This window comes from Mauremys mutica, chromosome 1 (assembly GCF_020497125.1).
Source record: "Mauremys mutica isolate MM-2020 ecotype Southern chromosome 1, ASM2049712v1, whole genome shotgun sequence".
Taxonomy (NCBI): domain Eukaryota; kingdom Metazoa; phylum Chordata; order Testudines; family Geoemydidae; genus Mauremys; species Mauremys mutica.
In genome coordinates, this window is record NC_059072.1 from 84,386,121 (window position 1) to 84,492,906 (window position 106,786).

Genomic DNA, 106,786 nt, shown 5'->3' on the forward strand with positions numbered 1-106,786 from the left:
ATTTGCACTTAGCTCTGAGCAAAGAGTAGAACCCAGCTGCCCCACCCCAAAGGGAACTATGGGAAAGCACAGAGAGTCATAATTCCTCCCAGGCTCCCCTTTTGGTTATAGGGTAGCTGGAAGGAGTAATTTATTCCATCCCCTTTCAGTGTACAGCTCACTTCCCCCAACTTATGGCCACTGGTCAGTAGGGCAAGGGGTGGTAGAACCGTAGTTCCACCTCTCCTGGCCCCACTATGCACACTTGCTTCTCAGAAGTATCAGGCATAGTCCTCAGAAGACCACAGATTTTCTTTACTGCTTTCAAGCTACGTCCGTTTGCGGTGTGGACTTTCATGGGATCCTGCTTCTAGTTCCCTTCCAGCTGTTCTCACATCCACATCTCACATGCTGATAGCCTCAGTGGACCAGGAGGTAGAGCAGAAGCATGGGGTACCCATGCTGACCTCAGCTTCTTGTGAATGAGAGGAAGGGCTGAGTCACCTATTTCTTATTTTGGGAGACAATTTCATAGCAAGGAAGAAGAACCCCCTCCCCATCCACAGACCCTAGCCTTACCTAGTTCCCATGGACAGCTTCACCAGGGCAGGGGAAACGGAGGAATGATGCCATAGAAGCAGCGCTCCCTCCTTGCACCTCCCTGCCTACATCCCCTTTGTTTCTACCCTCTCCACTGGCAGAACGGGGAGGGGACGATTTAGCCCTTCGTGCAGAAAGATGCTGAAGGCATGTCGGGTAGGACAGCCAGGAGGTTGGAAGTGTATACATGTATTATATAAATTGAGAAACATAAGGAGCAGGAAAGAGAAAAAGAAGAGATGGAAGGTTGGAAAGTACAACTGGAATGGAAAGATAAGAACAAATGGGAGGGAGAATATGCCCCCCGCCTTTTTTTTTTTTAAAAAGAACCTATTGAAGGGGGTCATGGAAACCAGAATCCTATGAAAGCATCTTTTTGTAATCTGCTGGAACAGCTTATGCCAAGGTATGGATTGGACTCCAGGCGACAGGGAGAAAGATTCAGTGCAACATAGTGAATTGGACTCACAATATGGTCTCCTCATGTTCTCTTTGAAATCTCCCTGAAAATACTAATTTTTCTCCTAATGGGATTCTGAAAAACTTGGACAGTCGATAACCCGTGCATTCAGATAGCCTCCTCCTTGTGCCTTTTCTTTATCATCTTCCTCTCAACCTTCCTCTTGGTTCTCCAGGTCAAAAGGGCACAACTTCCTGACTGCCTCCACAAACGGTCTCCTTTATTTTGTTACAAGTACTTGATGAGGATGAATTTCATTCTGGAGACAATTTAACACTGCAAAACATTTTAAATAAATCTGAACAGAATTTGAGAGCTTTTATAAAGAAAAAAATTACAGGGAAAGTGATTCCTTCACAACACTCACAAAAAGGAAACACATGGGGGAGGGGAAGCAACTCCCCTCCCGCCCACCCCAAACACCTAAATGTGAATATCAAATGAAATCCAGACCTGTAAAATAGAAAACCTAATTTTTCTGGAGAAGAAAACCAGACTTACTGATAAATTCTCAAAATAAGGAAAACATTTATTTGGAGACAGAGAAGAAAGTCTGATAAGAAACAGAAAATGTGGCACCACATGGCTCTGAAAATCAATGAGAAGAGCAAAGAAACCAAATATATGCTGATATGACTTAAGAACAAACAACATAAAAGCTAATAGAAGAAAATGTCTGCATCATTGGTGAAAGAAAACCAGAGAGAGTACTTTATAGTTTCAGAGGCCATAAATTGATCTTTCTTAAGAATTTCTCTCTATATATTCTTACCTTGATGAGGCCATTGTACAATATTCCTTTTAAGTGATCATTTTGTTACTGAAATATGTCTTTTTTATCACACACTCAGGCTACTTTGAAGTTCCCGGATAAGCCACCACATATATATATATATATACTCTAGCAGAGTGTCCGAGCAGAGTTGAAAAATATATAAATGAGCTCCTTAGGATAAGATTTTTCCTAATGGGACCAATGTTAAAGTCAATTAAATTAATTGATCTATTTTCACAAACACCCCCAAATTTTTTGACACTGTTATCAGTGTTTCAAGGAAGAACACAACTAAAACAATGCTTGAAAAACTCAGCTGGAAAAACACTGTGTCGGGGGCATGCTCAATTGCCTGTAGTGCAGTTGAACACACAGTACAAACAGTTATGATCCCTGCTTCCAACTGTAATTAAACTAATCCTTAAACTCCATGAACGCTGATAATGTCCAAAGCACAGTTTCATCCCCCCTCTCGCCCCCCCCCCAAAAGAGGAAAAAACTATAATGGTAAGTGTGGTTAAAAAGAAGGCCTTCACTTGCTACCTGCTTTTTCCAACAGTTTTGGGATATGCAAGATGTTGTAGGTGCAAATTTGAGTTCTTGACTCTTCACTGGTCGTGACATGCAGGATGTTGGCTGCCAAAATGTTGGGACTTTGATTAGATGTACAATTACATTTTTTCGCGGAGTTTCATTGGTATCCTAAAAAAGCTCTGAGTACAGTAGAACCTCAGAGTTACAAACACCTTGGGAATGGAGGTTGTTCGTAACTCTGAAATGTTCATAACTCTGAACCAAACGTTATGGTTGTTCTTTCAAAAGTTTGCAGCTGAACATTGACTTAATATAGCTTTGAAACTTTACTATGCAGAAGAAAAATGCTGCTTTTAACCATCTTCTTTTAAATGAAACAAGCACAGAAAAGATTTCCTTACCTTGTCAAATCTTTTTTTTTAAACTTTCCCTTTATATTTGTTTAGTAGTTTACATTTAACACAGAACTATACTGCATTTGCTATTTTCTTTTTTGTTTCTGCTGCCTGATTGCATGCATCCAGTTCCAAATGAGGTGTGTGGTTGACTGGTTAGTTTGTAACTCTGGTGTTCGTAACTCTGAGGTTCTACTGTACTTCAATTAGGTTTTAACCTCAAAGCCCATTTGGAACCATTTAAGCAATTATTGCTGTCTAAGAAATAAGCACATATGGAATTAAGTAGTTCAGACATAAATTAAGATTCCTTTGTTTCCTTCCTCTATCCCATTTTTACAGGACGTGCACTTTACCTAGCAGCTCTTCAAAGCAGAACTTTCCTTTCATACCACATAGGTGGGATTTTGATAGAAGTTTTCCTTGCTCTTTTGAGCCTTGATATTTTCCCCAATCAGTTCTCCCCTCCCTTGTGACAAATACACTTGACACCTCACTCCCTGGAGGATGGACAAATGACTCGTTTGCCATAACTCTTGCACAAATCACCTGGCTGGCATGTAAGTGCTGTGAAGTACTAAGGACTGTACCTTACCAATGGAGATTAATCTCCCTTTTCTAAGCAATTTAATTGAGAAGCTTGAAAGTAAAATGCCAGCTGCCAGTGTTTTGGCTCCGTCTCAGTCAGGATTCAGGCTAGACCATGGTATAGAAACAGCACTTACTGCTCTGGTGGATGGTCTCCTCCTAACCACAGAGAACAGAAGGACATCTCTACTCTTCTTGCTGAGTCACTCTGTAGCATTTGATTCCACTGAATGACAGATACTATTTTCATACCTCCAAGAAGCTGGGAATGCCCTGATATGACTCAGGTCCTTCTTCTTCGAGTAATGCCCAATGCTCCACTTTAGGTGCCATGTGTCTTTTGAGCCCTTGATCAGACATTTCTAGCTAGCAGCATCTATTCAGCCAGGGCATGTGTCCTATGCCTCCTCATGGCAGACACCACGGCGATATGGGGTGAACAGGCGAACTGCCCTCAATTCCTTCTCTACCACCTCGGCCTGAGATGGAACCCTAGCATGTTTGCCTAGTGCCTATGCAGCATTCGGTTTTTAATTATGGTTACAGGGGCGGCTCCAGGCACCAGCACGCCAAGCGTGTGCCTGAGGCAGAAAGCCACGGGGGGCACTCTGCCGGTCGTCGCTAGGGCGGCAGGCAGGTTGCCTTTGGCGGCGTGCCTGCAAAGGGTCTGCTGGTCCCGCAGCTTTGGCGGACCTCCCGCAGGTGTGCCGCCGAATCTGCGAGAGTGGGGACCTCCCGCAGGCAAGCCGCCAAAGGCGGCTGCCTGCCGTGCTTGGGGCAGCAAAATACCTAGAGCTGCCCGTGTGTGGTTAGGTTTTATAGTTGTAGGTTAGTGTTTAGTACAGTTTGTTAATTTTAGGTGAGAGGATTGTTTTCCCTCTCTCTTCCTTCCGGGAGACTTGTTTCCTGGCAGAGCGTGCCTGGCTGGCCAGGCTTCAAACGCTGCTGCTCTTGCCGGAAGGCTATACTGGTAAGTCACAAGCGCTCCAAATGTGTCCCGTTGCCTGGGGAAGTTCCACGTCTCCCAAAAGTGTTCCTTCTGTTTGGCCCTTAAATCCAGAGCAAGGAAGAACAGGGAGACAAAGCACAGACTGTTAAGCCATGAAATGCTCCCTGCAACTATCCTCTGAGACACCCCCCACCCAGTATATCTGTACCTGGACAGATCCAGCACCCCGTCAGCCTCGGGCATGCTTCCCCCAAGAAAGGGAGGTCTTTGGAGCCTGCTGGGAGGCTCCCACAAAGAGGAGCACAGACTCTCATTCTAAGGAGCCAGCTCCAAAAAATACCAGGTTCCCATCAAGGTCTTCAGTCTCTGAGGGTATCACTGAGGCCAAGGACTCGAATACTCGAATCTCAGATGCCGGTGGGCCTGTGAAACCCTGGCGCTCCAAGGACAGGAAGCACAGATCTGATAGGGCATTGGTACCTTCCACCAGTAAGGAGGGTGAGCACAAGATAACATGAAGTTCAGCCCTGTCATCAGTACCAAAGCATTTTACTCAGCCATTGGTGCCGTCACATTAACCCAGCCACCAGTACCAATGCAAGCAACTCAGCTGGGGGTACCTGTGCAAGTGGTACCATCAGCACTGAGCAAGCAACAGCACCTGACATCTACATGGCCTGCAGTATGCCCACCGTCATCAGTACTGTCAGCTTCAGCTATGGAGACCTTGGCTGTGGCGTCGGTACTGGGGTTCTTTTTGGTACCGCAGGAATTCCGATACTCAAGGGACCTTTCAGTGTCAGATGAACCAGAGTCACCATTATTGATGGGTACCAAGTGTTTCTTGGTACCGAAACCTCAGTCTCTGAGCGGTCATCCCATGGCACAGACTCTCCTTCATCTTCAAAGGCAGCCCCCACACATGGAAGGATGTGGAGGAAGAGGAAGAGGACCCCCAACTGTCTTCTTGATTTTATCCTTCAGCAATCCACCTTCACACAGAGAGGACCTTGCAGGCCACCAAGGATGGTGGAAGCAGCCTTGCATGCCACCCCCGCCTTCCTTACAGATCCCCACAATGGCCATATTGGGACATGTGAGCTACCTATTGGCAGCAATTTAATAGACCACTGATACCATCCCTCAAGAAGACCAAGGTTCTACATCCTCCCCCTACCCATCCACCACCACATGAGATGTTTGAAGAGCAGGAGGCTAGAGCAGATGAAGAAGTCACCCCTGAGACTCCCATTTCATCATTGTTTCCAGATTAGGTGGTTATGCCTCCACCACTTTCCATGGCTGAAAACTTCAGGCAGTTTCTGGACCTCATTAGAAGGATAGCAGACACTTTGCAGATTCTTCTGGAGGAGGTCAAGGATCCTCAGCACATGCTGCTTGATATCTTACAGTCCACAACACCCTCCACCCTGCTCCTTTGTGATCAATCACACAAGGTTTCGCTTCTGTTGCTTCCAGGATTGGCTATGAACAATCTACTTTCCAAGCAGGGACATCTTGGACAGGCAGGTGAAAGTCCCCTTGCACATAAAGAACTCCCCAAACTGGTAGAAGGAGCAACTCAATGTTGGTGCAGGCATCCCTTTCTGTTGCTCAAAGCCATTGAAGACTCTAACAACCGACACATGTATGTTAGGATGGACAGCCCACCTCAACACCCTCACAGTTCAGGCCAGATGGAGAGCCCACAAAGCCAGTTTCTACTTCAATCTGTTGGAGCTCAGGGCAGTTAGGAATGCTTGCAGTCATTTCCTGACTGTCACCAGGAGCAACACAATCAGAGTCATGATGGACAATGTGTCCTGCATGTTCTACATCAACAAGCAGGGAAGAGCAAGATTCCTCTCCTTGTGAATAGAAGAGCCATAAAGCTCTGGAACTGGAGTGTAGCTCACCATATCCAGATTTCAGCGGTCCACCTTCCAGGCATCTAGACCACAACCGAGGCCCTCAGCAGACATTTCTCCCACAACTATGAATGGGAGCTACACACTCAGGTTCTCCACAGAATTTTCCATAGATGGGGATTGCCAGAGATTGATCTTTTTACCACCTCCAAGAACAGGAAGTGTTTTCGCTTCTGTTCAAGGGGGGATCTGGGTCACTAATCTCTGGGGGATGCCGTCCTGCTACTATAGAACAAGAGTTTCTTCTATGCTTTTCCCCAAATGACCCTAATTCTTAGGGTGCTGAACAAGATCAGGCAGGACAAATCCAAACTTATCCTCATAGTACCTATCTGGCCAAGACCAGCTTGGGAACCTTACCTGCTTCAACTCTGTGGCCAACCATAGATCAAGCTCCCGACCATTCTTCATCTCCTGTCTCAGGATGGGGGTCACACGCTTCACCCCACCCTAGTGGTTCTACACCTCAGGGCATGGCTCCTAGATGATTCTGAGGAATATAGGCTTCCTGCTCTACAGATGTGCAGCAGGTGTTATTAAAGAACAGGAAAACATCAACTTGCACTACTTACTGAAGCAATGGAAGAGATTCATCCATTGGTACAGTCATTGCTACCTCTGGCCTGAATTGATTCCCCTTTCCCTCATCCTAGATTATCTGCTGTATCTGAAGCCATCTGGGTTATCCCTCAGTACAGTCAAGGTACATCTGGCTGCCATAACAGTCTTTCATTCCCCAGGTGATAGATTCTCCATTTTTGCTCACCTGGTATCATCTAGATTTATTAAGGGTCTGGGAAATCTCTTCCATCCCATTAGACACCTCACTACATCTTGAGACCTCAACCTGGTCTTCAACTGCCTTATGAGAACTCCATTTGAACCAAGGGCAACCTGCTCCCTACTTCATTTATCTATGCTGTCTTCGTTGCCATAATGTTGGCCAATAGGGTCAGGGAGATTGGAGCCTTGATGCCAGATCCCCACTTTTACAATGGTCTTTAATGTTAAAGTCTCTTTACATCCACATTCTAAGTTCCTACTGAAGATTTTCAGAGTTTCATCTTAACCAAACTGTCCATCTACCAATATTTTTTCCAAAATCTCCTAGTTCTCAGCTAGAATCCTATTTCCATACCCTGGACATTAGAAGGGCCTTGGCCTACTATCTGGATAGAACTACGCATTTTAGGAAATCACCTAGAGTCTTCATCTCCGACACTGATAGACGTAAGCGGGCTTCTATCTCTGCTCCTCCTCCTCATTCTGGGGATACTGCTTAGAAGTCACCTGAAGTAGAGCACCCATAGGACACTACTCGAAGAAGAAGGAAATGTTACTCACCCTGGGCAGTAACTATAGTTATTCAGGATGTGTGACCCCATGGCTGCTCCACTACCCATTCCCCTTTGCGTTGGTTGTTCCTTAGGGCATGCCTTAGTAGAGAAGGCACTGAGGGCATTTCACCCAGGAACCCCTATATAGCCTCAGTTTGTGCCATGAGGAGGCACAGGGTGCATGCATGAGCCTAACAGACACTGCTAGCTAGAACTCTCCGATCAAGGGCTAAAGAGGCGCATGCTCACCTGAAGTGGAGCATCCATACACACACGCATTTCAAAGAACTACAGTTACTGCACAAGGTAAGTAACATTTCCTTCCTCTCAGACAAAACTCACAGGAGCATCATGAGCAACTATTCATCTGCCTTCAGAGCACTCACTCAAAAGGCTCATTCTTGCCTATACTATTCAACTCCTATGTGAAACTTTTGGAAGAGTAGGTGAAACAACACAGGTTGAAGGGCCAGTAGTACACAGATGGTACCCAACTCTATATCTTCAAGCTTCCTCAATACCTAGCCAAAATCAGCACCTGGATGAAGAGCAGCTGATTAAAGATGAATCCAGGCAAGACGGAGGTGAAGCTGATAGGAGGAAAGAAATATATCTAAGAACTTGCCTCCTCTATAACATCCCACATTAGCAAGGGCATCTGCCCACAGATCAATAAATTAGTCTTCAGACAGGAGTCCTTTTGTCTCTCCACAACCCTAACCTCCCTTGACAGCTATGTTCACTGGACCAATGAATCTGTCAGCTAATAGAGGGAGGTTCATGAGAATGGGAGACAAATATTACAGGAGCCAGATACAACTTATGGAACTCTGTCCCACAAGAGATATGAGAATGAGGTGACCTCACAGCATTTAGAACTAAATGTAAAACTTCTCTCTTTGACATGTCTTTCCCTCAATAAAGTCTTCACATACACATACATTTTTTAAAAAAAACTAATCTAATCAAGCTGTTAGTTAATTTATATTTCTTGGGAAAAGAAATAATTGCTTGAAGCTTTTAACAAAAAGCTCAGTCAAAACTAGATTCAGCCAGACAACTTGATCAGTGAAAATGTGGTCTCTGAGCTGGGCTAGTAAACCTTAGAGAGATGGCTACTAATAAACATTAAAACATTGTATCCTCAATAGTCAATAACCTAGAGGGAGCTGGGAGTCCAAACCTTATTGTGTGTAATAGGTACAGTAACTGAAGAAAGTTGGAAAGTGGGGGTAGCTGCCTTGGATTGGGGAGGCTTACCTGGGCATGCTGTGAGGGAGCTCTGTGGACACAGCAGAAGAGATGGCACTGGGAGGGACAGTAAAAGAAGCTATCAGTCTGACCTGCAAGTGGTCAGAGAGAGGATTGTTTTCAAAGCATGGACATATTCCTTTTCTCTTTTAACTTCTGTAACTAAACTGAGAGTGCCTTATCTAATTTAGCTTATGAGAGGTGTCATTCTAAAGCGGTTAAACACACCTTGTCTTTCAATTCCATTTTCACTCTGTTTTTAATAAATCTTGTTTTTGTTTTGATTACTGTCATATGGGTAATTTTATACAGACGTTCCCAAGGAGAAAAGAATTATGTAACCTTTAAGGAGAGGTACTGAAGAGTAAAATGTTCCTGGAACCTACATCCCCTTCTCAGTCTCAGACAAAGGGTCTGGATTGAGATGTCCACTCCCTGAGAGTTGTGTTTCCATCAGGCTATGGCAGGAGAACACAGCTGGAAGAAGCTGAAAGATCAAAGATGAAACAAGCGTAAAAGGAGGTGTGAGCCACAGATGGTTATTGTATTCTATATTATATTAATTGATGATATTGGAGCCTGTAGCATTTCACAATCTCTTCTAGTAGCCTAGCGGACATATATCAAACAAGAGAGGAGACAGGATCTGTCTCTGGAAATCCACAGAAAAAAGTACTTTGTGTCTCTTCTGTTAGGAATGGTGAGCCAATATTTTACTAAAAGCAGCAAAGAGTCTTGTGGCACCTTATAGACTAACAGACGTTTTGGAGCATGAGCTTTCGTGGGTGAATACTCACTTCGTCGGATGCATTAATTGACATGCATCCGACGAAGTGGGTATTCACCCACGAAAGCTCATGCTCCAAAACATCTGTTAGTCTATAAGGTGCCACAAGACTCTTTGCTGCTTTTACAGATCCAGACTAACACGGCTACCCCTCTGATACTTGACAATATTTTACTGTTATCACAGAATTTTTCTTGTAGCATTTATAGATAAAGGGTCCAATCCTGTTCTTAATTACCCAGCCTTGTGTAAATACAGAATAATTCCAATACCTTCAGTTAGGGTGACCAGGTGGGATGAAGAAAATATTGGGACACATGCGGGGGTGAGGGAAGAAGTCCCGCCAGTGGAGCAAAAAAAAAGCACGGAGTCCCGGAGTCCTGCTGGCAGAGAGAAACCCGCCCCCAAAAAAACGGAGTCCCGGAGTCCTGCTGGCAGAGAAAAAAAAGGAAAAAAAACCCCCAACCCCGGAGTCCCGGAGTCCCGCTGGCAGAGAGAAAAAAATAAAATAAAAATTAAAAAAGCGGAGTCCCATCAGCAGAACAAAACAAAACAAAACAAAAACAGGAGTGCGAACTATCAGGACAAATTGCGTCCCGACCTAACATTGATTGGGATGCGGGACAAACGCCTAAAAATCGGGACAGTCCGGATTTTATCGGGATGTTTGGTCACCCTACCTTCCGTGCAGTTTTACACCAGTGCAAGGCAGAATAGAATTTGGCCTCAAACCCCATTAGTCACAATCACAGAACTCTTTGATACGATTATAAATGTTTATTTCATGTTCAAAAATCCAGTTCTTTATTCAGTAGTTATGATCTTGTGATTAACTTTGCAAAACAACATCCTAACCAATTTTACAATTTCACAGTATAAAGCTTTCTTCGGAACTGGATTTTTTTCAAGCGCTAGTCTTTGAAACGTTATCGTCTTACTAAATCTTAGTAATATTCTCTTTCTACAGCACAGGCATTAAGAGACTCATTTGTCATAAGAAGAAAAGTCAAGTGGCAAGGTGAATGTGAATATAATAAACATAAAACTGCAATATGTTTATTAATCAGACAAATGTTAAAAAGTTTTATATAGTAATTTCTGTTGGTTACATCATTGTTTTTGTTCTTCATGTTATTTCATTCCTTACGCATATATTTATTTTATTTGTTAATGTATAAAAGAAAATAAATATATACATAAAATGTATATATTAACCAAAAAAGTGAAGGGGAAAATCAAAGATTGATGATCTTTACAGAGGCAAAGAGTAAATTTTGACTCAATAACATTCACTCATTTAGGGATGTTCCTTTGACCCATATTAATTTAAAGACGGTTTTCAAAACATCTTACTAAGAAAGATTTTGCTATAATTGTCAGTGAATCATTTAAAATCTCACTCATTTTTTAAGTTGCCCTCCTTTAAATGATTTCAGCTTGCCAGCGCTGTAGATCCTCTATTATTTTGCACATAACTTCTTTTTTAAATGAATTATCAGTTTGCCTTTTGGTTTCAAACCCCTCTGGCAACAAACAAATACTCTTCAGCAAGGATTATATTTGTACTTATTGCTATTGCAGGGCAAGTTCTGCTAAATGAACTAAATGAGAAACCTGTAGAGATCTCAGCAGGGCTATAAAATAAAGTTTTTCGACCGATAGCGGTACAGTAAAATGGTAAAAACGTGCACTGACTTTTTAGGACCATGCACATAGAATATCGACTAAGATCCTAAAAGTTTCTTGCATTTTTAATGATAAATTTTGACTTTTAAAATAATTTAAGGCACTGGATCTCAAATCAAAGTTCTTTTCTAACATTCTTATTTATTACTGAAATCAAGAAACTTATCTTGTGTAATTGCAACAAGGATGTAGACAGAGTCTGGTTTGACTGACAAATGAAAAGTGGGAGTTAATGAATATTGCTCTGGTGTTAGACAGGTAAAGGACTCCCCCCTTCCTGTTAATTCAGTTAAAACAATGAAGAGAAAAACCCAACCCACCCTTGTCTTGTTTGGCTTAGACATGAACTCTTGATAAGACTCTGGTAAACAAGCAACTTTTTAATAGGTTTTAGCCACCTTTGGCTGAGAAAGTAGTATGTTAAAAAATGTAGAATTGGTGCCTTAGTTATCAGATCAATGGGTCATTGCAAATGTAGTCAGTTTAATCTATTGCAGATTACAGAAAATGACTGAGATAAAGAATAATAGAACATTTTAACATGAACATTGTATTTTTCACATTTCTTCATGGAAAGGATATCCCTGCAGGAAGGAGAAAGGTGGAGTACAGCCCATGTAGCATTTCTTGTACTGCATTGTACAAACCTTTGTAGGGACACAGGAACAGGATACGGAAGTTTCTACAGGAAAACGGAGAAAAGTTCAAACATAAACAGCATCCAAAAAAATTTACCAACAGTTTATGAAATTTCCTTTTTCTCTTTAAATGTTCTAGTACCCTTACACTGCAATGTCATGTAATATCTGAGTTTGTGTTTCTGTTCTGTTATATATGCAAAATAATTTAAAAAAATAAATTATGCAGGTTATGTTAAATACAGTCATTTAAAATTAAAGCACTTATCCTTTTGCATAATATTCTCATTTTAATGACATAACCAAGGGTCAAAACAGCAGATATGTAGATTATGCACTAAATATATGCTATTATGTACAGTATATTAGAGGAAATGGCTAAATTTCCACATGACACTAAAACAAAATTATGCCCTTTGAACATTTCCACCATAACTGCTTAGGGGCCTGATCCAAAACCAATTGAAGAAAATAGAAGTCTTTCCATTAACTTCAGTGGGCTTTGTATAAAGTACTAAGGCCTTGATTCAGCAAAATATTTAAGCATGTGCTTAAGTCCGCCCCTCTTCAGCAAAGCAGCTAAGTATATACTTAACTTTAAAGCATATTCTTGAGTGCTTTGATGAACAGGGATATCATGTTTATGAGTTTTGCTGAATTGAATCCTGAATTTGCATACACGTTATTAAGAAAGTTTCTTGTGTAATACTTTGTTGACTATAATTGAAATGTGGCATTTCTTGAGCATACCTGGCTAATGCTCAGCAACTAAATGTCAAGATAATATTTATGTAGCCATAATTCTGGATGCATATCGGTTATCTCTTATGATCATGACTGTATCCAGGGTATGAAGAAAGCACAACAAAAACCCAAAACATATTTATCAAGTTTTCACTTTATATACATTTAGGGTACATGTAGGGAAGGTGTCTTGAGAGAGTATACACAATGATGCTCAGTGGCTGATGCTGGATTGGTACTGTCTTTTGGAATAGGATCAGCTTCAGGCTGCAGGCCTATATCTGCTGAATATTTAGAAGGATCAGAATAACATCATGTTTAAATGAATCAGATGTAGGTGCATCTGTACTATAAGTAGGAAAAATGGATGATGTTCTTATATTTATTTTTAAATAGACAGCAAAATAATCTCTGAATTAAACTTCCCTCCCAGATGGCCTAAGAGGAACATTTTAGTTACATTTAAAGGCAGAATACGAGGCATAACAGGCACCCCTTCAAACCATGAAGAAAGTACATTGCACTAAGTTAGAGAAATGTGTGTATAATGCCAAAAGATTGACGTAGATCCAACTATTTACCTCTCTAAATAAAAAACAAAACAAAACACCTCCCTAAAGAACTGATTTTTTTAGTGTATTAAGAGCAGCTATGACGTATTATGCTGATCTCCATCATTCCCCCTAAGGAGCACAAGAGGCATTTGATCAGTAATCTATACTGACTAACAATTGATTTATCTGAAAACTTTTAAGTGTTGGTTTTGACTGATAAAGCCTAAGTAGTTTGGATAGTAACTACCTTAGGACCAGCTCTAGCAGATAAGATCAACTGACATACTTTAGTTAACAATTCCATGGTTTAAACATGTGGCAAAGAGGGGTCCTTGATTCTGGAATGTCCTTCTCACCTGGATCAACCAGAGCCCAGATTTGGGGACCTTCAGAACACTCTGAACATTTGTTTTCTCAAGTGTCTTCTGTATGGGGTGTGTGTTATTATGGTTCTGGAGAATGAGAATGGGTAATAGCTTGTTTTGTTGTGTTGATGGATTTTAAAAAAAAAGGTTTATTATTTAAATGCTATGTTTCCTAACGCTTATACATTACCAAGAGCACGGATGGGCACTTTTATCAATATAAATAAAATAAATTAATAAATTAAATACATTAGAGGAGAAAGATGTACAATCACTCAGAGGCAATTGCAAAGTGTTAGGGAGAAAATGGGTGTCAAAGTGAAATGTCTTTCAGGCTAGAAAATATAAAAATCTAACTACACATGTTAGCATACTTTTGCACAATTTAATCCAACTACAAAACATCTTGGAATCTATGCTTGGTTGAAATGGAGAGGTTGTGTTCCTTTTAGCTAGAAACATCTGAAAACAGCAAAAGGAGATTATAGAGACAAGGTAGATGAGGTAATAATTTTTGCTATACCAGCTTCTGTTGTGAAAGAGACAAGTTTTCAGCCTTCATCTAAACTACACAGTTAGGCCGACATAAAACAGCTTATATTGAACTAACTATGTCAGTGTACACGTTACAGCCTTGCTTCTGCCAATGTAAGTGCCCTGCTACACCAACATCATAACTCCACCGTCACGAGAGACATAGGGCTTATGTCGGTGCAGTTAGGGCAACACAGTATTAATGTAGACGCTGTCTTACTGGTTGTTGCCTGTCTTGTTGATTTCACACTGGAGCCATGAAATTGATAAGAAACCCGGCTCTCCGCTCCTGAGCTGGGCTGCTACCAGGTCTCCGCTCTAAGCTGGGCTGCCAGACTCCGGGCATGGCTCTCCCCACCAGCAGTGAGAAGCCTTGGGTGGTTTCCCCTCTCCCCCGCTCCAGCTGCAAGCAGGGAGACAAGAAGCCCCAGGCAGCTTCCCCCCTGCTCCCAAGACTGGGGAGGTGAGAAGCCCGGGGGCATCTGGGCTCCTGGTGGGAGCTGTACAAAGCTGAGAGCCTGGGCTATCAGTCCCCACACTGCCCCTCTTCAGTCCGTGGAAGCGCTCCTGGTGAGGACGTGCACTACTGACAGAAAGAGGGTAGTGTGGACATCAGCCAGCGCAGTAATTATTGTGATGGCTGTAAGTCAACCTAACCTAGGTCGACTTAAGGTTGTAGTGTAGACATGCCCTCAGTCTTAGGCAGGGGTGAGCTGGAGCCGGTTCGCACGGGTTCACGCGAACCCGTTGTTAAATTTAGAAGCGGTTTTAGAACCGCTTGTTAACTAGCTTCCCTGCGAGGGAAGCTTTGATGGGCTCTGCCTGGGAAGCCTGTAATTCCTCCTCCCGGCCACCGGGGGGCGCTGCCTCCTGGCCCTGTTGCTGCTCCTGCTCTTTGGACCTCTGGCCCTGGGGCTCTGGCTGCTGCCTGGTGAGTCCCCGGCTGCGTCCTGCTGCTCCCAGCCCCGCCCCCCCCGTGTGAGTGTCTGCGCCCCTCCCCCGCCTTCCCTGCCCCCAGCCAGCCCCTGCCCCCAGCCAGCCCCAGCCGCCCTCTGCCCCCAGCCAGCCCCCTGCCACCCCCTGCCCCACCCCCTGCCCCCAGCCGCCCTCTGCCCGCAGCCAGCCTCTGCCTGCAGCCCCTGCCACAGCCACCCCCAGCCAGCCCCAGCCAGCCCCTGCCCCCAGCCACCGCCCCCAGCCACCCCCCCCTGCCCACAGCCACCCGCAGCCCGCCCGTCTGCATCACCTGCCCACAGCCAGCCCGTGTCACTCCCTGCCTCCAGCTAGCCCTGCCCCATGCCCCTATCTGCAGCCAGCCCCACATCCACTGGTGCCCTGCAGTTCCCAGGGCAGTAACCCTGCACACGTGCTTTAATGAGGGGGGGGGGGGGCAGGGAGCAGCTGGGACCCACACATGTGCACACCCTAGAGTGACCAGATAGCAAATGTGAAAAATCGGGACGGGGGTGAGGGGTAATAGGAGCCTATATAAGAAAAAGACCCAAAAATTGAGACTGTCCCTGATCACCACCCACACATGTGAAACGGAGCTCATTTCTAGTTCAGCCCCATCTTTTTAAAAAAGAACTTTAGGTAGGGTTAAAATACATCTGTATTTTCCTGGACATGTCAGGCTTTTCGGTTCTTAATCACCTCCTGGGAAAATATGGACGTATGGTAACCCTATTGGTACAAAAAATACATGCTGTCGCACATCCCTTAAATCAGAACTTTTTATAGGGAACCCGTTGTTAAATCAGAACTTTTTATAGGGAACCCGTTGTTAAGATTTTGGCAGCTCATCACTGGTCTTAGGCCTGGTCCATACCCCTGAGAGCTGTAGCTATACTAACCCCTGATGCAGACAGTACTAGCTTGATGAAAGAATTCTTCCACTGACCTCACTACTGCCTCCCGGGGAGGTCGATTACCCTGTCAATGGAAGAAGCCCTCCTGTCTACTGCACTACTGTAGTCTTTTAAGTGTAGACATACCCTTATACAAGGAGGGTGAGGTAATACTTTTACTGGACCAACTTCTGCTGGTGAAAGAGACAAACTTTCAATCTTACACAGAGCTCTTCAGCTCTGGAAAAGATAGTGTCACACATACAGGGGCATGTTAGGGAGGGGACATATTGAACACACACATATTCTACACATTAAACCATATCAACACACACATATACTCACATACAAAAAATAAACAGCAATATAGTCACCATTTCAACAAACAGTACCTTTAATCCACTTCAGCTACAGGCTTCTTAACCTTCTGGGGGGAACATGTGCAAACCAAGTAGGCACACGTGCATTCATCACCTCACATTGTGGGGATACGTTCATGACCTCCCTGAGTTTGCCCACCACATGTTAGGAGGAAATACCATAGTAGAAAAGTGGGGGAGGGGCAGAGAGCTCTTCCAGACCCAGGGCCCTGAACTCCTCCCATCCCAGGGCTCCAGTGAAAAGAATGAGCTCCTCCTGCACCGAGGCTCAGTGGGGAATGCAGAAATCTTCCAGCCTTGGGGTCCCAGAGAAGGGCGCAGAACTCCTCCTGCTCCTGGGCTGTGGTGGGGAGAGGGAGAGAGCTCCGCTCTCCCAGGGCTGTGTGGGGAGAGTGAAACTTCTCCAGCTCCGGGGCTGCAGCAGGCAGAGCGTTCTCCCCGCCGCAGCCCCAGGGGAGAGGAGTTATGTGGCCCCTGCTGATTATTGGGGGGCCCTGTGCCCCTGCTTGCCCACCCTTGTGCATGCCCCTGTACAGATAAATACAAGGCAGAACGGATTGTTTAGCATTAGGCATTAACACATTGCAAGAGACCATTCAAGGTGAAGTGGGCAGTTAAGACCTCTGTAGTCGTAAGACACAGGAGGGGTAGTGGGTTAAAGATTGTTATAATGAGCCATAAATCCTTTGTCTTTATTGAGTCACCACCCACCTTGTCACTTTAACATCCTTGAATCAACACAGCTACAATACAGCAAACATAAAAGGAAATTAATTATAGCTAGAAACCAGCGTGATGGGTGCACTAGAAATACCTTGGTTAAAGTAGGTTAGTTTAAGAGATTAGGTTAGAATTAGACAGATGGGTAAAAGAAAACAGAGAGATGCAACTAATGTTCTAGCCTGAACCTGCATTTTAATTAATTAGCCTGGAGATGAAACTGTGCAGAAAAGCATATTGAGAGCCCATAGTAAGAAGCTTGCTGGATTCTAAAATAGTTACTCGGTGTGGTCTCATTAGACTTAATGGTCCTCTAAGCTTCTCGGAATCTTCTCTCTTTGTTTCAATAGAAATTAATCATAGTGAGAAAATCCAGTTAGGTGCTTCATAGTCCTTCAATACACAGCACCATATAATATTCTTGAAATGATAATGAATAAGACAATCACATCCTATTCAATAGGCAATCCATTACAAACATATAATTAGGAAGGCTAACCTAAATGAATCACATATATGTGTCAACTTTAACCTAAACACATGGGGTCACATGCTCCTTTCTGCTACACAATACAGAGGAAGACAAAATGTGCCAGAGGAAGAAGAGAGTGGACAGCAGTGCACAATCCCCATTGACAACAATACTGCAGAGACCCCATGTTTGCAAGTCCATGTGATAGGATTACTACAGAACTTGGGGGATGGGTATGAGGCAGGGAAAAAGCTGGGGAGCAGTCACTCTCTAGAGAATCCTCCCTTAAGGGTGCAGGAAAATTTATAACTGAAACCCAGCAGTAACTCTCCTCCTGGGCCTGCAAACTCCACCGACAGAGAATGCATTGCTGTACAGTTACTGTTGAAGGTGCTACTATAGGGGAAGAGGAAACCCAGGAAACAGTGCAAAGGCCCCAGTTCTCTTTGGAGTTCCAGTTATTTGTTTCATGGAATGGGGATGCAATTACCCCTTCTATATTCTCTGACAGAATGATTAAAAAGAAGCTTGCAGGGTTTTACTGTCCCTGAGAATGTGGGCCAACGTTTTAACTTTATTTTAATTAAGACAAATAGTTGTTAGTCTAGGAGTTGCAGTTCTACTTAAGTCTGATCTGCAAGACTCTCCACAGCTCAGCAGAATGCCCAGACAGAAATAATGCTCCAATGGGAACAGCTTGATTGTATAATCAATCCTTTTGAAACAACATGCACATAGAACAAATGCTTCCCCATTGAGGTACTGTAGGTGGCACTTTCATTGCTTTAAAATGACATATAAAACTGAGATCCTGGACACTTGTGAGCAATAAAGATCTCATGGGATTTTTTGGCAAGACCAGTGTTGCTGGCTCTGGAACTCAGATTTGTCCAGCTACAGGAAAGAGGAAGGGTATGTCTACACTATGAAATTAGGTCGATTTTATAGAAGTTGATTTTTATAAATCGATTTTATATGGTTGATTGCGTAAGTCCGCACTAAGCGTATTAAGTTGGCGGAGTGCGTCCTCACTACCGTGGCTAGCATCGACTTACAGAACAGTGCACAGTGGGTAGCTATCCCACAGTTCCTGCAGTCTCCACTGCCCATTGGAATTCTGGGTTAAGCTCCCAATGCCTGATGGGGAAAAAACATTGTCCTGGGTGGTTTTGGGTACATGTTGGCAGTCGCCCTTCTCTCCATGAAAGCAACGGCAGACAATCGTTTCTCGCCTTTTTTCCTGGGTTACCCATGCAGATGCCATACCACAGCAAGCATGGAGCCCGCTCAGCAAACCATCACCGCTGCTGTTGTGAGCATTGTATACACCTCGCGCATTATCCTGGAGTATATGCAGAACTGGGCTAAGAGACGCCAGCACGAGGAGGATTTTGATGAGGACATGGACACAGACGTTCTTGAAAGCTCGGGCTGTGGCAATTGGGACATCATGGCGGCAGTGGGGCTGGTTGATACAGTGGAATGCCGATTCTGGGCCAGGCAAACAAGCACAGACTGGTGGGACAGCATAGTGTTGCAGGTATGGGATGATTCACAATGGCTGCAAAACTTTTGCATGCATAAGGCCACTTTCCTGGAACTCTGTGAGTTGCCTTCCCCCACCCTGAAGTGCAGGAATACCAAGATGAGAGCTGCCCTGACAATTGAGAAGCAAGTGACGATAGCCCTGTGGAAGCTTGCAACGCCTGACTGCTACCAGTCAGTTGGGAATCAATTTGGAGTGGGCAAGTCTACTGTGGGGGCTGCTGTGATCCAACCAGACAATGCAATCATTGACATTCTGTTATCAAGGGTAGTGACTCTGGGAAATGTACAGGTCATACTGGATGGCTTTGCTGCAATGGGGTTCCCTAACTGTGGTGGGGCGATAGACGGAACACATATCCCCATCTTGGCACCGGACCACCTTGCCAATCAGTACATGAACCACAAGGGGTACTTCTCAATGGTGCTGCAAGAACTGGTGGATCACAAGGAACATTTCACTGACACCAGCGCGGGATGGCAGGGAAAGGTACATGACACTCGCATATGAGAAAGTTACTCACCTTGCAGTAACTGAGGTTCTTCGAGATGTGTGTCCCTGTGGGTGTTCCACTGTAGGTGACGGTGCGTCCTGGCGCCGTTGATCGGAGATTTTCGGTAGCAGTGCCTGGTCGGGACGCATGCACTCAGTTGGTATCTCCCGTCTCGTTGGAATCTTCCTGAGCACGTGCGTCCTGCACCCTCCTCAGTTCCTTCTCTACCGTGGAGAAATCATACTAATACTCCAAAGTAGAGGGGAGGAGGGTGGGGAGTGGAGCACCCACAGGGACACACATCTCGAAGAACCTCAGTTACTGCAAGGTGAGTAACTTTCTCTTCTTCTTCGAGTGCTGTCCCTGTGGGTGCTCCACTGTAGGTGAATGTAAAGCAGTACTCACTATGGTTGGTGGGATTTTGGAGTTGTGTGAGGAACAAAGGTAGGAAGTACCATATGGCCGACTATGGTGTCTGCTGTAGTATTCCATGCGACAGCATAATGTTTGGCAAATGTGTGGTCAAATGTCCACATAGCCACCTTGCATACGTCTGTAACAGGTACGCCGTGGAGGAGGGCAATGGATGTTGACATTGCTCTAGTAAAATGAGTCCTAACACCCTCTGGTGGTTGAATATTCTGGGTCTGATAGCAAGATCTGATGCAGGTGGAGATCCACTCGGAGAGTCTTTGCTTAGAGATAGCATCACCCTTTGATCTCTTGGTAGTAGAAACAAAAGCCTAGGGGATTCACAAAATGGTTTAGTTCTGTCAAGATAGAATGCACGAGCCCGTCGGACATTGAGGGTATGTGATGCAGCTTTCTGCGGAGTCATGTGAGGGTTGGGATGGAATACACGTAAGTGTATTGACTGGTTAAGGTGGAAGGTAGACACCACCTTGGAGAGGAATTTGGGCCAGGTTTGTATGGTAAGCTTGTGTTTAGAGAAAATGGTGTAGGGAGGGTAGGCCATCAGGGCGCTTATTTCACCAACCCTTCTTGTTGACGTTATGGCAACCAAGAAAGCCACTTTCCTGGACATGTGGAGCAGGGATGAAGTGGCCAGGGACTCAAAAAGAGGTTTCATAAGAGCGCAGAGAACTAGGTTGAGACTCCAGGAGGCTACTAGTGAATGAATCTCAAGGTAGAGGTTTTGCAGGCCCGTGAGGAAGGGTTTCATGGTGGGGCGTGTGAAAGTGAATAGCCGTCCAGAGTGTCATGGAAGGTGGTAAGGACCGCGAGACGTACTGTGATAAAACTGAGTGAAAACTGTTTTAGTTTGAAAAGATGGTCTAAGATGTCAGGGAGGGTTGCAGTCTGGGGTATTAAGCATTTGTGGAAGCACCAGATGGAGAAGCATTTCCACTTTTGCAGGTAAGTCTAAGGAGTGGAGTCCCTTCTACTGTGCAGGAAGACATGTCAGACCTGTTCTGAGCAGGCTAATTCGTGGGATTGAAACCTTGAAAGAACAACACCGTCAGATGGAGTTTCCAGAGCTGCAGATGAAGAAGCTGACCGTAGTTCTGGGAGAAGAGATGTGGTCTGTCGGGGAGAGTACAGGGAGGATGGATGGACATGTGTAGCAGGTAAGGATACCATGTCTGCCTGGGCCAAGCTGAGGCAAAAAGTATGACCCGGGCCTTGTCCTCTGTGATGTTGCGTAGAACCCTGTATATTAATGGAATCAGTGGAAAAGCGTACATGAAGGAGTTGTTCCAAGGAATGAGGTGTGTTTCCGAGTCCTGTTCTGGAGCAAAATAGATGGCATTTGCAGTTTGAGGAGTGGCAAACAGATCTACCAATGGAGTGCCCCAGTGGGAAGACAGCTGTTGGGATATTGATGGATGTAATTCCATTCGTGTTTCTCAGAGAACTGTCTGCTGAGTGTGTCGGCAGTAGTGTTGTGACACGTGGGCAGATAGGAAGCGGTGACTTTTATGTGATGATGTATGCACCAATTCCATAGTTTAATGGCCGTTGTGCATAAGAAGTGAGATTGTGCTCCTCCCTGCCTGACAGCTCGGAGTTCTAGGAGATTGATGTGCAGACGCGTCTCTAATAGGGACCAGCGGCCCCATGCCTTGTGGTTGCCTAAGTGCGCTCCGCAATCTATCTGGGAAGCGATCATGGTTAAAATGAGTACTGGGGAGTGTGGATGGAAGGGAACGTCCATGCATAGGTTCTCTGGTCTTGTCTACCAATGTAGGGAGGCCAATATGTTCGGTGGTGGAGTCAGTGTTATGCAGAAAACTATGTCTGCTGGGTTGGATGAATGTATATATAGAAATAGGCATCTTGTAGGGTGAGAGCTGTGAACCAGTCCCCTTGTGCAGTGTGGGTATTATTGGGCCCAATGTGATCATCTTCAATTTTTGCACCTGTACAATCATGTTCAGTTGGCGTAGATCCAATGTAGGTCTCCACCCCCCGCCTTTCTCTTGGGAGTAGAATCCTTTTCCCCGATGTTGCATCAGCACATGTTTGACTGCACCTAGGTGGAGAAGATGAGCCACCTCCACGCAGAGAAGGTGCTCGTGAGAGGGGTCCCTAAGAGGGACAGAGAAGGAGAAAGGATAGGCAGGGAAAATAGGAAAGGGATGGAGTAACCTGACTGAGCTATTTCCAGGACCCAATGGTCCTGCATGATCTGTTGCCAGACATGGTGGAAAGTCTGGAGGCGGTAGCCAAATGGGCAAATAGGTGGTGGAGTCAAGAGGTGGTTGCATGTATCCCCGACCAGCACTTCAAAATTGTTTGTTACCCAATGGTGGGAAGTAGTTGGTTGTGGCTGGGTTTACCTGCATCTAAGAGGTCTGTTGCGGTTTTTACCAGTGTCATACGGTGTAGACTGAGGTTGGTGATATTGTTCTGCATTTGGTAAGGTTGATACCCTTGTCTCCTGGGGAGGGACGGGTAAGTGCCCAATGTGTAGAAAGTGGCTCTAGAGTCTTTCATAGTGTGAAAGATTTCATATTGGGTTTGTTTGTTTGTGTTTGTTTGTTTGTTTGTGGGAAAAGAGGTTATCTTTGTCAAAGGAGAGACTCTCCACTTTGGACTGCAAATCTTTGGGGATATTGGATGCCGAGAGCCAAGAAGACCAACACATCACCACTGCAGTGGTGCGGGCTGCTGGATCAGACACGTCCAGGGATGCTTATAGTGCCATGCTAGACACCAATTGACCTTCGATGAGGACTAACTGGAAGTCTGCTCTCCTGTCCTTCGGTATATGGGAGGCAAATCAAAGAGCTTGTTGTAGTTGTCATGGTCATAGCTTGCAAGGAGGGTAGAATAAATTTGCAATTCTAAATTGCAAAGTAGAAGAGTATAAACCTTGCGGTCCAGGAGGTCAAGACGTTTGAGGTCCTTGTCCTGCAGAGTGGGCCAGTAGCGTGGCTGCTTTCTTCTGTGTGTTGCTGCATCAACCACAATAGAATTGGGTTGTGGGTGGGAAAATAAGAAATCAATGTCCCTCGCAGGCATGTAGTATTTATGTTGAGCTTTCTTGCATGTTGGTGAATGGTGGCGGGGTCTGCGAGAGAGTACCAGCTGGTTCTAGGAGAGCTTTCTCTATGGGTAGTGCTATCTTTGAAGGTGCAGAGGGTTGGAGGATTTTGAGAAGCCTATATTGTGTCTCCTGGATTTCCTCCAAAGGGATGTCCTGAGTTCGTGGAATTGCATAAAGCCGTCCATGTTTTGTGGAGGTGGAAGCATAAGGGCGACTTCTGCGGCTGATGGCGAGGCAGGAGCCAGTAAAGCAGAGAAGGAGTCATAGCCCACGTCTTCAGGAGGGGGTTCAGGAGCTCTAGATGTTGATAGAGCTGGGGATATAGGCATAGGATGACCTTGCGGTCTGGTAGAAGGAGCGCAAGGAGAAGCAGTGGCAGGAGCTGAACACGGGTACCACTGAGGCCAGGGCATCGGGTAGGAAAAAAAAATGGGTCCCGGCCACTGGGGGACTGTAAGCGGGTGGTACTCACCCCTGCCGCGCCTCCTGCCGGTCGGTCCCGGAATGTCCCTCGGTCCGGCCCTGGAGCGCCCCCGGCAGGCCGGTGACCCGCCTGTTCTCTGGCCCCGGCGTCCCTCCCTGGACCCGGTGCCCGCTATCTACAATTGGGTCTCCCCCTCCCAGGGGAACTCCGCGCTACTATCCCCGCCTTGCCTCAGTAGTGGCTACTGACAGTCATGGTCTAGCCCCACACCCTGGGGCAGACTGCAGTATCAGCCCACTCATCACAGGCAAAGGGGGTTTGGACCTGCTGCTTTGTCCTACCCCTGGGCTGCCCTCTGCAACCCACAGTACCTATGGCCCTTCGCTAGGCCGCAGCCTGGGGCTGTCCTGGCTAGAGCTTCCCTGGCTCCTCAGCCTATCCCCCAGCTCTGCTTCCCTCAGGTATCTAGCCTCCAGCTAAGCAGCCAGGCCCATCCCTCTCTGCAGGCAGAGAGAGACTCTGCCTGGGGCTCTAGCTTCCCTGCCTCTTATAAGCCCCAGGGCTTCAGTTTGGGGCGTGGCCTCCAGCTGTAGCCACTTTCCCCATCAGCCCAGCCTCCAGCCGCAGCTCTCAAGCCCTGCCAGGCTGCTTTTCCAAGCCCTCAGGGCCGGAGCAGGATCCGCCCTGCTACACACCCTCCCCCTCAAGAACCCCTCCACCGGGGGGGGGGGGCAGGGTGCTCTACCGGCCCAGGCTTCTTCGTAGCTGGACCCGCAGGGAGTCTCTTTCTCTCCGCAGGCCCTCGATTTCCCGGAGAAGCCTGTCTACTTCCTTCAGGTCCTGGGACCGGACGGTAGACCTCCCCAGTTCTCTGCGGGCCTCCCCCCGCGTTCGGGTCCCCATGTCGGCCTCCCCGGCCGTTGTCTGCGTCCCCCGCTCAATGCGAGGCCCTCCCGGCACGTCCCCCCTTAAAACCCCCACCCTTGGGGATAGGGAGGTTTCTTATTCTGGCTCAGGCGCCCATGTGCCTCCAGTGCCACTCTCTTCTTTTCGGAGTCCTCCAGCCGCTTCCTCAAGCGGACCTCCTGATCCACGACGGCCGCATAGTCTTTAGCAAGGACCTCCCCACTTGCTTTGGACTCGCGGAGAGCCTGCTCTGCTGCCTCAAGCCGTGCCCGTAGACTCGAGACCCCCAGGCCCTCTTCCCTCAGGGTCTGGGTTCCAGTGGTGGTCGGTCCCAGCACCTGTGTCCCCTTTGTCGCTCGGACACGTTGTTCCTGGGCCCCAGCCTCTTGCTGAGCCCACTCCGTCTGGGTCTCTCCGTCTAAGACAGGCGGGGTGATGGTTTGGGTCCCAGCCACCTGCTGGGTCCGCAGAGAATCTTTTTCTGCTCGCAGGCTCCCCAGCGCTTGGAGCAGACTGCGTGTTTCCTCCTCTATTGTCTGGGTCCCCACCGTAGACCTCCCTAGTCCTATGTGGGTTCCCACATCGGTTTGGGTTCCCACCTCAGCCCTCTTGGCCCTTGTGTGGGTTCCCTGTTTAAGGTGGGGCCTCTCTGCCCCAGCCCCCTTCTCTTTAGGGGCCTCAGCCTTCACCACCCCTTTCCTGGGGCTGGTCTCGGACTGAGCCTTAGTTTCAGGCACTTCCCCTTTCTGCCTTAGGGGGCAGTGCCTCTTTATGTGGCCCTTGGTGTGGCAGTGAAAGCACCGCCGGCGCCTTCCCCTTGCCACGGCCCTAGTTCTGGTTGTTTGGGCCCTAGCCCTTTCTTCTGGGCTGGCCCGGGCCTTGGGGGACCTATGAGGGCACTCCCTCTTTAGGTGTCCCTGCTCCCCACAGGTCCAACAAGTTTGGAGCCCCCCTGTTAAGTTCACAGGGGGCACTCGAGTCTTGTCTGGGTGAGGCCTCTCTGCCCCAACCCAGTAGGGGCACACTCTTCTTAAATGTCCCCTTCGCCCACAGGCGAAATAGTCTTTAGGCCCTGGCACTGGCTTCCAGCCCAAAGTGCCTGGCCCCCACTGAGGTCCGTGTGCCTGCCCCCGCAGCAGCGGAAGCAATCGTGCTTGCTGCTCGGCGAGCCGGGCCACACAGGCTCTCCAATAATAGTCCATCTTTTCCTCAGTCTCTCAAGTCTCAAAGTCCAGGCAATAGTCCACCGTCCTTGCCCTGGCCCTTTGTATCAGGGGCGGTTCCAACGGTCCCTGCTCAGGTGCCACTGTAAGCGGGTGGTACTCACCCCTGCCGCGCCTCCTGCTGGTCGGTCCCGGAATGTCCCTCGGTCCGGCCCTGGAGCGCCCCCGGCAGGCCGGTGACCCGCCTGTTCTCTGGCCCCGGCGTCCCTCCCTGGACCCGGTGCCCGCTATCTACAATTGGGTCTCCCCCTCCCAGGGGAACCCCGCGCTACTATCCCCGCCTTGCCTCAGTAGTGGCTACTGACAGTCATGGTCTAGCCCCACACCCTGGGGCAGACTGCAGTATCAGCCCACTCATCACAGGCAAAGGGGGTTTGGACCTGCTGCTTTGTCCTACCCCTGGGCTGCCCTCTGCAACCCACAGTACCTATGGCCCTTCGCTAGGCCGCAGCCTGGGGCTGTCCTGGCTAGAGCTTCCCTGGCTCCTCAGCCTATCCCCCAGCTCTGCTTCCCTCAGGTATCTAGCCTCCAGCTAAGCAGCCAGGCCCATCCCTCTCTGCAGGCAGAGAGAGACTCTGCCTGGGGCTCTAGCTTCCCTGCCTCTTATAAGCCCCAGGGCTTCAGTTTGGGGCGTGGCCTCCAGCTGTAGCCACTTTCCCCATCAGCCCAGCCTCCAGCCGCAGCTCTCAAGCCCTGCCAGGCTGCTTTTCCAAGCCCTCAGGGCCGGAGCAGGGTCCGCCCTGCTACAGGGACAAAGTAGGGAAACTGAGGCTGATTCTTATGATGCCCCATGTCTTGGGGTATATATGGCTCCGGTGGTGGGGGAAGACTCGGGCAGGGAGAACCCTGCCTGCTGCTGTGTGCCGTTCTCACTATCAGTGAAAGTATCCAGGTCACGTGAGGAGAGCTGCTGTTCAAACAATGAGTGCTCTCTGTCCTGGAGCAGAGAGTCAGGCCTAGGGGCCACAGAGTTATCCTGCTGATGCAGGAATTGTTGCTGCTCCGTAGGCTGGTGTGCTGCAGAGCATGAAGTCTGAGCGGCAGCCCGGAGTGATTTTAGTTTCACTTTGGCAGGAGCCGAAAGCTGTTTGTGAGAGCCTCGCAGAGGGTCTGAATCTGCTGGGGGTAGCAGGCAGGCTCGGTGCCGGAGGTGGAACTCGTTGTTGGCACCGGGTCCATTGTCGGTGCCGGGGAAACCGGTGCCGAGGAGAGCTTCCCACTGCGGGAAGTCGGGTCCCTGCTTTAGAGCCCCGTGAGAGTTGCTTGTAAAGTGCAGGGGCGGTCAGAGTTGCCTTCTCTCGGCACTGACAGCACCAAGGGTAAAGACTCTGCAGGAGATCAATTACCCTCTTGAGTGTCTCTGAGAGGAGACATTAGGGCTTCCTGCCTCTTCACGTGAGAAGGTGAAGCCGGGCTCCCGGTTGGTTCTGAACTGGCCAGGGAGCGTGAGGGAGAGGGTTTGCCATTACCTGTCTCCAGAGGCAGCTGCAGGGATTTCTGCATGAGAAGCAGTTTCAGCGGCAGGTTCCTGTCAGGATGAGCCCTGGTTTTGAGGCTCGTGCAGTGGACACACTTGGCAGGGACATGTGTCTCGCCAAGGCACTTCACACAGCGCGAGTGCCCATTGGACATTGGCATAAAGTCCGGACAGGAAGCACATTACTTGAATCCTGAAGCTCCTGGCATTATTGAACTAGTAATTCCAGGGAAGAGAGTCTCAGTGGGAGACAAACCTGAGGAATTTTTTTTTAAATTAAATAACTATTCTAAAGGAAGGGAAACAACTAGAATACTACTAACTAACTATTTCTATGTGATTGTTTCATTCAAAAACCAGGGAAGAGGATCCGAGTCCCGTCTTCAGCCGAGGGCGGTTGAGAAGGAACTGAGGAGGGTGCGGGACGCACGCGCTCAGGAAGATTCCAATGAGACGGGAGATACCAACTGAGTGCGTGCATTCCGACCAGGCACGGCTACCGAAAATCTCCAATCAGGCACCGGGACACACCGTCACCTACAGTGGAACACCCACAGGGACAGCACTCTAGGATGAATTACGAACTCCCAGTAGTTTGAGCAGCTGCAAGAAGGGACTTACTTCCCAGACCAGAAAATTACCGTTGGGGATGTTGAAATGCCTATAGTTATCCTTGGGGACCCAGCCTACCCCTTACTTCCATGGCTCATGAAGCCTTACACAGGCATCCTGGACAGTAGAAAGGAGTAGTTCAACTATAGGCTGAGCAATGGTGGTAGAATGTGCCTTTGGATGTTTAAAAGCTTGCTGGTGCTGTTTGCTGACTAGGTCAGACCTCAGTGCAACCAACATTCCCTTTGTTATTGCTGCTTGCTGTATGCTCCATAATATCTGTGAGAGTAAGGGGGAGAGGTTTATGGTGGGGTGGGAGGTTGAGGCAAATCGCCTGGCATCCAATTACGCACAGCCAGACACCAGGGAGATTATAAGAGCACAGCAGGGCACGCTGCACATCAGAGAGGCTTTGAAAACCAGTTTCATGAGTGGCCAGGCTTTGGTGTGACAGTTATGTGTGTTTCTCCTTGATGCAAACCTGCCCCCTTTGTTGATTTTAATTCCCCATAAGCCAACCACCCTCCCCACTTCAAAATAAAGTAGCTATTTTTCTGAAACCATGCATTCTTTCTTTAATAATTAAAAAAAAATTAGATAACGGACAAGGTAGCATGGGTGGGATGGGGGAGGAGGGAAGGACAAGGCCACATTGTTTATTGTAGCCACACTACAAATCAAACTGCTTGAATGGCAGCATTCTGTTGCTTGGGCCATCCTCTGGAGTGGAGTGGCTGGGTGTCCAGAGCCTCCCCGCTCCCCGCTCCCCGCTCCCCCAGCATTCTTGGGCATCTGGGTGAGGAGGCTATGAAACATGGGAAGGAGGGCATACAGTTATACAGTGGATACAGCAGGGGTCTGTGCTCTTGTTGGCTTTCCTGCAGCTCCAACAGACGCTTCATCATATCCGTTTGCTTCCCCATTAGCCTCAGCATCTTGTCCTGCCTCCACTCTTCTTGCTCACTTAATTCTTTCCTGGCCTCTGCCACTGAATGCCTCCATGCATTAAGCTGTGCCCTATCAGTGCGGGAGGACTGCATGAGCTTGGAAAACATGTCATCGCGAGTGCATTTTTTTCACCTTCTAATCTGCGATAACCTCAGGGACGGAGATGATAGGGGGAGCGTAGAAACATTTGCACCTGGAGAGGGAGATAAAAAGGGAGAGTAAAATTTAAGATGATACATTTCTGAGAACAAAAGGGAGACTCTTTCACAGTGAATCAAGCAATTCACAGCAGATAGCACATGTGCTTTAGGTACAAGGTCACATTTTGCCTTTTATATTGAGCGCCTGCCAGTATGGTGATACATCACACACATATGGCTGGGCAACAGAATTTGGTTTCCAGGTGGCCATGGTAAGCCTTTTGGTACGCGGGGTTGGCTTCTTACATAAGAACATAAGAAAGGCCGTACCGGGTCAGACCAAAGGTCCATCTAGCCCAGTATCTGTCTACCGACAGTGGCCAATGCCAGGTGCCCCAGAGGGAGTGAACCTAACAGGCAATGATCAAGTGATCTCTCTCCTGCCATCCATCTCCATCCTCTGACGAACAGAGGCTAGGGACACCATTCTTACCCATCCTGGCTAATAGCCATTTATGGACTTAGCCACCATGAATTTATCCAGTCCCCTTTTAAACATTGTTATAGTCCTAGCCTTCACAACCTCCTCAGGTAAGGAGTTCCACAAGTTGACTGTGCGCTGTGTGAAGAAGAACTTCCTTTTATTTGTTTTAAACCTGCTGCCTATTAATTTCATTTGGTGACCCCTAGTTCTTGTATTATGGGAATAAGTAAATAACTTTTCCTTATCCACTTTCTCAACATCACTCATGATTTTATATACCTCTATCATGTCCCCCCTTAGTCTTCTCTTTTCCAAGCTGAAGAGTCCTAGCCTCTTTAATCTTTCCTCGTATGGGACCCTCTCCAAACCCCTAATCATTTTAGTTGCCCTTCTCTGAACCTTTTCTAGTGCTAGAATATCTTTTTTGAGGTGAGGAGACCACATCTGTACACAGTATTCGAGATGTGGGCGTACCATGGATTTATATAAGGGCAATAATATATTCTCAGTCTTATTCTCTATCCCCTTTTTAATGATTCCTAACATCCTGTTTGCTTTTTTGACCGCCTCTGCACACTGCATGGACATCTTCAGAGAACTATCCACGATGACGCCAAGATCTTTTTCCTGACTCGTTGTAGCTAAATTAGCCCCCATCATGTTGTATGTATAGTTGGGGTTATTTTTTCCAATGTGCATTACTTTACATTTATCCACATTAAATTTCATTTGCCATTTTGTTGCCCAATCACTTAGTTTTGTGAGATCTTTTTGAAGTTCTTCACAATCTGCTTTGGTCTTAACTATCTTGAGCAGTTTAGTATCATCTGCAAACTTTGCCACCTCACTGTTTACCCCTTTCTCCAGATCATTTATGAATAAATTGAATAGGATTGGTCCGAGGACTGACCCTTGGGGAACACCACTAGTTACCTCTCTCCATTCTGAGAATTTACCATTAATTCCTACCCTTTGTTCCCTGTCCTTTAACCAGTTCTCAATCAATGAAAGGACCTTCCCTTTTATCCCATGACAGCTTAATTTACGTAAGAGCCTTTGATGAGGGACCTTGTCAAAGGCTTTCTGGAAATCTAAGTACACTATGTCCACCGGATCCCCCTTGTCCACATGTTTGTTGACCCCTTCAAAGAACTCTAATAGATTAGTAAGACACGATTTCCCTTTACAGAAACCATGTTGACTATTGCTCAAGAGTTTATGTTTTTCTATGTGTCTGACAATTTTATTCTTTACTATTGTTTCAACTAATTTGCCCGGTACTGACGTTAGACTTACCGGTCTGTAATTGCCGGGATCACCCCTAGAGCCCTTTTTAAATATTGGCGTTACATTAGCTAACTTCCAGTCATTGGGTACCGAAACCGATTTAAAGGACAGGTTACAAACCTTAGTTAATAGTTCTGCAACTTCACATTTGGGTGAATGCCATCTGGTCCCGGTGACTTGTTAATGTTGAGTTTATCAATTAATTCCAAAACCTCCTCTAGTGACACTTCAATCTGTGACAGTTCCTCAGATTTGTCACCTACAAAAGCCAGCTCAGGTTTGGGAATCTCCCTAACATCCTCAGCTGTGAAGACTGAAGCAAAGAATCCATTTAGTTTCTCCGCAATGACTTTATCGTCTTTAAGCGCTCCTTTTGTATTTTGATCATCAAGGGGCCCCACTGGTTATTTAGCAGGCTTCCTGCTTCTGATGTACTTAAAAAACATTTTGTTATTACCTTTGGAGTTTTTGGCTAGCTGTTCTTCAAACTCCTCTTTGGCTTTTCTTATTACACTCTTGCACGTAAGTTGGCAGTGTTTGTGCTCCTTTCTATTTGCCTCACTAGGATTTGACTTCCACTTTTTAAAGGAAGTCTTTTTATCTCTCACTGCTTTTTTTACATGGTTGTTAAGCCACGGTGGCTCTTTTTTAGTTCTTTTACTGTTTTTCTTAATTTGGGGTATACATTGAAGTTGGACCTCTATTATGGTGTCTTTAAAAAGGGCCCATGCAACTTGCAGGGATTTCACTTTAGTCACTGTACCTTTTAACTTTTGTCTAACTAACCCCCTCATTTTTGTATAGTTCCCCCTTTTGAAATTAAATGCCACAGTGTTGGGCAGTTGAGGTGTTCTTCCCACCACAGGGATGTTGAATGCTATTGTATTATGGTCACTATTTCCAAGCGATCCTGCTATAGTTACCTCTTGGACCAGCTCCTGCGCTCCACTCAGGATTAAATCTAGAGTTGCCTCTCCCCTTGTGGGTTCCTGTACCAGCTGCTCCATGAAGCAGTCATTTAAAGTATCGAGAAATTTTATCTCTGCATTTCGTCCTGAAGTGAAATGTTCCCAGTCAATATGGGGATAATTGAAATCCCCCACTATTATTGTGTTCTTAATTTTGATAGCCTCTCTAATTTCCCTTAGCATTTCATCATCACTATTACTGTCCTGGTCAGGTGGTCGATAATAGATCCCTAATGTTATATTTTTACTAGAGACTAGAGTCTATCCATGGAGACTCTATGGAACACGTGGATTCGCTTAAGATTTTTACTTCATTTGAATCTACACTTTCTTTCACATATAGTGCCACTCCTCCCCCTGCACGACCTGTTCTGTCCTTCCGATATATTTTGTACCCCAGAATGATTGTGTCCCATTGATTGCTCTCAGTCCACCAGGTTTCTGTGATGCCTATTATATCTATATCCTCCTTTATCACAAGGCACTCTAGTTCACCCATCTTATTATTTAGACTTCTGGCATTTGTGTACAAGCACTTTAAAAACTTGTCCCTGTTTATTAGCCTGCCTTTTTCTGATGTGCCAGATTCTTTTTTATGTGACTGTTTATCATCTGATCCGGCCCTTACATTATACTTTTCAGTCCTCTGCTCCTGACTATAACCTGGAGATTCTCTATCATCAGACTCTCCCCTAAGAGAAGTCTGTGTCCGATCCACACGCTCCTCTGCAGCAGTCGGCTTTCCCCCATCTCCTAGTTTAAAAACTGCTCTACAACCTTTTTAATGTTTAGTGCTTGCAGTCTGGTTCCACTTTGGTTTAGGTGGAGCCCATCTCTCCTGTATAGGCTCCTCCCATCCCAGAAGTTTCCCCAGTTCCTAATGAACGTGAACCCCTCCTCTCTACACCATCGTCTCATCCATGCATTGAGACTCTGAAGCTCTGCCTGCCTACCTGGCCCTGCGCGTGGAACTGGAAGCATTTCTGAAAATGCCACCATAGAGGTCCTGGATTTCAGTCTCTTCCCTAGCAGCCTAAATTTGGCTTCCAGGACATCTCTCCTACCCTTACCTATGTCATTGGTACCTACATGTACCACAACCACCGGCTCCTCCCCAGCACTACACATAAGTCTATCTAGATGCCTCGAGAGATCCGCAACCTTCGCACCAGGCAGGCAAGTCACCATACGGTTCTCCCGGTCATCACAGACCCAGCTATCTACATTTCTAATAATCGAATCTCCGATTACTAACACCTGCCTTTTCCTAGAAACTGGAGTTCCCTCCCCCGGAGAGGCAACCTCAGTGCGAGAGGCAACCCCAGCACCATCTGGAAGGAGGGTCCCAACTACGGGAAGGTTTCCCTCTGCTCCCATCGACTGCTCTACTTCCCTGGGCCGTTCTTCCTCCTCAACAGCACAGGAGCTGTCTGAGCGGAGGTGGGACAATTCTACAGTGTCCCGGAAAACCTCATCAACATACCTCTCTGCCTCTCTTAGCTCCTCCAGTTCCGCCACCCTGGCCTCCAAAGTCCGTACATGGTCTCTGAGGGCCAGGAGCTCCTTGCACCGACTGCACACGTATGCCACCCGCCCACAGGGCAGGTAATCATACATGCAACACTCAGCGCAATAAACTGGATAGCCCCCACTCTGCTGCTGGGCTTCTGCCTGCATTGTCTCCTAGTTAGTGGAAGGGTGGTTTACAGAAAGGAGTTTTGGAATGTGGTTTGGTTTACAGGTCTTAGGGTTTTAGGGGGGGGCCACAGGGAAGGGGTTACGGCTGGCGAGGGACTCCCACTCCCTTCCCACTCCCCTTCTAAACTCCCTTGCGAAACTCCCTGTTAGCAGCCCCTGGTCGCTTGTGCGCGGCTTTATAAAGCCCTGGCCTGAGTGAATGCCCTGCCCACTGATTAAGGCTCAGCCAATTACCAGAGGCTTCGAGCTTTCAAACCTGCCTCCAACTGCCAGCCAGAGCACATGGTCCCTCAAACAATCAACCAAACAAACAGACTGACAAACACAAGCTCAGCACACAGCAAGTAACCCCCAAACACAAACAAACACACACTACAGACAGTCACTTACCCCACAGATGCTGTATTAGCTCCTCCTTCACCTGGAGAACTCCCTTGCGAAACTCCCTGTTACGCCTTCATAACATGTGAGAATGTTTTCAAACTGCAGCGCCCTCCTTTCCCAGAGCAAGCAATGGGTTGGGTTTCACATTTAAAAGGAGGGGCTTCAGTATTCGGGTAGATGTGCAGCACACACCTACCCCCATCCCACCGTGTGGCTATTCTCCGGGATGATCCCTTTTAGCCAAGCGCAAACAGCCCAGTATGAACGGGGTCCTTTTACTGTTCCCTTACAAAAATTCCCCTATTTCAACCAAGTGACCATGAATGATATCACTCTATTGAGGCTAACACAGAAAGATATAGACTGAATGTTGCTTGAATGCGACCAAAACCCAAGACCATTCGCTGCCATGCTTGGTGCTGCAATGATTCCAGAATACTTGCCACTGGCTTGGCGAGGTAAAGTGTCCTACCGTGGAGGACGAAAGGCAGCCCTCCCCAGAAACCTTCTGCAAAGGCTTTCAGAGTACCTCCAGGAGAGCTTCCTGGAGATGTCCCTGGAGGATTCCCGCTCCATCCCCAGACATGTGAACAGACTTTTCCAGTAGCTGTACTGGCCGCGAATGCATCCCAGTTCTTCAGGGCAAATAAAACATTAAACACTATTGCTTTTAAACCCTGTACTGTAGTTACAAATGTGCACTCACTAGAGGTGCCTTCTTCAGCTTCAGGGTCGGGGATCCCGCCATGGGAGGGTATTGGCTCCAGGGTGATGAAAAGGTCCTGGCTGCCAGGGAGAACGGATTCACCACTTGCCTGCTGCGCATTCTTCTCCTCCTCTTCCTCCTCTTCCTCATCCACAAAATCCTCCTCCCTGTTGTGTGAAACTCCCCCTTTGCAGATGTCCATGGACAGGGGTGGGATAGTTATAGGGTCCCCCACTAGAATGCCATGCAGCTGATCATAGAAGCGGCCTGTATGGGGCTCTGACCCGGAGCAACCGTTTGCCTCCTTTGTCTTTTGGTAGGCTTGCCTGAGCTCCCTAACTTTCACGCAGCACTACTGGGTGTCCCTGTTGTAGCCTCTGTCCAACATGCCCTGTGAGATTTTGGCAAATATATTTGCATTTCTTCTTTTTGATCGCAGTTCGGCCTGCACAGATGCTTCTCCCCATACAGCAATCAGATCCAGTGTCTCCCTTTTGGGCCATGCTGGAGCTCATTTGTGATTCTGGGGGGACTGCATGGTCACCGGTGCTGCTGAGTTCACCACACTGACCTGGCTCGTGCATTGGAGTTCAAAGTGCTGTCCAGAGCGGTCACAATGGAGCACTCTGGGATAGCTCCCGGAGGCCAATACCGTTGATTTGCATCCGCATTATCCCAAATTCGACCCAGCAAGGTCTATTTTAATGCTATTCCCCTCATCAGGGAAGAGTACAGAAGTCGATTTTAAGAGCCTTTGAGGTCGATGGAACAGGGTTGATTGTGTGGACACAGTCATTTTTAAATCAACCTAACGCGGCTAAATTTGACCTAACCCCGTAGTGTAGACCAGGCCGAAGAGAAGAGAAAACCCAGGTCTATCAGTGGACCATTCATTACTATTGATGCAATTTGTCAGGCATTCAGATATTACAGTGACAGGTGTGAAACAAAACCCAAGATAAATTAGCTCATCATTCCAACTTGGGTAATTACATTCTACTTGCCTGCATTCCAAAACCTCTTGGAGATACCCCAGTAATCAGGAAGGTACTTGTTCAGGTTAGAATTACATAAAAAGATGTATTATTATTTAATATTGATATCACTGTAGAACCTATTGTCCTAGGTGCTATACAAGCAGGTACAAAATAACAGTCCCTGCACCACAAAACTTTCAATCTAAGAAGACAAATGAACACAAACAATGGGGAGGGGTAAGGGATACAATATATATGATTTTTTTAATATATATTTGCATTTATATAACTATTGTAAATAAATTGACAACTATCTTCATCTGCCCGCAACCTAACCCTTATTAATTAGCTATTTTTATAGAATCATGATAGATTTAAGAAAAAAAATGCGTATAGTTCCCAGAGATTGGAGCAAAATTGTGCTAAGTCCTGTACCAACACAGATCTAGACATGATCCTTGAAGAGTTTAAATGGAGAACAGAATCACAGAAAAACTTTCCAGTATTTTACTATATAAATAAAGGATTGGGTGCTTACAGGAATGCACAAGATTTATAGTCAACTTTAGAAACACAGTGAAATCTGTTTTAAGGGACAGACACAAATTGGTTGCTTAATTAAGGATGTCTAATAAAAATGAAGAAGAATTATACATTGTACATTTGGGGCTGCATTAGGGGAAACTCTTACTCAGGTGATGAAGGGACTGCTTTAAACAGTTAGCTTTTTGCACAAGTTTGATTGTCTTTAGACAAACAGAACTTAAGAGACATCTGGGGTGCATATATTTTGCCTGGGTTCACTCTACCCCATCAGTTTGGGAATTCCAGCTGGCAGATCACCACTAGCAGTATTATGTCTTACTCAGCTGCAATGGAGCTAGTCACTAGTTACAGTCTACTCTCTTGCTAGCGTGACAGCTGCCATCTAGGCCAACATTGAGCTCTGAACCAGGAACTCCAGAGAAGAAAGAATTAATCTCTACAGCTTGAAGTAAAGAGCGAGGTTTTGTTGTTGGCGGTGTAACAGACACAGTTCCTGTGGATCAGATGGAGACATGCAACCAGGGCTGCCCGGGGGTTGGGGGGAGCAAGTGGGGCAATTTGCCCCAGGCCTGCAGGGGCCCCCATGAGAGTTTTTCAGGGCCCCTGGAGCAGGGTCCTTCACTTGCTCCGGGGGCCCCGGAAAATTCTAGCAGGGCCCGGGCCTCCGGAGCGTCTTCCTCTCCCGGTCTTCGCTGGTGGGGGTCCTTCCACTCCGGGGCGGAAGGACTCCCCGCCTCCGAATTACCGCTGAAGTGGGACCCGCCGCCAAAGTGCCCCGAAGACCCGGCTGCGCTTCGGCGGCGGGTCCCGCTCGGCGGTAATTCTGCAGCTGGGGACCCCCACTGCGGGTCTTCGGGGCACTTCGGCGGCGGGTTCCGGAGAGGAAGGACCCCTCGCCGCTGAATTACTGCTGAAGTGGGGGCCCACCGCCGCCGAAGACCCTAGGCCCCCGGAATCCTCTGGGCGGCCCTGCATGCAACACTCACTGACAGTGGGTTACCCTAATACATTGCTAGTATTTTTAAATCTGCACCATCGGGACACCTTTCTCCAGGCCCGGCTTTAGGCCGATTCCCCTGATTCCCCGGAATTGGGCCCCGCACCTGCGCCTCAAATGGCTCCGTGCCTTAGGCGCCTTTTTAATTTTTAATTTTTTTTTACATACCTGGCGGCGGTCTGGGTCTTTGGTGGCGGGGGGTCCTTCACTCGCTCTGGGTCTTCGGCGGTATTTTGGTGGCGGGGGGGGGGTCCTTCAGTGTCATGGAAGACCCGAAGTGAGTGAAGGACCCCCCGCTGCTGCCGAAGACCAGAACCGCAGCCAGGTATTCGAATCAGGCCCCTCAGTTCCTTAAGCTGGCCCTGCCTTTCTCTAAGCAACTACTTTTATGCCAGACAAAGCCTTCTATAGCATAATGAACATTTTCCCTCATTCACCATATTTTACTTGTGAATCAGTGTTTTAGGGCAAATTTTTTGGCCTGAGGGCCACATCTGGGAATAGAAATTGTATGGCGGGCCATGAATGCTCACAAAATTGGGGTTGGGGTGCGGGAGGGGGTGAGGGCTCTCATTGGGGGTGTGGGCTCTGGGGTAGGGCCAGAAATAAGGAGGTCAGAGTGTGGACAGGGCTCCAGGCTAGAGTGGGGGAGTGGGGTATGGGAGGAGGCTCTGAGCTGAGGGGGTGGGCTCTGGGGTGAGGCTGGGGATGAAGGGTTTGTGGTGCAGGAGGGGGCTCCGCGCTGGGATCAAGGGGTTCAGAGGACGGGAGGGGGATCAGGGCTGGAGCAGGGGGTTGGGGCATGGGGAGAGGCTCAGGGGTGCAGGCGTAGAGTGGCGCTTACCTCAAGCCGCTCCCGGAAGCTGCGGCATGTCCCTTTTCCAGCTCCTACGCGAAGGCGCGGCTAGGCGGCTCTGCATGCTGCCTGTCCACAAGCATCACCCCTAAAGCCCCCATTGGAGCCCTGGAGGGGGCCATTGGAGCGTGTAGAAGCTGGAGGGGGGCCATGCCGCTGCTTCCGGGAGCCGCATGGAGTGGCCCCTGACCTGCTTCCAGCAGGAGCTCGAGGGCCGGCTTAAAACAGCTGGTGGGCCAGATCCAGCATGCAGGCTGCAGTTTGCCCACCTCTGTTTTAGGATAATCAGGGGGCTAGATTAATTTTGCTATCATCCACATAGGATAAAAAGTTTCCCTCTAATCAAAGTCCTTTACAGCACAATGTTTGTAGGGAGCACATACAAACAGGGCCGGTGCAAGGATATTTTGTGCCCTAGGCGAAACTTCCACCTTGCGCCCCTCCCTGCCCCAACCTCCAAAAATTAGTAAACTTAGCATTATAAACAGCCTGTCAGAACGGGTAAGGGCTTTGTAATGTTTCTTTTTTACCTTTAAGGTGTTTCAATTGTTTGCCATTGCCTCTGACGGTGTCCCATTCAAAGTCTTACTATTGTGCAAAGCTAAACAATTCAGCCTTGCTTTGCATCACCAGCCAGATTAGGCAGGGTGACAAATCCCCCTTGCCCCAAAGGGCCATTATCCCCTGGTGACTAATTTCTACTCCAAGTCTGTAAAGCAGACTTTTAAGGTAAATACATTATTCCTTCAATATTACCCATGCACACATCTCATAAAGATTCTCAGGGTATCTTGTCTACACCATGAAATTAGGTCGAATTTATAGAAGTTGGTTTTTCAGAAATCGTTTTTATATAGTCGATTGTGTGTGTCCCCACAAAAAATGCTCTAAGTGCAGTAAGTTGGTGGACTGCGTCCACAGTACCGAGGCTAGTGTCAACTTCCGGAGCGTTGCACTGTGGGTAGCTGTGGGTAGCTATCCCACAGTTCCTGCAGTCTCCGCAGCCCACTGGAATTCTCACTGGGCTGGGCAGGGCTGGGCTGGGGGTCAGGCAGTGCCGGGTGGGGACAGGGGCAGGTACCTGTCAGTATCGAGTGCTCAGGCCACACCAGCAGCCTCTTCACCTCGGAGTCTCCCCCGCTTGCCCGGGGGCCACTCCTCCTCTCAAGCTCCCCAGCCACTGCCACCGCGGCTGCCTGGGAGGATGCGGGCAGGGGATGCCGCCATGGAGGAGACGCAAGGGGTTGTGCTTGGCTTGGGCCCCGCACCTGCCGGCCGAGAGCAGCAGGAACCGGGCGCCACTCAGAGGGAACAAGGCGGCCTGAGCCCAGGGCAGTGGGAGCCTCTGCAGCAGCAGGGGCAGGCGACGAGCGTAGCCCACCATGGGGCAGGAGAGGCCATGCTGCTGCTGCTGTTTCCCGCCTACAGCCGTCCTTCTCCTATGCCCGGGAGCCGTACAACCCGAGCACGGTGACGGGGAAACCCGCGCCCTCCCAGGGGTCCTGCAGCGGATGCATGTGGGCGGTGGCCCCCGTGCACCTCCCAGTTCCCCCCTCACCTCACTTGGGCTCTGTGGTTCCCAGGAGTGTGAGCTGCTGCCACCGCTGCCCCTCCCGGAGCAGGCTCAGGGCCCCACGCCCTAGCAGCGGTGGCTCACATGGTCAGGAGCCGCAGAGCCCGAGCGCGGCATGGGAGGAGATGGGGGGTGCACAGGGGCTGCTGCCTGCATGCATCTGCTGCAACCTGCAGGAGCCCCCGGGGGGGACGCCAGGCCACAGCCTGGGCAGGAGGGGCGGGGTCTACAGCTACTCCCCGCTAGCGGTGCTGCTGCCTTTGCAGGGCTGCTGCCCCCCTTGCGCCGCGCCGGCTCCTCTATGGCTGGGGCTTGCTGCCCCCGCAAGCTGACGCTCTGGCTCTCCAGTCCTCCAGAAGGCGGCTCCTCCCTGCTGAGCCAGGGCACTGCTTTTTGGCGCCCCCAATCACTTGGCGCCTAGTGGTTGCACCGACCCTGCATACAAATCATTTAAAAAAAGATTTTTATCCAACAAATATCTACCTGTATTATTTGTGTCAATGACCCCCTCTAAAACCTCAGAGTTTTTCCGCCGCCCACAGAACTTCCTCAAATCTCTGTGCTTCAAACAAATCATGATCACTTTTTTCAGTAAACAAAAAAGTCCCACACTTTTGTCTCCATTTTTCACAAGACCATTTTTTTGCCTTCAAGACCCCACATACAGTGTCCAACCACATCTTTCTCTCAGCCTGGAGTCTTTATCTAGACTTTCTAGACTGTTATTTGTGTGAACAAAGGACTTTAATTTGTAAACCAATATTTTAAATGGCAGAAAATTATTTTGAAAGGGAAAAGAAATCACTTGCTTGTTTGGAGACGTAATTCCTTTTTTGAAACAATTTGTTCCCTTCTGTGGCTTCACCATGCAAAAGAAACAATTGAGGACAGCATTGGAAAGTCCATGCCCCAGATCTTAGAAGAAAGGAATGAAACATATCATAACTTCAAGAAGAGGAATTCTGGCACCCCCAAACTTCAGCAAATCATCTTCCTGATTCTGGTGCTGTGACAACCTCTCTGTTGCACACCAAACTCTAATCCTGGTTATCTACCTGCATAAATGTTTTCATATATGCTTCTCAAATGAAGTTTGACTATTGTGTTCTAAAAATTTACAGTAGTGCTTAAAACAAGTAAAGGCTATGCCCAGTGCATATTTTTTTCCAGAAGTGGTAAATTATTTAAAGTTGTACCAACATTTCATCATTTCCACCCCATCAACTTAATGAGATTTCTGTGGACCCCCAAACTCATACTCTAAAACTCCATATGATCTCTAGAAGGCATTTCTCAACAGTTGACACCTTTACATGTGCATGCATGAAAAGATTTCACCTTACCCAATGCTCTTGTACGTGGGACATTAAGGGACCAGAATATGGAGTCCTACCTACTTTCCTTGAAAAGCCTACAATCTGCCCATTGCTAAATGTCAAGATGCTAATGACTAATTTTCAGTGGCAACTGTGACAATTCCGTTAGCTTCTTTGACTCCAGTTATCTACCATTAATATAGCTGCCATAAACCCCAACATAGCAAGCAAAAATAAGGTAACATCCAAATAATGTTATGTCAAGAACATTTTTGAAATCTAATTACCCTGTTTGAATGCTTAATCTTTTGACTATTTAAAAGCTGTTACAGGGCAGTGTTTATTTAATTTATATGTAATGATTACTTACTGAATATCATTGATGTGTGCTTGGCACCATACAGACACAGAAGAAGATGTGGGGCCTGACTCAAGAAGTTTATGATCAACATCAGAAACAAACAGTACAAGACAGACACATGCAAAACATGGAAAGATTATTTAAACTCCAAATGGTGTATGTTTATTATTTTTAACAGAGATGAGTCTGAACCAAAACCCTAGTTCTGAACATCCTCAAATAGGTTCAAAATCTGAACCCAGATCTGAATTTCACAAATGGCCTGGCATTATAATGAGCCAAACCAAAAACCATAGAATCCGATTTGGGATTTTCAATTCAGATTTTGAATACACTTTCACTATTTAAATATGGTTTGTTTGTCTTTTTCCAGTTTGTTTTTAACACTAGATATGTTTGGTGTTGTTTATGTATTTTGAGGTGTCCGTCTACTTAAGGTCCAGTTCTGAGAAGTGGTCAGCACCTCTTCCAAGGTGCAGAACACTCTGACCCTGCCACTGAAATCAATGAAAGTTGAGGGTGCTCAGTGCTTTGTAGATCAAATCTGGAGACTACACATTCCTTGGGACAAACACCATGTCTTCTCACAGTCTTGTAGGGTGCTCAATGCACTGTTGATGCTTAACAAGTGGTAATAATTACTAATAAATAATATGAACATGGTCGTGTTCATCTTTAACAGCTCTGAGCCACTGTCTTTGGAAAAGCTGATTATTTTGCAAAGCCACCTTATGCTCTTAGTAGAGGCTGTTCACGGGCCAGTTTGTTGAGCTTGTTTGAAGCTCCTCCCCTGGGGTGTAGAACAGGAAGAGGTGGAGGTCAGAGGGAGCTGCTGGAGCTCCTTGTATGTGTGTGTATGTGTGTGTGTAGTTACCGTTACCATTTTACTATGTGTGTGTCTTACATTACAGCAATGCTGCACATCAGCGGCCAGAGAGAGGGGAGAGGGGAGGAAAAGCCTGTTTACACAGACTGCAAACCGCCTGGGGAATAATGCAGGAAAGGAAGTGAGCCGGCTCTCTGTCTGACTGCTCCAACTTCCTGCTCTCACACACACATACACACCAACCAAGAAAAAAAAAAAAAGAAAAAAACCAGGATCTCATTACAAGAGCAACAGAGCGCTCGCAGAAGACTGTCAGCATGGAAAACCAGAGGATTTTACCCAGCTCCCTTTAAACTACAAGGAGAGATTGGAAAAGTCCACCAGGCTCTGGGTATGTAAAAGTGCTTCTGAGCTCGGGCTAAGTATTGCAAAGTTTGGGGGCTTGGGAAGGTGGCAGGGAACGAGAGCAAAGGGGAGACAGACAGGCAAATAGGAGAATGGATGCAGCTGCGCTGCGGGGCCCAAGGGGGCTGCTCTTCCCACAGGCACCACACAGAGTGTTTCCCTTCTGGCTTTTAATCTGCTGATAAAGGACAATGTGGCTGGAAGGGGCCCGGGCCGGGTGCGGGGACAGCAGCTTCTCGGGCAGTCCGTGCAAGGGAACGAGTGGCAGGAACCCAGAGCAAACTATTTACTCTAAGGCAGAAATGCCTGGTGGTAACTCGGGGGGCAGGGCCCGGAGCCCCGCGAGGGATACCTGGCAGCACGGCGGGGGCCTGCCTGCCTGAGGGGAGCAAGGGGGGTCACTGCCTTGTTTGAGGGGGGAAATGGGGGTGTCACTGCCTTGCTTCAGGGGAGCAGGGGGTGTCATTGCTTTGTCTGAGGGGAGCAGGGGGGGTCACTGCCTTGTCTGCGGGGGAAATGGGGGTCACTGACTTGCCTGAGCTGTCATTGCTTTGTCTAAGGGGATTGGGGGGGTCACTGCCTTGCCCGAGGGGGTCAATGGGGGTCACTGCCTTGCCTGGGAGGAGCAAGGGGGTGTCACTGCTTGTCTAGGGGAACAAGGGGGGGTCACTGCCTTGTCCGGGGACAGAGGAGTCACGGTCTGACTCGGGGTTCAGGGGGGCACTGCCTGCCCCGGCTGGCGAAGGGAGAGAGGAGGCGAGGAATTGTTGCCTGTCTAAAAGGGGAAGAAGCTGGGGGGCGAGCGCTCTGCAAGGGGAAAGAGAAGTGTGTGTGTTTGGGGGGGGCAGGAAGGGGTTAGGGGCGGCCTGGGACGAGAGGCAGGGGGCCACCATCTGCCAGGGCTCTCTGGGGAGGGAGCATCAATCCCAGACAGAAATAACTGACTACCCAGGAAGCCCTTTGGGGTGGGCTTTGCATTCACTCGCTGCCCAGGGCGTCCCAATTGCAGGGCCACGTGGGCCATTTTAAAAATTAAAATAATCATAATAGTGTCTGGGGGAGGGGTCTGGGTGTGTGTGTCAGCACGCCCAGGCGCTGGGGCAGTGTGTGCCGATCCCCGCCGCCCCTGCAAGGGCTGAAGGGGGCTGTGTGGGGAGGAGGGTTCTTGCAGAAACTGGAAAGGGGGGATTTTAAAAAAAAGTGTCGGGAGAGTTTCAGGCTTGTCTGGAAACAGCAAGACTAATTGCCATGCGCTTCCGGTTTGAAACTGGCAGCAGACAACATCTTGAAAATGAGTCACTGCAGCTCACAAAAGAAACTCTGTGGTTTTCTCCTTCTCAGGTTTATGTATTTGCTCTTTTTACAGTTTCCTTTGTAGTCGTCAGAGTTCCCCTCTCTACCCTCCCCCACTCTCGTAGGTCCCCCCCCCCCAAAAGCCCTTCTGGCCCATTTTGATACATTTCACCGAGGGGGGCGGGAAGAAAGAGAGAAAGTGGAGAGTTGTTTTTGGATCTGGCTTTGCTGAAGGTTAGAGGGACTCTGATGCTGCAGGGGGAAAAAGTTCCCTGAATTTTCCACTGGCTGCAGGAAGAGAGCCCATTTAGTCATGGCTAAGTAATGTCTGCACACACACCAACTAATCTCATTAGGAGTTTCCGTTCCCTAACACAGGAGGGTTTTGTGAAGCCCTGTCAGCCTTTCTACCACTGCAGTTGAAAGGGAGACAAGTTACATCTTTATTTACTTAGGGGTATAGGACTCAGACCAGTTTATTCAATGCAGCATCTTTTCAATCATGGGGTCTTCAACTTTTAAAAAAAGTCAGTGGTGTCATTTTAATTTCTAACAAAGAGGCATTACTCATCTAATATTTTGCTTTTGGGGGGGCAAATTCTTGGTTAGTTTCAGAAGTTTAAGCATAAATGTAATTTACAAATATTTGATAGTTGTGGGAGCGTTTGCATGAAAAGGGGGATATTTAGGAGGTTGTACTTAGCTAAACATGTTCCAGACATCTATGATGATCTTATGGATTTGCATAGATTTTTTTCAGCTAAAAGCTACACTTTTGCTGCTAGGTGCTAGGACACTATGGTGATGGGTACATTAGAACTGTGGTGAGTGGACAAAAGGACAGAATCTTGTTGCATTGTCACTTTATTTGGTTAATTTTAAATTGACATCTAATTCATGCTTATGCCTTTCAGCTTATGTGGTTTGTATAGTGGCTTTATTATTATTTATGTCTTCTGCAGTAGGGCACAAAGGCTCTATTTAAAATTGGTGCCCTATTGCACACACAGAAAGATATTCTCCCTGCCCCCAAAAAAGCCTACTGTCTAATTTAAAGTAAGACATTGTACAAAGGGAGCATGGAGCAAACAAAGAATATAACAAAGAAAATGAAGTTTTAGACAAGTGTTTTCTGACATAAGAAATATCGAAAAAGCAAAAAGTGTGTTAAAGAAAAATATATATGATAAACATGGTAATGCCACGAAGCACTGCATTTGGCACCTTTTAGCTACTAAATACTGTGCAAAATATGATGATTGAATGAAGAAATAATAACACGTGTTTACCTGAGATCATCCTCAGCATTTCCTTTACTTTCTGTGTTCATCCTGTGCTACGTTTTTCTGTATAGAAGAGATTTTTGACCAATGCCACATTGCAAGGCAATTTCATTGGTGGATTACTGCCCACTACAGCCAGAGTGAGACACGCATTCATTTCATACTCAGTCACACAAGAACTTTAGAGACGAGATATATTAAACATAGAAAATGCCTAATTCCTGGTCAGCTATCAAAGATGATCTTCAGACAGTAAGTGTTATTTCTCTTTTCAGAGAGTTCATCTTTCAGTGAAAATCTGAGTTTTCAAGAGATAATCATATTACTGGGAACATTTAATATTTCAAAGTCTGTTGGGTAGGAACCAAAACATTCAAGTTATAATCCAGTGAATATTCTGTGACAACAAAAGTCCTATTAGACTTTCCCTAACATTAAACATGAACTCTGTTTGTTAAATCTACACTCTAGTTTAATTAGCAGGGTTATGTAAACATTGTTTGACTTTCAAAATCCCATCTGTTGAATCTATATAGACTACACATATGTATAGTACAGGGTTTCTCAAACAGGGGTCGCCGCTTCTGTAGGGAAAGCCCCTGGCGGGCCGGGCCAGTTTGTTTACCTGCCCCGTTCACAGGTCCGGCCAATCGCAGCTCCCACTGGCCGCGGATTGCTGCTCCAGGCCAATGGGAGCTGCTGGAAGCGGTGCGGGCTGAGGGACTTACTGCCCACTGCGTCCAGCAATTCCCATTGGCCCGGAGCAGCGAACCGTGGCCAGTGGGAGCCGCGATTGGCCGGACCTGTGGACGGGGCAGGTAAACAAACCGGCCTGGCCCGCCAGGGGCTTTCCCTACAGAAGCGGCGACCCGTTTGAGAAATCCTGGTATAGTATATGTTAATTATATGAATTTCATTTAATTCAGAATAAGTAAAAACATCTTGATGCCTTCATAATGATGTACATGAAAATAGTAATATCAGTTATATATACTACATATTTGAATTAAACAGTAAAACACAGTCCACAAGTGTTTTATAAATAAAATACATTGATTCAAGTGTGGAGAGAAAAAGTCCAAATTTTTTCTTCCACTCATGAATAATGCGATTCCCCTTAAATTATAAAAATGCTTTGTATATGTCTATGTTATAAATATGATCTCATTCTTTAAATATTTTGATTGTAAAATAAAAAAGTGATTAAGAAAAAAGTATAGATCATTACCTACAATGATTATTCATTTTATATTTACCTAATATTTCTACTATCAGAGTTCCATACATTTGGTTATTCTCAGAGTATTTATAACTGAAACATTTCCAAGAGCTGTACCATGTAAAGAAAATTTTTTTACACCCTGGGAATCCATGTACCCTTATTATGTCATATTATCACTTACATGTAGTAGACCAAGACAAATAGCACAATCTCAAATAAATAAAATAAATAATCATCCTTATAAATAAGTTTACAAAACACTACACACACCTACCTATTCTTTACTTCTAGAGATACAATCAGTTTTACTTTCAACCATTAGAGCGACTTACTACTCACTGATTCATAGTGTGCTTTACTCCATTCAGTTGATGGTATTTCATTTAACTTAAGTCATGATTACCAAGTATTTTACTCCAAAGGCTGAAGTTTTGTCTTTCTTTATACAGTAAATTTGATCATGTCAGCTGTACACTCACCTTGTAATCCCATTTTTGGAATAGATGCCAACTCAGGGAGTGTGTGTAGGATGGAGGAGTGTTATAGGAGGGTAATAGCAATCAGTGATTTTATAAACCTGATATTGAGGTACAACAGAATTTAAATGTTTTTTGTTACGAGACAGTTATTATACAATGAAAATGTTACATTAATTTGTTGTTTCACACAGATGCATTGAGCCCCAGGCAGTGGCTAAGGGCCATATGCTCACATACAATGCATCATGTGTAGGGAAGCTAAGTAACAAAGATGAAAAATATGGATGCAGATTCTTAGGTGTGGGAAATGCAGTTACATGATGTCATGCCAGTTTCAGGAGAATGAAAAGCAGTAGACTTTCAAGTAACTCAAGATTTGGCTACTGATGAAAAAGGGGATTGTGGTGTTTGCTAACAGAGGAGGAAGCCTAGTACACAGTTATTTATGATGCATGTTATCTGTAGAAAGTGTAATTTCCTAGGGAAAAGGGACCCTAAGCTAAGCCTGCCTTAATCACTTGGCAATACATGTTAGTGATAAATCATTAAGAAGTTTGTATACCCATTTGTGGTCCAAAGAGTCCTGTGTCACAGAATAAGATAAACTAGAGATGGAAAAGATTTGTTTGATCAACCAGTCCATCACATAAAGGCATGACTTATTGGATGTGTTTGAAATCTGGATTGATTATCAATCCACATAGCCTTCCTGTGGTGGTTTTATTCCAATTTACATTGATTCTGAATATTGACTTCTGAATTTCTGTTAGAGCCACCAGATAGATTCCAGGACATAGGTCTATTATGTGCCAGTTCCAACAAGATTTCTGCTCGTTTTCAACTGCTAGATGTCTTTTGTGACCACACCCAATGGCAATTACAACAGGCTGTTGCTAATGTACTTTTGAAAACACTGTTCTGTAGGTCCCACTACTGATTTGTAATAGTAATTTTCTATGGAGTTTTTCCTCACTGTTTTCCACAATAAGGAATCATATAACCCTGAATCATTAGGCAGATGTTTACTTGGTCTGTAGCTTGTTTAATGAATCAGCTAATATTCTTGAGACTGTTGAGAGCTCTTGAAAGACTGAACATATCTGTTCTCATGTTGAAGTATTTTGTTGAATTATGTATGATTTAAGAATTAGTCATGATTTGCAGCAGAATGTTGAGAAGTAGGAACAGAAAGTCTAGCTCACTACAAAGAAAAATAAAATGGTAAATGTATGGAAACAAACCAGATGAGAGACACAGTATACCTTGTGTGTGTACTTTCCTAAAACAACATGCATATTTGTCTTTGTTCAGCGTTTACTTAAATGGTTATGTTTACATTTTTATATCTAATGGTAACGTCTCCAGAATTAAAATTTTTAAATGGTTTATCTTTAAAAAATAGATTTTAGCTTGGAGCCATTTTTGGAAAATGCTTTTGTTGTTTTTCTAAGCAATATAATATAACAAAAAAAATCCTGTAACAAGCACTACATTCAATAACATCACTGTCCTACTAACTACTGATTAATTCAGTATCATATAATGCCAGTATATGTATCCCATGTGTTCTTCTAGTGAAGTTCTGATTTTTAAAATTATTATAGTGGGACATGCAATTCAGAAATCTTATCAGCCACACCATCAAGGGCTCATTCACCTGCACGCCTATAATGTTATATATACCATCATGTGCCAGCAACACCCCTCTGCCATGTACATTGGCCAAACCAGTCAGTCCCTATGTAGAAGAATAAATGGACACAAATTGGACATCAGGAATGATAACTTACAAAAGCCAGTAGGTGAACACTTCAACCTCCTTGGACAGTCTATAACAGATTTAAAAGTAACTATTCTTGAACAAAAAAACCTCCTGAAACAGACTTCAAAGAGAAACAGCAGAACTAAAATTCATTTGCAAATTCAACACCATTAATTTAGGCTTGAATAGGGACTGGGAGTGGCTGGCTCATTACAAAACCAGCTTTGCCTCTCCTGGAATTGACACCTCCTCATCTATTATTGGGAGTGGACTACATCCACCCTGATCGAATTGGCCCTGTCAACACTGGTTCTCCACTTGTGAGATAACTCCCTTCTCTTCATGTGTCATCATATAATGCCTGCATCTGTAACTTTCACTCCATGCATCTGAAGAAGTGAGGTTTTTTATCCATGAAAGCTTATGCCCAAATAAATCTGTTAGTCTTTAAGGTGTCACCAGATTCCTTGTTGTTTTTGAGAAATCTATCCTGAAATTGTTGGTCTATTCAGCTTCTGTAATAGAGATGGCCAGTATCTCCCAGTCTGTTCTAAAACTACATACTTCAGTAGCAGCTTTAACTTAAATGATGTACTTAAGAACAAAATGGCCCAAGTATAGCCCTGGTGTAAGCAGGTAGAATGCCACTGAAGTAATTTTTATCGATTCCAGTGGAGTTACACCTGTTAATACCATATCTGATTTTGACCCACTAGCATTACTGATGCTTTTGCAGTCTGCTTTATCATAGACTGATACTTACATACTTCAAGGAGGTATATCCATAAACTGTGAAAAAAGTTAACTAGGGACTAGATTCTGTGCCCCAGGCTAAGCCTGAGTAGCCATGCTTGCTTACAAATTGTTTAATAATTTGTTCCAGTATCTTTCCAGGTATTGAAGTCAGATTGACCTAATTCCTTTCAGTCCTCTTTGTTCTCCCTTTTTATGTTTACCCTTCTCCAGTCCTCTGGGACCTCACCCGTCCTTCATGAGTTCTCAAAGATAATTGCTAATGGTTTTGAGATTGCTTCAGTTAGTTCCTTAAGTAGCCTAGGATGAATTTAATCAGGCCTTGATGACTTGAATACTTCTAACTTATCTAAATATTCTTTAACCTATTCTTGCCCTATTTTGGCTTGCGTTCCTTTCCCCTTGTTTTTAATATTAATTGTGTTGTGTATCTGGTCATCATTAACCTTGTTAGTGAAGACTGAAACAAAATTGGCATTAAACACCTCAGCCATCTTGATGTCATCAGTTATGAGCTCTCTTTCCTGCTAAGTAGAGGACCTACACTTTCCTTTGTCTTTCTCTTGCTCCTAATGTATTTAAATACCCTCTTCTTATTGCCTTTTTAGTTCCTTGCTAAATGTAACTCATTTTGTGCCTTAGCCTTTCTGATTTTGTCTCTATGTGCTTGTGCTATTTGTTTTTTACACTCTTCCTTAGCCATTTGTCCATGTTTCCACTTTTGGTAGGATTCTTTTTTGATTTTTATGTCATTAAAGAGCTCCTGTTACAGCCATGTTGGCCTCTTACAATTCTTCCTGTCTTTCCTTTGCATTTGGCTAGTTTGCGGTCGTGCCTTTAATATTGTTTCAGTGAGCAACTGCCTGTTTTCTCTTAGATTTTCTTTCCATGGGACCTTACCTACCAGTTCTCTGTTAAAATCTGCTTTTTTAAAAGTCTGTTGTCCTTATTCTGCTGCTCTTACTCCTTCCTTTTCTTATAATCATGAAATCCATTATTTCATGGGCACTTTCACTCCAAATTGCGACCAATTCCTTCCTGTTGGTCAGAATCATGTATAAAATGGCTGACCCCCAGGTTACTACTTCCACATTTTGAAACAAAAAGTTGTCCCCAATACATTTCAAGAACTTATTGAAAGTTCCCCGTTTTGCCATATTACTTTTCCAACAGATGCCTGGGTAGTTAAAGTCCCCCATTACTACTGGATCTTGTGTTTGGGATATTTCTGTTACACCTCTACCCCGATATAACGCAACCCGATATAACATGAATTCTGATATAACACAGTAAAGCAGTGCTCCGGGGGAGCGGGGCTGCACACTCCGGCGGATCAAAGCAAGTTCAATATAATGCGGTTTCACCTATAACATGGTAAGATTTTTTGGCTCCCAAGGACAGCGTTATATCAAGGTAGAGGTGTTTTTGGTGGTCTTTAGTAGACTCTCTACGATGATGTCACCCCTACTGTAACCCCTTTGGGGTTTAGAGAGCATGGCCCCTTTAAATATTTTTTGTAGGGGGGAGGGGGACAGTGAGAAAAAAGGAGGGAAACTCTAGGGGGCTCGCGGGAGCTGGGAGAGGGAGAGAGGCAGCAGCCCGCAGGCCCTTGCAAAGGAAGCACAAAGAACCTGTCTGAGGCCTGGGAAGGCCAGGGTGGCCGATCTGGGACAGCCCAAGACAGGAGCCAGGAGGAGCCCTGTGCCAGGGAGGAATCTCCCGAGAAGGACAGGCCGGAGCTGGACCTAGTATCATGGTTGCCCAGAGCTGCCTGGGGCTGTGAGTACTGGGGCTGGTGACTCTGCACTGGGAACAAGGAGGGAGGTTGTAGCTAGTTAAGTGGGGAGGTGGTCGCTCCGTGTGGCTTTGCAGAGAGCGGCAGAAGAGGGCACCGGAGGGGTTTGCTGGGGAGAGTTCACTGGCGCCGAAGACGACCAGGAGCCCCCAAGACTCGCCACCAGACTGGAACTTTGCTCAGGCCTCCTGAACTCTGTGTGCAGACATGTTGCTCAGTGTCTGCCCTTCCAGACTGTGCTACCACTGGGCCTGTGGGGCCTTGTTTGGAGGCAACCCTGTTCTACTGCTCCCCCTGTATTTCCCCTTGCTGTATTTCTCCACTCATCCCTCTGTAAATAAATATCTCCCTTTGTTATATCCATTGTACTTTTCCTGTGGGGGTGATTTCTCCTGCTGCATTCCTGCGCACGCCTTCTCTTGGCCAAAGCTGCCTGCAGAGCAGACTCCATCTTGGCCACGAGGGCGCTAAAGTTACACAGTAAAGCAGTGTTCCAGGGAGGGGGGTGGGCTGCGCACTCCGGCGGATCAAAGCAAGTTCGATATAATGCGGTTTCACCCATAATGCGCTAAGATTTTTTGGCTCCCGAGGACAGCGTTATATCAAGGTAGAGGTGTTTTTGGTGGTCTTTAGTAGACTCTCTATGATGATGTCACCCCTACTTTTTACCTCTTTCGTCTTTACCCAGAGATATCAATTGGTCTGCTCTGACCTCCTTCTGAATCTCTGAACAAGCTCATATTCTTGATGTATCATGCAACACTTCCTCTCTCTTTATCCTGCCTGTCCTTCCTGAACAAGCTATGCTCCTCTATAACAATATTCCAATCATGGAACTTATCCCACCAAGTCTCTGTGACACCAATTAAAACATAAATTTAGCTTATATACTAATATTTCCAATTCTTCCTGTTTATTCTCTTTGCATTTGTACATCTAAGATGTGGAGGAAATGCCTCTGCTGATGTCGCTCTTGTTTCTTCTATGACCCTTTTGTAATTTTCCATGCTCCCTCTCCCCACAACATCTAACTCTCCGTTAAGGTTGCCTTTTTTTTTTGGTTTATCTGTGGGCTTTAGTCCCCTGCCCCCTTTGAACCTAGTTTAAAACCTCCTCACTAGGTTGGTGAGTCTGTGCACGAAGATGCTCTTCCCCTTCTGGGTTAGGTGGACCCCATCTCATCCCAATGGTCGAGGAAGCCAAAGCCCTCTTATCAATACCATCTGCATAGCTATGCATTCATCTGTAGGATGTGTGTGTCCCTGTCTGGGCCCTTACTCTCCATAGGGAGGATGGATGAGAACATTCATTCTTGCTCCAGAAGTCCTGTGCTCAGGGTCATACTTAGCAGTATCATTAGTGCTCATATGGACGAGTAACACTGGATAGTGGTCAGAGGGATGGATGAGCCTCAGCAACCTTTCCGTAACATCTCAGATGTGGGCTGCAGGCAGGCAGCACACCTTTGCAGAAATCATGTCAGGTCAGCAGATGGATGCCTCCGTCTCCTTCAGAAGGGAGTCCCCAGCCACCAGCACCCTACACCTACTCCTCCTGGGTGAGGTGACTGTGAGCCTCCCAGCTTTGGGGGCAGGTGGCTCCTCCTCCTCAGCCATTGAAGTCTGCTCCTTGTGTCTTGTTGCCAGTATGATGTACAGTTCCCTCGCTTCAATGGACGTGGATGGAGGTGAAGCACTATCTATTGTTCAAGGTGGCCAGTAGCCAGTCTCCTCTCTATACAGTCCCAGTTTTCCTTCTTCCTCTGGTGCTGGTGTAGTCATCTGTAGTTGGCTAACATCCTCCATCCTAGATGTTTCCAAGTGTGTCCTGTCAATGAAATCCTCACACTCCTGTATGCTACATTGATGAGGCACCTCCTCCTGCAGCTCTTCTTACCTGTTTCCCGAGGGACTCCACCAACAGACACCTCTCACACATGGTCATTCCCCTGTCAGACTTTCAACAGGGACATGCAGGCCCCAGTCCCAGTAGGTCAAAGCCAGGGCCTGGGTGGAAGCCTCCAGGATTACGATGCCTGTCTGATGGGGGATCCCACAGATGCAGGGAGAGAGAAAGAGCAACTGGTGGGGTTGGTGACATGCCATTTTCCATCCCATGGCAGGTTCTTCCTTGTAGAGCAGTAGTTCTCAACCTTTCCAGACTACTGTACCCCTTTCAGGAATCTGATTTGTCTTGCGCACGTCACGTTTCACCTCACTTAAAAACCACGTGCTTACAAAATCAGACATAAAAATACAGATGTGTCACAGCACACTATTTCTGAAAAATTGCTTACTTTCTCATTTTGTCTGTATGAAATTTGTTGTATCAAGCAGGCAAGGTACTAACAAGCTTCAACAGGACTTTATTTTTACAGTGGAAACCCCTTTCCCAAGCTGCTGTTCCACACACTGTAACTCTCACTCAGCCTCCTCCACTCCTCCCCACTCCCAACAGCCAGTGCTTCCAGTTCTAATAATTACAAGCACATCTAAACACCACAAAATTTTAGTTTGTACTGACTTCGCTAATGCTTTTTATGTAGCCTGTTGTAAAACCAGGCAAAGATCTAGATGAGTTGATGTATCCCCTGGAAGATTTCTGCGTACCCCAGGGTACACATACCCCTAGTTGAGAACCACTGTTGTAGAGTACCTGAAAGTTAAGGAAAGTGGGGGAGGGGGGAACAACCATGCAGTCCTGCCTTCCTCCACTGGTGAACTCCCTTAGTCTTGAAGCTGCCTTCATCTCATCAGCCTACTGGGAGCCTGCATGCTTTTTAAAGCCTGGGCCCCAAACACAACTGGAATGGGTGACTCAACCCCTCTCTCTCAGTTACCTCTTATTATTGCCCTATCCAGTTAAAAACTGCACTGCTCTCACTTCTCAGAGCCCCTGCTAGAAAGGAGCCGCTAATTTACCTAACTGCAGGGCAACTTAGCAGGACAGTCAACAACCAAGTCTAGATTTCAAAACACAGCAACCAGCTCAGAGTCCTATCAAACTTGATGGCAAACTCCCAGCACAGAAAGTGCTCCTCTTTTGCCCCCCAAATTTAATCAATAGCAGTAAGTAAGAGGTGCTCCAGAGATACGGCTAACTCCCTTCCTGAGATGAGGGAGAAGGAATCCTGCAGGCCACAAATTGTTTTGCAACTGCATTTGAACACATACTTAACTCTGAGTATGTGAGTACTCCTATTAATGTCATGGGACTACTTGCATGTTTTAAGTTAAGCACACGATAAAGTGTTTGCTAGTGCAGCGCTTAGTGGGACTGGAGTAGATCCTGACACTCCTATGCCTGCCCCTACCCTACAGAGGCCAAAGGTCGTCTTGGTGTGTCATAGTCCTGTTTCAAAAACTTGTGTCAGGATATGCAGAGCAGCTTCATGGCGTGCAGAGGATGTTGGTCCCTGCATGAGCTCCCTAAAGTCTGTTTCACAGAACAGAACCATTTCCACCTTGTCTTGGGCTGTCTATGCCAATGTGTTATTCCATATCAGAGGGTTGCAAATACAGAGCAGCCATGCTGACTCATTTTCTGGGGTTTTTGAAATGTGTATTATCTTCATGTGGTACCTCAGGTTTATTAACATCCTAACTGCAAGGGTAATAACAGAGAAAATCCTGTCTCTCTCACCCTTCACAATGTTCTATACCAGTATGCATGGCCCTTTACAATGTTTTCTTCATTTATTTTTAAACATACTACAGTGTTAGCTGCTAACAAAAATGCTGTTAAGTCACATAATGAATCATTGTCACAGTCTCCCCAAGTACATGATTTTCAATCTTTAAAATAATTTTAAAATGTATAACGGGCTCTCTAAGTGTTAACATAGAAGGTGCGCTAAGTATTAGCTCTGTGTAAAATGCCATCTTGCAAGATGAAGTTTTCTCGAAAATACTGGCAAAAACAAAACATAAATAGGAATTTGTTTAAAACGTAGTATTTTTACATTTGTACAATCATCTACTTAGGATATTTGTTAAAATTATTTAACTATGGTATTGTAAAAGTTTCACCCTGCTAGTTTTGTGAAACAACTGACATGCTAATACAGCTGCAGAACAGACTTCTATTACAACATACATTTCTCTGGTGGCAGCATTTCACTGTAATATCTCCACATATCCCTTTATCATCTGTCTGTTCTTTACAAATAGAGTTAATTGAGTACCTTTCAGCCTGAGCTTTCTGAGAAAGGTCCTGGTATGTATTACAACTATTAAACAATTTATATTGCAATGGTGTTCAGGCCCCCTTTGTGCTAGTACAAACAGATTCCAAAAGTTTACAATCTAAGTACTTCAATCAGCTTTTCTGAGCAAAACATACAGTAATGCCATAGAAGAATGAATAATATTAGAAGATATATAGAAGGGAGAGACAAATTTTGATCTCAGTTACATTAGTGGAGTCTGGAAAAACTCCACTGACTTTAGAGGTGTAGTTTCAGATTACACTAGCTTAACTGAGATCAGAATCTGGGTTTAGCTTCTAGATATAGGGGTCAGATCTTGGCCTCTTGCTTTATCGTATTTTGGTGACTCAGAGCAGACTTAAAGCTGGTCTAAACGGTCAGTTGAGGAGAATCCTTCAGTGGAGCAGGGCTGGTATAGGGAGCCTAATTATAGCACCGCTTTATTCCAGCGATCTCTGTTTACTGCAGGCGCCATTGAGGTTACAGCTGTTTGCAAATTAGAGCGGCCCCAGACTGCTCTAATATACAACAGTGGCTCAACTGATCCAGTCAGCTCCAAGATTGGGGAGTACAAAGGTGGCATCCATCCCCTTTCGCTATGCAGCATGGCGAGGCCTGAGGAGAGTGGCTATAGTCTTTAGATCTTATTTGACGAGGGTGAACTTATACCTCATCCATGATGCAATAGACAGAACAAAAATAATGATTGCTGTGTGTCCTGGGAAGCTGCAGAGATGTTAACAGATTAGTTGGTGAACAAATGTCATTTCTAAAGCTTTGTGATTTAGGCACTTTTTCTCCAGTGATGTTTGTGGTAAAAATTTAAGTGATGCTCCTTCCCTTTCTTCTTCATGGTTTGAAGCAACCTTGGGAATTGATTTAAGTATACAGGATATTACCTGTAGGACAATGACCAGATTTTTTTTTTGTTTAAATAATGTTCATCTTAAACTGTAACTTATAGCCCACTAGCTATTTTAGTGTTTACATTAATGAATGAAGTGAGAGGCAAGATGCTGGGTGATACCTGTAGGTCTTATCAGTGTACTAGGTTTGTGAAAAATGGTACAGACTAAATGATAAGTTAGTTATTTCATTAGGCTTCAGCATTAGCACTAGAGCAGGGGTAGGCAACCTATGGTAGCACGCAAGCTGATTTTCAGTGGCACTCACACTGCCTGGCTCTGGGGGCTCTGCATTTTAATTTAATTTTAAATGAAGCTTCTGAAACATTTTAAAAACCTTATTTACTTTACATACAACAATAGTTTAGTTATATATTATAGGCTTACAGAAAGAGACCTAAAAACATTAAAATGTATTACTGGCACGCAAAACCTTAAATTAGAGTGAATAAATGAAGACTCGACACACCACTTCTGAAAGGTTGCCGACCCCTGCACTAGAGCAAACCAGAACCTGGATAGCTTTTGGCATAAAAGAACTTTTATGGATCAATTTTGTATCTGAGAAAGGGAGAAGGAAACTAATATTCTTGGAATTTGAGATACATGAGAGTACATACCAGTGATTCTTAATTTAGGGCTAGATTTTGAACCCATTACTCATTCTGGTGAACAGTTAGTCACAGGACTAATCCTATGGATGCCAGCAACTGTGGGTCTTGACTACTCCTGTGAGTAACTGTTCACCAATGTGAATAAGGGATTCATGATTTTGGATTAGTCTATATTAGCTATCAAAGGAACATTTGCTATTTTTTAGGAGACTCTGTGTATGCAAATGTCTATATATGTACACAAATTGCCTTTTACTAAATCAGACCAGGCAATTTTTAGTCTAATCATACAACTAAATCCCAGTGTAACGAGTAAGTACACAGATAACCTGCTTGTGCTATTTTATAATTTTATGATTCATCTTTCCTAAGCCAACACATTCTGAAAATTCAATTTACAGAAGAAGGGTAGCTAAGTCTGCCAACGTATGTTGCCCATCACCTCACTATGTTTCAAGTCTCAGTCTCACCTTCAAACTAAGCCAAAACTAAATTACTAGAATTGCATTCCCTTTCCTTTTGACCCTATCCTTTTCTATCCACAGTATTTAGAGACCTGTTCGTTTTCCTGAGTTTCTAGTAAAAGACAAGTCAGTTAAGAGTGGAGGATTGGTTTAAAAATAAAAATAAATATTGTATAAAAATAGCAGTAGATATACAGGGAACATTTACAGTATTCTATGATTCTACTGATAAACATTAAAAATGCATCTTCACATTGTAGTCATCAATATCAATGATAAAAGCTTCTGTTTCTGTACCTTGACACAAAATCTGAAGCTTTTAAACACTAGTTAAAGTACAGGCTCACTGGTAAAGAAGTCATATTTATTTTTAGGAGTAATCATCTCTGGATATGTTGAGTAAACTCCTCAGAAGTAGCATCCGTACCGCAAACTAATATCTAAATACATGGTAGTTACACTGCCTTTATCTAGCTGTTTTCCCACTTGCACATATATTTTTTCAACATTTAAAATGGAGACTTTCAAAGATTTTATATAACGGAACAAAATAATTATAACTGAGCCCCACTGACACAGGCAAAAATGTAACAAAGAAATTCATACGAGGAGGATAAAGATACAGGGCTGCCTTTGAACCTGGAAGTCCCTTGGATTGCAACCTAATGCACTGCCAACATGCCACAGATGTACACCATATGAGCAGATGAAGGAAATATAAGGAGTCTGTATTCATTTTACATCTATCCCAAGGTGAATGTTTGGAACCATTATAGATTTATGCACTTCTGTTTATGGGTTAGCCTTAGAAATAGTTAAACACATTGTTTATTAAAGCCCTTAACAGGGAGGAAAAGGCCACATTCCCTCATGTTAAGGGCTTTATATTCCATTCTTGTTAAGGCTACTTCTTGAGGCTTACCCTTTTGGGTGTCTCTACTCTGAAGAAGGTCACATCGTAGGGGTTCTGTCATCACACCTCAGTGTGGCAAGGGACCAAGCCTGTGGAACTCATAGACATCTGCCTCAGTCCATCCCTCTCTACTTTTAAAACTCTATTGAAGATGTTGCTTTATCAGAAGTGTTTTTCTTCTGCAACTGCCATAGTCCCCATGTATGTATCCTTCCTTTTTAATTATGTCAATACGTCATTTAATAATGTATTTGGAGTTGCTGTTGTCTAGTTTGTGCTGTTTTCATTGTTGTTGTCTGATAAACTGTACAGAGCCCAAAGTGACTGGTGGTGATTTTTTGGGGGAGGGGGAGGGGGAAAGACGCTCTGTAAATTATTAAATTAATTTCTTATTAAAAGATCCTACAAAAATAAAAGCTAAGGAAAAACTGTTTAGTTGTTTATACATGAGTGGTGAAGCATGCTTATCTCATGTAATACTGCTAAGCACTGCAGGCAACAAAGCCCTGTGTGTCTTTTGACATACCCTTAAAACACCTTAATTGTGTGGCAGTTTTACTGCTCTTCTGAAGCCATCTCAGAACTTCTGTGTTGGGTCAATCTTTAACTTTTTCTAATGTTTCCACTGGGTGGTGCTGCAGGAATTCCTACTTTTTGACTTGAATCTGCATTTCCCAGAAAGACACCTCTAAAATATAATAGGAGGAAGTCCAGATTTAGAAAGTTTTTGCAGTTTCAACACAATAGAAAAATTCTGAGGATGCTCTAGCAGGAAACCTTCCAGTTGCTGGATATGGAAAAATTACCAACACACTATATTGTGTACAAAGAGTTCCCTAAAGTGCTGTGGGTGTGTACTGCAGCACAAGTTAGTTCTATTGGCATTTACCAGAGAAAGTTCTTCATCAAGTTAATACACGAATGTTTACACATTTACTTGCAAGCTTATTTTTTTCAAGGTCAGTTAAATTAGTAGTAACATCTCCTTCACTGGATATTTGACAACATTTCTAAGTAAACAAACTGATTTTTTTTTCTTCATTTTGGTAGAAATGCTAACTTTTCACTGACCACATCCTATTTGTCATCCTTGAAGCATAACTGTTGAGAAATATAATTTGAAGATTGACTCAGACTTTTGGCTTTTTCTTTTACAGTGTTCCTGTGCAGCCATTTGGATAGTACTTGCCACTTTCTTTAACCTCTCATGATCTGTTGGTTGTTACACAAACCAATATCAAGGGAAAAATTTAATGATTTTGCTAATTATTCTAGAAACACAACCTGTCTCAAAATCATCATCAGCTCAAATTTGCATCTGGAGCCATGTGTAAAACAATTGTTCTTGATAATATTAAAATTAATTTTCCCTTTCACAATCAGCATGTTTCTTATGTTTGCAATTAAACTAAAAAAAAATATACATAAGATAAAAGAGCTAGAAATTACATTTTTCTGTATTTTTCTCTAAAAATATTCATTTATTTTAAGTGTTGAGTGTTAGTTACAGTAAATTGAAAGATTTTGGTCATTTCAGTGAAAAATGAATTCTTTTTAAACTTGCATAATGATTTTTTTCCCTGCTAGATATTGTCTTGTTTAAAATAATTACTCAACTCTCTCATCATTTCTTGTATCCAGTAATTACATTAAAAGAAAAACAACCTTACCAAAATAATGTAATTTAACAGCAAAATAGCCATGTTTTGCAAGCTAATGCAGTCATCATCTCAAGGGTTAAAACAAACCTGCGACACTTAGCAAAATAAAACCAGAGCTGCGATTACAAACTGGGACAGATGTAGGAGGCCAGGTTTCCTGTGGCCCATTTTCCAGTTTCCTGCCTGTAACCTGTAGAAATAGAGGAAGCTGAAAGCTAACGTGAATGAGAGACCTAACAATGCACAGCGTCACTCTGCTCAGAGAAACGTGCTCTTAGCCAGAATTAGGATACAAAGGCAATAAACACACAAAAAATACACCCTCGTTTTCCAGACCAGTTGAAAAGAAGAAAGACATCTGTTTAAAGAGAAATGCGTGTGCCTGCAAAACAAGTACTTTCCTGTATGAGACATAAATGCACGTGTGTGCATGAGAGGGTGAGAGGTGGCTGGGTGAGTGAGTGTGTGTGTGTGTGTATAGTAGTTGTATGTTTTGCAGCTGCTCTGGTTGCAAAAGGATTGGGTAATTTCTTAATGTATTTAGTGAATTTAATTTCCCTGCTCTGGCTAGGCCTGTGTTTTAATCTTTTTCATGTACATATTTGACCACTGTGAGCCATTCCAAGCTTTGCAGATTTAACTGGCCTGTGATAGACTGTGCAGCCCCTGTGGTTTTCCAGTCAACCTCCCTGACTCATCTGTTCACCCAGGTTCCATACCTTGATTTTTTACCTTAGTGGATATCCAGAATCATGTCCATGGACTTGAAAGTTTACATGAGTTCCTAGTGACTTACTAAGATCTGTAGCAGCTCCTACTGCCCTAGAAAGTCCACAGAGAGGCAAACCTGGGAGTGGAAGAAAAGAATCCAGGCATGGAACCTAGACGAAACAGGAGAACCTGGGATTAGGGGCCAGATTTAGGTAAATCAGCTGTGAAGCCAGGGACTATGGAGAGCTCCTGAACACTACAGGATTTCCTGCTTTCTGCCTTCTAATTACTCTGTAGAGTTTCTAGCTCCCCCATCCCAGGGCCCACAGATCTTAATATCGCCACAAAGTATCCTACTTTCTACCTCTCAGTTCATGTCATTAACATTTAAACAAACATAAGGTGACTGCTCAATTTAACCTTAATTCTGAATTTTCTGTGTTTCTAATGGTTGTTTTTTGACGACAACAACATTCTTGTAAGGTGGGGGTTTTGTTCATGGTTCATTTTTTTACCCTCAAATTACCCTGATGTGTACTCAGTCTGAACTCCAATTTATTTACATTTTTGTCTGGAAACTAATTTAAATTGTCCGGAATGAGCAATGTTAATACAGCACAATGGGTGTGTGTGTATATATGTATATGTTGTATCTCCTGAGCATTTCTGGGAATAGGCATTTTGATGGGCATCTTTCATAATATTTATCAAACTCCTGTCTGTGTACTCTAAAGCAGGTTCCCAATCACTGGCGCAGAGTGTCAGCATTGGTATTCTAGGCTCCTCTTTCTTATCTTAGTGGTAAACCTTAAGTTTGGGATTTGGGGCCTTGGGGCCGTGCATCTATTCATTTCTCAGTTAGTCTGGTAAACTGTGATAGTTGCTTGAGAAGTTTGTGGATCCCTGTTTTATACAGATTATTCCTTTGTCATAAAATATTCTATTTCCAAGTATAATTGTTGTTATACCAATAATTATTTATATCAGTGGAGATTGTGTTCATTGGGGGAAAATTTATTAGACTATTCAGCTCAACCTAATACTTCTGACATCACTGGGTGGATATGTCCCTTCCACAAATATACTACATCAAAAACCCCTAAATGTAAAGAACATTAAGGTTGCAAAGTTAAAAACTCAAAAGTTAGGAATGCCAGAATTAAGGTTGCCAGTACAACCTTAATTCAGCCCCCTGGTGCATATGCATTATAATGTATTCTTTAATTATTTGATCACATACAATATTTTCCACAGAGCCTCTGACTCATTCAGTGCACAGGATAGATGTTGTTCACTGAAATGTCAGTATTTCTTTTTATACTCATCATTCAATGTGTGGCCCCAGGCATTATTTCTTGCACACCATTCAAACCTTCCACTGAGTAAAAAATTATTAATTTCTAGGTTTGCTGAGCAAAATTAGGAATTCCCATGAAAATTCTGACAGTTCTGCATTTGTTTTTTCCCCAAATTGGGTCAAAAAGTTGAAATTTTTGGTGGAATTTTGATTCAGATTGAAACTAAACATTGACATTGCCAAAATCAAAATGTATCAAAATGCTTTGTTTCAAGTTAGTTCAATATTAAACTACATTGTCCTGTAGTGGCTCATTGCCTCATAATTGTAATTTATGCCACCATTTTCCTATCTGGGCTAGGCTTCCTGGCTTGATTACATCTCCCATAATGCACCTAGAGCCATCTGACCATGATGCACCATGCCAGTCAATCAGGGGGAAATCCACATTGCATTATCGGAAGGTGTAGTTCTCCAGGGAGTCCAGCCCATAGGAGAGAAGCGGGGACCCAAATAATTATTTGAAACAAAATGTTTCGGCTTAGTTCAAAAACCAAAACATTCCATTTTGGGTCAAACCCACCCAAAATGAAATATTTCATTTAGATTTTCCTGACAGAAATCTGAAAATTTTCAGCAAAAATTTTGATTTTGGAGAAACTGCATTTTCTGTTGGAAAATCATTCTGACAGAGAATTCCCAACCAGCTCTATTAATTTCCTCCACTTTTTCTGTGGGGCTCTCATGGTAGCAAAATAGATTCTGCTTAATAGCAACTCTATTAATAACAATGTTCTGTAAATAGGAACATTCTGCCTGGAACCGATTCGGTCCAGTTGACTAGAATGTTAATTGGTCTGGATATTGGCGACAGGAATGCCAGCTATTGTTAACTTCTTTGTGGCAAGCCCAGGCCACACACAGGTTTACAGGGCTGTAGCCAGGGGAGGAAGCGCTGGTACATGTGGAACCCGGGCAGGTTGCAGGCAGGGCAGCCAGGAGGCTGGAGGGGGTGGCTTTCCACAGGGAGCAGGGTGCTGGTGGCCCATGGGGTTGCATGGTACCTCTCCCTGTGCTCTCCTTCTGCTGTGTTCCACTCTGGCGCTGTGGGTCCGGGCTCAGTACATCCTAGTACCCCCGCTCCCTGTAGAGAGCCCTGTCTGCAGGCAGGCTAGTGGGATTGCAGTCAGGGATGGAAGTGCATGGATGTACCAAGCCTGGGCCTTCAGTGGTCCGGAAAGTGAAGGGAGAGGTGTTGTGCAGCTGTAATGTTTCCTTCCCTGGCTGCAGCCCTGCAAACCTGCCTGCGGTTGGTGCTCTGTGTGCCCCAGCGCTTTCTTCCAGGGGCGCAGTGCTGGAACGAAGCACTGGGATTTGCTGAGCACTGACTGCAGGCAGGTTTGCGGGGCTGCAGCCCCACAAGCCTTCTTTTTGCTTATTGGCAACTGCCGATTAATAGCAACTTTTGGCTCAAGGAGTTGCTGATATTCGGAATCTACTGTACTGCATCTTAGTTCTTTACAAACATTAATTTAATCATATTTGCAGCACCCCGAGAGGTGAAGTGCTATTATGCTCATTTTACACATGGCCACTGAGGGACAGAGACAGAAGCCAAAATTGTAACAGTGTTAACTAATTTTGTGTGACCAATCTGTTCAGAGCATTTGGCCTTTTTTTATAGCGCTTTGTATGTTCAGCGCAGAGATCCCGTTGACTTCAGTTTCAGTTGTGGGTGCTTAGTACTTCTGCAAATCAGACACCAGGTATCTTAAATTAGGTACCCAGAAAATAAAGAATAGACAATGAATGGCCACCTGTGAATATATTGGTATATGTGACTTGCCCAGCTTCACATAGCAAGTCTGTGGCAGAGGCAAGGATAGAATCCATTTCTCCTGGGCACCATTTAACTGCCTTAACCATGAGACTGTCCGTTCTCTTCCTGCCATTCCCTGCCTCATTCATTACACTCCTTCCAGCTTCTGCAACAAATGAAGCAGGGTCCTACAGACAACAACTTCAGTCCACCCTATGCACTGAAAGAGGCAGGGATCCTGTGGAAAAAATAGTATGTGATCATATAATTAAAAACTTACCATAATGTGTATGCACAAGGGGACTGAATTAAGCTTGCACCTAACTAACCTAACCAACCTAACATTTTGGTGCTTGGCTTTGCAACATTAACATTCTTTTACTGTAGCATTTTTGGATGTAATTTCCTAAGATAAAAAAAAAACAAATTGAAAAAAAAATGTATCACGTAGAACCATATTGAATCCCTCCCTCCCGCATATGGGTGAACAGCAGGGTTGGGATCTATAGATCACAGCACAGTTCTGTATTACTTGAGCTAATGGAGTAACAAGTAGCAGTAGAAGGCTGTTATCTTTTATGTGAAACCTGGGACTAGAGGAGATGGACACCTATGCTTTGCCAGTCGATTTCACAGTTATTTGCTACACAGCAAAGAAAAGATGAGATTATTCCAGGTTCTGCAGGGGAGTGATCTCTAGGGATTACAGACCCTTCGGACTCTGTCTCCCCCAGCCTTATCCCCTCCCCTGCTGCTATCCCCCTGCTCCTTTCCTCCTCTTCCACAGCTCCATATAGTCTCCCTTAACTATGTCCTTGGAAACAGCTGACCCATTTTATTTAAAACTTACCAAAAAAAAAATCAGCCTGAGGCAGACACCCGGCACGGAAAATTTCAGCCTGTACAGTTTGTTTGTGGAAGTTACAAGAACTGGAAACAGGGTTTTATAATGGAAACTGTTGGGCAACCTTAGCTATAGTTGTCACTACCTGCACCACCTATAATACATGCTCTTGGTCAGGACTGAAGGGTCAGGAAGGTGCTGCAACAAAACACACTTCTAAACCAGTTACGGTCCAATTAAACTTTCCTCTGATATAGAGAAGAGGATGTAGTCCAGCTCTAAAAGCAAAGAAAGGTACATTGTGTGTCTGAACTATTCTAGTAATATGACTTATGTCATCATGATTGTGAAGGTTGTGTTGGTGTTTTCAGAACCCCTTACCCTTTTTAATTTCTTCAACTGAAATTCTGTCTTCAAGGTCTTAGCCCATGAGATTTGTTTTACAAAAGTCTAAAACAGTTTAAGCTATTTTTAATTTCCCAGAGTAAAATAAGTTGATGATTTCAGATGCTTTTTGTCATTACAAAGAGGCACCAGATGTAAATTAAAATTGTGCAGGATATTTCTTTATATTGTATATTATTAGTTATAAGGGAGAAACTCAAATAAAAATGTATTTGTAACAATATGATTATGAGCCAGCTCCCTGTGTAATAAAATAAACACATTTTTTAACTTCAGGGGCTAGTGTATACATGTGAGAGTCAGATGAATAGAGTTACATGATTAACCAGAATGTCTTGGATAAATCCTCTATGAGAGGCTAAATACTTATTTATCCAATAGACTATATCTGCTTTTAAGGCATGTGATGTAACTTTAAATATCTGTATCTATATATGTGTTTATACCCTTTTTCTTACCATACATGGGGTAAAAAAGGATTGGTATAAAAATACATAAAATCTGCATAAAAATTAATGTAACTAAATAAATACTGTGTCTTTAATTCTAAATATATGTTTTACATTTAACTTAAATACTGGTTTGTTGAAGAGACTGGAATGGCTCCCCATGGACCTCTGCCCTCTGTCGTAGACTATATTATTGTTACATTGCACATCTGGGAGTCGTCGGCTATGTATTCCTGCCTTTTGTGTTCAAATTGAATTTCCAAATGTAATGTATAAATGAGGCCTTTGCAGTCATAAAAAAATGGACAAATTTGGAAAACCTCTTTTGGTGTGTGTGCTTTGAAATGATTTAGACCAAAGCAAGTTCCCAGTTCTATTTTGCCTCCCCCCTAAAGATATTCACTAAATTCTCCAGTATCTTTAGCTGACTCAGTAAAATAACTTTAGTGAAGAATAAATTATTTATTTTTGTCATTAAATATTCTACATGCAGAGTTTCATTTTGTTTATCATAGGATAAACAAACTAGCTATTCAACCTAGTGGATTGTTTTACTAGTGAGTGAAAAGCAACAAACATTAATTAACACCCTGATGTATATGAGTGAAGAGAAATACCTAAAGTTCAGTGAACTGCTTATACAGGTACATACAGTCTCACATGGTTGAATAGCTAGAAGCCTTGTGCCACCTTGTGGCAGTCACACCAAACAGAACTGTAGAGCCGTAAGCCTGATAAACACACTGGCCGCACCGTAGAATAATATTCGAACCTTAGTGATCTAGACCCTACTAATTTTGTTTTGGAGATAATTTCATTTGCTGGACTTAGATGTAGACAGTGGATACACCTAAAAATCCAATTAACCTGATAATACTGAGATTCTTATATCTGTATCAGATATGTGAAACAAGGTCAGAATTAAACAAGCAATTAAGCAAGTGCTAAGGAAAAATATTGAATTAGTGGCTTTACGACTCCTATTTTCCCCTGATTTAGGGATATCAACTAATTATCCTATTTGAATACCTAGAGCAGCGGTCACAAAAGCCTGAATGACTAGCCCTGATACTTATACCAATGGTTAGAGGTAATATTTACATGCTGACAAATTCCAAAATTACTGAAAATGAGAAAATTCTTGCTTATTCATTTTCTAGTTTAAAGGTCAATTGAAAATGAATTTTTGATTGTAAAAATAGCCTGACCTTCAATGTTAACAATCCTGAATCTTGATTTAAATGTGTGCACACATATGGCAAATCAGAATATTGACTCTCTGAAATGTCCTAGTTCTTCTGTTACTACATAAGCAATAGAAGACAGGATCTTATAAAAGGAAGTGACTATCTATACAAGGACACCCACGAAAATTAATATGCATTAATTGAAAGTGTGAATTTGAAGTGGACTAGTTAAACTGTATTTAATTCCTGCATGATGCTTTTATTCAGAATTAAAGTGACCTTAATTCAGTTACTTTAACTCACTTTGAAAGTGATTTAAGGCCACTTTAATTCTGGGATGTAATAGCAGGTGTGTTGTAAGTAAGACATGAGATGTAATTTTTCCGCTGTACTTCGTGCTGATTAGGCCACAACTGGAGTATTGTGTCCAGTTCTGGGCGCCACATTTCAGGAAAGATGTGGACAAATTGGAGCAAGTCCAAAGAAGAGCAACAAAAATGATTAAAGATCTAGAAAACATGACCTGTGAGGCAAGATTGAAAAAATTGAGTTTGTTTAGTCTGGAAAAAAGAAGACTGAGAGGGGACATGATAACTGTTTTCAAGTACATAAAAGGTTGTTACAAGGAGGAGGGAGAAGAATTATTCTTAACCTCTAAGGATAGAACAAGAAGTAATGGGCTTAAATTGAAGCAAGGGAGGGTTAGGTTGGACATAAGGAAAAACTTCCTAACTGTCAGAGTGGGGTTAAGCACTGGAATAAATTGCCTAGGGAGGTTGTGGAATCTCCATCACTGGAGATTTTTAAGAGCAGGTTAGACAAACACTTGTCAGGAATGGTCTAGATCAGGGTTTCTCAAGCTCTTTCTTTCTGAGACCCCTCCCCCCCCCCCATGCTATAAAAACTCCATGGCCCACCTGTGCCACAACAACTGTTTTTGTCCATATAAAAGCCAGGGCCATCATTAAGGGGTAGAAAGCAGAGCAATTGCCCGGGGCCCTATGCCACAGGGGAAACTGTGAAGCTAAATTGCTCAGGCTTCGACTTCAGCCCCGGGTGTTGGGGCTGAAGGCCACAGGCTGTGAGTCTAATGCCAGCCATGCTTGGTGGACCCCCTGAAACCTGCTCACGGCCCCCCAGGAGGCCCCAGATCCCTGGTTGAGAACCCCTGGTCTAGGTAATACTTAGTCCTACCATGAGTGCAGGGGCCTGGACTAGATGACCTCTCGAGGTCCCTTCCAATCCTATGATTCTATGAATGAGGGTGTTCAGACAGAAGTTTAATGTGGTTTAATTAATCCACTTCAAATTCGCATTTTTAGTTAATTTGGCTTATTTTTCCTGGATGTTCCTGCATAGACAAGCCCTCAGCCCCTTTTGAAAAATTTACCTTATGCCTAAATCACTGTTTCAATGGGATTTACTTTTCCAACTGACTTAGGGCACTTCTGAAATTTTTCTCCTAGCTGCCAGCTCCATCTGCGATACTGAAGGGCAAGATACTTCTTACGTAACTGATGGAATGTTTAAGGTGAATCCCTTTGGGGGAATTATTTTACACTTCCCAAGTGTGCTAGGCTCCTGACATTGCCGATAAAATGGTCCCTGCTCCAAAGAGCTGACAGCCCAAGTGCAGACATGATGCAACAAAGGAGGTGACAAAGCAGCAGAGAAAGAGGATTGGTGAGGAAGGAGAGGGATTACAGCAATACGATTACGCAGTCACTATGGTAAGGCAGGTCACCTCACAGCGGCGTGTATGTTTAGTTAAATGAATTTAATTCCTGACTCCCTTCTTGTGGTTCTTGCAGTATCAGGAGGTTTTCCTGAAGAGAGGGTAGTACCCCAGGAGTGAATTCTGAGAGCAGGAACCAGCATAGACTGGTGTCATTAGTGGAGGAGAGGTTACAGTGATGCAGTGAGATGATGTAGGCAGAGGCCGTTATGGAGGGCATTGTAAATGAGGCTAAGTTTAAACATGATGCAGTGGCTATGGGGGAGATGGGCAAGGATGACGATTTTTAGAGGCCATATTTTGTATGGACTATAGAGGAGCAATGTGGGAACAAGGAGGCCAGAGCGCGGTGGTTGATACAGAAATTGAAATGGGAAGTGCTAAGGGCCTGGAAATGACACTGGGTTTATGTGAATAGCATGCACAGTGTTTTACGTTCCTTTTACTCTGGTGTGTATGTTTTAGCAAAAAATAATGTGGGAAAAAGAACGTTCCAACTAAAATTGTGACATGGGAGTGCCGGTCTTCTATATTTTTGTGCTTAGAATGATTTTTTAGTGCCTTGCACTTTCCTTTGCCAAACTATTTTTTAGCTATGTAGAATGAATCCTACATGAAGATTAGGGTTGAGATGAACCTAGAGCCTAAATCTGTGCTACTGAATGGCTTTCACACAGTGTTGTCTTTTGTCCATTGTAGGTATGGAGAGTGCAATCACACTGTGGCAGTTCCTGTTGCAATTGCTGCTGGATCAGAAACACGAGCACCTGATCTGTTGGACGTCCAACGATGGGGAATTCAAGCTACTCAAAGCAGAAGAGGTGGCCAAGCTGTGGGGACTCAGAAAAAACAAAACTAATATGAATTATGACAAGCTGAGCAGAGCTCTCCGTTACTATTATGACAAGGTAAACATTGTTATTCTGAAGCAGATTAAGAAAATAGAAGCAAAACCATATAAACTAATTCAGTGATGCAAATAATACTTTACCTTTATGTAGATGCTTTCATTCTTAAAGATCCTAAAACAAAGTATAAAAAGAGCACCATTGCCGGCAGCCACCTCTGGGTGGAGTGACAACTAATTGGCACTCAGTAAACCACTGCACAATACTGGAGTGAGGGGGGAGGAGAAATTTTGGCCAACACCCTCTATAACTGTTGACAACAATAAAATGGCTGTTTATTATAAAGAGAGACTGGTTATCACAGCATATTTAGGACTTTCTCCAGGGAAGATCAGATGTGGAGCATAGCAATTCTGTAATTATAACAGTTATATTAGTGGCTTCACCACCATGCTAACTTTAAAAATGGTGAACACACACACCCGCCCCCCCCCCCCCCCCCCCCCCCCACACACAGTTTAAACATTGAGGTTAAGATTTTCAAAGCCAACTAAGGGACACACGTGATTGAAACACACATGAGGTTTTTGGCCAATAATTTGGTAGTCTCACCTTCATTTCTACAAAATGTTTTGAGTTTAGAAATGTCAGTGACAGTGTGCAGTAAATGGCAAGTCATTAAGGGCATGATATAATGACCATTGAAATCAATGAGGGCAGGGTGTCTTTCAATTCACTTCATAGATTGAGCCCTAATTCCTTTGGTTTGCAATGCAGTGAACATTAATCTCTTGAAACATTGTTTAGAATGCCTGTGGCTACGCAATAGTACTGCACAGGAGTTTCAATGTAATTGATCAATAGTTAATGCTCACCTTTTCTTAAGTAATATTTAAATTTTATGTAATATCATCTTGTGACAAACTCTGTGTTAATTTAAGTAATAGGCTAGATTACATATTGGTTGTAATTTGGTTAGAAAACACATGCACCAAGCTGACATTTTTAGGGATGTGCAAAACAAGTGTAACTTACAACAAGAAGAGCAACTAACAGCAAGGCGCATTATTATTGTTGTTGTTATTTGTATTGTGTGACACCTGGGAGCCCCAGTCATGGACCAGGAGCCCATTGTGCTATGCACTGTACAAACACAGGACAAAAAGACAGAGCTTTGTCTAAGATAAAACGTGTGTGAGCAGGTGGTGGTCTCACCCCATTCCAGGTATAGCCTGCACAAGCTGCAGACTGTGAAACTTACTCCCATTCCCAGAGTTCTCTTTATTGATCCCCCACATCATAATGACAGAGCATAAACCTCAGTCCAAGCTTCCTGCTCCAAATCTAGCTGTTCCTAGGGGTTCTTGCACGTTCTCTCTCTCTCTCTCTCTGCCTCTGATTCACTCTGACCAGAGGGTCACATCCACCTCTCTTATATCCTGGTAGAATTAACCATATAAAATAAGTCAGCAGAATTTACGCTGAAGCTTTATGCAAGGCTCTAACTTTTGATAATAGGTGGGTTAACACAAGCACAGGCGCCAACTCCCTGGGTGCTCTGGGGCTGGAGCACCCACGGGAAAAAATTGGTTGGTGCTTAGCACCCATTGGTGGCCCCGCCGATGAGCTCTTCCCCCTCTCTCCCTCCCAGCGCCTCCCGTCTGCCGTGGATCAGTTGTGCAGCAGTGGGCAGGAGGCGCTGGGGACAGGAGGGGGCAGAGTGAGGGTGGGGGCGAAATGGGGCGGAAAGAGGTGGGGCAGGGGAAGAGCGGGGGCAGGGCCTGGGGTGGAGCCTGAACAGAAGAGCTTTGCATCCATTTGCAGAATCCCAGAACCTTTCGTTCTAGTATGACTATAGCTTTCCTAGCTTTACCTATCATGCTTTTCCTGCTATTCCCCCATCTCATATCAAATTATGCACCAGCTAAATGGCAAATTGATCAAGTTATGACATTTACACCATGCACTCACGCATATGTGTGTACTTACCAACTTACATCATTTACCTCCCTGCTGGATTTGATCCAAAGATTTCTATGGATGTGGCATCCACTTGCATACGACTTAGATTTTGCCCCTTGTATCTGTGCTGGAAATTCAATGACCTTATTGAGTAGAATACCTTCCAGTTGACAGCTGGTATGTATTTATGGGCTTGGCTACACTTACAAATTTGCAGCGCTGCAGCAGGGTGTGAAAACACACCCTCTCCAGCGCTGCAAATTGTGGCGCTGCAAAGCGCCAGTGTGGTCAAAGCCCCAGCGCTGGGAGCGCGGCTCCCAGCGCTGTCCGTTATTCCCCACAGGGAGGTGGAGTACGGACAGCGCTGGGAGAGCTCTCTCCCAGCGCTGGCGCTTTGACTACACTTAGCGCTTCAAAGCGCTGCCGCGGCAGCGCTTTGAAGTGCTAAGTGTAGCCACAGCCTATGCTATTCTGTAGTGCATGTCAGCATCCCCAGAGGTCAGCTTCACACAGAGAATGTAGGCATAGATTTGGCCCAGTGTTCTCACTGCTGATAATGTGCCAAAATACCTGCTGGGTAGCTTCATGTAAAGATGTTTTTCAACCACTCTGTCAAAATGAAATCCTGAATAGAAACATCTTGGTTATTGTTACTTGGAGTTATTTAGAGCTTTTAAGATCAGATAGGCACATTTTAGCCTGATTTTAAGGAGTTCTGAGCACTCACCAACTCAGATAAGGTTGATGGGAGATAAAGATGTTCAGTACCTCTGAAAACCAGGCCACTTGAGTATATTGGGAAGGTCATGAGGTCACCATTAGGGGTAAACAGTGCTACAGCAAGTACTTTATTGGCCTTTCAGTTGGTGTCCAGTCTAGTCATCTACTTTCCTGGGTTAAGTAAGATGTGGCAGCAGTGGAATAAAGTATGTGGAGATAAAGAGAACAGAGGGTAACATAGAATTTGTATTTGATAAACTGAGTATAGCAGAGGGATGAATGCTTGAGGGGAACTCTCCTATGTGATGAGATACTAGAAAGACAAACTACTGGAGGACTTATTGCACAGCACAACACTGGAGGCATTAAAATATCTAGTGCAATTCCCCTATCTGGATGTTAGACTACTGTTTTTCTAGCTACTCTTGGATTACTATTAATTGTATATTTCAGGATCACTATTCGTTATATGACTAAATTCTTGATTTTTGCAGTGGGCTCATATTTATTATTCTTACTGTTTCATACAATGTTTGCAAAATCAGGGTTAATGCTAATTTTAATTTTTTTTTAAAGTATAGTTATGCTTATTGGTCTGTTCTCATCTTGATTTTCCAGGAGCTAAATGAGATGAGATTATACCCTGCAGTGACTAACACTAAAATTTAGCATGATTATGGCAGGTTTGCCTGCTACACATGGCAGGGTAAATCAGACTAATTTATTACCGAATTGAGCTTAAGGTATAGTTGTCCTTTATTATTTGTGTTACACTAACCCCCAGGGAGTCCCCCTTGTGTTAGGTGCTGTGCAAGCAGAGTTAACAAAACATCCAAAAATCCATTACTGCACGTGAAATCAAATTCTTTTCTATGTATTGAACAGGATTTGGTAGATTGATATTTTTGTTGTTGCTTAAACAAGAACTTTGAGGGAGTTCTCCTTCTAACAGGCTATGAAACATCTTCAGTGTAGGATTTTAAAGCCATAACTACTACGATAAACAGATGTTAGGATTTCAGTGAGAAGAAGTCAGGCCCATTGAAGTTTTCTCTCCTTAAGACCTTTTGAAGGTGGCTTGGAAAGCACAAAAGGATTAACAGAAGGATATTCTATTGTAGACTGATATGATTTTCTAACCACTCAGCATGGTGAATTCTCCCTCACTAAGTACTAAAAGGCTCCTGCTCAGCATGGGGAAATTCACATCATTATCTGACTCCAGCCTCTCAGTTTATAAACTTGACTAGGATCAATGCACACAGAGTTCCTGCTGGTGAGTGAACCATTTGTGCCTGGCTTCTGCTGAATAAAGCCATTAGTTTAATACAGTAAGTAGCTGAATTTATGCTGTTTGAAAATAAGAGACAAATCATTTCTCCTCGGTAATGGTCTCTCTCCAAATCCATTTTTCTCCAAGTGAGTGAACTATAATGCCTCTTTATGTGACAGTGCCCCTTCACTTGCGACCCTTCCCCTCTCGTGTGTCTTTCATCATGGCATTTGCAGCTTGTCATCTTTTCAGTCAGTCCATCCTCCCTTCGTTGCTTGCTGTCTGCTATATATTTTCTCTTTCCAAAAGCTTTAACTCAGCACCTCCAGGAGAATTGTGGGTACCTCCTATGTGCCTCTTCCAAAATGCTGATATAGTGATACCTCCTCCCCTGAGTCATCAGCAGGGTTTGAATCTCAGACCAAAACCATGGGCTACTGCTGTTGAAATTAAAGGAGTAACTCTACTGGCTGGTAGCAGCAGAGAGACTTCTCTCTGTGGGCCAGCCAGAGATTAGCAGGTGATATGTACCGTGTTTTGTTATGCTTATTCAGAAGCAATGGGGAAAGGTAGATTGCTGACAGGGAGCAGAAGAGGCAGGGTAGCCTGCTGCAGAGTTTGAAGAACTAGTATTTCCGGATAAGCAATTTCAGTTTTTCAGGGGACAATGAAAGGTCAGTAAGTAATGGATTAAATGTTAATGAACCAGGGGAGGGCCAAGTACCAAACACCTTTTCTCCCCATACTTACTCTGGCCCATGTTTCCTTCTCCCAGCCTGCACAGCACGGAGGGGAAAAATATATGGGAAGAGCCCCTGGGGGGCCCAGCGGAGGGAAAATGTGACTACATGGGATGCTTTGTTCACTTCTGCAAAACATGGGCAGTACTGTTGCCAATCTTCCAGGATTGTCCTGGAGTCTCCAAGAATTAAAGATTAGGTCATGTGATGAAACCTCCAGGAATACATCCAGGCCAACCAAAACTGGCAACCCTAGTGGGCAGGGCCAGAGCTGGGGAGGGAGCCACAGGAAGCAGTTTGCACTTCTCTCCCAGACTGTGGCTGATTGGGTGGATAAATTGGTGGAAGTTAGTGCTTTTTGTTGGTGTATTAATGGCTGTGTGTGCTCTGTGACTCTGCTCCGTACTCATACCCAATGCCAGCCAGAGCACTGGATCTGCTGTGGCGCCATAGCTGGGGAGTGGCTGCAGGAGGGTTCAGAGTGGGAGCTGCTGGGCATAATCTGCAGGGCTTGAGGCTGGCATCCCTTTATCTGGAGGGGCTTTTCAGTATCTGCCCACTCTCCACCCTGCTGGTCCTGCAAAGGAGGGTGCGGAGAGAATGCAAGTGCTCCACAACTTGTGACAAAAGCCACCAGCCATTTAGATAGGAGGCTAGCACATGTGGATGGATTTTTCTGTCTTTGGGCAGCTTCCACCCCAACACAGCTGATGTTAGCAGCATTAGCCAAGCTAGTGCTACATGGTGTATTTTTAAAATTGGTCGTCACAGGGAAGTGAAGACCACTCACTGGATGAAGGCAGTTTTATTGGCTCAGCCATTTTGCTTGGGGGAGGGGAGGTAACACAGGTGTCTTAAAATTCATCAAATGATTCATCTGAGTTTAAACATGAATTAATTCCAGTATTTGAGAAAAAAATACAATTGGCAGCAATTTCATCAGCCATGACTTTGAGAGTAACCATGATGTGCTGTTAGGGACTGCAGCTGGAATTGTATAAAATCCACATACAGAACAGTGCAGGAGAAGTGTGTTCAGGGAGTTACTACCCTTTCCCAGCGGCAGCCTCCTTCTGTTGCCAGCTTACTGGCTTTATAGGCCCCGCCCGTTCCTGCCTATCTGAGTCTGCTTTCAGTTAGCTCCCTGCTCCCTGGCTTCTCCTCTAAGTGCAGCCTGAGGAGTTAATTGGCCTACCTGGCCATCTTAACCCCCATCAGTCCTGTGTGCGGTGGATACCTCATCACACCAGGGAAAATTATGTTGTTCTGACCATGTTAAAACATTCAGATGACTTTGAACAGTGGTTGAGCCCCCGTACTTTGGAGCAGGGACATGAAATGTGGTAAGGGCAGGGCCGCCCAGAGGATTCCGGGGGCCCGGGGTCTTCGGCGGCGGGGGGCCCTTCCGTTCCTGGACCCGCCGCCGAATTACCGCCGAAGCGGGACCCGCCGCCGAAGCGCAGCCCGGTCTTCGGCGGTAATTCGGCGGAAGGGGGCTCCCGCCGCAGGTCTTCGGGGCACTTCGGCGGCGGGTCCCGGAACGGAAGGGCCCCCCGCCGCCGAATTACCGCCGAAGACCGGGCTGCGTTTCGGCGGCGGGTCCCGCTCCGTCTTCAGCGGTAATTCGCCAGCGGGGGGTCCTTCCGCCCCGGAGCGGAAGGACCCCCCCCCCCCGCCGGCGAAGACCGGGAGCGGCAGAAGCTCCTGCGCCCGGCCGCACAAGAGTTTGCCGGGCCCCCCGGAGCGAGTGAGGGACCCCGCTCCAGGGGCCCCGAAAAACTCTGGTGGGGGCCCCCGTGGGGCTCGGGGCCTGGGGCAAATTGCCCCTCTTGCCCCCCCCCTCTGGGCGGCCCTGGGTAAGGGATTGGCCTTTGTGGCAGGGATCTCTGCCTTTTGCCACCTCTGTGAAAATCTCCCTGAATTTGGACAAGTTGTAAGCGTCTGAAAAATTGCAGTTCACATTTGCTCAGTAGAGATCTATGGGTATGTCTACACGTAAACCCCTCCAGTGGCACAGCTGCTGAACTTCAATGTAGATACTATCTACTCTGACAAGAGGGGTTCTCCACTAGCACTGCCCACACAGGGGGTCAAGTCAGTATAACTATATAGCTCAGGATATTTCACCTCGGTGAGAGACAGAGCTATACCAGTGTAAGTTTCCAGTGAAGCCCTGTGTCTTTTAGCAACTAAAATCTCTGAAGTTTCCATCCTCACTAAGCATGCTCCATCCCTTCCCAGCTTCTACCAGTGACTCGACTGCACATGTACCATCCCCATAGAGAAACTGAGCATGCTCCCTTCAGAAAAGGAGAGTATTAAGGAAAGATTTGAAGGAGGATAATGAGGTAACTCCGCAGATGTTTACCGAAAAGTTCCTCCCAAATGTGAGGGCAGCATGGGAGAAAGCTCAAAGGTGCTTGTTTGAACATTTAAAAGCAAGCAATGGAGACTGGTATCAGAGGCTGATCAAAGACAGAAGCTGAGGTTTTGAAGCGAATGAGAGAAGATAGTGTGGGGACAGGCAGTGAAAGCACATGAAGATGAAGATAAGTGGTTTATGTATGATGCGAAAGAGAAGGGGAGCCAGCGGAGGGATGCCAGGAGGTTGACATGGTCAAAGCGGCAGGCTAGGAAAATGATCTTTGCAGGAGCATTCTGAATGGATATCTGGGACAAGATTACATTGGCCCAGGCCAGAGAAAAGAATGTTGTAGTAATCAAGATGCAAGATGAGGAGATCCTGGACAAGAGTTCTAGCTGTGTGGATGCATAGGAAAGGCTGTGTCTGACAGATATTATGTAGAAAGAATTGGTAATATTTAGACACAGCCTGGAGATGAGGACCTAGAGAGAGAGGTCTGATTTGAAGATGAAACCCTGGTTATGGGCCTGAGTAACAGGCAGGATGGTGATTTTGTCCACAGTGATTGAGAGAGACCGTAGCAGGGATGGCTTGGGAGAGAATATTAAGAGCGCTGTTTTAGCCATGTTGAGCTTGACCTAACAACTAGACATCCATGAGGCAATGTCAGAGAGACAGGCTCAGATTTCAAACTGGATAGAAGGAGACAGGTCTGGAGAAGAGAGGTAGATCTGTGAGTCAGCATAGATATGGTAGGTGAATTTCTGTTTGCTGGCGAGATTAGCCACAGATAAGATGGAGAAGATAAGGGGACCCAATGAGAGAGTCTATAAACCCTGTACCAGCCTAGAAGGGGTTAAGGAGCTGCTCTGGCTGCAGTAGCCGCAACCTGCTGCACCTGCAAGTCGTGCCAGGAATGGAAGAGGGGTTTAAAAGCATGACACTCAGTCAGCTCAGTAAGAGCAGCTCTGAGAGGGGAGCTGATTGCTGAGCTTCCCAACCCCCAGGAAGAGGCTGGGTAGCAAGCAGAGCCCACACCCTGGCCTAAAAGGAATGTGGCTGAGGAGGGGAGGCTGTCTCCTATCATTTTTGCTGGAAAACCAGTGGACTTTTAGTTGGACTGTGGCCCACCCGGGGCCTCGCTGAAGGGAGAGGCCAACGTCCTGACTGAGACAGCCTGTGTGTTTCTTTTTCTTTCTTTATTTTCTTTTGTGGCTACTGAGCTGTTTGTGTGTTCCCCAGAACTCTGAAAGGGGGAGAAGTATCCAGAAGGGCTCAGCCTGCGGCCTGAGAACCCATCGCTGCCAGAGTGCTACAGAGCATCCCACTGGAGTAACTGGACCTGAGAGAGTGCACAGCCCCAGCAACTCTCCAAGCGGGTGCTGTGTTAGGAGCAGGTCCTTGACAAATCCCTACAGAAAACTGAAGAGGGGTGGATGAGGAGGATCCTTTGAAGGACACTATGAAGGAGTGAGGTAGGAGAAGCAGGAGGAGAACCAGGAGAGGAGAGAGTTCCATGGAAGCCAAGGGAAGACAAGGATTTCAAGAAGAGGAGAATGGTTGATTGTATTGAAGGCAGCTGACTGGTTAAGAAGGATGAGGATGGAGTTCTGGTTCTGGCTAAGAAGAGGTCATGAGAGATTTTGATTTCAGTTGAGTGCAGGGGGTGGAAGAAGAATAGGAGTGGGTCGAGGATGATGATGATTTGTATTACCATAGAGCCTAGGAGCTCCCTTCGTGGACCAGGGCCCCATTGTGCTAGAGGCTGTGGAGACAGAACAAAGACACTCCCTGCCCCAAAGAGGATTGAATTGAAGGAGGGAAATGCCTGACAGGGATTGCGTTCAGTGAGCTTAGAGCTAAAAGGGATACAGGAGAGAGGCAGTAGTTGGAAAGGCCAATGGGCTCAAGGATGGCTTTTTAAAAAAATAGAAGAGACTAAAGCATGCTTGTATTGTGAGGGGAAAGAGCCAGAGGGGAGAGAGAAGAGTAAAGTAGGGGATGAGAGGGGGCACAAGGGAGATCAGTAGATGGGATGGGGCTATTGGGGCAGGTGGAGGAGTTAGGGGAGGAAAGCAGGTGAGAAACTTCTGCATCTGTGATGGGGAGGAGGAGAAGGGGGAAGGTCACTTGGAATTTCTCTTGGAAGAAATTAGCAAGAACGTGTGCAGAGAATGCAGTGGAGGCAGAAGGGGAGGGCTTGAGGAGTGAGTCAGAGGTAGTGAAAAAGGGACTGTGATTGTGGATGTGGGAGTCAATTAAGTTGTAGAATTAGAATTGGTTAGCTAGAAAGATGCTAGAACTGAGGGAGGAGGGAACCAATTTGAAGTGGAGGAAGTCACCAGGTCACAAGAGTTCCACCAGAGTTGCACTGCAGCGTGAGAGCACAAGTGGAGGAAGTGGATGTTTGGGGTGGGGAGCCAGGGCTGGAGGTTGGCAGGGCCTATCTGCCTATGGGAGAGTGGCAAAAAAGAGTCTAGGAGAGGGATGTATGGAGAGAATCAACAACCGTATCAATGGAAGAGAGGGCTGAGCTCAGAGCAGACAAGATGTCATAGACGTTGATGGACTGCAAGTCACAGAAAGGGCGAGTGACAAGGTGTGAGAGCAGGGGCTCATGGGGTATGTAGAAAAAGGCCAGATGATGGTCAAAGAGGGGGAACTCAGCAGGAGAGAGCTCAGAAAAAGAACAGTGCAGGGTGAAGAGCAAGTCAAGCGAACGGCTCTGTTGGTACGTGGGAGAGTTGAACTAGGGCTGCAGGTGGAATGAAGAGGTGATGATGAGGAAAACATGCAGCTAGGGCTCAGATGGGAGTTGAAGTCACCAAGAATGAGTGTGGGAGATTGTCAGGAGAGGAAGAGAGGGAGATCCAGGAGTTGAGATCAGAGAGGAAGGCTGATGGGAGGAGTTAGGTGGACAGTAGATCATAGCAGCATGGAGTGGGAAAGGAGAGAAGAGTCAGGTGCAGTGCTGTTCAGAAGAAGAGAAAGATTGGGAAGGGGGAGGTGGGAGAGATAGACAGTGGCAGGAATGGGAGAGGAGAAGCCCAACACCCTCCCCATGGTCTGATCCGGGGTGGGGAGTGAGAGAGAAGGAGAGGCCTCCCTAAGAGAGGGCAGCTGTAGAGGCAGTGTCAGATGAAGGGATCCAGGTCTCTGTGAGAGCCAGGGACTGGAGGGAGCGAGGTAGGAAGAGGCTGTGGATGGCTGTGATTTTTTTTTTTTTTTTAAGAGATGGAGTGGGATCTGGAAGACACAGCAAGAGAAGAGGGGAGGAAGGAAGGGGGATGATAGAATCACAGAAATATATGGGAGGAGGCATCTCAAGAGATCATCTAGTCCCTCCCGCCCATGCTTAGGCAGGCTTAAATATACAAACAGATACCAATATGCATATCTGCTGTGCCTATAGCCATCTGCAATCGATTGCTTTTTACTAAGGGTATGTCTACACTACAAGACTATTTCGAATCAACTTAAGTCGAATTTGTGGAATCGACCTTATGAAGTCGAATTTGTGTATCCACACTAAATACACTAATTCGACTGTGTGAGTCCACAGTAACGGGGCCAGCGTCGACTTTGGAAGCGGTGCACTGTGGGAAGCTATCCCACAGTTCCCGCACTCCCCGCTGCCCATTGGAATTCTGGGATTTCCCCCCAATGCATGCTGGGGGAAAAATGTGTCGAGGGTGGTTTTGGGTAACTGTCATCATTGAACCATCAATCATGTCCTCCCTCCCTCCCTGAAAGCGCCTGCGGGCAATCTGTTCGTGCACTTTTCTGCTCAGTGACAGCGCGGGCGCCACAGCACTGCGAGCACGGATCCCGCTGCAGTTATGGCCGTTGTCAACTCCTTGCACCTTATCGTCCACCTCTTCCACAGTCAGCTGCTGAGAAATAGGGCTACTTTTCAATGGTGCTGCAAGCACTGGTGGACCATTGGGGACGTTTTACCAACATCAACGTCGGGTGGCCAGGCAAAGTTCATGACGCGCGTGTTTTCAGGAACTCTGGTCTGTTTAGACGCCTGCAGGAAGGTAGTTTCTTCCCGGACCACAAAATAACTCTTGGGGATGTGCAGATGCCTATAGTGATCGTCGGGGACCCAGCCTACCCGCTAATGCCCTGGCTCATGAAGCCCTATGCAGGCACCTTGCACAGCGACAAGGAACTCTTCAAGTACCAGCGAGCAGCGTGACCTGTGACTGTTCAGTTTCTTTACAGAGAAGCTGAACCTGCCCCTGTTTCTTTACCAAGTTACTGTTGACTAGCATCTGCAGTTACATACCCCGTCCACCCCGCTTCCCCCACTTCCAACACACGTTTAAAAATAAAATACATGTTCCACTGTAACTTTACAAAGGTTTCTTTATTGATGACTTTGCGTTAAAGGGTTGAAACTGGGACGCGGACTGTGCTGGGTAGGGTGTGCGGTGATGTAAAGACCGCCTCTAAACTCGAGGAATGACAGGCTCCAGCTCCCAGAGCGATCTGCAGTGCCGGACTGGATGTTTCAACGGAGCCTGCCATCCCTCCTTTTTGGGACTCTGTGTGCGGGGGCTATGTGGCCTTTTGGCGGGGGAGGACGGATACAGATTCCTCTGCTGCGTGGCTCTGTGGTCCAGGACAGGGACTGTTGCATGAGAGCTGTAACCCCCCTCCCCCGCTACAAAGTCACGTACCCCCCCACCCACACAGAACTTGCAAACCACCTCCCATACCGACCAGGGTGCCTACTGACTGCACTGTGTGTGTGACCTGCTGCTGATCCTGCCCCCGTGTCTGTACCCTGGTAAAGGTGATTGTCCTGTCCAATTACCAACCCCCTTCCCCCCCTTCAAACACAGTCTCCTCTAAAAGAACATGACGGAAACAGTAATTAACAAAAGTATTTTTTATTATCAACTAGACAGTTAGGGGATGAAACTGGGACTGGGGCTTGGGTGAGGCGGGAAGGAAAGGACTTCTCAAAATGTAGGCTATGAGAGCTTTTGGGTATTTGAGCACTCTGCTGGGGTGCAGTGACAGTTTTCACGGCCCCTGGCGCCCCTCCTTCTGGTTATTTTGGGTGAGGGGGGTATGGGACTTTGTGGCGGGGGAGGGCGGTTGCAGATACACTGCAGGGGGGCTCTGTCCTCCTGCCTGTGGTCCTGCAGAACATGCACAAGGCACCGGAGCGTGTCCGTTTGCTCCCTCATTAGTCCAAGCAGCATTTGAGTCGCCTGCTTGTCTTCCTCATGCCACCTCTCCTCCCGTTCGCTGTGTGAGCGCTGGTACAGAGAGAGGGTCTCCCTCCACTGGCTCTGCTGGTCCGCCTCGTCTCGGGAGCACCCCATAAGTTCAACGAACATCTCGGCCCGTGTCTTTTTCTTTCGCCGCCTAATCTTTGCCAGCTTCTGTGAGGGGGATGCTGTGGCAGGTCTGGAGACAGTCGAAGCTGTGTGATGGGAAAAAGGGAGTGAATTCCTTGCAAAGATACATTTTTGCGAACAATGAACACAGTCTAGTCTGTCTCTGTGAATTCTGGGTTGAGATCCCAGTGCCTGATGGGGCAAAAACCATTTTCTCAGGTGGTTCTGGGTAAATGTCGTCAGTCATCCCTTCCTCAGGGAAAGCAACGGCAGACAATCATTTCGAGCCCGTTTTCCCTGGATTGCCCTGGCAGACGCCACAGCGTGGCAACCATGGAGCCTGTTTTGCCTTTTGTGCCTGTCGCCGTATGTGTACTAGATGCCGCTGACAGAGGCGGTCCAGCAGCGCTACACAGCAGCATGCTTTTGCTTTTGCATGACAGCAGAGATGGTTACCAGCCATACTGTACCATCTACCATACCATAAATTGGTAATAAGATGATCATGGTTACCAGTCCTTTTGCACTGCACCATTTGCTGCTGTCATAAGTGCCCCTGGCTGAGATCAGCCAGGGGCGCAAAAGCCAAAATTGGGAATGACTCCCTGAGTCAATCCCTCCTTTTTGGTATCTAAAAATAGAATCAGTCCTGCCTAGAATATGGGCAAGTGTACTAGAGAACCACTGTATGAGAGAACCAGAGAGCACAGCTGCTCTGTGTCAGATCCTGCATAAATTATGAGCTGTATGCTATTCACAGGGGGTGCTCCTGCAGCAACCCCACCTGTTCATTCCGTTCTTCCCCCAGCCTTCCTGGGCTACTGTAGCATTGTCCCCCCACTTGTGTGATGAAGTAATAAAGAATGCAGGAATAAGACACAGTGACTTGTTAGTGAGAAATGAGTGGAAGGCAGCCTCCAGCTGCTATGATAGTCCAGACAGGACATTAAGGAGTGTGGAGGAGAGGAGCCCAGCATCCCTCTGCTAGTCCAGGGGCAATTGAATCTTTTCTTTACACATGAAGGGTGGGGGCTGATGGAGCTCAGCCCCCTGTTGCTATGATGAGGACGGTTACCAGCCATACTGCACCATCTACCTGGAAAAATTAGGAGCAGGCGCCCTTGATCGACCTCACTGATGCTAGTCGGCATGGTTACCAGTCCTTTTGCACTGCCCCATGTGCCAATAGGCTGATGATGACGATGGATATCAGTCATATTGTACCGTCAGCCACCCATGGCGGGGGGGGGGGGGGGAGCAAGGATATTGGTGTTGAGTGCTGCAGCATCGCATCTATCTGCAGCATTCAGTAAAGATAGGGTGACATGTAAAAGAGTCAACAGAGGATTGTTTTCCCTTTCACTTCTGGGGGTGGAGGGCGGGTGCGTAAATTGCCGAGCTATGCCCTGACCCACCGCGGACACTGTGTTTGACCCTAGAAGCATTTGGAGCTCAGCCAAGAATGCAAACGCTTTTCGGAGACAGCAGGAACTATGGGATACCTTGCGTCCTTGGTCCCCCCTCCCTCCATGAGCGTCCATTTGATTCTTTGGCTTTCCGTTACGCTTGTCACGCAGCAGCGTGCTGAGTCTCTGCTACGCCGTCTGTCTGCAGATTTTTAAAAAATACTTTGGACCAGGCGTAACATTACAGTAATTCCCCTAATTAGATGCAGGAGTCTCCGAGCGAGATCACCCTGAGGACGGTCACTGAAGGAGATAGAGAGCACATGCTGCGTGAAAGCCAGCACAAACCAGGGGCCTATGCAGCCGTGCTCGGGGAGGCAATGCTCCCTGAGTACCTCATGAAAGCCTGGTGCGGAAAAGTGTGCTACCACGGAGCACCCAATAAGGCAGCTCTCCCCAGGAACCTCCTGTGGAGGCTTTTCGATTCCCTCCTGGAGAGCTTCGTGGAGATCTCCCAGGATGATTTCTGTTCTATCCCCATATATATAGAGACCTCCTTTTCACATACTTCAGATTCCTGTAATATTAAGAATAAAAGATTACATGTTTAAAGCACTTACCAACTGCTCCTTCCCCTGATTCAGGGTCCGGGTTAACGGCCAGGGAGGGTTGGTAGGGGATCTCCGTGAGGGTGATGAAGAGATCCTGGCTGTCGGGGAAACCAGCGTTGTAAGCGCTGTCGCCTGCCTCGTCCTCCACAAACCCTTCCTCATCTTCCCCGTCCGCGAACATCGCCGAGGAACTGGCCGTCGACACTGTCCCATCGTCAGAGTCCACGGTCACTGGTGGGGCAGTGGTGGCAGGCTCCGTAGCGTCCGTTTGCCGCTTTGATTTTTTGGTAGCCTTGTCTGGGGTCCTTGATTTTCACGCGGCGCTGCGTTGCATCCCGCCTGTATCCTCTGTCTCTCATGGCTTTGGAGACCTTCTCGTAGGTCTTTGCATTCCGTTTGTTGGAGTGCAGCTCCGAAAGCACAGACTCCTCGCCCCACACACCGATCAGATCCAAGACTTCCCGGTCAGTCTATGCTGGGTCCCTCTTTCTATTCAGAGATTACATGAACTCCTCTGCTGGAGAGCTCTGCATTGCTGCCGGTGCTGCTGAGCTCGCCACGATGTCCAACCACGAAATGAGATTCAAACTGTCCGGACAGGAAAAGGAATTCAAATTTTCCCGGGGCTTTTCCTGTGTGGCTGGTCAGAACATCCAAGCTCGGACTGCTGTCCAGAGCGTCAACAGAGTGGTGCACTGTGGGATAGCTCCCGGAGCTACTAAGTTCGATTTGCATCCACACCTAGCCTAATTCGACATAGCCATGTCGAATTTAGCGCTACTCCGCTCGTCGGGGAGGAGTACAGAATTCGAACTAAAGAGCCCTCTATGTCGAATTAAATGGCTTCCTGGTGTGGACGGGTGCACGGTTAATTCGAATTAACGCTGCTAAATTCGAATTAAAGTCCTAGTGTAGACCAGGCCTAAGATAGTGAGCTCTTTGGGGCAGGGGCTGTGTTTTTGTTCTGTGTGCACACAGTGCCTAGCATAATGGGGGTCCCAGGTCCCGTGATAACAGTAAGTGGAAAAAGTAAATAACTGGAACCAGGATATCTTTCCAAAGCAGAAAATGATTTCCCAGCATTGCTTGATCTCATATTTAAATCAACTAATGATCGCTACTACATGTGCACAGACAGGCCTTGTGTAACATAATACATTTTACCATTGATTTTAGGGCAATCAACTGCACAGTTATGTATCTTCCTCTAATTGTCCGTAGTTCTGAGGGGAGGGCACAGAGAGGAAGATTAGTGTTGGGCAAAGAATGTCGTGGGGAGGTACTTTCTTACTACTACTGTTTCTGGAGCTGACATGGGCACTTCTGCTGCTAATGCTAAGTTGGGACTCTGCTAGAATCAGCAAGCAGCTCATTTTATGGAAAGTATCTTCATCATCAAATGGAATAGCTGCTGAATGTTTGGATTGCCGCACAGGGTGGCTCGTTAGCTGGAGGTAATAGCAGCAATAAAGCAAATACCCCAGATTCCAATCTCACTCACATCCATGACTGCAACCATTGTCTTAAATTATTCATGCAAGATTTCTTGACAGTGAAAAGTTGAGTGAGGTCAGTGTTACGCATGACACACATTTGCTTCCAAGTCTTGTCTAAATCCAGCTAAGTAAAAATCTTCCACTTCGTCAGCTCATTCCAAAGATACAATCAGAATGAATTTTATCTGCTAAAGAATTCAACATTAAAAAAAAGTAACGAAATACAATGTGACAAACATACTCACACAGAGTGTGTTTTTATTTACCAGCATCTAGCTGCATACCCAGCATATGCACACACTAATAATATTCTGGTGCAGAAAGCAGTAGTCAGTGAATCATAATTTACAATAGCAGTGTTCTTCATTCTGATTAAAGGATGGTGCTGGAACACTTCTGTAATTTGAAACCTTAAATGATAAGAAGTTACTGCTGAACAATTCTCTGTACTCATCCATCTGTTAGAATGAAAACAAACAAAATGAGGGGAAAATTCAAACGTCAACCAAACCAATATTCACATCCAAACGGTTTGTACATTTGCTCCCAGGGGAAAAAAACCCGCTCTCTATAGGGGTAAACTCCAGATACTAACAGCTATCAGGGTGGACAGACAGCTCCCATCGATCACTTTAGGCCTTTTTACAGTAGAATCCCAGCTACATTAGGGAACCCACAACTTCAGGGGCGGCTCTAGGTTTTTGGCCGCCCCAAGCAGTCATGCCCGGGAGACGCCCCCGAGCCGCGGGAGCAGCGGACCTCCCGCGGGCATGACTGCAGAGGGTCCACTGGTCGCGCGGCTCGGCTGGACCTCCCGCAGCTGCGGGCGGTTCGCTGGTCCGGCGGCTCTGGTTGAGCTGCCGCAGGCATGCCTGCGGGAGGTCCAGCCGAGCCGCGGGACCAGCGAACCGTCCGCAGTCATGCCTGCGGGAGGTCCACTGGAGCCGCCGGCCGAGCGTCCCCTCCGCAGTCATGCCTGCGGCAGGTCCGCTGCTCCCGGGGCTCCGGTGGACCTCCCGCAGGCATGACTGCGGCAGGTCCGCCGGCCCAGCCTGCCGCCCCCCCGGGAAAGGGCCGCCCCAGGCGGGTGCTTGCCCCGCTGGGCTCTGGAGCCGGCCCTGCACAACTTAGTTGTGTCCTAACCATATCATAAAGTGGTTTAGTTTTTCCTGCATAGACTAAACCAAATCAAATTATGACCACATTAAAAGAACTATGCTAACAAGGTTCCCTTCCCTTGGTTAGTATATAATTTTGTCTGGTACGCACAGGAAAACTCAAACCATGTTATAACATGCTGAGGGTGCAGCCATGTTTTAACAGAGTTCCCTAACATGGTTGGAATTCTAGCACAAAGGCATGGACAGACACAGATCCTCTTAGCTCTAGTCATCCAAAAATCTCAACCCACTTTACAAAACTGGGTAAGTGTTATATAATCCCTAATTTGCTGCTGAGGAAAGAGGAGCACCAAAGGGCCGAGTGATTTGATGGAAGTCACTCAAGAAGCCAGTTGCAGACCTGCCACTAGAACTCTGGTGTCCCAGCTCCCAGACCATGCTCAGAACACTAGAGAGATTGCTGTCTCCTGATAAGGCCAATAGACAGTTCATAAATTGAGGAAGTGGAGGCACTGAAGCTGTCATTGGACCTGTTTTCTACTCCTCGAACTACACTAACACAACAGTTACTCCTTTCCATACTGCACCCTCTCTAGCAATAACCCACCCTGATGGCTAGGTCAGCAGATATGAATAAAAGCAAGTTTTCTCTCTGAAGTAATTAATCTAAAATTTAAACAGAAGGCGGGGCAAGTGCATGTGGTTGCTCTTCTGATATCATGGTGAACAGTTGCCTAACTTGGCAGGAGCAGACATTAGCACAAAGGCAACCTTCTTTGCCGTCTGATATTGAAAGAAAACCATTTGGCTAGTGCTTGTAGCCAAGGCTGATACTCTCCTTGCTGCCCATCTTTCAGAGTCTGGTCTAATATACCTTTCATATTTCTGGAAGGGACACAGCCAGTGACAAACAAACAAGGAAACCTGAAGGTGAAGAAAAGCTAAGGTTAATCTGCGCATTTCTGGCTAGAGATATGACAATGGTGTTTCAGAAATGGCTAATTAATTTGCATTTTTATTTTCCCTGACACTATGATGGTGGGGTTTTAGGCTCAGTATTTCAGAGCAGCATCCAAAATGTTTGAGGAGTATGTGAACTCAACCTTTTTAGCTCTGCCCATCATTAATTATTAGGACTTCACTACAGGCTCATGCAGATGAGAAAGCTGCACTGAAAGGGCCCTGTATTAAAACAATTCTATCTTGAATAATAGCAAAAGAAGCATAAAAATCACCAGCCACTTCAATGGCTGTTTATAGAAACGTTTCCCTGTTTCAAGCTTGCTCCACTGTAAAAGCGCCTCTCTTAACTTTATTTAATCTTTTCGTGCTGGGAGTCCGTTTCCAAGCACAACATCCATTGCCAATACTAGATGCAACAAATCCTCAGGAGCCAAAAGTAGATTTTTTAAATTAAAATGTTGGGGGGGGGGGAAAGTAGTTATATTCTGGGAATAGTCTTGAATTTTATATTTTAAGTAATTCAAAAATGTAGTACGAGGTATAAAACTGAGTCAGAGTGAAGTAAAACTGAGAACGATGTTTCAGCTACACCAGAGCAGACAAAAACATAAACCAAGTCCTAAAATGAAGCTAGGAGAATCAACACACACATGCATTTAGATTCCAGATATCTTCGGAGTTATAAAAATAGTCTTTGTGTAATCATTTTAATCTATTAGACAGATACACGTACAACTCAGACTGGAGGAAGCACGGGCTTGCGGTTAAAGGAGTAGATTGGGAAATTTGGATTTAATTTCCAGCTCTGGAGATTCCTTCTGTGAACTTGGCCAAGTCCCTTTTGCTCTGTGTGTCTGGCTCCCCATCTGTAAAACAGGGATAACAACAGTTCCCTACCTCACAGGGATTTGGTGAGGATAAATCCCCTAATGTATATGAGGCTTTCAGAGCCTACAGTGATGGAAGCCATGTAAGAATCTAGATACATAAATAGGAATTAAGGCTGAATTTCTTTTTTAAACCAACAAAACAAATAGTTAATGAAAGAGAACTGTGATCTGAGACTTTGTTTGCCAAGTCTTGGAATAGCTATTTATGGTTGACTGAAAAAGAAATTAAGTTTACAGGAATAATGTAAGTTCACATTCAACTTTACTTACCACAGAGCAGTTTTACCTTATAAGAAACAGCTGTGCACCAGAGAGAGGGGTGGTCACCAAAAAGGCTTTTAAAGGGGAGAATCCTTTGTCAGAGAACCATGGACCCCAAGAAAACAAAAACTCACTTCTGAAATATCTGAAAAATTGCCCCTGCCCCCTCTTCTTCCTTGATATGGAGATCTCATAGACTGGAGGTCTCAGACTCATCGACTTTAAGGTCAGATGGAACCATCATGATCATCTAGTCTGACCACCTGCACATTGCAGGCCACAGAACCTCACCCACCCACTCCTGTATTAGAGAAAGGTGAACCCCCCCCCCCAGTGTCTCTGCCAAGCTGACCTGGGGGAAAATCCCATCCTGATCCCCAAATATGGCAATCAGTTAGACCCTGAGCATGGGGGAAGACCGACCAGCCAGACACCTGGGAAAGAATTCTCTGTAGTAACTCAGAGCCCTCTCCATCTAGTGTCCCATCACCAGCCTCTGGAGATATTTAGAGATATTTGCTACAGGCAGTCACAGATTGCCTACAATGGCATGTAGCCAGTCTCCTCATACATCCCCTCCAGAAATGTACCAAGCTTAGTTTTGAAGCCAGTTAGGTTTTTTTGCTCCCCCCCTGCTCTCTTCCTTTTCATGGTCTCATGTTATCTGGTACCATAATGTAACTGCATATGAGCTCATACAAGGACCTTGTAGGTCTAAAATGTTGTATAATTGGGCAAAAGCACATCAAAACCAATGAGGAGTCCAGTAGTACCTTAAAGACTGAGATTTTTTGGGCATAAGCTTTCATGGGTAAAAAACCCACTTCTTCAGATGCACTGACTAACACAGCTACCCGTGTGATATAAAGCACATCAGTGGATTTAGGGCTTGATCCACACCTTACTAAAGTCAACCCCCTAGAAACATTAAAGTGATTGGGCCAGTAAATTCTTTCATTAGGGCAAATATGAAGAAAAGCAAACAGTTGTACCAACAACAATTTACATAGCTGGGATTTTTTTCTGTGTTGCTATTATTTTTTGTGTCTGAGTAAAAGATTTCCCTGTACTCACCCCTGAGCTGAGGTGGTAATTCCTTGTTTGTGACATCAAAGACTGTGCAAACATTTGCATTTGTCACACGTTTAGCTCCTGTCTCATGACTGCTGAAGGGCGTGTGATCGTTGTCAATTGGTGGCGCAAGACTACAGCGGCTAAGCCTGCACACTAGCACATGTATGCAGGCATAGAGGTTTAATGGGCTACCCCACCCGGTGACCTGGAACAATTACACACCACCCCCTGGGCGCCTCTAAGAGGCAATACTTTCCCTCTCGCAAGCACAGAGTCTGTGTAGCAAAGCCTTTTAATAAAAGGAGGAAAGTAACTCAGCATTAATTTGGGAAAACACCACAAACAGGGTTCATAAACACAAACCATGAGCAAAAGACTCACCACCAAGTAAGTTGGGCAGTGTCCTTTTCCCCTCAGGGTCTTAAGTCCAGCAACCCAAAAGTGCCTTTAATGTGCCTGTCCCTTCTCTGTACTCTACTCACAGTTGCTGTCCTTGGTCAGTGCAGCACCAGAGTTCAGAGGTTCATTTGCAGAGTTCACCTCCCACTCTGTGTGAAGGGGGGAGAGTAAGGAGGCACCTTACACGCTGCACTGCTTAGGCACTCGCTTGTCACCCCAACAGCCGATTGCCACGCCTCTGCAGGGCTCTGCTCTGGCCCTCTCCACCAGCCTCCCTGCTGGCTATCCCTCTCTGCCAGCTGCCTGGCTGGCCACTCACCAAGATATCTTCAGTGCCCCCCCCACTTAACATAGCTCTCAGTGATTTCAGCTGTTAGTGGGGAACCTAACCACTGATGCACATTGTGCAGTCTCTTCCAATAAAGGCACTGTTCCAAAGTAGGTCTAATACTTAGATCTAGGTATCAGTGATCAGCACTACAACCTGTAACAAGGCTCTCAGTTGAGTCTAAATGGGAGAGCAGAATGATCAAGTAGTATCAACCACCCTTATACAGAGCCCACACCAGTCTCAACTCATTGGGCTTTGGAACCCATGTCCCCTATCTAGTGAGTGTCGTTCAATTGAGGGTGAGTCCCTCCATTGGGATATGCCAGGTACAGTTCTGCTGCCCTCGGTTCACACAACAAGGATAACAACCCTTTATTACTCCTGCCCCAATAACAAGGAGACGGGGGATCCAACAACAGCCAGAAGTGATCATATGGGCAAGCAGTCCCATCATGCTGAGCACCTAGGCAGGGTGGGTGTGTCCATGCAAATGAGATCAGCTTCTGAAGTCTTTTCCCACAGCTCACAACTAGATGTCAGGGGACAGCTCATCCAGACTCTGCTTAGATTTGTTTTATAATTTGCAAACATTTGAAAGGAAAGCTAAACCCTTAGGGAGCATGGATCTAGGGATTGCAAGAGCTACAGCTGAGTTTCCTACATAGCCCATGATAGCCCATCTAAAGGCAGAGGCGTTCAAACCTCCAAGGTGCTGAGAATGCTCTTTTTCCATTGGAAAGAAAATATTTCTGAGCTGCTTTAGGGGAAGAGAGAGGTGATTAATCCATGTCACGGCGTATATATTGTAGAGATGGCAATTTTGTTAGATGTGATGAGGAGGCGTGTAACATAAATGTTTAGGTAGCTGGATGGAATCAGGCCCAAGGAAAGGAAGAGTTTGAATACTCACTGAAATGCCTGTCTGACTATGAGCAAAGAGCAATGTCAGCCTATATATGTGAAACCATGTAAACGACCACTGCCTGCCATGCTGACCAATATTGTTTCATTGTTTATTTGTACTCCTTGTCTGTCTAGATCCATACATTGCCTCTCGTGTTATACTGAAACCGTAAGCTCTTTGGGGAGGGACTGTATTTTGTTCTGTACACAGTGCCTTGTATAGCCCACAAACCTCCTGGGTGTGGTGTTCTGTCCCATCTAGTGGCACTGAGACCACTTAGAGAGAGATTATGAGTCTGCTCTACGGCCTTAGCTAACAGCAAGTTGTTGGTTCGATCCCGCCCACCCACAACTGGGATCTGTCGGCGTTACAGTAGCACAATGGGGTCCTGGTTCATAACTATAGCCCCATGGCATTATAATACAAATAGAAAACAATAATACACTCAGTGCATCCAAATCACTAACCTCGTTAGCATGTGGTTTTGTATTCACAGAACATCATCAAGAAAGTGATTGGACAGAAGTTTGTGTACAAGTTTGTCTCCTTTCCTGAGATTTTGAAAATTGATCCTCATGCTGTGGAAATCAGCAGAGAGAGCCTCTTGCTGCAGGACAGCGAGTGTAAGATGCTTTCCGAGGGCAGAGACCAGCACAAGCACAATGTGTCAGCTCTGAAAAGCACAAGCCGTAATGAATATATCCATTCTGGGCTGTACTCTTCTTTCACCATCAACTCCCTGCAGAACCAGCCAGACACTCACAAGCCAATCAAAACAGAAAAACTGGAGGAGAAGTCGGAAGGAAACACACCGGTGGAAGAAGTCAGGACTGTTATAAGATTTGTGACAAACAAAACAGACAAGCAAGTGATGAGGCCCATTGTGTCGTTGCCATCGACGTCCGAAGCAGCAGCTGGCTCTGCTTTTCTCGCCTCTTCAGTGTCAGCTAAAATATCTTCTTTAATGTTGCCTACCACAGCCAGCATTTCATCTACTACTTCGCCGTCTTCATCACGGTCTCCATCTCTGTCTCCTCACTCACCCCTCCCTTCAGATCACAGAAGCCTCTTTCTTGAGTCCAGTTGCCATGACTCAGATTCTCTTGAGCCTCTGAACCTCTCTTCAGGTTCCAAGACGAAATTTCCATCTCTTCCCCCAAAGGCTAAAAAACCCAAAGGCTTGGAAATCTCAGCACCGCCCATGGTTCTTTCCAGCACCGATATCGGTTCCATCGCCCTCAACAGCCCAGCACTTCCTTCGGGATCCCTGACTCCAGCGTTCTTTACTGCACAGGTAAGATACGTCTATCTAATATACTCTTGTTTTGGACAAATAGGTTCTAATTTGGTCAAGACTGAATGAAGGATCAGTTTTATGTGCATGTGACTTTCACATTGAAGAGAGTCCATGGGGAGGGAAAAAAGGTGTAGGAGATGCCTATATAAAAAGTAGAAAGTACGGTCCTTTCTTGCACACACGCCCAGCGCTCTCTTAGTAATGTGGAGAAAAGTAATTACAGTTCACAGAGTGGGCGGAAGGATAACAAGACATTCACTTGGGGCAGCTGTTAACATCAATCAGCTATCGTTTAAAACCAGTTTCAAGGTATGCAGAACAAAGAGGAAAAAGCCAAGAAACAAATACATGTAGTTACTCGGTCAAAATGTGAATGTGTATGTCATGGGATGCTTGGCTGATTTTTTAGTACCACTTGCTGCACCCATTCATAAAGTGTGACATTTTCATTAGCTTTCAAAGCAGATCAAATTAATTGGTTTCTAAGAAAGGGCTCTTAAGCCAATTTCAAAAGGCCTTACAGGTTCATAAAGCATTTGCTGCAGTCTCCTTTCTGCAGGAGCCTAAGAAATACCCATTTGTTTCTGTTCACTGTAAAGTGGATGTTAACTAATTACACAATTGTAGGAGTGTCAGTGTTGAACAATAGTTGTCCTGAAGGTGGAGTTCACTAAAATTAATGTCACTAGACAAACCTAGTAATTCAAAGGACAAGAGGAAAGTCAGCAAGAAGCAGATGATTTAGTGCTTGCATCATGCTAGGTTATTTGCGTCTGACTGCACTACAGTAAAATTAGAGAGGAAATTCATTTGTAAAAATATTCACAAATGGAAACTATAGGCATAAAAGTTCATGCAATCAATATTAAGTGAAATTTATTGAATATATAACAAAAAATATGGTAGGGTGGCTAACTCACTCACAAAAGCAAGGAAATCTAGGGTTATGATTTAAGCCTTATCCTGAATTCACCAGATATTATGCCTTCCTTTTATTAGAGCCCTGCAGTACTTGGGCACAAGGGAATGATTTAAGGTTGCAAAGATTCCTGTGGCACCTTATAGACTAACAGATGTTTTGGAGCATGAGCTTTCGTGGGTGAATACCCACTTCGTCGGATGTATTCACCCACGAAAGCTCATGCTCCAAAACGTCTGTTAGTCTATAAGGTGCCACAGGACTCTTTGCTGCTTTTACAGATCCAGACTAACACGGCTACCCCTCTGATACTTGATTTAAGGTTGGGTCTCAAATGAAAATTAGCTTGTTTGTCTCTACCTGTCTTTTGTGCACATCATAAAAACTCCAAGTGTAAAGTACTGGAGTGTGGCAAACCAGAACTGAGGTGCATTGATTAGCATGCAGAGTATCTAGCTGTGATAATAACCATGGTAAATGTTTTACTTTCAGGGCACAAAAATTGACAAATTATACCAGGCCCAGAATGGGACAGATTGAAATCAAGGTCCATTGCAAGTCTACTTTAATCTAATACCATACCCAGAGTCAGTAGAGCCATTTTGATTTGTTTCCTTGTTGGTCCATTCATTCACCATTTCTTTGGATACTTCGCTTCCTTGTTAGCTATAAAGTAGTGTATTACGCCCAAGATTTTCAAAAAGGAAAAATTAGTAAGAGCCTGGTTTGTTTTGTAGTTGACTGTGGGCCTCTTCTTGATTGGTAATGGACTACAGTCGGTATCAAACACATCAGTGATTCAGTTCTCCGTCTGTTTATTCCACCGTTCAGCCCATCTTTCTTAACAGCGTGTCCTATCGCATAAGAGACTGAATGCATCTGTGAGAGATGTGGTGTGCTCTTTGTGGCTATTTGCTCTCCAGACATTTGGCAGCATCATTGGAGCACGGTAGCTGTTTCCTGCGTATTAACAATCGATTTTAGGCTTGTTTAAAAAGCATCCTACATCTTTAAGAAGTTTGACATAATTGAGCACATAATAAAATACAAAATACATCAACCATATTTAGATATCAGTAAAGTTATAATAGAAAGTAATACGATCTAGAGTATAGGTTGGCATGCTGCAATTAATCTCATTTTACTTGGGAATGGCAAGTCCGACTACATTTTATTTACCAGATTCTGATCTCAGAGACACACAGGGACTAGATGCAGTCAAGGACATATGCACTCTGTTCCCAACTCTAGAAGTCAGACAGGGCATTTGAATGGTTCAGCAAGAGCTCACAAAATGCAGCCACTCCCTCTGAGAAAATGATTCAAAATGGCTTCCAACAACTATTCTTGAGCACATAAATAAAAAGCTCAGCCAATCAGAGAACCATAACGAAGATCTTATGACTTTGGTAACCAAACAGGACCAACTCAACTTCAAAAAGAAAAAAGTGACACGAAGATATTGGGAAATTTTGCTCTTAAAGAAAAAAAGGAATTGGTACAATTTTTTGATAGAGTTTGTTTTGGAATTTGATTTAATGAATTTCAAAACAGGAATGCTTAAATAACAACAAAATTTGAGTATTTTGCCCAGTTCCATCGCTTGTTCTGCAGATTATTTATCTTTTTGGTTTTGCGAGCACTGTTGCCTTTCTCTGGAAAATGGGGAAAGCTGATTTATGTCTGTTTTCTTGAGGCATCCGCTTCTACAATATACTGATTCCTAACATATGAAATGAGTGTGTACACAACAGCCCTTCTCTTCGCATTCGTCATCTGCAGGGTTGGAGCCCTTTAGCACCACGGTTACAAACCTTATAGCACGTTAGCTAAAGGGGTAACTTCTGTAGGGGCAGGGGCGGCTCTAGACATTTTGCCGCCCCAAGCACGGCAGCATGCCGGGGGGGCGCTCTGCCGGTCGCCGGTCCCGTGGCTCCGTTGGACCTCCCGCAGGCGTGCCTGCGGAGGGTCCGCTGGTCCCGCGGCTCCACCGAAGCTGCGGTGAAGCCGCGGGACCAGCAGACCCTCTGCAGGCATGCCGCCGAAGGCTGTCTGCCTGCCGCCCTCCCGGCGACCAACAGAGCACCCCCCATGGCTTGCCGCCCCAAGCATGCGCTTGGCGTGCTGGGGCCTGGAGCCGCCCCTGTGTAGGGGTCATCTATTGTGATGCGACATGCACTGTGCTAGTAAGGGTTACGCTAACTTTGCTCCTTTTTCCATCTGGGTTAGTGTGGTTATTGCTGGCTTTGGGATAATAGCATCCCAGCAGGATTAAAATACAATACTGATTATATTGCCAGTGGGGGCATAACATGAGATGATATATCAATTTCCACATGTAATTTAAGGACAGGTGACTCTGTTCTGTTGTTTACACCTTAAATTCCTCCTGTGGTTTTGCTGCTGTCTGATGGCCTCAGTGATTTGAAGACTGGAATGCAGCCTGCACTTCTTGTGTTAAATATTAACCAAATTCGAGCCTTACTGTGGCTAGCTCCTGGCTCTAGCTGAAAGTGACAACTCTAGTGCTCTGAACTTCAGAGGGTGTGGACTTTACCTTAGTACTATTGTCAGGCACCTTAAAGTATTGATTGACCGGACTGGGTTACAACTCAGTTTCAAATCTCTCTTTAAGTACTAGCCCTTCTTTAGGGACTGTACTTCAGAGAAATGGGGTCTCTCTGCATCCATTATTAGGGATCAGACCTCAGGACACAATTCTGAATAAGCCCCTCCTCCTGCCTTTTGCTCTTTATTTCTTCCCAAAGAACCTTTTTAAAAAGCTGTTGGGTCATTGGGTATTCATAGTCATCTGGATCATGACAGCTGCTAATATACTCTTTTAAGAAGGTTCTCTGGGAAGAAGTAAAAGCAGATGTGAGGTTTATTCAGAACAGTGTCCCAAGACCTCACAGCTAGCTCAGCCTGCGTAATACTGTGTACTTCGCTGAGCTGTATTGGTTCTGGCTGCAGAGATAGCTGGTTTCAAGTCAATGGCCTTTAACTTACAGAACCCTAAGAACATAGATCTCTGACCATTTATCTAGTTCAGTTACATCGTTTGCCATATCTCATGAATCCCCATGGATACACTCCAGGAGGATGGCTATCAGATAGTAACACAGCCTGGAAACAGCACCACTCATGCTGGCGTCCGAAACAACCCAACATGTACATGATTATTAGCTGTTCTTAAAAGGGAGAAATGTTTAGTTTGTGAGTGGACAGAGTTACTTTTAAGGGGCAAACCCTGCTGTCCCCTTCCCCATAGACATAAAGGACCATGGGCACGGTCGGGCTGGCGTGGTGTTGCATGGGGAGATGGGAGTGCAGGATTTGGGGGGCATGTTTGGTGACCCAGACCCCTTACATTCTGCAGAGCCTACTTCCACAAGGGCTTTCTGCGTGCTACCTGGGATGAGGGGAGGAAATCGGCATGGGGGAGGGGAGGGAGTTGGCAAATATGTGGCTATGAGGGAAACCATAGTGGCTTTGGAGGCTACTGCATCCTTGAGAGAAGGCGCATTCATATACGTTTTGGCCTTGTCAACACTGTTGGATCCGTGCTAGTAGCAACATCACCTAGCAACTTGATATTAGTAAGATCCAGTGTGCTTACTCCATTTCTTTAACATGCTCTCCTGTTACCAGCCCTGGGGTTTCTTGCCTGCTCTTTTCCTCTAGCACCTTTCCATCCAAATCACTCCATCCTTTCTCTCTTCTTCTCCCACACAGTATTTCACTCCTATCTGCTTCCCTCCCTCATAGGACATGATTGCTCTGGTATCCCCATCTTCAAAAAAAGAACATTGTCCCCACTTGTCTATCCACTGACCACCCTCAGCTCCCTTCTTCTCTTCACCCCTAAAGGTATTGGTCACCTACAGTCCTGTCCTCCACGTTCCTCTGCTTTGCTCCACTGAAGCTACGCTTCCCAGAGCCAGATCTCCCTCTCCTACTGCATATTGCTGCTCCTTGACTTCCCTGCTGCGTTGGAGGCCGTCGATCAGACTCTTTTCTAAATCTTGCCCACCCTTGCTTTCATCATGAAGTTCTCGCATGGTTCTCTGCCTGCATTTCTGGCCATTCCTTTATCATCTCTTTTAGTGGGTCATTGTCCTCCCTACACCCACTGTTTATGGGTTCTGCAGGGCTCCATCCTTTGCCCTCTCTCTTTTTGCTTTACACCCTTTCCCTTCAGTGGTCTCATCTGCTCATATAGCATAAGCTACCATTTTTACATCTACAATGACTGGTAACTCTACCTTCCAACTCCTTACCCACCTATTTGCCTCCCTCCCACCAATCCTGCACATGAGCCTCCCTCTCTGACATCTCCTCCTGGATGTCTTGACATAAGTTTAAACTTAACATGGCCAAAATTGAATTTCTGTCTCCACCCCTCATCGTCTTCCCACTCCCTCATCTGCTTTGTCCTTCTTGACATCGCTATTGAGATTCTCACTGGCATGCAGGCACCATAACTGGGGGGCATCTTTGACTCTTCCCATTTCCTGGCCTGGTCCAAATCCTGCTGCTGCTTCCTCCATGACGTTTCCAAAACCTGACCCCTCCTTGGTTCACACTGTTACAGTTCTTACTCAGGCCCCCCTCTTTACATCATGACACGAGCACTAGACTCTCCTCCAGCTTTGGCCTTCCCAACACCCCTCTCCAATGCAGACACACAGCTGCTAAGCTCACCTCTGTTTTGATTCCCAGTTTTACATTGCATCCAGTGTCAGGCATCTTGCCATCCATCTCCTTTCAAGCCCCTTCACAAGTTCGCCACTCCCATCTCATCCGCTTTTCTCTCTGATGTAGCCCCCTTGCTCTGCCAACGACACTGGCCTTCAACTTCCATTTGTCCATATCTCCCACAAACATCTCTGTGCTTTCCTCCGTGCTAACCCTTATGCATGGAGCACCTGCTCGGCGTGAGCCGTAAGGCCACTACCTGCTCCTTCAAAGTCTTTCCACAAGCTCCACTTCATGTGAGAAATCAGCCACTGAATAGAGATTAGACTTTTTTGTTTTTTAAAGAACCACCTTTCCAATAGGTTGGGGCTCTCAGGTTGTGTGCATTGCTAGCCTAGGTTACTGTGTGATCTTATTACGGTTATCTCCTGCCCCACTCTTCCCTTCCCAGCTACTGTTTGCTAAACTAACCTTTAGGCACTTGTTTTGAATTTGATTGCAGGTATGTCAGGGCAGGTGTGAGTCTTCCTGTGGATTTGTACAGCACCCGGTGCAATGGAGCTCTAATCCTCACAGACCCCTTAGGCATCACCACAGTAGGAATAGTATATCATTCAGATTTTAAAATTCCTTGACTTTTGGTCTCTCTCTGTCTAGGGTCTTTTACTGTGCCATTAACTGTGGTGTCTGAGCAACATAATGTGTGCATGCGCGCATGCAAAGACAGATATGACAGTAAACAGTTTGAACAAACTCAAATGAGACCCTTTAGGGGGCAAAGTTTATATCCTTGGCCACAGCGGAGGTGAAAAGAGAGCAGGACCTCAGTCACAACAGTATGAGACACATAGGATTATGTGAGTTGACTGAGTGGGGGACATTAATTCCCTGCAAGGAGTCATGAGATTCTTCTCCTTCCCACAAAGGTTTTAAATGTTGTAAATACAGCCAGCTCCCCCCCACCCCGCTCAGCAAAACATTTCCCTGTTCAGCAAAGCACAGGCTCAATTTTAAGCATGTGCTCATTTTCCATTGAAGTCAATGAGATTAAGCACGTGCTTAAATCCTTTCCTGAAAAGGGGTAATTTGCTAATTTGGGGCCTAGATGTGAGAAAGATTAGCCGTGGTATTTCAAACCCTTGAGTTCAAAGCTTAGCACAGCACTTATGTCATTTTCTTATTTGGAATGATAGAAGTTATTTTGGATACAGAACGGCACGTGTGATTTTAGACTCTTTTTCTTTAAAGGCAGAAATCTGCTTGCCAGTTGCATTTTTACTGTGTCCAGCCTGCAATTCCACTTTGAAAACATTATGAGAAGACTCTCAGCTCTGTACCCGAGTCATGACCTTGCAAATAGCAATCTGTGAGCACAGAAAATCCATGGATTCTTAGTTCTATGGATTTAGACTCTTAGCATAGAATTAGTTGCATTCTCTGGCGCCTTAGCTGTCACTCTGGTTGTAAACCCACCCTTCACTGCAGAAACCAATACAATGCCACTTTGTTAAGCCTTCTTTCAACCAGAGTGAAAGAGAAGCACCAGCTAGGGGCGTGAGCTTCAAAGCCGAGCTTTTGACTCCAAACATTATTGGGTTAATTGTCCAAAAGATGTAGCCAGGGCGAGTAATTGCTAGTGTACAAAAAAACAAACATTATTGTGAAATGTTTTTACGTTGATAGGCAGTGTCTAAAATGAGGCATGCATGGTATTGTAACACTGTGATACAGTTATGCATCAAATCATGTGGCTCTGTTTTGAATCTTCTTAAGCAAACCTGAATGGCAATAAAATCACTCTGAAAAGGAGCTCATTTTATAGCATGGGATATTAAATTACTGTTCTGAAAGGGTCAGTAGATTACTGGGGGGGAAACCTCAGAATGTTGCAAACTGTCGATGGAGCTGTAACGGTCCAACCCATATTGTCTTCTGCCTCAAGGCACACAGTTGGTATTTTTGTCTTGCAGACCCCAAATGGATTACTGTTGACCCCAAGTCCACTGCTGTCTAGCATTCACTTTTGGAGCAGCCTTAGTCCTGTAGCTCCTTTGAGTCCTGCCAGGCTGCAAGGACCAAACACCTTGTTCCAGGTAGGTTTTTCTTGTGGACACATTTCATTTCTAAAGGTGGCTTTCTTTGGCGCACGTACTGAAAGGACATCAGAGTAACATCCTGCACGTTGGTTTTGAATTTTCCAAGTAGTTTAACTAAATATTGACATTAGCAGGCATTCTTTAAAAGGGACATGCCGCGTTAGATTCACTGTAACACTGTCAGAATCTCCGAGGCAACATCCCTCATAGAACGTGAACATAGCAGATATTTTATGGAAAAAGAAAAGCTGAAGGCCCTAGCTGAGAACAGTTGAGCCCTCAGAGCCTCTGAAGGAGACTGCAGAGCAAAGAGACTGCCTTGCAGCTGGTGAAGGTGGGAGGGAAAGCAAAGGAAAAGGCTTTGGAAAAATCATGCAAACCAAAGCCTAGCCTTGTACAGAAGGCAGTAATTGATCCTTTTATCATGTGAAGGTGCCTGTCACTGAGGATTTGTGGGTAACGCACGGGCCTTGCACTCAGAAGATCTGGGCTCAGTTCTCAGCTCTGCCACAGATTTCATGTGTGTCCTTGGACAAGTCACTTAATCCCTCTTTGCCAGAGTTTCTCATCTGTGAAATGGGGATAACAGCACTTCTCTGCAGCATAGGATGTTGTGAGAATGAATGTTCGAGAGCAATTTGGATTGCACAGTGAAGAGCACCACACAAAACCCAATAAGGACATGAATAAATCACTGTGGAATACAAGCTGTCCAAAGCCCCAGTGTCCATCCAGAAATTGGAAAGAGGGTGGGGCTATCAGCTCCTCCACACTCCAGCCAACTGGAGCTGTTGCCAATCAGCTGATTCAGTAGGGCACAGGAAAAAAATACTTATCAGTTAATTGGCAGGAAGAAAGCTGGTGATCCATAGAGGAGCTAAAGAATGCAAGGAAAAGCCCTGGAATGAAATCCCACAAGTGCTGGGGCAGACCAGCACTGACACAGTGTGTGGAAGATGGGAAACAAAGACGACCCAGCCCCTGAACTTCCAGAGACTGGCGGAAAGGCTGGCCATATCAAACAGCAGAGTCACAAGGCCTGGGAGTGATATGACCACAAATACTCCAGCGCCACACTGGGGTTACAGCCATTCCTTTCACTTATAATGTGAGTTTATGTACAGCAGTCCTAGGGTTCTTTGTTTCACCTCACAAACTCATTTATTCATATTGTGCTATCATTTTGCACACATGATTGGAAACATCCAGACATTTAATCTGAGATGGAAGCATCCAAGACTTGTCCTGTAATGAGACTGCAAGTGCACCTAGCAACCTACAGTGAGAACTGGAAGTGAAAGTGGATTTGGATCTGTCGCATCTGATGGACCCAAAGGGCCTTATCTGAATAACACCTGGCTCAGAAAAAACAAGGTGACAAATCTGTAGTGCATAAAGTTTTAATTCACAAACCAAATAGGAAGTGGCAACAGCAGCTGAAATGGAACTAACCCACCGAGTCTGAGTTTTCTTCGCAACAAAAACAGACTTCCCCAAGTGATCCTGTCTGGGCTATTTCCTGTCTCACACACCTGCACATGTAAAACTCTCCCCAGACTAGGGATGCTACTTGTGTGCCTGCAAGGGCAAACCCACCCTTCAGAATTCTAGCTAGCAAATCTAGGAGTCAAGTTAAAAAGAGCTGGCTGCATGCCCTAAGGAAAAGGTGGTCTCAGACTGACATGTTTCTGTGCCCATTGAGGGTTAATTGAACATTCATTGCTTGCTTAAACAAGAAGCGGAAACCCTGAAAGTAGTGGGGGCTGAGAGTAATACTTCCTAAAGCTGATTGACTCTCTCTTTCGTGGCCCTTGACTTAAACGGAAACAGGACCAGGCCCCAATTTCTTTTTTCCAGGTGTGTAGCATCTTCCATAGTCGAGAACAGGCAGGACTTGGCTAGAATTAATTATTTAATATTAATATTGCCATAGCACCCAGAGGCCTCAATCAGGATGGGAGCCAGATGTACTGTGTGTTGTGGAAACGCACAAGAAAAAAGTCTCTGCCCTAAAGAGCTAAGGGGATTGTTTGTTACTGAGGCTCCTGTACACAGATAGATCTGGTAATTCTCGCTAACAGCCCATACTGGGTCATGTCACGCCTGCGGCAGCAAGCCTCCCAGCCTAGGACACACTTGGGCTTGTGGGGCTTTCAGTAGCATCCTAAAAACAGCTGTGTAGAGAGTGTGGCTTGGGCTGGAGCTTGAGCTCTGAAGCTGAGGGGGGAGAGTGGACTTTAAAGGGCTTCTACATACCCAGGTTGGGAGGCATGCTGCTGAAGGCTGTGTAGACGTACCCCTTAAAAGCTAGTCTGGATTAGGTGGCAACAGGATGGAGTGCTGACTACTCTATGTTGAGTGAAAAGGGAGAAAAGAGGAGGGTCTTAGCATTCTTGTTAGACCCCTCCAGTGTTACGTACCGTGCCTTTGGGACATGACCGTCATCATAGCAGAAGGCTGTTGGATACTGAGGCAGACAGTGACACTCCATGTTGAGCAAGAGCAATCGCTTCTAGTAATATGAAGCACACGCCTCTTCCTGGATCAAGTGCTCTTTAGATTTCATTCTGAAAGCAAGCGGCCACTAAGTGCCTCACTAGTACAACGCAGCTAAAGCCACTCCCACATCCCAGTGTGTGGGGAGAGAATTGTGCCCTTTCAGCCTTGGAGAAAATGAAAAGTGCCACTGAAATCTGCAGTTAATTCTGCCTTATTCAATTTACCTCCATAATTTGGCCTAATTGGAAGATCTTCCTGTGGCAATAATACTAGAATGTAATTAAACTCACTTTAAATTTTCATCATTAGTTTGAAAGTTACCACATAATTGGGGCAATGAGAGACTTGTAATAACTGTGGTTTATCCTAAAATAAAGCCCCAGGGGAATGCAACCAAACTTCATTGAAATCTCAGCTGCCCCAATGATCCCAGTTAAACTATTTTATTCTCTTGGTTTTGATTATTTATTATCTGTATTACAGTAGCACTGAGAACTCAGTCAAGGATCAGGGCCCCCTTGTGCAACACACTGTACAAATAAGTGGAAAAAAAAGACAGTCCTTGCCGCAGCGATCTCTCCATCTAAGTCTCCCATCTCATCCATAAAACACAACAGGTGGAAGAATTGGACAAAAGGGTAGGGGGATGAGGTTACAGTAAAATCAGCACATTTTGCATAATAATCAGTAGTCTCAGCACCTCACCTGCCTAGTGAGACAGCCAATTATTATAACAAAAGAGGGATGGTTTGTAGTCTTAGAAACCACATGAAGGACATTTTGGGTTATATATCCCTTTTGAAGAACATACAGTATGAAAACAAGAAATTGGAGGGTTTTCTCCCCCCCCCCCGTAATTAGTTGAAATCAAATAGGTAAAAGATTTTCCAGGAGCATGGTGGTGATTCTTGTTGTGGCTGGCTGATATAAACAGAAAGCCTGCAGGAAACAAACCAGTACTGACTTTTGATACAGCCTTCACCCTGGTGCACTGACCCTTGCTGCAAAATGCTGATCACATGAATCGATGCTTTTCAAATTTCAAACTGAATGATAAAATGTACAATCTTGAGCTAAAACCTGAAGCTAGTAGCAGAACCCGGTGGCAATTAGGATTGCTCACTCTCTGTCCTGTGGGGGGTGGTAATGATATATCTTTTTTACACACCCACTCACCCCGTTTGGTGTAGCTGTTCAGTTTTAACAAAGTGGCAGTTTTGGACTGGGTCATTCAGTATATAGGGCCTAATCCTTTAAGGTGCAGTGACCTCAACGCCTGTTGAAATCAACAATTTTGAGGGTGCTCAGCACTCCCATTTAAGTAACGCCTCATAGAATCAGGACCTAAGTCTGGCCATAAAATAGGACAATATAATCCTTAGCACATTTTAAAAAACTAATTCTGAGTGTCTAATGTAGCAGGCTTATCCTACTTTCCTACCTAGCTCCCTGGCTAGTCTTAGATCTTAAATACCAGTCAATACACATTAAGTGCAAATAAGCTGCAATCAGGGTGCAAGGGTGTACAAAGAATATACTGGTGTGTTAACTTAGTTAATATTCTTTGCACAGCACTTTGAAAATGTGACATGCTTAATACTTAGATCCCTTAGCCACATGACAAAGGGTCCCTTGTAAATAGCTGACAGATTCTACTGAATACACATATATTTTTTTCAAAATAACTTTGAAGGCTTATATATTTGCCTCCCCCCCACAGATGAAACTGTATCTTGAGTTTACAGTTTCATTTTTGCAAGAATCTTCATTGCGTATCTCTTTCAGACACCTTACAAATGCAGGTGTTAATTAATGTCTTGTAAGATTACAGAACATTCTTCCTTTATGCATATCAACAAATCTTTCTTCATACTGCTCAATTTTGTGAGCTGATGACAGTTGTCTTGTAGCATTAACTAGCTGTATTTTCTTGTACATTTAAGAAAAAAAATATCATCCTTTCATTAATAAATTTTACTCATTATTATTTGACTCAAAGCTTGTCATTTAGGAACCAGAACCTTTGAAAGGAAAATCATCTGGGTTCAGTTGCTGGGGCTGAGTGCATATGCAGTAATCCTTTGAGATAATGAATGAATTTTACCTTTTGTTCTCTTGCAGTTTCCAACTCTGCTAAATGGTCACATACCAGTACCAATCCCCAGTTTGGATGGGGCCTCTTCTCCAGTACTGCTTTCTCCAAATGCTCAGAAATCCTGATGACGTCTCATCATGATAAGGACTCATTAACTAATTGAATACATTCATTCCCATGGGTTAGTTTTTCCTGTGTCATGAGAAGGACATTGTGAAACCCTCCATTTCTTTGGTTTGCACTTTTCATTACATGGATCTACTTTTATTATGTTAGCATTTTTAAACAGTGTTTTTATATATATAAAAATCTGTTTTGCATTAAGTGAATTATAATTGTGTTTCTCATAGCTCTCAAGTGTTGAACACTGTTGTTGATGAAGTACTTTTCTTAATGGATTTCAGCAATGTATCTAATAAGGATGTGAAGCTTTTTTTATCCCTTTTTTCTGCATATTATGCATTGTGCTTGTGTAAAGTATAACCGGCTGTGCCTTCTTTTGCATAATGTTATGCAAATGATTTATATATTTTCTAGTATTAAGATAAAGGTTGAAAGACATAACTAGTATTGAACAGCCCTATGTGTTTTTTCCACAGATAGGCCATAATGATGCAGTGTATTCATGTAACTTTGTATTAAGTGCTTCCAAAGTGTATAAAAAATAGCCGTATGATTTTTCTTTGCTAAACTGAAAGAACATAATAAATGTTATGTCCAGGAAATGCATTTAAGAATAACTAAGCCATAGCTAGACAAATGCTGAAGCCCACTTTCCCCTCTGGCGTAACTCCATTGACTTTCACAGAGTTACACCAGGGAGGGATTGGGCCCTGACCATTCATAAAATGTTTTAATGGTATTTTGTAAATGTGTCTGCAGAGAAAGAAGACTCACTCACTACCTGTTATTTTCATAAATTGCTTATGAATTGTTGGAATAACAGCTGAAAAGACCCATCATATACTTTCCATCCTCCTGGCTGATACAGGATTGTTCCGAACCTCTGTTGGTTTTCCAAGTGCTTTGTCCAGTTGTTCCAAATGCCTTTCACTGCTTCCCTTGGAAGAATATTGCAGCTACTTAGCTGTCAGAATATGAAGCTTTCCCCAAAGCTGCAGAATTTGTAGACCTTTAAATTAACACCTTGTGCTTGTAAAAAGCCCTACCGTATTCATGGGATTGTACATGTGGAAACATCAAGTATCTGAGAATTGTGGATTCATAAGTAATGCTGCATCACTATCTGTATACAACCTAAAGATTAACGTATTAAGCATGCACGATAGCTTGAGGTGGTGGCGGCTTAGTCATCTCAAAGTGTCAGGTTAGAAATACCTAGACTCCATGGCACCACAGATTCCAAACTTGGCAGGGCTGACACAAACCTTGTCTTTTAAGGTAGATAAATTGGGTTGTGTGCAGTATCCTGTGTGGATCTCTCAGATGAGATCTTTAAAACACAACAAAATACCCAAATGAGGATCCTCTCTGTTACAGCTGGTCAATAAAGATCCCACTGCACTTTGTGTGAATAGTGGGTTTTGCCCTTGTAACTGGCAAAACTCCTCTTTCTTGAATTGTATGAAGTGAGCTGTGTGCCAGTTGTCTGCCTGGATGCATTTCAGTGGTGATGCATGTGTTTAGTTGTAAAGTGGTTTGCAATCCTTCAAGATGAAAGGTGCTAAATAAACATTTTATTAGTAAAGTTCTGATATTTAAAGGCCATTTTTGGGGGCGAGGGAGTGTGATGAGAGCAAGCTTCTTCCTGAGGCTCCATGGTCTTGCAACCCAAAATGACTCCTGCATTTTATTGACCTGAAGAGCTCTGTGTGGTTCGAAAGCTTGTCTCTTGAACCAACAGAAGTTGGTCCAATAAAAAAATATTACCTCACCCACCTTTGTCTCGCCTGCATATCACATAGTCTAAGGGTACATCTACACTAAAAACACTACAGTGGCACAACTGCCCTGCTATAGCAGAGACACTTTCTACAGTGACAGAGGGGGTTTTTCCATTGCTGTAGTAAATCCACCTCTCTCTAAGAGGTAGTAGCTAGATTAACACAATGACCACAGGGCATGATATTTTTCACAGCCTTGAATGATGTAGTTAAAAGAACCTAGCTATGTAGTGTAGACCAGTCTTAATGAAATGAAATAGAAATCACCATATCTAAGTAAAGTACCAGTGATTCTAAACAAAGCAATAATATATACCCAAGGGGAAAAAAAAAATCTCATCATGCATTTCAGCATTTGGGAACCCCAATAGGCATCATCATGTACATCTAGAAAGGAAGGACTCCAATGACAGGCCACAGCAATGAGAATCTTACACAAAATGTCCTGCAAGTTTTAGGCTAGCTAAATTGAAAACAGACTGAAAACAAAGGTGGCCACAAATGAACCAATCTGAAAGGTTGGGTCAAACACATGAAAAATTAAGTGGAGGCATCAGAGATTAAACTACAGGAGT

At 45.2% G+C, this 106,786-nt stretch overlaps 1 protein-coding gene across 2 annotated transcripts; it reads left to right on the top strand.

The window, feature by feature from the left end:
• Nucleotides 1–41,762: 41,762 nt before the first annotated feature.
• Nucleotides 41,763–106,185, top strand: ELK3 (ETS transcription factor ELK3). Of its 2 annotated transcripts, none has more exons than XM_044994855.1 (5): nucleotides 41,763–42,173; nucleotides 68,685–68,893; nucleotides 91,200–91,997; nucleotides 99,588–99,710; nucleotides 104,334–106,185. In XM_044994855.1, exons 2-5 carry the CDS (start codon nucleotides 68,687–68,689, stop codon nucleotides 104,430–104,432), a joined length of 1,227 nt encoding a protein of 408 aa, XP_044850790.1. In that variant the 5' UTR covers nucleotides 41,763–42,173; nucleotides 68,685–68,686; the 3' UTR covers nucleotides 104,433–106,185. The 2 variants fall into 2 exon arrangements, with proteins under 2 accessions (XP_044850790.1, XP_044850798.1); XM_044994863.1 differs by lacking the exon at nucleotides 41,763–42,173 and adding an exon at nucleotides 67,734–67,980.
• Nucleotides 106,186–106,786: the final 601 nt, after the last annotated feature.

Bases quoted from the DNA above. Each gene is read 5' to 3' on its own strand.
- ELK3 (XM_044994855.1), top strand. From the start codon at position 68,687: ATGGAGAGTGCAATCACACTGTGGCAGTTCCTGTTGCAATTGCTGCTG. The intron at 91,998-99,587 runs GTAAGATACGTC...TTTGTCTTGCAG, and splicing joins CAGCGTTCTTTACTGCACAG to ACCCCAAATGGATTACTGTT. The intron at 99,711-104,333 runs GTAGGTTTTTCT...GTTCTCTTGCAG, and splicing joins GACCAAACACCTTGTTCCAG to TTTCCAACTCTGCTAAATGG.